General features: G+C 40.3%; 3 protein-coding genes across 4 annotated transcripts; 1 reads left to right on the top strand and 2 right to left on the bottom strand.

Annotated features, from left to right (window-relative positions):
- The first annotated feature begins 30,760 nt into the window (after positions 1–30,760).
- Positions 30,761–34,275, top strand: marcksa (myristoylated alanine-rich protein kinase C substrate a). The gene is made up of 2 exons (XM_051409957.1): positions 30,761–31,173; positions 32,325–34,275. Exons 1-2 carry the CDS (start codon positions 31,078–31,080, stop codon positions 33,054–33,056), a joined length of 828 nt encoding a protein of 275 aa, XP_051265917.1. The 5' UTR covers positions 30,761–31,077; the 3' UTR covers positions 33,057–34,275.
- Positions 34,276–36,912: 2,637 nt separating this feature from the next.
- On the bottom strand, positions 36,913–50,860 carry LOC127368768 (histone deacetylase 2). Of its 2 annotated transcripts, XM_051409928.1 has the most exons (14): positions 50,683–50,860; positions 49,084–49,196; positions 48,809–48,926; positions 47,819–47,893; positions 46,753–46,891; positions 46,461–46,602; positions 46,125–46,217; positions 43,586–43,694; positions 43,343–43,483; positions 41,954–42,062; positions 41,138–41,268; positions 40,392–40,547; positions 40,243–40,300; positions 36,913–37,340 (listed from the first exon to the last, which is right to left on the bottom strand). In XM_051409928.1, the coding sequence occupies exons 1-14, from the start codon at positions 50,735–50,737 to the stop codon at positions 37,310–37,312; spliced, it is 1,470 nt and encodes a 489-aa protein (XP_051265888.1). In that variant the 5' UTR covers positions 50,738–50,860; the 3' UTR covers positions 36,913–37,309. The 2 variants fall into 2 exon arrangements, with proteins under 2 accessions (XP_051265888.1, XP_051265889.1); XM_051409929.1 differs by lacking the exon at positions 49,084–49,196 and having other exon boundaries at positions 50,683–50,839.
- A 2,725-nt stretch (positions 50,861–53,585) lies between these two features.
- Positions 53,586–143,712, bottom strand: LOC127368779 (heparan sulfate glucosamine 3-O-sulfotransferase 5). The gene is made up of 4 exons (XM_051409946.1): positions 143,321–143,712; positions 93,917–93,992; positions 57,280–57,421; positions 53,586–55,484 (listed from the first exon to the last, which is right to left on the bottom strand). Exons 3-4 carry the CDS (start codon positions 57,384–57,386, stop codon positions 54,554–54,556), a joined length of 1,038 nt encoding a protein of 345 aa, XP_051265906.1. The 5' UTR covers positions 57,387–57,421; positions 93,917–93,992; positions 143,321–143,712; the 3' UTR covers positions 53,586–54,553.
- Positions 143,713–144,179: the final 467 nt, after the last annotated feature.

The raw sequence follows: 144,179 nt of genomic DNA, 5'->3' as shown, positions 1-144,179 counted from the left end.
TAGGATGAAAAACTGAACTTCCAAGGGGAGTGTTTACGGCTACGTATCAAAGGAAAGTTAGCCAATAATTTCACAATTTTTATTGTATACCCCTTTGGAAAATACAGAGGTCCGGACCTTGGCAACCTCAGTTGTGTACGGCCATGCTCACCAGACGTGGCGGCGCTAAGTATGAAGAAAGTGCACTTCTGTGGACAAAAATCAGAAGTACTGCTACGTAGGACTGGTGAGTACCAGCAAATTTTAGGCACTGGTCAGGACAGTCAGAATAAATAAGTGCCCAACAGATTATATGCACTGGCTAAATGAGTGAGACAGATCGTGGACATGAATGACTAGACGGTAAAGCGAACACATGACATCCCTGCCTTAACTACAGTATCACAATACTTCCTTTTACATATGAAGCAACACATACATTTCTGTGAGAACAGTGTAAACATCAAGGCCAAATTTACTGTTTACAATTATGAAAGTACCTAACTGGGGCTACAAAAAGACTGACAGGTCTCTTTTTACAATGAGACATTGCAGACTTCATAAACTATTCATCAAATTATTCATGATACTCTTCGTGAAGACATTTTCCATCTGTGTTGTCCAATCCGAAATGCTACTCCTTCTAGGAGGACCTATTGTCAAAAGTGGAATATAATATTCATAGGTATGTTTTCATTCAAATTAATTTGTTACCTTAATATGAGTACAGTAGCCGAGAACGGATAAACCTAACACTGGCAATAGACAGGGCCTTCCATGAGTTCGTGGCCACCATGGTTTCTCCTTCACACTTGGTCAGGGGTTTTCAGTTGGTTGCAATCTGCTATCTCACTGCTAGATTCCACTAATTGTCTTTTAAATAAAAATGTAAACACAGTTGGCAACTGGAGACACCAATATATGATGTGGCAGTACAGCATAAATCAGCCAGTAGTATTACCTTGTCAAATATTCTAAGCTGATTTGGTTTTGTGATATTTGGTCTTCTGTTTTTCACAGTAAAACTGCAAAATCACAACCACAAAGTATAATAAATCATACAATCAGGTCAATAACTTCTATAGTTGTATGTGTGTGAGTGACTGGAGGACTTTCCTGAACAAACTGAATGACTCTCAGCTCAGAAGCCATGGTATTTAGTAATGGTTCCTAATTCATAGCTAGTCCTTTTGTATCCCTCTTCAACATTGTTCACGTGCCCACTGATGCCTTTATCCCTGCAGACAAATCCCAAGCAAGTGTGACCACATCCTTGCCATTCTTTCGTTAAAAACTCCCAACTCCAGCAATTAGTGGACTGTGAGTTACACTATGCAGAGGGCTTGGGAACATAACATTCATAGACCTTGGAAGACCTTTCAAAAGAAGACAACAATGCCTTTCCGGCATTCCGCAGAGTGTATGTACATATGCCCTAGAGCTAGAAGGGGGGGAGAGCTCACATTCCCAGTCATACAGGGTTCACAATTAGCCCCTCATGAAGTACAACAGAAAGGGGTCCAATAGGTCTTGTCAAGGATGAAAAAGTCCAATTGAGATTAACTGTTTAATTCCAGTCAATTCACTGAGTTCTGATCTGTGGAGCAAGGGGGCACATGTTCAACCTGTTTCCCATAAACCCAACGCAGAAAAGTAGCTCCAGACGTGGGATTAAATCCAGGCATGGGTAGCAGTGCATGTGTGTCATGTAACGAAGAATTTCCTTCTATCCGTCAAAGGGAATTAGAAGCGTGACGGGACATAATGTGCTCATTGTGCACTACAGCATCACTTCTTATCTTCAGCGAGAGGAATTCTATAGAGGGGTTTAGGGAGCTACCGCGGTTACAGTTATTTGAGCTAAATGCACCAAAACTTGTTACTGTGCATTGATGCATTCTTTTTAGCGTTCTCAGTAAACACAAGGAAACAGTTTGTCCCCAGTGTGAGGAAATCTGTGAAGAATATAGAATGGGGTGTCACTACAAATCAATCAAACATGATACCTCAGGTGATAAAGCAACCAAAATTATGATTTGGACAATACCTGGAAAGAAATCATCTTTTTACAGAGTTAATCCAAATATACACTGACCAACCCAAAACAAAAACGCCAAACATGCCAAACATTTATTGGTTCACCAGCTTCTTATTTGCAGTCTGTATTTTAAAGCATTAAAATGATTGTGAATATCTTGACTTATACCAAAATTATGATGGCCATTTTTCTAGGCTTGGGCAATGGCACAATAGCAATATCTATTGGCAATAATCACTTCATCAATAGCAATAAGAGAATTGTTCAAGAGAATATTGACAGTTTCACTTAAATGCATTTAATGCAAACCACAATCAAAGTATATAATGAACCTGCCCTGGCTCATGAACAGCCTATCCCTTCATAATGGAGCATGCTATGAGTCAATCACCACTTCCACCCTTTGGAGAATACATGTCATCAGTCATGACCTCCATCTGTTAAATCTTGAGAAACAATCCACAAAACTTTGACATTAAAAAAAATGACCAGTGTGCCTTGTAATGTGTTGTTATCGTGATACATTTTTCAACTGTATTTCCCAGCCCTACATTTTTCACTGCTTTCTGCCCATAAAATAAAATAAAACCCATAGATGAATCAACAATGAAAAAATTGCTAGTTGCAGCACAATTTCAGATACAGAAAAGATAAAGGGGGAAATTAATTTTGGCCTGGTCCCAGTCAGTGTACAAAAACATTTCAACAAGACATAGTGATAGTGAAACTACAACTGAAGTTGTGGTGTCTCTTCTTCCATGGGCTTTTCTTTTGTACATCCATCTCTACTACAGCCTTGCAAACTGTTTTCCCAATACGCTGTGTACATGTCCGAAGAATGCTCCTAGAACCCGAATAATATCAGCATATCCCACATGACTTAATCGGAAAATGCTCCATTTGGAATAAACCCTATTTAGGAAAATCCAAATGGACTATGCTGTTTACATAACCCTTATCAAAGGTCATTGAAATGCATTTTGCATTCCACCTGTTTATACTGGCAATTAAGAAACTTTTTGTTACTATTCTTTTAAAAGCCCACCTTAGCAAAGAAACACCAGGGAGAAAAACAGACTTCGGAAGAAGGGGGAAATTATTACAGCAAGTAAAACCTGTTTCAATGTTCATATGGGGACTTGAAAAATTGTGAACCCATACTTTAAGAGAATGGCAACTAAGTTTTATCAACATTTTCAACAAGTGATCAAATTCTGATACCAGAAATGTTATTGCTGACTTATAGTATGAAATGGGATGCAAACTCAGGATGCAAGATTTGAGTCCTTAAACCTTGATAAAAATTTTGCCATTGAACATCACTCTCCAAATAACCAGAATGTTTAAAACCAAAAATCTATTTATTTGAATCCTATTTAATATGATACAAACTGTGGGCCTTGGGAGGGAACCAGTTGAAATCGATGTCTGAAACAAAAAGGCAGGACCAAGTCATCAGTGTGTTTAGTCAGATTATACTGACACAAAACTAACATGCAAAAACAGACTCATTTCCCAAACAAAGTCACTGTACCTCTTTGCAAAATTTAAATGATGAATTTGCATCATCATATTGACAAACAGATAACAATTTGGTTTTGATTCATTTGCAATAGAAGCAGGACTCCTGTAAGGACTTTTTCTATCTCATTGTCAGTGGCATGATGTGATCAGTAGGTAGACTGAACACCACTGTCGTTATTTAGGCTACAGCTATCATGCCACAAAATCAACTCACACATCTTTTGTACAGGGTTACAGGAACATAGTTACTGTCTCTCAAAATTAAATGTAACTGTTACATTATTACATCTGTTCTAGTCATTCCCCTATAACACCAAACCAGTCACTCAATTATAGGTATTCTATATCACGAAAACAGGGGTTACGATTTGATATATTGCCATACTGTGAGCAAGATGATATACTGAACTGCCATGTTTCTACTGCAGCCCAGAACGGACAAACCAAAACACTGGCTGTAGATAGGGCTTTTTGGGTTCTTAGTGAGTCTTAGTTTCTCCTACATGCTTTGAAGGTTGACCTGTATTCAGTTGGTTGCAATCTGTAACTGTTAAATCCTGACACTAAAACCCACACACAGATCCTTTATGGGCGTCATAACTCAGGACATTGTCGCTATCACTTATTGCAACTTTGATCAGAGATCTGTAAATAAAATTACACCTTTCTTGTTGTTTCCATATTTCAGTGTAAAAATATGAGGAACTACAGCAGCAAAGTGACAGAATGATTTCATCCATGAGTATCATCCCAATTGTAATCTTACACTCCATGTTTCCCCGAAATCTATATTCAAATGAGTCTACCCTCATACTCTACATCCATTATTTCCAAATCAGACTGCAGGCCAATACTACATTTGGCATTCAGTGTGGGGCTTGGGAGGATTACCAAATGTCCACACAAAGATACACAAAAACTGTATGACTTCTGCAGGAAACATCATGCCAATTACACACTGTGTGAATCACTGCAGCCAGGTGCCATGAACATAATGAAAAGCTGACAGACAGCAAATATTTGAAGACTGTTTGGTATGCAGTGGAGACTTATTGTGTCTCAGAATGATAACACTGGCTGTAACAAGGCAGACACACCACATATTCTATTGAATAAATGATCCTATATCCTGTGGGAGGAGGAGCGGCCTACAGTGTGTCTACAGCCAAGAGAGGAGAACAAAAGGCCTCATCTAAAACCAATTTTTCCTCAGCCCTTGGTCAGTATTACCACCCCTAGTCTGACTCATTAAACATGGGAAACTCGTCTAGCCTTAAAGGTCATTTTCACACATTTGACACACAAGTGGAGGGAACTTCAGGTGGTGATGTCTGTGTGTCCGTCTAACACTCAAGGCCCAGAACAAGAGATTATGACAAGTACAGGCCAGATTGCTATGATATTCATAGGTCATTCCTAATGTTTTTAGTGACCCCCTGGCCTTTCTTCTTGTTCCAACTTTGGGTCAAACTTAAAAGAAATCTCAAAATCTAATATGCAGATTCCATGTGAAACTGGGCACATTCACAGACCCCAGAGGATTGACCCCATAGGTTGATGGTGACATTAAGCACACTGAATAGGCCCGGCCCAAACCAATTTGGCGCCCTAGGCAAGATTTTAGGTGGCGCCCCCCTTGCATCACAATAAATTCCACTGCCAGTTATAAACATACATATACTCACGCAGGAAACTGAATAGCTTTGTCTTTGACATTTTATTTTATTTTTAGAGAAACAAGTTGCTCAATCAAAACAGTTAACAAGAAAATAATAAATTAGAAATAAATAATACAAGAAATAGTAGATCTCAGGTAAGGTTCAATTAGTTTGAGCTTGGAGAAGCTTCTTTCAGTAGCAGCCACTAACAGGAAGAGATGGGTGTTACAGTCTAATAATAAAAGAAATGATTCCAAGAATAAAATTAAATAATAAAAATGAAAAACCTAAGAGATGCATTACTTTCACTGTACTGTACATGAATGATATACAGTGCAATTTTTTCTGATATGCAAATTAGATTAGATTTAATCTTATTGTCATTACAGTGAAATGCTGATTAGCAGAATGCGAAGAAGTAGTAAACTGCAGTTTAATATAACATATGGGAATGTATTAACATTAATGATGTGCACTTTAACATGGATGTAAAGTTTAACACTATAAACACACTTTAGACAATACTGAACTGTAACACAACAAACAACAAGGCTTCCAACTCTAATATATAAAGGTGTGTGAAAGGAATAGCATCTGACTGACTGTTAGAAGCAGAGCAAACGTTAACTAACCAATAATAAATACAAATAAAAATGTAGACAAATGTAAACAGCTGCTGAATAGATCTAATCTTTACAAATGTCCCTGAGAAATAGAAGGTGGGAGTATTACTTTTTTCCATAACAGCTGTTCGGCCCCTCTATAACATGAACTGAGGTTAAAACGAGCTAACGCTATTTATTGATTAACAAACCATGTTAGGCTAAAGGTTACTATCGTTCTGCAACAGACAAATCATTTCATCACATTATCTTTACTCTACCTCTGTCTTTGTTGCATTTTTCCTCCTCTTCTTTCTTTTTCTCCTTACCTGGGCACCGGAAAGTTTTGGTCGACATTGTTAATGGTTTCTGGGGTCAGAAAACTCCACCATCTCTCAGAGAGCAGGTAGAGGGGGGGGGCGGGGGGCTTAATAAAGTCTTATTATTATTTAATAGGCTTTGCTATGCAGTTACATTAATGTGGGCTTTTTTCATACTAAGAAATAATAGCACCAACTTGTTTTAGTATAAAAATATTGAAAGTTGCACCTTTTGTTTGTTTTTCTTCCCCCACAGCGCCCTTAGCATTTGCCCATACTGCCTGTGCCATGGGCCGGCACTGACGTTGAACATGGAGACTTCTCTACTTAATAGTCCGCCTTCACAGCCTCATTGTGTTTATACTTGTGCTCTTGCAAACTGTTTGACCTCAAAATATTTAATTACAAGATGGAAGTTTAGTGGTGAAGTCATGTGACTGTGGTGTAATTCGTTAACATCATCTTTTTTTCTTCTGGCAATTGCATTTGCGCTTCAAAAATCCAGTGGTGTTTATCTTGCTGAAGAAAACGTGTAAGTATCATAAACCTTTGTTCACCACAGAGCTTATTTTCTGAGATAATCCAATTGAAAATTTGGCTTTTTGTCGAAAGAAACAGAACAATGCTAACTTCCAGGCTGGCCAAAAAAAAACCAAGATCCTTGCAGACCTCTCTATGATACCACTTCCATGTGCTCTAAACTATGTTTGTTTTCTAAATATACCTATGCATTCTCTTTATCAAGCTATATATATAGCTGCTGTATTCGCTGTACACACAGGACTGCGTGGCCACTTCAGCAGGAAACAGCAGAGGGACTTCCATCCACTCACTATCTGTGGCTTTGAGGTGGAAAGAGTGGATCACCTGAACACCATTGTGAAGAAAGCCAGACAGCGTCTCTAACTCCTCAGACGCCTCAAAGACTTTAAGCTCCCTCTCAAGGTGCTCAGGAACTTTTACACCTGTACCATCGAGAGCATCTTGTGTGGGAGTATCACCACCTGGATGGGAAACTGCACCAGGCAGGACTTCAAGGCCCTCAAAAGGGTGGTCCGTTCTGCAGAGCAGACCATCAGAACCCCTCTCCCCAACCTGCAGGACATTTACACCAAACGTCGCAGGTTAAGGGCGAAGAAGATCCTCATACAAGCCCAGTCACCCCGGACACGCTTTCTTCTCTCTACTGCCATCAGGTCAGCGTTTCTGATGCCTGAGGACAAAGACTGAGAGGCTGAAGAAGAGTTTCTATCCACATGCCATCCGCCTGCTCAACTCTGAGCCTTAACCGGACTTAAAAACCACTGCACTACTGCACTGCACTCACATAGCTGCTTTCAATACTGTAAATGTGTGTATATATATACGAGCTACCCCCCTCTAAGTCTACAGTCTATATTTTATATGTTATATTACAGTCTATATTTTCATTTTTGTTTCTTAGTTTTATATTTACACTTATATTGTTTACCTTGTGTGTTATGTGCAATCACTACTGTTTTACTGTAGTAGTATTTTCTTTTTTACTACTGGCTGCAGGTACAAAGAATGCATTTCACTGTGCATTGTACTATGTATAACTGTGAATGTAACAAATAAAAAATCTCTTATCTTAACATTAAGATCAATGTTGCCAACATCTAAAAGCTAAGAGTAACCTAAAGGCATGGTCACTCCGTAAAATGGCTCCGCAAACATCATTGGTGCGTCCTCACAAAGTAGGTGGTGCTGGAAGTTGGTGATGTAATGACTACTTTTAGGAATAGTTGGCAAAAAGCCTACCGTAGCTGACAAGCCAACCGCTAACACACTAACCAGACAGAAACATGCTTGTGCTAGTCAGTCAAAGTAGCTCTCCAGACCAAGTTGGCTTGCTAACTCTCAGTTACTCTAAGTTAGCGCGACAATAAGTTAACAGTTTATTCAAAGCAGAACAGAACTCAGCAAACTTTGTTTTGGACTCTCCAGCTCTCTGTTCATTCAGGTGAGGACTGTCAAGATGGTTAGCTTTTGGTCAATGGCCAGTTGAACTAAAGATTTGTAGTTCCCACCACACTAGCTGATCTACTGATTGCAGATATTCCGTTGAAATTAGTTGGTTTTGCTCCAAAAGCTTGTGTTTTAAATGTTGCTAATGAGACCATAGGGATGAGTTTCATACACTGCAAGCCCATATATACAATTTCATACTGCACAGTCCTTTACACAATCTATTTATGTTTAGTATTAGACAGATTTAATAGCAAAAGTTAATATTGAAAGGGATGTCTAGATCCAATTTCAAAATTCAGGGCTAATCAAGGATTTTTAACTGATTGGTTTCAGCTATATTGATCTATATTGACCCGATCATTTGCTTCACCGGTGGCTAATGCTTGGAGAGATAGACACTGGTTCAAAGCTGCACACTTACCGAGCCACTGCAAGTGCAAGACTAGATTATTCAGCAGGATACAGTTCATTCAGGTAATTCAAGCAAATGCTGCACTGAAGCAACAAACTCTGCAAGACACTTTTTAAGAGAGAGAAATTCCCTGGAGACAGTGACAAGACCAAAAAAGATCACAGTGAGGGGGCTATTTCAGAGCCTACTTTGTTGTTCACAAAAACAACAAGGAACAGCTTGGATGCAGGAATTTTTTTCTTAATGCAAGGCAGAGCTATCCACCTGTATCAGGACTCGGTATCATCAGATACTCAAAAAACTTGATTGGGACATCAGTAAAAATAACTAATGGGAGATTTAGCTCAATGAGTACCAGAATGTTTTTTTTTATTGGATTTTTGCTAATAGAAAAGAAAAGGATATAAGATTCAATAACAAAGACAGCTTAATGAAACCAGATATGTCACTGAAGTTGGATCGTATCCAAAATTGAACTGGAACCCATCCTTAACCCACAAACCAATCCCTGATTAGAAGGTAATTTCAAATCTTCTTTTATTGGAAAACTGCCACAGCACATCCGTAAAACCTTTTTTTCATAAGCCCATTTAATTTCAGAGTTTTTATCCACAAGCTTTCTCTTTCTTTACTAAAAAACTTATTTCACTGACTGTGGGAACTTGAATATTCATTCAATAGTGAGTGCCTACACACAAAATACCTAAGGAACAAGAGCAGTCTTGTGCAGTATTCATCAGTTGTGTTTTTAATCCCGTTTGTTTGCCTCTAAACCCAACCTCTGAACAGAAACTAATGCCGAGGAGCACATTGATTTCTGTCTGCAGAAGAAAACTATTTCCTCCTGTGCATGCTGTTCTATACAATTCTACTTAATCTTGGTTATGCATTCATTTTTTATGTTATTGACAGTCGCTCTGCTGGTGAGCCCTGTACATCCCTACACAACATCCATTAATGTATACTGTTGATTACTCTGTATTTCTACATAGAATTTAACATTGTAAATGAATCAGGAAACACACCATGGATCACTAATCATGCATTTAGGATGTTTTCACACTGGTGGTTTTGGTTCGAGAAATTGGCATTTGCCTATCCATATGTTGGCACTGGCATTAATGCTAGTACGAGTCATGGAAGAATAAAACCATTTGTCTCAAAACAACATATAATCCTTTTAAACATTTATTAAACAAAAAAAGGGGAGATAAACGAAACAGCTGACGTGATGTTGAAAGATACTTGCATCGGCATTTCTAGGAAGCTGCTGCCAATTTAACCCATTCTTTGATCTTGGTGTGCATGTATGAGTGACAGGAGCAGCCTGGTCCTGTAGTCCAACAAGCAGTTCACGGAAAGAATATTGTCACGGTCGGGGTTCAGCTCTACATGCACTTATGGTGCTGAAATGGGATAAAAGCATTCATGGAATGGTATGTATTTATAAGAGAGGAGGTCAGTGACAAAACTGCAAGTCTGTTGTTTCTCAAAAACCTGGAAGTCAAACACCACTGTTCCCGACACTCAGATAGACTGAAAGCAGATTCCATAGCACAACCAGCATGAAGAAGCGCTGCAGCGGCCAAAAAGAAACAGATGTTAAATGAGAAAATGAGACACTCTCCAAGCTCTTAATCACTAAATTTCTGATGGAGAAGTTGGCTACTCTCAGTTCAGCAGCTCTGGGTTAAAGCCATATGCTTCAAACTAGGTCGTTTCATCGTGAAGTCAAAACATGAACTAAGTACGTGGATATGTGGAGGTCAATGGGATACGCTGATAAGGCAAGCAATTATGAAATGTAGCCCCTTTGGTGTATTCCGTAATTACTCTGTACATGATGGAATTCAAATTAATGATACATACTTGTTAGTCCACATATGAACTGAATTTTCTCTATCCCTACCTTACATCTGATACGGGACCGATTCAGATTCCAGAACCCTTCGTCTTACCTAAATCAAAATTTCATAGCACACTACCTAAAATATATTGGGATCACTTTTATTTAACGACTGAAAAACTGTTTTGATGGCCTGCCATAACTGAATGAATGTAACTGATATTGGAAACACTGAATTTTACAATGACAATGATGAAGAAACTGTATTTAATGTGGACCTTTTGAGTTTGGCTGATTCCTGATATATATACATATATGCATATATATGTATTAATGCTGTCAAACGATTAAAATATTTAATCGCGATTAATCGCATTAATGTCATAGTTAACTGCAATTAATCGTACATTTTTGTCTGTTCTAAATGTCCCTTGATTTCTTTTTGTCCCATTATTTTTTCTCATTTTAATGCTCTTATCAACATGGAAAAGTGGATCGGCTTGCTTTGTGCAAATGTTGTTTTTATTGAAAAATCATCCATTGTTGCCTGGCTTTGACGAGGGGGCGTAGAATTCGCATCAGCTGTGTGCTTGGCCATCAAGTGGTATTTCAGACTGGACGTGATAGCTCAGTTCACAACGACAAAACACACAGATCACTTTGGTCTTGTCAATGGAACCATATGGCAACTTTTAAAAGTAAATTTGACGCCGTTAATAACACCTTTAACTGACAGCACTAGTATATATATATATATATATATATCAGTGCTGAAAAAATTATGGATTGATGTAATTTATTTCAGTCCTTTTTGTTCTGTGTCCATTCCTAAAAACTAGATTTATATTACCTTACTATTCTATAGCTACACATTCAAAAGGGTGATGTTTTGAACCATGTATCAGACCATTTGGACTGGCTTACTTGGACCAACTTGACTTCTGCCTCCTCACTTAGTTTCTATGGTGACACAGTGGGTGAGAAGGTCAGACAGACAGAGACAGACTGCCTTTATTTGCTCTGACCTTTCCCACTGACTATAGATGATATCTCTATGTACACTGCTCATTGTAACCTGCTTCATCCAACTTGGTCCATTAGCACAGGACAATATTCTCTTTGGGTCTGGCTTTCTTTAGGATTGGCAACATGGGAAGGTTTGTGTAGAATTTCCAAAAAGTAATCTCCAGAAGGAAGTGGTATCAATATTACTACTGGAACCCTAACCCTAAAAATCTGTCAATAGATAGCAGCTTAACAGGTCTGTGAGATCCTTGTTATTACATCACTTTACTGTCACACATTTCGTTAAAAGAACAGGACTAACAACGCTGCGTGTAGTGTGGGCTGTGCTGAATTACTGCCACAATCACTGTTGGTGTAAAAATACCAGGTGCAGCAGGGCAGCGCTGTGGCCTGGAGCAGATATCCAGGAACTGCTGCCTCCAACACCCAAAACAACCCCTCCAAGGGTAGCACGCTGCCAGCTGGCCAGCAGCCACAGAGCCTTTCCTTCCCTCTCAGATCCCCCCAGCTGGCCTCTCCTCTGGTTATCAGCAACCAGTGAAAAAACACAGAGTACATGGACCTGCTCAGGAGCTCTGACACCCACTGCTTGGACCTACCTGGATCAGATCAACCTACTCAGCTGTCGTCTCCCACAGTCCAGGTCACTGTATATACCCCAGAATCCACAGACAGGCAGGCCTAACTGAGGGAAAAGGTAGAGGATATACATATAATTGTGCGTTTTGGTGGCATTTGTGGCTCTTACTGTGCAATATCAACATAATCTGACAGAAAAACATAATTGGCTAAGACCATAAATTGTGGGTGGATCCAGTTCCAAGTAGGTAAAATATCCGGATTGATTAAGCTCTTCTCGATCTCTCTTAGATCATCAATGTGCAACGTGCAGCTAGGTTGATATTTGCTGAATGATAAAGGAAAGTTAATACCGTATTATTTCCACTTTGTTGTTTTTATTTTAGCACAGACCACAGGAGAAGACCAAAATATTCTCTGATACTACTATACTGAATGAAATAAAAGCAGCACATACTTTTTTTTAACTAAGAGATGTTTTAAATCCCCACCAAACAAACCTAAAAAGATTTAGGGAATCAAAAGGATTCAGATTTGATAAGTGGATTCAGAACTGGATTCACACTTGATGTAATGTTATCAAACCCCGTCCCTATTTGTGATGCTTACCCTCTACAATTCTGAATTCATCTATTCTTGCATATAGTTCATTACAGTTTGGTTTCTCACAGCTATACTGATGGAACAGAAAAGGTAGAACTGTGCCGCACAAACATTTGATTCACCGCGTTCACCGTACGTTGGGAACATTTCAGATTTTATAATGTCTTAGGGATAAAGGACGTTGGCATAACTCATACAATGTGCATCTTTGCAAGACGAAGGTGAAGTATTTTGGGAATACTACCAATATAATCGCTGACATTGTAAGCCGTGACCCATAAGCTACTGTTAGACCACAGAACTCGAGCACCAGCCAACTCTAATCTTCATTTCAACGGGTCTGCCCTCATACAGCGCTGTGGATAACTATGGGTTACAATTCATGATACACACAACTGAACTCTTGTATACCATACAATCTTGGGGCTTTTACAGAGAAAGTGGTACCTTAGTTATACCAGGAGATGTAAGAAAAGGTCAGGAATTGTAAAGGAGACAGGACAGCCAGTGTTTGGTTTGTCTGTTCTGGGCTACTGTAGAAAAATGGCAGCCTCTATGTAAGGCAACCCGTGGGGTCCGTAGATAAAAACAGCTCATTCTAAGGTAATGCAAATAGATTGATACTTATAGTCAGGTGATTATACACTAATGAAAACAAACCTATGAATATTGTATTCCATTTCTAACAAAAGATCCTCCTCAATGTTACACACTGAACCCTTTATCAATGAATCAGCATTTGCATGCAAACTAAATTTCTCTCTAACACAGAAAATGTGAAGAAGGTTCTCAAACCAAAGCAGCAACCAACATCAAGACACACCCTTATAATAGATCATTTTCCAAATACTGAGCTGGAGAAGCCAACATGGTAATGTATTACTGCAGAAGCAGTCCTCGTGTCAAATTATAATTATATAATAATAATTATTTATGAAATTAAATCAACCTTCATATTTCCTGGGAGAAACCCTTAAACCCACGTCTTAGTTTTTTCAGGCTTAAATATACTTGTTACTTCCTCGTCTTCACCTCAATGCAGAGCTGGAAATGGAAAAATCAGATGGCCTCAGTATTTTCTTTTATACTTGGTGTACTTGTCCATGTGGGAGGATATGAAACACGAAACTATCAGAGTGAACATGTTGGTGTTGAAATGAAATCCTTGGGTCACTTCCTTTTATATGAAAAGATAAATATATCTGCTTTCTGTTCTGATTATTGCTGTGTCCACTCACAGACAACACAATGCCAGTGACAGTTATGGCGGCTTCCCTCTCCCTTCATCATGATGAAGACATCCATCTGATCTCATCATCGTTAGAGTATTTGCTGTTCTCTGCCGTGAGGGAGAAATTACATTCCCTTTTTAGCTCCAATTATGTATCTATGCACTATTGCTTCAAAAAAAAAAATTAACCAGAAAGAGACTCTTTCTGGGGATAATTTAGACAGTATTTATAGCTTAGAAGCCATTGCTCACTCCAGCTGTGTTTTCACTGTAAACTGCTGCAGGCATGGGTAATTTAACAACAGCATGAATCAGACGTTAATCGCAGGGACAGGCGAATGATCTGTTTAGCATCACTTTAAGGTAAAGTGCTGGGATGATGACTAAAAAACAAATGTACAATGTATTCCCACTTTTACTTTAAGCTAATTATGAACCACGCAGTGAGGACTGGGGCAAGAATCACCACCATTACCAGCACAGTCAAAGATAGTTTGATACTCGTGGCATCACTACCCAAACCAAATGCAACAAAAAATGTCATTTTAAACAGCACATATTTGACAACGACCTCTTGGATTCAAGAATCCCTAATGCCCATACTACCATCTTCCTCTCTTGTGTAAAAACCTACCTGAAGACAGGCATAAATGAATTTTCGAAAATAAGAAAGCTGAAGACCCCGGTTTTGAATAGACCAGGTAAGACCAGGAACGCACTGGAGGATTATATAATCCATTGCTTGGAACAGCTTGGGGTATTAAAAGAAGGAGCTGAAGAATGAAGCTAGGTAGAAAGGTATTGGGGCTAGTTTGCCTCTTTGCTGCCACCATAACTAACCCGGTGAGCAGCAGAAAATGGATGAATGGATGTTGGTTCAAACTGGAAACAAGCACAGGTGACAACCCAAAACACAGATGAATGATCCTCCAGAGAAATTACATTTTTATTTTTATTTCATTTGCAATATATGTAGTATCTTTATATATCCACACACAGACCAATGTGGGCCAAATAACTGCCAGACAAATGTGATACATCAGTATAACAACTGCGATCGATAACAGCGATGGATGAGGCATATTTAGATATCAATCAAATGAGCCATTAAAAGGAAGCAGGCCCTTAAAGAATCTAGCTCTGTCTGATGGTCTGACGTTGTAGCGATGCCTTGTAGTTGAAATGACAGAGGCTTGGGGGGCTTTCAGCTGGAATTTTGGTCCAGTTCCTGTTGCCACTTAAATTCTGCTTTAAACACTGTTGATCTGACGCAGCGTACGCAGTGGCAGTCCTGTTTACAGAAGCCAGGGGTCAGACATTCTCGACACACGTTTGTCATTAATTGGGAGCCACTGGCTGAAAGGACGATCAAAGGGGCGGCTGTAGACATGTAAACACTGTCCAAGCCTTTGAGGACAGAAGCTGTGTGAGGCTGGGTTGGCACACTCAAAGCTCAAGGTCCTTATCAAATCAAGGATTTTATTAGGATTAAACACCTTTTAAAACTGACAAAGGATCTTCCTTTTACTGGTTTTTCGAACATTAAATGTTTGACTAGTCATACCATCTCTAGAAGTTACTATGAACTGTGACAAAAGACAAAGAAAAAAACGCATGTCATTTTTGAGAGGCTAGAACCTGTAAATGTTTCACATTTTTGCTTTTTTTGTTTAATTATCAGTATAATTACTGACTTCTGTCAAATGACTAATCAATTAATGCACTAATTGGTCTTTCAATCTTACATACCATCAAGAGTTTTAAGATAGTTAATATAGATAAAAAAGATCAATTATTATTTCTTGCATCATTGTACAACTTCCCAATTTCTTATACATTACAAAATCACCAAATAGGAAGAATAGAAGAAGACGCAATGACGCAACAAGGTAAAACAGACAAGAGAGGAAGACTCGACCCTATTTGAAGTTTAAATTAGCTTTGCACAGAAACAGTCGGTAGAAGTGTCCTTTTGCTTTTACATTCCAGAGACTGTACTTTAACTTTTATTTGAGTAAAGACGTTGAATCACTACTTCTACTTTTACTTGAGTAAAGAGTATGTGTACTTTTGCCACCTCTGGTTCTGCACCATGAAACTGCTCTAACTCAGCCTTCCATATTTGGCATTTGTAAAATGTATGATCTTTACTCTAATGTAGAATAAAGTTTAGTTGGCTTGAATAATGCTTGTCCCGACAATACAGTACAGCTGAGGCAGAATGTGGGTTCATCTCTACTGATGGCATGATGGTTCTCTTGGATAAAAACACAGATGATCATCAACAAAACTTAAAAAAAGCCGACCAAATGATTGATTTGTTTAACCAAAGTGTCCTGCTGAAAGCAGTATAAAGAGAATCAATCTATGAAGGGTGTGGGATAACTTCTCCACATACAGTGAAGGTTAAAGTGAGAATTATATTCTTAGAATGGAATAATCAGCCTCAATACAGATGTTTATTTGCTTTAAATAAAAAAACAAGACTGACAAAATACAGGACTGACTTGTTGTGGATTTATTTTTGCAGTGTGTGAGCTCAGCATGTGGCGCGCTGGCAGACTAAACATCCACTCTGCGAGACACATGCTGCTTCTGCTGCATCTGTCAGCCAGTGGCATCCCTGTGGCTGCAGCCTGTGCTGAGGCAGCAATCTGCACAGACAAAAGTCTTATCAACGCGCACAAACAACAGTCTGACCCCCCTGCAAACCGAACAGAACAGACACATGCCGCTATTCACTCTCTGTCTCTGCCCGCAGGCCTGCTTTAAATCAAATCCTTAAAAAGGAGGAGCGATGAATCATCAAGCACATTTATCAAAGATTGGGATGCATCTTTGAGATCACTCTCTCCAATGTACAGACTGCTTTTAATCAGCACTTCAGAACCAAAATGCCCTCAATCACTGAACAACAGATACACAGATTTTCACAGATCACATTCACACCCTATGCAACTCGCCGTTTGGATGGTAGCTGTTAGGTGAATGTCGAGGAGGCCGAGCACTGTACATGAGAATGGAGTAGGTGTTCAGCCCGGGGATGGGCTGCAGCCGTGCCCACTCTGAGAATGTGAGGGACTTTTCCCCTCGCTAATGAGAAACACTTAACATCAGTGTTGGAATGCAGGGCTACTATTACTTCCAGGTGACCGTGATATACAAGCTTCCGCACACAGACACAGACGCAGACACAGACACAGACACAGACACAGACACAGACACACACACACACAGTAGATTTAAGAGATATATATCTGCGGTAGTGTCTTCTCCGGATGTGGTTGCTCCCACTCACACACGTAGGGCTTGGTTTGGTACATGCCTTGGTATGATGAGACCACTTGTTAAAAGGAAAATTGCGGTTTATTAAAACTTGGGTTATTCTCTTGGGTTATGGGTGTTTTCTCTTCCAAATCACTAACTTGTGGTTGATTGCTTTTAGGAGAATTCTGGTTTATCACGACTTGGGTCTTAGATTTGTAGTTTGTTGTAGATCACATGAAAAGAAGTTTAACAGAAGATCAGATCAAAACAAAACTGTAAAATCAGAGACCTTTCTCCCAGCAGCCATTTTGACATGCTATTTTAGGGTAAATATTGTGATTCTGTTTACTAGATAGTTGTTCCTGCAGGATGCCGCCAGCATGTGATGTCAGTGGCTCATGAGAGTAAGTGGGCAGGACATTTGGACATAACCAAAACATATCAAGCCATCCTCCGACATTTCTACTGGCCAGGTCTAAAGTCTGACATTTCTAAACATTGCCGTGCTTGCTATGTGTATCAGGTTGTCGGGAAACCTAACCAGATTGTCCCTCCTGCGCCATTACACCCCATTCCTGTGATAGCAGAGCCATGCGAGTGAGTGATTATTGACTGTGTTGGCCCTCGACCTCGCACTAAAAGTGGAAATCAGTAACTATTATGTGCACTGCCACTCGTTCGATAACCGCTAGTGCCGTAGTGAAAGCTTTACTTTTTTTCTACTTTTGGATTAGCGCGGGTGATCCAGACAGACCAGGGCTCTAATTTTAAGTCTGGTCTCTTCAGACAGGTACTCAGAACTTGAGTGTGCATCACATTGTGTCTTCCACATACCACCCCCAATCGCAAGGAGCTTTAGAGCGCTGGCATCAGATGCTAAAGTCGATTCTCAGAAAGTACTGTGTGGAGACTGAGAAACAGTGGGACGAGGGAGTCCCCTTTGTCTTGTTTGCTGCTTGTGACGCCGTGCAGGAATCGATTGGCTTTAGTTCTGCACAGCTTGTTTTCAGCCACACACGCCTGGGTCGCTTAAGTCACTGCACAACCAGTTCTTGAGTTCCATGAGCGCCTTCAACGAGTTAACGCCCTTGCTAAAGCCACCCTTAGTGACTCACAATCGGTAATGACGCGCTATTACGATCGTTCTGCTGTATCTCGCAGTTTTGAGGTAAGTGATAAAGTTTTGGTGTTGCTGCCCATCACCAGCTCCGTTTTCGCAGCTAAATTCTCCGGTCCGTATGTCGTTAAACAGCGTCTTAGCGACCCTGATTATGTACTCTGTACCCTGACAGAAGGCGTAACACTAGAGTCTGTCACATAAACCTGTTGAAACGCTACCAGTCCTGCGAGGACAATGTTAGCTCTGCTGTTCCCTCGCCCTTAGTGGCGAACAGTCAGATGTTAAAGCTGCTGCTCTCATTGTGACAGAGTCTGTGGGCGCTCCCCAAGGAGATGATCCACAGATGCGCATCCCTACACATCAGCCGGTCCGCCTTTTGCAGCATTTAACCACTGAACAACAACGTGACCTGGAGGTGCTGATTAGCCAGAACTATTGTCTATTCAGCGATGTTCCAACCCGCACTTCTGTCTTGAAACATGATATAGTGGTAAAAGATGCTCACCCCATAAAACAACATGCTTACCATGCCAATCAGACTAAACGTCAGTTGATGAAACAGGTGGTAGAGTAACTCCTGCAAAATGATTTGGCTTCTGCTAGTTCCAGTCCCTGGAGTTTGCCGTGTTTGCTAGAAGCTAAACCCAATGGCTCCCCCAGGTTTATCACAGATTTCCGCCAAGTAAATGCAGTTACTGTTCGAGATTCATACCCTCTCCCTCGCATGGAGGATTGTATTGATAACCTGGGCACCGCAAATTTCGTTAGCAAGTTAGACTTGCTAAAAGGTTATTGGCAGGTACCTTTAACGGACCGTGCCAGAGAGATTTCCGCATTTGTCACCCCCGATCATTTCTGCCAGTACAATGTGATGGCTTTTGGTATATGTAACGCTCCTGCTACATTCCAGAGACTAGTTGACACCGTACTGTCCGGTTTGCCAAATTGCAACGCTTACCTCAATGATTTAATCATTTAGGCAGATACATGGGAGAATCACATGCATGTATTGGAGCAGGTTTTTGACAGCAGGTTGGACAGGGACAAGTGCACCCCGTTGAGGCTAAGATTGTTGCCATTAGGGATTTCCCCGTTCCAACCATGCGTAAAGCAATGCGTCATTTCCTGGGAATGGCTGGCTACTATAGGAGTTACTGCCGCAACTTCTCCAGTATCGCCTTTCCGCTAACAAGATTACTCAGCACTAAGGTAGACTACGTGTGGACCACAGAATGCCAGGTGGCATTCGATAGTGTAAAGATTTTGTTAAGTCACGCTCCCGTGCTCGCGGCCCCTGACTTTTCCAAGCCCTTTAAGCTCGAGGTAGATGCCAGCAAAGTGGGCGCTGGTGCGGTCCTGTTACAGAGAGGGGAGGATGGTATTGATCATCCTGTTGCTTACTTTTCCCGCAAGTTCAACCGACACCAGGCAAATTATTCCACCATTGAGAAGGAAACCCTTGCCCTGTTAGCACTACAGCACTTTGAGGTCTATGTTGGGTCTACCTCTCTACCTGTTGTAGTGTTCACTGATCATAATCCCCTTGTTTTTCTGTCCCGCATGTTTAATCACAACCAGTGACTCATGCGGTGGGCACTGTTGGTACAAGACTTCAACCTTGACATCCGACATAAAAAGGGGTCTGAAAATGTGTTAGCTGATGCTTTGTCTAGGCTGTAGAGCTTAGCTATTTGTTATGTATGTAACCTTAATGTCAAGCCGCAAGGGCTTGAAATTTAAGGGGGGGGGAGTGTTACGGTCGTTTAGAGTGTATTAATTGTGTTGTTTGGAGCTGAGACCACCTACTTCCTGGTTGCTGTTCGCTGGCGTCTGTGATTGGCGTGGCTGTGATTTGACCGAACCTACCAATCGGGAGTCTTCAATCAACCCCAGATGCATTTTAAATAGCTTGTGTGTCCACAGTTCAGGCGGCTGTGAACCAGTGTTAGTCTAGAGAGTACTCAGAGTGTTGGTATTCCTTATACAGGATTCCTTATGCTGTTGCCTGTCTGAGCGGTTTCAGTGCTTTTGGAATCTTTGTAATTCATTTAGTATCAAGAGTTGGACACTCTTTTGTTTGAGACCTCTAAGTTGCAGAATAACTGTTTGTTTTTGTCCATTGTACTTTGTAAGCTTATGGGTGCTGACCTCTTTTTGTTCTTTAGAGTATTTTTGAGCAAGAGCAAAGTAACTGTCATTCATTCAACTTCATTTTGTGTATTGGTTATTTGTCAGCACCTGTATAGTCTCTTAGCCTCATTCTGTTATATTTCCTTGTGCAAGCACACTCTCCTTGGTTAATTAAACAACTGACTTTAACCAGAACTTGTCTGGTTGTCGCATTCCACCTCATTTCCTATCCCAATTATATGTTACTGCTGTCCAAAACGAGCCGGGTTGTAACATACTGTAGAATGAGCTGTTTTTATCTACACATGCCGCAGGTCGCCTTGGAGTCCGCCATGTTGAACCTATAGAAGCCCAGAACAGACAAACCAAACACTGGCTGTTCATAGGGCCTTTTAGCCACGTATTTTTTCCTTAACACTCCTCATTCTCATGTCATTAGATACGGACACCAGCAGTGTTCAGTTAGTTGCAATCTGAATTGTCATTACTAGATGCCACTAAATCCTACACACTGGCCCTTAAAAATTAGTTGTTTGACATTTTGCTTATTCACTTTGTGGCGGAGAGTTAGATCAGAAGGTTGATACCAATCTTGTGTCTTTGACTGGAAACATAGGAAACAGCTAGACTGGCCCTGTCCCAATTTAACAAACTCCAACTCCCAGCACTTCTAATGCTCATTAATTAACACGTTATACTTCATTTGTTTAATCCATGGAGAAATTAATGGCAATTCAATGTTTTAAGGGGGGTTATGTGGCACTAAGCAGTTGCCAGGCAACCAATGGAGACTCCTGGTAACAGGCCAAGAAACAGTCTGGGACGTAACCTTCCATAAAACAGCATATTGTCATCTTTACAGCTAGATGTGACAGATATGTCTTCTCATCTAGTTCTCTGCCAGGAAGCAAATAAGCATATTTCCTGAACTGTCGAACCTTCTCTCTAAGAAATTACAGTCAGCCAATAACTTTTTAGTCACGACAAAGAGATAGTAGTTAGGCTTGATTTCCAGTCATGTTTTTGTTTTACTATAGTGAGGCCTGATCCTTCCTGTACTGCACTGGCTGATCATTACAGCTTTTGCTGAACTGATGGAAGCCACATTGAAACAGGGATCAATGCTGATTCATAAATATGAAATATGTGAGTGCTTCAGAAGTCTCAGAAGAACAGTGGTTGAAGTCTCCATCATTGCATTATTTTATTTAGATTAGAGAGACTCTGTGACTCATCTGGGACACGTTTGAAAAGACACGTAACATGCCACATGCAATCATCATGTAAGAGCCCTGATATGTTCCAAAATGGCAGCAGTGGATGTAAGTGTACACACATGTTCTACACTACAGCGGAGGTGGACTTCCACGCATGCGCACTGCAACAGTGGCGATCTTAAGACCTGTTGCATGTGCAGTCTGCACATAGTCCATGCAGTCATGAATTCTGGGAAGCATGCAGACATCTATGTGGAGGATTGTGCGTCATGAGCAGCTAATGAAATTTAATTAATTTGGACCTCCTGGCTATGGATGCATATGAGTTAACTTTCTTCTTTGAAATAAAGGATCTCTGGAAAATTTTGTCCATTAGAAATTATTTCTAGGAAATGATCCAAATACAAAGAACACCAGGAAGTAGAACTACAAGTAAACACTATTTAATCTGTTCATCATTTTTGTTGATTGGTGACTGAATCGTTTAGTCTATAAAATATGAAAACAATATTGATACATTTCTTGTTTTGTCCAACAAACAGTCCAAAACCCAATGAATATTCAAATCCTCACATTTGAGAAGCTGAATGTGCTCAATAAATAATAAATCATTCTAAATGTTGGAGTTGCCACTTTCTGTTGATTAACTAATTGATTATTTGACTACTCATTTCAGCACTTCTGAAAGGTATGCTCGTATAGTATTAATACAACATCTTTGATGATTGTGTCAATTCCGTGTTGTCCTACAAAAATAGTCCTTAAGTGTGTCCCCACCTTTACAAGACCAGTTCAAATTGGTAAACTATTTAGTAAACTAATATTAACTAATTAGTTAAAGGACCAATGTATAGGATTAAGTGGCATCTAGCGGTAAATTTGGAGATTGCACCCAACTGAACACCATTGCAACTAACTGAACACCACTTGCGTCTATATCTGACAACATGGGAATGAGAACAAGCTGTGAAGGGTGTAGGAGACACAACGATGGCCACGGAACTTGTGAAAGGCCCTATCTACAGCCAGTGTTTGGTGTGTTTGTCTGGGCTACTGTAGAAGCATGAAGGTTCAACATGGTCTTTATATTAAAAAAAGGCTAATTTTAAAGGTAACAAGAACACGACAATTCCAATATTCAGGTGAATATACACTAATGAAAACATACCTAAGAATATTATATTCCATTTCTGACAATAGATCCTCCTCAATGTTACACACTGGACCTTTAATAGTGAAAGGTGAGTTGATTTAATTTAACTGATTATTGTTTTTACAGTGTACAGATGTGGGTGGAGCTGGCCTGCCTCTGCACAGTGTTCAGACGTTGCTTGTTAACTGGTTAATCATGAGTGAAAGGCCACAGCAGAGAGGTAAAGCGGGAAGACAAACCCTCCTGTTTCTTATCAGATTCCCTCCCCCCTTTGGCAAAACAGCCCCTGTTTTGTTCAAACACGTGGTTTATGCAAATAAAAGCCCGTCGTGTAGAGCATGAAGTCACTGCCAGTGAAGTCACCGCTAGCGATAAGCCCAGCGTGGTGTTTGACACGCGGGGTGCCTGAATTGCCATCTGTGTGGGTACAGAGGCACACCCAAAACAGAAGGAGATATTCCCTGAACGCTCCCAGCCAGGGCGGGGGACCTGAGCCGAGGAAGAAACAAAGCGACAGGAGCAGGAACCGGGGCCAGATCCACAGTGGGGAGTGGAGACCTGCAATTATACAAGCCAGCGGAAGCAGCTACCTCTCCCTCTCAGACAAAACTCAGCCTTATGAAAAAGAAGATCACGTTTCCGCAGCTTTTGTGCGGGCCCTGAGTGTTCGGTTCCTATACCTTTTGTATAGGAAGCACCAAGACAAATCTCCAGTCTTAGCAGCCAGGTTGAGTAAGGCTATTCCCACAAGGCACAATAGGCCCGGCTAATAGCATTCCTGTAATGGCAGCAGGAAAGCTGTGGACAAACATTTACGGTTGGCCAGATTGAGTTTTAAAGAGCCTCTTTTCTCCCCCTGTCCTTGTCCCATTCAGACAGGTCAGTGGGCTCCTCCCTGGTGTTTTGTGCGTTTCCATTCAGAGCGCTCCATCACTCAGTGCCTCCAACGCTCTCCCCTGTCCTCTGCTCACTCAATTGGACAACACTGACCCTGGGCAAATTAACTCAGGCGATCATCAGAAAGGAAAAGTGTCGAGAGTGAGGCTTTGGGGTCCTAAAAAGACAAAATGTAAAAAAAAAAAAAAAAAAAAAAAAAAAAAGGGGGTGCAAAGAAAGACACTTCAAGGTAGAAAGCGATTATTAAACTTAATCTCATGTCAACATTGTTTAAGAAAAAAATTAAAATTATGTACTTGAAAATGTTTCAACATATTCCCATGTCTGGCAAAAGTGGTGTAATTCATTCATGATATCAATCAATACTACTCTATTACTACTACTCAAACTACAAACCAAAACAAGAAGGCTAAAGATTGTAGATATGTGTTCATAGAGAGGAGCTAAGACTAGCTATGAGATTTAGAAACGGGGTGATATCACTAAAAATAGTTGTGATGGGACAACCAAACGTAAAGCAATGTTGCCAGTGAACATAATGCTGGGAGAAATGAAAGAGAAATGTTTCCTCCAAGATATATTGGCAAAACAACAAACTTTTTTTTGTAGTAGACAAGTTTGCCTGTTCAAGTTCTATTCTCTTATCAGGTTAAACTTAATTCCATATTCTGTATGAGGCTGTTATGCCAGGTGTAACAGATGAGCCATAACATGAAGGTAAAAGGCGGCAAATGTAGATAAGCAGCAGGGAGGTTTTGCCTGGGGATATCAATCCTGAAAGACAGGGCTTGAGACTAAAAACACAAGAGTGCACAACTGATTACAACCGGACGTTTTTCAGTCACTATCTGTATAAAACAGAGTCAGCACAAGTGTCGTGTTTATTTCACCTCAAAAAGGACACAGAACACAGGGTCACCTCCAATTGGAATGGTATCAGTTATATCAGATTTCACAATAGAACACCCCCTGGAGGCATGTGTCTCATCAAACAAGCCGAGTATTGTCAACATATCACATGTAAGTTGAGTTTGGCCAATATATCGTTTTACATGATACAGGTACAGTAGTGTTTATGGTCAGAAAAGTAGCATAAATAAGCTTTTGTTTATCCTTAGTTACTTAGTATTTACTCAGTGTTCTGAGTTGTGTCCACTCTCTGAGTATCTCCTAACTGATCTGCAAAAAATACAAGAATTCCAACAGAAGGCACGTTCACCTAATGGTTCCAATCCAAGGTGGGTATAACACTTAAACTTCCTGTAATAACAGGTAGTTAGCAACTTCTTGTGGACATCTAGTGTGTGATCAAGAAGAAGGAGTAGGAGAAGGACTGTGTGCAGACGTTATGGTTCAGTGAAATAGTGGCACAGTCACTGGTAGCTTCTGCACATTCACAAAAACAACTAAAACTCACATTTGTTGTGACTTTTAGTAACGTCGATCAAATAAGTACAAAAGTCAAAACTAACACCAAGAAGATGCACCAGGGGTTTTCACAGTCTGACTATGCAGGCCCCAACATTGAGACAACTACAGCCCCCAACACCACCCCTCTCCATCTACAGGTTCTCAACACAGGGCAGCAGAATGTCAGTGTTCCACAAATATAAGACTAAATATCAGGGCTAAAACTTAAAAAACTGTTTTTGTTTTTTGATTTTAAACCTATATTTGTTATGTTTACAGTGTGTATGGATGCATACACAACTATCAGTAGTCTACATTGATACTGATGAAAGCTTCACACAGAACCTACAAATATGTGTATCTGCGTGTTCAGAGTTGACTGAGAATGAGTACGAACTTAAGCAGGCCAAACAGAACACCGGTATGCAATATCTCTGCCTCATGCTTCTCCCTCTGCACACTCCCTTCAAGTCCCCCTATGGAGGTGCACCTCATAGTGTAAAAATCTCTGATATATATAGTATGGAGGATGTCTTAGCATAAATGATCATCTGTTCAAAAAAATCTGGTTCCTCATTAGCTCGTGCTAATTGCATTTGCAAAAACAACCAATCAGAGGCAAGAAAGATAGAAAGACGCTTTGGATTGGAGGTTGGATTATAGGTGATTGTTGAGTCTCATTCCTTGGATCCCAGAGTGTTGATATATGACTCCCTGGGAATTAGACTCAACAATCAACCATCTTTCTCTGCTCTGATTGGCTGTTTTCATTCAGGCCCGGTTGTTTCTTGTAAATGTCGTTAGGAGCGTTACAAAAGAGCCAGAACAACCAGATTTTTTCACTGATTATCTGTCTCATGTACCACTGTCAGGATATAGTGAAAGTTTCAGAAAAATGACAAAAAGTTATTTTGATAAAAAATGCCCTAATACAGCTTTATCAGATTTTCCTCTGTTAGACCCAACCTACTTTCTTTGTTCGTGTATGTCCTCCTTCTCACCAAAACTCAGATTGTATGTCTACACTCTGATAGTAAGTGGTGAGTTTTGGTAAGAGGATGGTTCCTCCTCCTGGGAGTCACTTGACAGCTACATGCAGCCTCTCCACCTTTAGAGTCTCTGATGTGTGATCACTAACAAGTTGTGTCAGTTGCCAAACTGAAAAAGTGTGTTTTGTCAATACGTCTGATTTCATGCCACCAACAGCCGGGCCTGCTGATAACACCTATAACTGATCTTTTTCTCTTTGTTTATGTGGTAGTTCATCAGGAAGGAGGAGGCAGCACATGGGTGTTATCAGCAACATTTACATAAGTTTCAAAAGTATCCAGCAGAATGGCTCCTGCTATTTACGTTGTACTGTAGCATAGGATTATGATGGCAGGGGGCAATAAATTGGTAGTTTAATCAGGGGTCACAAGGCCTTCTTGATTTTATGGGGTATAAGAAACATTTTTATAAAATCATGCAGTTGGCCTTTATCTCAGCATATCATTCATATCTGTCAAGAAAACTACATTTAATTATTTTTTAAGTTTATACAGGGACAGCCCTCTGTCACAGTGCACAGTCTACTTGCTGATACCAAATTTTAACTCTAATCAACTTATTTTGTTTGTCAGGAGCTTTCTGCCACAACTCATATTTGTCCTCCAAGTGTACATGTTATAGTAGATGTTTTCTTTTTTATCCACCGAGAAACTGTTTCTGGTTATAATATTAAGATTTCTTTGGCTGATCAAGGGAATAAAATACCTGACAAATAAAAGGTATATAGTCACACTGAAGCACAAATTATCCGGTTCTATTAACAGATTTACAATATTACAGTATGACCTAATATACCCAGAAATATCAAAGGGAGAGCAACCACTGATTCATCATTAGAAATGGTAGAATCAAACTTTTTATAGTCTTGGGGCATGTATCGTCACATGGCCGAACTCTACTTGCTTCTGAAATGTAGTGGAACAGTGTATTAAAATAGTAGTAGTATGAAGTGTAGAGCACGTGTAAGCTATGAGTGTGTAAAACAGTCTCAGTGAAATGTCTTCTTCTCAGTAATTACTGCTGGCATTTCACCATCTCTGTACAATGACAGCCAGGTGTCTCAGCATCACAGAGCTTGTTAACAAGCCCAATGGCAGGAAAGTTCATTTCCCTCTGAAACTAAGCATCCTGCAATTAGCACAACAATATATCATTATCCAAACGTTCTCTTTGGAAACTGTGCCGACTGCCTTGCATTGCGAGTAAAGCTTGTAAGAAAATTCAGTCTCAGCAGTTCTGTGTGGACTCATGAAGATCAATGAGAGCAAAACTGCCCCGGTGGTATCCTACAAACACACGTCATAAGTCAGTCCCTCCCGGCATTTGCAGGCTTTTTGAGGGATTGTGTTGCAGCCTGAAAATGCCTGATTCCTTTTAGTGTGTGGGAGAAAGTTCAAATTGCAAAAATGGTTGTGTTAAGAAGGCAAAGTCAATGAGTGGTATTTGTTTAAATAATCGATTGATTGAAAAGCATCTTGCTCCAGTGAGAATAAAATCACTAGTAGTTTAGTGGCCTAATGTTGTGCGCCGGGCATCGCTATGATTGCAGAAACTTGTGTTAAGGTTGTGGTGATTGGACTAAATTGGACTAAAGGCTGGCAGAATTGACGGGGACTGGTTGAATTTGCGATAACTGTTGCAAATGCGACATTGCAACTTCCTGGAGGGAGTGAAAAGTTCTTTCTTGACCTTGGAAACAGCAGTGAGGAAATGCTCTTTACTAAAAAGGTCCACATGGTAGCTAACAGGGAACTTGGCCATAGAGCTGAAACAGTTAGTCAACTAACTGATGAGTTCATGGACAGAACAACAATCACACATTTGTTTGTCATGCAAAAATGCCAAATATTTGTTGTTTCCTTTAGTCTGACGATGTCAGCATGAGCTCTAGTGAACTGTTGGACAGATTTCACCATTTTCTGGCATTTTATATAAAAAACAAGATTAATCAAGAAGATGAATATAATTTCTTTCAGGCCTACTAGGTCCAAACTCTTTCCACTGATGACCTAAAAGCTCTAGACTAGTTTGTGGACACTGACATAAGATTATTTTTAAGAACTGAAGAAGAGAAAAGACAATAAAATAGCATTAGCAAAGCAACCACAAAAATATGTTAAAAAACAAAAACAAAAACATGTAAGAATAAATAAGCAAATCACACAGGGTGCAATACCTGTCCATACTTTACTTTGGATCAGACCGTTCGTGTTTCAGGGAATCCTCCATGAGGTCAATTCTCATGAAGCCCATGAAATAACATTTAAAGCCCTTAGGTTTCCCCTTTCATTGCAAATGTTACATCTTCCACAGAAAGACAGCTTGACAGTCCCTGTAACCACTGGCTGAGAGGTAGTTTTTTGGGGGGTTTTCCAGAACACAAAAGGCATATTTGTCATATTTGATTTATTGTCTATACATATGTCTGGAAATTTCGAGAAATGCCTGTCACAGTTTCCCAGAGTCCATTGTTATGTCTTTATAATGTTTGTGTCCAAAACCCAAAGATATTCATTAGGCTATTACAACAGGCTGAGAAATCAAGCCAATATTCACATTTGCGAAGCATCACCAAATGATTTTTTAAAATATATTTTTGTTTAAAAATTACTTAAACTATTATTGATGATTTACCAAAATTGTTGTTTACCAAAATCAATGTGATGAAGTGAGACAGGTGTTGAGTCACGTATATGCTATTCACCTTGGAAGGTTTAACAATAAATAAGTACATACAACTTAAGGTCCACTGACTAGTTTTGTTCAAAGTTTTGAACAACATCTCAAGTTCTTCAGCATCCTCAGCAAATAGTAGATTTTAAGACTTTCAGTCTAAGGAAGACTATGATATGTGGATGAAGGCACCAAAAAAAGCAAGTAATCAATCATGAGTTATGTCTTTTGCTAACCCATCACTGCCAATGTGACGATAAACAAAATTCAAAGACATTATTTGAGATACTAAGTCAAAAGAATTCTTTTTTTCATTACATTGGCAGAAAAAAGCTTCCATAGTCCAGGCCATGTAAAAGAAGGCAAGGAGGATTTTGGCAGCCTGTTAATGGACGCTGTTAACGGACAGACACACAGATCATTCACAGAAACTCCCTCATGTATTGTTGTTTGTGTCCCAGGCGAGAGTGGCCCAGCAGTACTGTTTTGCATTGCACTTGATAACATTTAAACGCAGCAGAGTGAAACTGGTCCAGGAAGCCCACCTCAGTGTGTGATGCACTGGGTGTGTTAAGCTCTGTGTGTCTCAGTACTGCAGAGGACAGTTGACTCTGCCCGGAGGGTGATTTGCATTGCAAATGTGGGCTGAGAGACCTGTTTGAACACTACCTCACACGGCCGTCAACAAGACTGCACCGGGTACGCTCCCACCCCCCAAACCCCCTATTACCTTTACACACACACACACATACAGTATTTAGCAAGAAAGTTCCTGAAACCGTTCAAATCTTGATCATTATCTTTTAACAGAAACTGAGTGTTTGTCTGTTTGTGTTAATGATCACATATTAATGCAAGTGAGAGAGGAAAAAGTGAAGGCAGATGGTAGCTTACACTGTAAAACTACCTACATTAAATACCCGTCATGGAAAACATGCAGGTGAATGGTTGGAACAGCGTTAATATCTGGGTAAATATATTCCATTCAACCTCAAGAAACCATTAAATATATTCACACATCCTGATGAGTTCAGTAGTTCACTTCAAATATATGGTTTATAAATCTGTGGCCACAACAAGTTGATGCTACTATGTTCAATGCTGCGTTCAAGGTGCAGTAAAAAAAATGGTATGTACAAGTATCCAACTGTGAATGAGAATTATGACGACTTTCAACTGGCGAATGGCTTCAGAATGAACGTCAAACCCTAAAAATGAATGATTTCATCACACAGATGGACCATTTGTGATGCCTAACCTGGAGAAAATGTGATGTGAAGCAGTTTTAACACAGCAGAGGTTGACCTCTTGTACAATATAAAACAGCAGTAGTAGTCTTAAGTTCTTCATTGGTTTACATTTATATTTAAGTCTGACCTTATCCAAAACTCACATAACACAATATATTTTTCACATCACATAAATTAAAGGTAGCCACGGCCTATGGAAAAATGTCAAACCTTTTTTTAATGAGCACAGGGATTGACGTTTCGTCTAATTAACTTACACGATGCTACCAAAAAGACTGAACTATGACAAGCTGTATATCGAATAGAAATACAAATTAGATGAATTTAAATTGATGTATTAGGATTTCGGAGGGCGAGATTATTTTAAAAAAAAGGATGTTGATTGTTTTTTGCGCTTGTTAGCGCACAAGATCTATATCCTGTGTGCAAAAGTGATTCTCTTTTATATGTAACTCGAGAAAACTTGTAAGTGGACCTTGAGTAAATAGTGCAAAAAGAAGGAAAATCCACATAACTTCAAACTTCCATAACGGTTCACTTGGGTTGGGGAGTGAAAATTTTGATTTAAATGCAAAACAAATATCTCGGATTGGTAACATGTCATACTAGTGATTTAGTTAACCCCTGCCAATTTCTTTGAGTGTCAATATTCCTACGTACATGAACGCAACGCTACAATCTATTGTTCACTCCCTTTCCAAAAACCCCGCCCACGCCCTGAGCGGCGGCTGTGATTGGCTAAATCAGAGTGCGGTGCCGTCATCGCTCGGAGCGCCCATTCATCTCTTCACTTGGGCGTTGGACTCCGCATCTTATTAGCAACAAGGGAAATTTCTCCATTTTGCAGCCTGTCTACAGCGACACGGCCACCAATCTGGGATTTTATTACTCCTCCTTACCTGCCAGCTTTCCCCCGCTATTTTGAAAAATCCTCCTCGCTCTTAACTGGACTTTGTTTTACATTTTCCCTGTGAACTTTTTTCTCCTCTGTGCAGAGAGAGGGAGGCAGCAGCGAAGAGCTTTTGAGTTTCAACAAAGAGGCTTGTGGGTCTTTGTTCGTTTTTTGGATCGGTTGAGTTTCTTTGTTGGGGGCGAAAAGCATGGGAGCGCAATTGTCCAAGACAGCTGGGAAGGCTGAAACCGCGGCCGAAAAGCCCGGAGAGGCTGCTGCTTCACCCACCAAGACCAACGGACAGGTAAATGATATTTTAACAGCCAGCTCTTGGCATCCATCGGGGGGACACTCTGGTCGTTGTGGAGGGGGGCTGCGCTCTGAGGGCGCAATCCCTGCGTAAATGTGGATAGACTGAATGGAGAGCCGCTGCGGGAGTTGAATCTAAATGGAAAGACTGGGTTTTAAATGTGAATAGATGGTAGCTCATGAGCAACAGTTGATCATTTTATATTCCCTTGGTTTTTCCAAGGAGAACGGGGCGCTTTATTGAGCGGATATCTGAAGAACATTTAACACAATAAGCTGTTAATTGTGAGCCAATTTGGAATTTGAATCTTTTGTTGATAATATCACTTTGAATTGTAGGATTTGAATGTGTTGAGTGGTTGATTGGTAAATTTGCTCCAAATAAATACATTTCAGGACAAAGATGAAGTCCCTTGGCTTTGAATGAAATCGCCTCTTGGTCGCAGTTTTGGAAACTGCTGAATAAGACGAGATGCACGACGCCAACAAAGGCTGTGTGCGCTCGGAGCAGCGCTCCTTTTGTTACAGATGCTCGACTAGAAAGTGGAGATGGCAGCCTGCTATCACAGAGGAGGGGAGACAGAGGCTCGGAGCCAGTGGTGCGCCCCGGAGAGAGGGAGGGAGGGAGGGAGGGTGGGTGAGAGAGGCTTGTGTTGGTCCTAGCCGCTCCTTTATAGAGTTTGGATTTGTCTTAGATAAATGTATCATTCAGCATCGCGTTTCGATTTGAAACATTTTTAGTAAATGTATCCGAGCCGTGCCGGTCTAATGAGCAGCTGCTGTTTTAATGAGCAGCTGCTTTGCTTTGGCGCTCCGCTGTTGGAGCGAGCAGCCACCGACCCCTTGTGGTCCAGCCGAGGCACTGCGCTCCCTCTCGCTCTGGATATGAATGAGAGGCAGCGCAGAGTTGTTGCGTTTTTCACTCTAATGCCTGACTGTTAGTCATTGTTTCATTATTTTCATGTGAGGTCTCTCAGAGCTGGAGAGTAGAAAGTGGGTCCAGGCTGAAGTGAGAGTCTGCTTTTGTCAGCGCTGATCTGATGGTGTGTGCTGCCCCTGGTGTCCCTCAGCGGCACTGTCCAGCTCCAGTCTTGAAACCACGCCAGCTCTTTACATGGCATTAACAGCCCCTGCTTCTCTTTTTAGGAAAACGGCCACGTTAAAGCCAACGGGGACGCCTCTCCTGCAGCCGCCGAGAACGGCAAAGAGGAGGTGCAGGCCAACGGCAGTGCCACGGCCGAGGAGGCTCCCAAGGAGGCCCCCAAGGAGGAGGCTGAGAAAGCAGAAGCCGCTCCCGCTGAGAAGGAGGCTGCGGATGGGGAGAAGGTAGAGGCATCCCCTGCTCCTGCTGAGGGAGAGGCGGCGGCGGCGGCGAAGGCCGAGGACGGCGCCGCACCTTCCACCAGCAACGAAACCCCCAAGAAGAAGAAGAAGCGGTTCTCCTTCAAGAAGTCGTTCAAGCTCAGCGGCTTTTCTTTCAAGAAGACCAAGAAGGAGACGGGAGAGGGGGCAGAGAACGAGGAGGCGGCTGCGGCAGCATCCACGGAGGAGGCCAAGGCTGAGGGCACAGAGGAAGCAGCGGCCGCCAGCGAGGAGGCCAAACCTGCTGGGGAGGAGGCCGCACCTGCTGCAGTGCCGGCCAAGGAGGAGGTAGAGGCCAAGCCGGAGGCAGCGGCGGCTGCAGCAGAGGCGGCACCAGCAGAGAAACCTGCTGAGGAGGCCAAGGAGGCCGCGCCCGCAGAGGAGCCAAAGGCAGAGGAGCCAAAGGTGGAGGAGAAGCCGGCCGAGGAGGCGCCCAAAACAGAGGAGGCCGCCCCGGCCTCGCAGGAAGCGGCATCAGCCGAGGCTCCGGCTGCAGCCGCGGAGGCCGCTGAATAATTTGGGAGAAGGAAGAAATTTGGAAAAAAAGGAGAAAAAAGATAATCAAAGAACATTTCCCTGTTTGTATGTTGGAGTGACGCCAGGTAATGGCTTTGAAGAACTTGTCTACAACCAGGGATATTTTAAAGCTTTTTCTTTATTTTTTATTTTTGGTTTCCATTCCCCCCTTACACAAAACCCATCTCGGTCCATTGTTACTTCCATTCCAACGGGCTAGGGAGGTGGGTGGCTTCGACATGTACAACAGATTAATTCCACACTCTGCCATATATTTTTTCATCAGTATTACGTTTTTTTTTTCTTTTGAATTTTTATACAAAAGTGTAAACAAATGGTATGGACATGCCCATGGTATGAAGGAGATGGGGGTCGAGCTGCAAATGAAGGGGGGGAGGTGAGTTCAGGGAGGGCAGGGGGGAGGGGCCTTGGAAATGTGCCACAGACTATTATGGAAAGAGTAGTCTAAAAAAAACTAGGAGACCAACATCCATACACACCATACAGTTTACAACACTAAGTCCCTTTTTGAAATACGACCAACAAAAGAGTCCCAGAGTTAGGGTTTTTTAGGAAGACGTATAAACTCATAGGAGCTTTTCACTTCTCATTAGCTGTACCAGTCAGTGATTCAGTAGGAATACAAGTTGTATAGGCTTTATTGTTTATTGTTGGTTTTATGACCTTAATACAAATGTAAGTATGTATAGGCGGGGTGTTTTTAACTGTGATTATTGTACAAAATGAAAATCTTGATCTCAAGAAGCACATGAAGTTTGCAGCTCTTTTTTCCACCCGCTCATTTTTGTAAGATAACAACACACACAAAAAAAGAAGAGAAAAGTCATCCCAGGAAAGACCTTCTTAAGCAATTTTGAACTCGAAAACCAAGCTGTGATAAGTGGAATGGTTAACTGTTTATATACTGTGGTATGTTTTTTGATTACAGCAGGCAAATGCTTTTTCAGTGGTCTTTGACAAAAATTTAAGGAATCTATCAGATGCAAATGTTTGTGTAGCATCTTGTCTCTCTCTCTCTCTCTCTCTCTCTCTCTCTTTATTTTCCTTTTGTAAATACTGGAGAAGCTTCGACCAGTTTGACTTTAGAGATGGAATGTAACTTTGCTTACAAAAAAATTGCTATTAAACTCCTCTGCTTAAGGTGTTCTAATTTTCTGTGAGCACACTAAAAGCAAAAATAAATGTGAATAAAATTTGAGCTGCATCTGTCGTTATTTGTGTGTCACATACTGGAGAGTGCCGTTTTGACTGACTGATGACGTCCTATCTATGCAGTTCATTTGTATTGCTGTAGCTCTGTGCGTTCCAGATAAAATCCGGGGTACAAACTAGGGACATTTACCGATTATCAGCCTGGCAGATAATCCCACTGTCGATTAAATAAAGTGTTCTGATACCTTTTTTTCTCCCTTCCTGATATCAATTCCGATACCTGAACCTTGCGTATGGACTATTATTGAGTACTGATACAATGTTTTAATAAGTGCATTAAAGAAACCTTTTTCCTTCAGGGAGCCCTTTTCTATCGGTGAGTGAACTGACGACCCCTGACTGACATATTTTATAGATATTTCATATTATATTCAGTGTATAACAACAACAGTAGAGAACAGCTGATAAACTGTACAATGAACACAAACAGTGAACACAATAACTGCAGAAGGTTTGTGTAGAACCAGACATTTGGACGATCTTAACAGATTATTTACTGTGAATGTTACATCAGAGATATTTTTAGGAACTTTTATACAATCCGGTCTGGAGAGAGGTGTCAACATACTTTTGGCCATATAGGGAAGACAAACCAGCTTAATTGTGCACTTGTTTATGTAGAATAATGGCCTCATGGATGACGTGACAAAAGTGAGAAAATGCAATATTCTGTGACTGACTGGCTAAAGCTGGCTCTATTCCACACACCAACCTGAGCTACATTATGTTTAAGCTGTGGTAGGTCATTTTGATAAAAAAAAAATTACTTTTTTAGGAAAACAACCAATCAGAGCCAAGGAAGATGGTAAGACGTTTTGTGTTGGTGGCTTGAAGATAGTTGCTTGTTGAGTGTCATTTCTAGCATTTATATTTAACGACTTGGGTATAAGACTCAACAATCAACTATCTTTCTCGGCTCTGATTGGTTGTTTTTGTTCAGGCCCGGTGGATTCTTGTAAATGCCATTAGGAGCACTAGGAGGAGTCAGAGGAACCTGATTTTTTTCACAGATTATCTGTCTCATATTCTACTGTCAGGATATAGTGAAAGTTTCAGCAAATATGACAAAGATTTTTAGTATAAAAGTTACTACTGCAGCTTTAATGTGACAAAAATTAACTTTAGGGAATTTTACCCAAGTTGGTTTAGAGGTAGGGTCCCAGCAGTCTTCTGTACAGCAAAGTGAACACAGCGATACCAAGCTGTGTGTGAGATTGATGCTGTGGTTTATAGTCTGGGGGTAAAAATGTACAAAACAAAGCACACTCACCAGAACAATGACTCATCCATTCACAAACACAGTGCATCAGTGTTTCTACTGGCAGTCTGATCTCCGGCTCCACCGGTCCTCTTGAAGTACAAAATTTATAAGGCAATAGTATAATGTGAGTACGTTCTAACGCCTTCAATTTGATTTTTTTTCTGCTGACAAGTGCAACCATGACTCATCTCCGGTGATAGCAGGTTTCAAAAGAGAAATCTGTTTCAGACTTTACTACACAATTTAATATATTTTTATATAATACACAAAGACTGTTGAAAACTATGCAATGTAGCAGACATAACCTGGAACTGTCAAAAGCAAAAAAAGAGTTCTAGGAGCTGCACAGTGATCAGATCATAAACGCTGCATGCAAAGTGAGAAATCTCAATGTTTCCACTTTATATATACTGTCAATGGTTTCCACTCAAGTTAGCATTTGAAAATCTATCCAGAACTGTAAGCGGTGATCCTGATCACAAAGAGGAAGGTGGGGATTCATAGTCTGCACAGAAGGTTTCAGATCTGCCCCACCAAAAGCAGACTGTAACGAGGAGTTCGGGCTAAGATGTCTGAGTTCCTGCGTTCACCTTGCACCATTTTATGGTAGTAGTGCTCAGTGAAAACGTCTTACATTTACAAACATCATCCTACCTCAGTCATGGCTGGTGGCGACCGTCCTATGTGGCTTCCAGGCTGGCTTGGCATCAGTCTCTGCATGTGGAAACATAACACGTTAGACGGCTAAAATTAAAGGTCGTTAGCTTTTTAACTGGTTCGCTAGCTTACCTCTCAATTAGTGCGTGTGGGTCTCACGGAGCGCTCCTTCTGAGCCTCTCGTGTTTCCTACACATGACAAACTCCATTCAAAACTCACATATTTTAAACTTCATTTACTAGCAACAAACGAAACATTCGTCATAGAGCCTAATGTAGGGACATTTGGAAATATGTAGGACATACTCTTCATTTCGGCATACCTTAAACGCACGAAGAAGACGTAACTTGGGAGCCAATTTCAACTTTACTCATCCGAGTGAGCTGTTCTTCGGCGACGGAGGACGGCGGGAGCGAGGAGCAAATAGAATTTTATTACATTTTAAATCATTGACGTTGGGCTTTTTGTACGCCGAATGCACCAGAAGAACGTATTCATGTTAAAAGATCTTTTAGTGAGCTTTACAATGTATTAACGCCAGTAAAAAACATGGACTAGCACCAAAATTGCTTCCTAACAAACACTCCACCTGTGCCTAGCTGGAGATGCTATGTGTTATGTTAGGACGCCCCCATGTGGATGTACAGCGTCATTACACAGACCACAAAACAGCAAGCCGCATAGTAGTACAAGTCACAAAGAGATACAGGGTATAAAACGTTTTATTGATAAATGCAAAATATTAAAATTTAAGCATGAAGTCATTATAGGTTCATCTACAGGTATTACCACAATTTTCCTAAAAACAAGAAAGTCCAGGTTTCCTTCAGAAGTTCAAGCACATTGGAATCAAACGGTTCAAAGGGTATCAAAGGACGTAGCATGGCAAATTCAAGTGGTGGATTCAAGAAAACCCACTGCGACACTACACAAAGAGAGACAATTCACAAGAGATTTACAAGTAGAAAATGGAAAGTCATAATAAATATAATGCTTCTGGCTGGAATTCAGTGAAGAGTTGGATCCTTGAGGGAGGACAGCACCGTTGAGTCGTGTGTGTGTGTGTGTGTGTGTGTGTGTGTGTGGAATAAGAAGAACATTTCAGGCACTGCTGGTCTGCTCAGTCTTCACACTGCCAAACAAAAATGAGAGTTGGAGAGTCAGTTGGAGATTAATTCTGAGGTTTTGGGGGAGAGGTGCAGCGTGTCTTGAGGAATATGTAAAACAGCAAACCTTTTAATTGGCTACAATAAAGGTTTGAAATGCAAATTCTAGCACATAATCTTCATGAAGTGACCATTATAGTTTTAATCCACAACTAAAGCACCACTCAACTAAAGTGATTGGAATTATACGCACATCACTTCTGTGCTCCCAGCAGAAGTCTGTTGAGGGTTCACACTTTATTACAGCCAATCAAGAGTCTGCACTATATTCTACATCCAAATCAATACCAAAACAGAGCTTATTCAAGCGACTGACAGGAAGTCATTCTGCACTCTGTGTGGTGTGGTGGTTACACAAAGCTCAGGAAGTAATGAGCAGTGATTGACACATTGAAAAGTGGACTTCATCTGTAAGTAACCACCTGTACTGGAATATGATGGGCTGAATTCACACAGTGCCTTTCCATTAGCAATGTACTATAAAGCCTACTGCAGCTTCCCCTACAAAGTCCATACTGTTGCATGCAGTACGCATACAGTTGGGACATACTACTTCATCATAACACTGGGCTTTGAACTTAGACCCCCTTGCCCATACATCAGTCGCACTCCATAGAGTAAACTAAAGTGTGCAATAGCCTATTCGCACGTGACGTTACATCACTGTATTTCTGTGGCACCAACTGCAGATGGAGGGTAAGAAGTGTTTTTTTTTACATTGGAAGGACTATCACAAACTGCCTGTCTTGTGTCATTTACAGTTGCTAAAAACAATCAAACTGAGAAACCACAAGAAGCTTTTATAAAGTACCAAAAGTTGTTGTTAATAAGGGGGGAAATGCAAGAAAACGGTTTGAGTACTGCAAACTGCAAAACATAACTGACGTTATATGGCTCTGTTCAAAGCCACCAGACTCCTTTGATAAAAACAGTATTTTAGTATTTTACCTCACAGAACACGAGGGTTAGTTCAGTTTCCGATTAACACGTTAAAACACCAAAGTCACACAACTACATAAACAAACTGATCAAAGCCAGCCAAAGACCAGTAGTCCTGTAGTGGGAGGTAAAATGACTGGTTTTATCAGAGTAGTCTGGTGACCTTGAAAAGAGTTTTTTTATTGACTTCAGTTCCCTGTCAGATGGACAAGTCTTTCAGTTCAGCTGAAAAATGGCTCCTCTGAATCACGTCCATGTTGTGATTTTCTGTTCGTATGTTTCTATGGTTTAAACTAGCACAGCACAGACTGTCCTCCAGCTCATCCATTGTGCTTTCACTTCCTGCCCTCCATCTGAATTTATACAAGGTATTGGGAATGGCTCCTACATTAAAATCAAAACATCATTTACCAAGCTCACATGAGTAACCAGTTTGACCCCATAGAGTTCTGCTGCTAGGATATTACTTTGTAATGCATGTAGCATGCAGTATTATTCTAGTAAAATTACATATGCTTTTCTCTGCCGTTATTTTCATGAATACATCCTATGCAGTCATCTGTCATTGCAGAGAATCTGTTCCTTCAACTGAAAAACGAAGCTGAGACGCCTCCTGTGTAGACCCGCCGTAACACTAAACACACCAACCTACTGTACATTTGCCCACAAGAAACCAGGTTACTGTCAGAAATCAGACTGCTTTTACAGGGTTCCCACTCTTTTAAAGAAATCATTTCCCAGGACAGGACAACACTTGCTCACAAATGGTCATATCATTTATCGTTAGGCTTAGCATGGACACATTTCACCCGAGTTTTATTTCTCCCTTAATGATTAAGGTTTTGTGACAGGTAGATGGTCAGCATTTGAGACAATGCATGTTAATTGACAGATTTTTCCACTGCGTACTCTCCACAGTTTCCTCTAACAGGAACATCTTTAACTGTAGATTCATCTTCTCACCCATTGGCCAATTAAAAGAAGTGGAAAGTGTTTGTAGTGTTAACATTGCTGTGCATGTATTTATCAACCACAACAAGACATTTTTGAGAGAGATTTCTGACTAGCTGACTTCTTTTGACTGTATTAGTCAGACAAGATACAGCTTCCTGTTTTTGGTGTGTGCCAGAGCATATGAGAGAGTGCAGTTTCTCCCTAATGTATCTGAAGTCAAATGTTCAGCTGTGGACTTACAGATGTTACTTTGTGTAAGTTTTAAGTTTAAAATAAGTGATTCTGAATACAAAAGGCATGCTATATGTAATGATGTTTCATCTCGCCGCACTGCTGTCACAGCCATGCTTTACATGTCTTTGTCACACACACATGTAAAAAAGCTCCCTCAGTTTTACAGAAACCCTTACAACAGAAAGCAAAGTGTAACCGGGTCACTTAAAGCCGCAGTAAATTATTTTAATAAAATATAAATAAATAATACTTTTTTTTGGTCATATTTGCTGACACTTTCACTATATCCTGGCAGTAGAACATGAGACTGATAATATGTGAAACAATCAGGTTCCTCTGACTCCTCCTAGTGCTCCTAATGGAATCCACTGGGCCTGAACCGGCTCTGATTGGTTGTTTCCGTTCAGACCCGGTGGATTCTTACAAATACCATAAGGAGCACTAGGAGGAGCCAGAGGAACCAAATTTTCCTCATTGTCTTGTGTTCTGCTGTCAGAACACAATAAGAAATTCAGCAATGACAGAAAGTTATTTTTATAGACGTTACCTACTGCAGCTTTAAGTACCTGTAGAAGCACTGCTAGTCTAGCGGGCCTAAACTGAACTGAAAACAGCATTCAACCACTTCAACCAGGGCCTGAAGAGGAAGTGAGTAAATACAGAATTACAAAAGAAAAATGTTTTGGGGATGTGTGTGTGAAGACAATTAATTGGACAAATATTAACAGAGAGGCGTGTCACCTTTTTGAGTCAGTCTTCTCGGCACTGCTGTCCTTTGTTTTCTCTTCTTCCTTTATCTCTGTAATACAATGGAGAACAAAAAACAACCCACAATTAGCAACCGTTCTTTCTCACCACTCTGGAGTAACTCCTCAATGTAGAACACCCACCGGTTTTCTTCTCCTCTCCTTCCTTCTTGTCTTCATCCACTCTGGGCCTTTTTGCTCCCTTCTTGTGATTGGCCACGTTTTTCCTGCCTCCCTCCCCCTCGTCCTCGGAGTCAGAGAACTCTTCATCGCAGGCTATCCTCTTGTCTGTGGCACGGACTACAATTACATGACACACTGATTATTAAATGAATGTTAAGAGGACTTTTCAGAAAGATGCTGCGCTGATTTTGCTCAGTTATTTTGTATCTTCTAGCTGAATCTGTGTGGTTTGAAGTTGAGTTTCTCTCTTGCGTCCCTGTTTGTACTTTGAGATGTCTGCTTTATTTTACTGTTTCACACTCGCTTTCAGCTGTATAGGAGTCGTGTTGAGTTACTGCTGATGAAAAACCAACACTTCCTGATTTTGCTGCTTCATAATAAAAGCTTTAAATGAACCTTCTAAAAATGGACCTCCTCCATTTCTTACATTATCCTGTTTAAATCGAATTAAAATAAAAAGGCGGGCGTGACGATGCAGTTGCACAGGTGGAAAAGAGCGGTTGAAAAGAAGAGGACAAATGTTTTTAAGGTAAGAAAAATCTAATGAGTAACCAGCCCAAAAGAAAGTAATTGTAACTGCCTTATTTAATAACACATTACATCACATTATTGTGACACAGGTAAGCATGACAGGAAATAAACATGGGTATATTAACTCATTCTTACTGAATGTAAGAAGGGATACAGTGTGAAAATGAATGTCTTACTGGACAAGCGTTTGTCGGGATCCTCCGTGTCCTCGTCCACAGTGTCGTCTGGGACAGCGTCCTCTGGGATGGCCTGCATCTGCACTCCAGGAGCATGAGGCAGCATCCGCAGGTTCTCAAACAGTCGCTGCCTGAACAGTCACATACACAGAGCCAATGCAGTCAACAACTACCATCAAATCTCTCTCTCTCTCTCTCTCTCTCTCTCACTCTCACACACATTTTGTAAACTTGTGAAAACGTACAGATTGGAGCTCCCAGATAAATGGGAGACAGTCACTTTTGTTTTACAAATGTTTTGTAGCCTGGGAGACAGACAAATCTACAAGCTCATGTTTTATTTGCTCTGGCAGAAGCGTCAGGACAGGACGGAGGGTTTTATCAATCACCGTACAGAGGAGCTGTTATTGGCCGTTGAGGGGCTTTTCTACACAACTAGTATGGTATGACTGACTTTTTGAATTTACCAGCAACGCTACATCACACGTTTATAATAATACATATGATAATATGCTGTAAATAATCCAGCACCTCTTAAGTAATTTCTGTTTCTTTCTGTTCTCACTTTGTAGTCAGTGTTATTGTTCTTTTTGTACTTTTGTACAGTTACACTCTTTTTTAATTTTATTTCTATAGATAATGATAATATCATTATAGTGAATGTATTTTCCCGCCCCAAATATTTTGATTTATTTTGATTAAAAAGCCTACATTCAAAACATGTTGGCACAATCCTCAGTAGTAATAATAATACTAATCATTCATATTCTGTGAAGGTCCAGCACAGCATTGTTAAGATAAAACAACTACACATACTTGATCTTGTCCATGTACTCCTGCGTGTTCTGGTTGGTCATGTTGGAGGGGCTGATGTGGAGCTTGAAGTCGGGCCCAAAGTACTCAAAGTAGTCGTTGTATGGCAGCTCTGCAATAGAAACATTGTTGGTAAAAGTAAGCAAGGTGAACACAGCTGGAAGAGATTTATACACCGCAGATAAAACAAAGTGCCAAATTATGGGCCGTTTGGATTGAAAAAGCAGCGATAACACACCTGTTAATAAGATTTACTGAGGCTTTATAACACACACTGATCCTCGCTGAGGGGATGGGGGGGGGGTCAGTTAATGTCCTGAAATTCCATTAAGAGAACTGCTGGCCCATTCGACAGGCTGTGATTACATCCCCTCTCTTTATGTTACACACACTCAGTGGAACAGACAGTCTGCTGAGTCAGCTCCCTGCAAGGAAAAGGTAGCAGTCGGGGTGCCCCTTTCTATAACATTCCCTCACAGCCAACCCCCAGATGCCCCATCCCTTCCATTAATCATCGGTATTAGGACTTCTCAGTGATTTCAATTTAAAAACTAATGCACAACAACAAAAATGAGTTTGGTCTCAGAGGCACTCAACTACAGTGGTTCAATATTCTCCCATTGGCAGACACATAATGACTCATTTGTGCACACAAATTAACAACTTGGAGACACAAATTGACAGAATATAGCATTAAATCTGCTGTTTACATCTGAACGTATGCTTGAGGGATGTCAGACATTTAATGCACAAATACCACCATGTAGGATAATGTGGTGCAAAACAAATTGTCAGACCTAATCTAATTTAGATGAGATGCTTGTATTTGATTTAATTCAAAACCACAGGTTATTCATTTGTATTATGGTTGGGTGATTGGAAGAATATATCAGCTTTCGTTTTTTTGTGCTAAATTAATGGTCTGCCCCTGAAGAATGAGAACCACTCAGTGACAGATACCAGAGTTGGTGATTGTTGGAAAAATGAAAAGACTAATAAAGACAGTTTTATTTTGACTGTGTTGAGTTTGAATGAAGTGTGTTTAAGATGACCTGGCGCAGCACACACACATACGAATATTTCGGCAATTGCTGGTTGTTGGACAGAAAATCTGAACATATCACCAAACCACTGCCTGAAGTTTTATATTATGATTCTTGTCTGATATGATTTTCTCTTGATTGATTTTGCTTTATTTCTGTGAAATACTGATTTTTATTTCAATTTTCAAAAAGTAGCATTTATCTACAGCATTTATCCTGTGAAGGAAGTCTGCAGTAGTGGTAGGATCAGGGAGGTTTGCTGTAAGGCTATATCACCGTTATCAACTGCTTATCAGAACACATCCCTGACATTAATTGCCATTTATTAGACATGGAATCTGTTACCAACCATCAGGGATGTCTGTATCCAGAGCTACCGCAGTCTCGTAGGTCCAGCAACGGGCCACGTTGCGGATGGTGTATCCTCCTCCGCCCAGCATGAGCAGTGGGAGGTTGAAGGACTTCATGTACTCCACACACTTGGCATGGCCTGGTAAAAAAACAGGGAGGGCACAATATAACATAGCACATCCAGTATGGTTAATGACTCCCATTCATCAGTCATTGAGCATCATCTACTGTGTGTCTGTACCGCGGATGGTGAGGTTAAAGCAGCCAAGGCGGTCCCCTGAGAGAGAGTCCGCACCGCACTGGAGGACCACAGCACTGGGCTGGTACATCTCCATCACCTTGGCCATCACCTGCAGGGCCACGGCACAAAGTCACACTCAGGAAGCCTTCAGAGATAGTGTGGGTTACTGTACTTACATGGAGAGAAGCAATCTATTGAAATATAACATAAGTGTTTCCTCTATATTGATTTTGGAGCCGCCGCTGTTAAAGTCTGCCGCCACGGTATCAGAAATGGGGCAGACGCACAATGTAGTCACGGTTGCCTTTTAAATGATCCTGCCGACATAATGCACCCCGTTGGCTGCCGCTCACATTGCAATTTAACAACAAGTAGAACTATTCAGAGGTTATTGGGGCTGTCCAGTTTAACTCCACATACTGTTGTGTTGATGTAGCTTATTGTCAAAATGTTCGACTATTAAACTAACAGCTCCACCAAAAACGTCACCGCGGTGGGTCCATTTTAATTGGACAACATTCAACTTGTCAGTTCTCCGCTCAACGTCCTGATATCAAACATCTGGAAACATTAAAACGGTAAATGTATTTGTTTGTGTCACAGCGAAGTGTCGGACAGTGCTAAAAAAAAATTTCTAGAGGAATCACTGAACATTGTAGAAATGGTAGGGGAACTTTCTCTTTTTTGTATCATGTCAAAAAACAACTCATTGCTGTGCATGCATTTATCAACCACAACAAATTTGATCATTTATAGGCAATATGCATATGACCTGAGAATTCTGCTCATGGCTACGGAAAAATGAGTTTGCTTCGTGTCCAGTAATACTTTGAGTTTACAAAGGCGACCTGAGTGAGAGCTAAAATACAATAAAACATTTCCAGGATAACATGGAATATTTCCAGGATATTTGGCCATTTGAATCAATTTCCTGGTGTTTCAATGACTAGAAAACTAGTCTCTAAATGTCCAGGTATTCCAGGTTTTCCCGGATGCGTGGGAACCTTGGTATGCTCATAAATTTGCATACAGCTTAGTGGTTGTGTCAGTTGCAGTGAGGGAGACCTCACCTTTAGACATATATAAATGGTAGATAGAGAAATCTTTAGCCAAATATTCATCTCCAAATTACAGAGACACGAACATTTGAAGTAAAAAAGTTTTTAAAAAGTTAAAAAAAGGGATGAAGATCAAACAAACTATTTAAATATTTACAAGCTACAGGAACATCTTAATCCAGAGATTTCAAGAGAAAGAGTGAGAGAGAAGCATCTACTGCTGCCTGTTTGCACAGCGAGGGAGGGAGAAGAGCTGTGCAGCATGCACATGAACTACAATGTAACATATTGGAATATATTTCTCTTCTCGCATTTTCCCTGACACCTAAATCTGTCGCCAGTTGCTTTTTAGAAATAAAGTTGCAAAGAGCCAAATAACACCAAATCAGGCTTTGCAGCAAAAACACCCCTCAAACTATTCATCTGAGTGGGGGCAGAGCGTTTAGGCTGCAGCGGTGGGGGGAGGAAGAAAAAAACAAAACGCAGCAACCTGCAGCACTGAAGTTGAAAAGAATCAACATTTGGTGAAACACAAGCCGATGTCATACTGCGATGGCCAATTCAGCAATCAGAAAGGTCAAACTGCTCCACAGTCAGTCTGAAATATCCCTGAAACAGCAGCCATCCAGGCTGAGTTCATGGAACAAATAATGGGACGAGAGGGAGCGTCGGTAGGGAGAGAAAGCCAGTGTGTCATACTTTCTGATTGTTTCACAGCGGTTACGTCCTAAAGCTCAAATAAACACCATCACTAATAGTTGAACTGGTATCACAGGACTGCGCTTTCCGCTGGCATTGCCACCGCTCGCTAACCTCAGGGGGCTGCTGTTAGTTAAAAGTATATTTTGAACTTCATCGACCCCAACAGACAGAAATCCGTTGTAGTGACTGAGAACTTTAATCCCTGCTCCTTTCTGTATTCCCTTCAATTTCCAAACTACTTGGGTGCATTCTCATCAGAATGTCTTATGGAGATTTAATCGTAAATGACTCTAGTAACACTAGCAACTCTAGCAAGTTGTAAAAAGGAGCTGATGATGGAAGTACCTAAGGAACGCGCCATCTCGGGCTGCACATGTTCAGTACTGATCGATCCGCCTTAAATCAGGTTTCCTTTAATACTGACTCTCTTTCAGCTCTGCTTTGGTTTCCACCAACCCCTGAGAAAAATGTCTGAATCTTTTTAGCTGCTAAATGTTAGAAGATGCTAAAAGGCTCTGCAGAGCTGAGGGGAACTGGAAAATTGTCACTATAACTAATACCTTTCACATACACATAATGACTGTGTATATCCTTAAAACAAAGATATTGTTTTGTGCAGCTCATAACCTTTATACAGTGTCAGGTAAAAACACTAGAACAGCCTGCAATACAAATCAAAGTCACTCAGGTATCAGAATATAATCTTTGTCTGAGCAAATGTGACTAAATTGTGTTTTGTAATGTTAAAACCAGTCCAGTTCATGATTATCATCACTCACCGGCTTGAAGATTTGCTCGTATGACTCATCATCAATGCCGTCACGCAGGGGGAAGTTGACAGCGTAATATTTGCCTTTTCCAGCTCCGATATCCTAAATACAGAGAGGGACCACAGAGTAGGACACACAGAAACAGATTATGATGTGAATACTCATATGTCACTGTCAGTGTGTGCTGCCACAAACCTACAAGACTGTTATTAAAATATGTAATTCCATTTAAGTCTACTTGAAGGCATATAAACTCCCCACACAAACCATTCAATGTGTTTCTGTTTTCATGAACAGATTCTGGCTGGTTTTAATTATCAAGTGAAGACAGAGGCAGAGCCTCACCCTGAGGTCTCCGGTTCCAGGGAAGTACTCCCCGTATTTATGGAAGGACACGGTCATGACCCTGTCTGTGGTGTAGAAGGCCTCCTCTACTCCATCCCCATGGTGGATGTCTATATCAATGTACAGCACCCTCTGGTGGTACCTGAGAGAAAGGGATGACACAGGCACAGCTGAGATAAGCACAAACAATAGTGTTTGCCTAATGCTGGATTTTCAAGAGAAACAACCTGCAAATCAGGGCTCCCAGACTTTGTGTGGAAGGGAAATTTCTCTAGCTAAGGTAAAAACTCACTTGAGCAGCTCCAAGATGGCGAGCACGATGTCATTAACGTAGCAGAATCCAGAGGCTTCAGACTTCTTTGCGTGGTGAAGTCCTCCGGCCCAGTTCACTGCGATGTCAGTCTGCTGTCGGTTTAACTTCACTGAACCAGCTGCGCACAACAGAAAATGTTTAGTGAAAAGTCCCCCTCCTCTCAAAACTATGTTTTTCTTCTTGTTCCTACAGTGTGATGTTTGAGCTTCACTGTGCAGAATGAGTTTGACACATTCATCTCCTGACACTGGAAAGTTTCACATCAGACGCACTTTATTGTTCAAAGCAGACTATTGTAAGCTGTGGTATCCATCCACAGTTTACAAAGTATTCCCTGACTTCCTTTCAGCCAGAAGACTTTAGTGGATGGGTCATTACATTGTATTACTCCTCCAAAAGGGAGCAATGGCAGCCTGCTAACCAATCAATAACTCTTCCATCATTAAAGCTCCTGTATAACTCATTTCCCAACCTGCCTCTCACTAAGAGTGACACAACTTATTAAATTTGGCTGTTAAATTCTAAATGAGTAACACATGATACACTTCGACCAACTGTATCTTTGATCTGTTACTTTCGACTCAAAACAGAGATTTAATGTCAGAAATGTTTCTGTTAGCACTTTTATTATAGTTCATAGATCTAAAGAATTAATATAAATTCATATCTGAAAGATTTAGATTTCAAAAGCATGGTACTCACTCTGTGTTGATAGCTACAGAGTCCCAGACAGACGCACACGCACACGCACACACACACACACACACACACACACACACAGGCTACTTTAGCTCCTCTCCACTTTGCTCTGAACAGGGACAGTGATGTAGCGACAGTGTGAATACTATAAATGATGACCTTGTTATAATGATGTTACACTCATTTGTATAACTAATGAATCACTGAGACTGTGACATATTCTATTAGAAACATTTGAATATAACAAAAAAATGATAGAAGACTAGCAGTAAAAATGTGGTTTGTGCCCCAGTTGTGAATATGAAAGTCCATTAACTGTCTTAACGTCTATTTTCTTCTGTCTTACCAGCAGAGCCACCAGCGGACAGTTGGCAGAACTCGAACAGGCCATCGAACACGGGACAGTCCTCTCCGACGTTGACTGCAAGATTACAAACAATGATTGATCAGTTACTGATGTAAGCACAGTAAGCTACTGTAAACTAAATACATTTAGGCGTTGGAGTGTCCATCAGACAAAACAAGGCATTTTGAAATCCTGAGCCATCGGACAATCAACAGTGCCCTACTGAGAACCCTATACCCGATGGAACCTTGTTTTCAGGACTTTATGCTCTCTCTGTCATAACGAACATATCATTTAAGTTGTAAAAAAGAAGTCCAAACTCCTGCCACTACCACAGTGCTTGCCGACTGTAAACGGTACGTTATTCACACACTATTGATTTCATACTAAGGATTCAGACATACTATCAACTTACTGTCAAGCTGATCAGCACACTTGCCAACCTCCAGACATCAGAGCCTGAATCAGTAGAGCAAACCTAACCAGTGTATCTTCCCAATTACACTCATATTAACCTAATAATGACCTTTAATTGGAAATCATGAGAAAGTTTTGACACGAGAGAGATGCAAAGCGTCCTGTAACCATGGTAACTCACTCACTCCTGCCTACGGTGCAAAAGAGAGGGACAGACACTGACTCTGGTCTCTCTGTCTGTCAGCCAAGACGGTGAGAAACGCCCCGTTAGCTCAAACAACAACTCATCCAACTAGCTAATCAATTACCTGAAGATGTCAATGAAACTGAAGATGCCTGAAGTTTCGTCTAGAGGGTTAAACTTTGGTGCTGGCTGACACGCTAACGTTAGCTACGGCTGCTGCAGGGGGACTAGCTCTCAGGCTATCAAACATGGTAACTTTGCACTCTTCATTGTTGATTTATATCATGTTTTTGACAAAGTGTCTCCACAGGTTAGACGTGTTGCCCTGGCCGGTGTTGTATTTTGCTTGCAGTGCCCTGACTCACTGTGACTTAAACCCTCATACTTACACCGCTGCATCTGCTTGCTGAACTCAGACATGTTGTCCGGCCGTATGGTTCGGAGGAACTTGATGTAGTCATCGCTGTGATATTTTGTCATCTCCTCCGCCGTGGCTTTGTGTGGTCTCTGAAAAACATAGAACAAAAGCAGCTGGGTGAAAAGTTGGGGAGAAAAGAGGAAGACGGCGGACACATTCATTTTTAATTAACATCTCACATTCTGTACAATCAGTACAGCACACACTAAAGGATGTTAGTAAATAATTTAGTGGTTAGAGGCATACATAGATCTCCATTTTCCTGTACAGTCCGTAGTTCAGGAGCAGGTTATGAGTCATCCGGATACGATGTGGTTTCATGGGATGCCCTTGTCCATAGTAATAATTTCCGATGTCTCCTGCAAAGCGAAATCCAGTAGAGTTTAGGACCGTATTCACGAGCAAAAATCTAATATCACAATATTTTTGAAAGAATGCCTAAATGTAAGTACTGTGACAACATTTTCTGCTGACTAGAGGGGCTCTCAGAATGCATTTACATGTGATAAAGTTTTGAGAAAGAATAATCAGCCATATGGATATGCTGACCAAGGGGGTTAGAGACATTGTTGAAAAAGACATCATATTACATTATCAATTTTGCTTCATGTAATAATATTGACATTGTATTACTATATTCCAAATGCTAATGAGCGCTTCCATGTCCTCAAATGACTTAATGAATGACATTGCTACTGGCTGTTTCTGTGCTAAGCTAACTCAAACGGGGTCACCTCTCCCTCTCTTGTCAGTCTCAGAACATCCTTTACGTTGTTTTTGTATGTTAGGTCTGTCATGTGTGACTGCACCGGTCTTGATATTGGGAAGGCGTGCAATAATGTAAAACATTATAATTTTCCTCAAATGCATTCAACCTAAAGTAACACGTTTTGAAAATGTAAGCAGTAGAAAGTACAGATATTTGTGTAAACGTGTAGAGAGTAAAAGTAAAAAGTTGCTTGGTTCCAGTTGGTGTTAGCAGGTTTTACTCAAACAGGAGGAAACAGTGCTCTTTCAGCATGAGAACAAACATGTCATCAGAAATCCAGCATGTAAGGTGAGTTTCCCAGCACTATATGTTCACACTGACAGTTGGGTCATTATTAGTGTTACATAACCAACTCTCTCTATCCGACTGTTCAAAACAGCAAGTGACACTTTAGGGCACTGCTCCATGGTAAATGAAAAGGAAAGCCAGCTCAGCAGATACTGTGATTAATTATGTCCTCACTGACCTGAAGTGCTGAGTTTAAAAATAAGTGATTCCTCAGTGGGAGGTACACCGAGGGTCAGGGCTGTTTCCTCCGGACCCACAGAGCCGTAAACACCCACTGTTACGCACCAATTAGGCCTGGACGCGCTGAGCGTGAAACTGCTCGCTTTGTGCCTTCAAAAATATAACTTTGACTCTCTGGGTGTAAAGTTTGCCATCATTTTCATCTATTCTTTCAGGTCGCTAGGAATAACCCGGTGCGCAAATCCTGGCCCGCGGTGGCAATTACTGCCCAAACAGTGACGGTAATGAGTGCTGGGATTAAGCACCTCCACGTCGAGCTAATTAAAACATTAACTTATCATTATCTTACGTTAGTTTTTACACTCTCACTCTCTACGTGATGTTCAACGTGCAGATAATATTAGCTCCAAGCTTTGTTAACCAACGAACACGTAGGGTGACACTAGTTAGCACCGCGGAGGCCATTGAAGCGATGTCATTAACGTTAGCTCGCTGGTTAGTTAGCTAAGTTAGCTAGCTTGCGTTAAACACCAGCAGCACCAGCCCAACAGACTAGCTAACCGGCTAGCGTTAGCCTGCCTCGTTCAGACATTCAGGATGTCCCGTACCGTCATAGTAGTAGCAGACCTTCTTCTTAGTGCCACCCGCAGTCGTGTAAGCCATGTTTGCAGCACTTTTTCAAAAAGTTGGTTTGAATTTGGTTCAGCAGGTAGAGGTGAGGATGGACGGCATCAACAGAGGAGAACGGAGCGGAAGAGCGGTGGTGACTGGGAGGCGCAACTGTACGGGGCGGGGCGGCCAGAGAGGAGCCGCGGACCCCGGGAACCAGACAGTGGAGAGGATGGGACTCATTCATACTGCTGCAAAAACCGAATGGGTACGTTAGTTCATCATATTCACTGAAACGTTCACTTTATCCTGACAGTAGTACATGAGACAGATTGTCTGTGGAAAAAATCAGGTTCCTCTGGTTCCTCCTTGTGCTCCTGATGGGATTTGTAAGAATGTGCCAATCAGAGCCAAGAAAGATGGTTGACCTCACCAAGAGTCTCATTCCCAGGTTATCAAAGAGAAACCCTAGGATTGAAAGTGAACAATTATCTGTCTGTAAGACACCCACCTAAAGTGTCTTTCTATCTTTCTCAGCTCTGATTAGTTGTTTTTGTTCAGCCCTCAATACCATTAGGAGCACAGTCTCATGTTCTACTGTCAGGATATAGTGAAAGTTTCAGCTAAATATGACAAAAACTTATTTTTATAAAGATTACCTACTGCAGCTTTAATAAGGGATTCCAATGGGGGAAAACATGACAGATAAGCTGTATTGAAGCCCCCCTCCAGTCAGAAATCAGTGTTTCTTCCTGTCCCTACAGTGTGCTGTCGGAATTCTGTCTGTGCAGAGTTTGACACTAGAAGGATGTTTTAACATTCATCTGCTGAAAGTGGAAAGTTTCTCTGTGCTCATTGAAAATCTGATTGGGCGGGGCCTACCTGCAGGATTTGTGACATCACAGATAGTTTGGAAGTCAGTCCTGGTCCAGTATGCAACTTCTACAGTGTGATCCACCAGTGCACATCCACTGAGAATGGACTTTACAGGGAAGGAGACATCTTGTGTCCAGCAGGAAAATTTAGAAATTTGGAAATTATACCTTTTTTTTTTTTTTTTTTTAAAACCCTCATCAAATTATCAAAACATGCTTGCCATGCTTTACGCAGAAAAAAAATGAATACCACTTCCCAAGTGGCCTCAACATCCACAGCTCTTTATTTACTGCTCTGACACAACACTAGGTGTCAGCATCATCTTTGTTACATTCTGGTCTAACACAATCCACAACAAGTGAAACTGTAAAAAACTATATGACAGAACATTGTCCCCAAAACAACACAGTAATCCTGCACTGAAATTCTACCCTGTTTCAGGTTTGCTGTGTGTTAAAAATCATGTGATTATTTGATTAAACCTAAATGTATTATGCACAGTATGAGTATCAAGTAATAAAATATAATTCTTAAATCCAGATTTTGACATAGGGCCCTGTAAAAGACAGAGCCTTAAAATAAGGTCAATAGCAGGAGCCTTTGGTCCCCCATCATTCCAGTCTCCTTTGTGCTGTACTGGTGGCCTAGCCAGACATAAATTAAATCTAAATTAAAGGTTCTGTGTGAAGTTTTGAGGGCCATGGAGCTGTTTTTTTGATGAGTGGGTCACTGTTTTGTTTATCTCGTGCTCATGCACAACAGGCATGCGCAAGCACACGTAGGTGATGGAATACTACCAATAGTGTTAACGCCAGCAGTTCTCAACCTGGGCTCCAGGGACCCTCAGGGCTCCTTGAAGGGGTTCCAGGGGCACGCCAGAAAAATGTGGACTATTATTATAATTATGAACTATTCTGTTCATAGGTTTTCACATACAGTAGGTGCCAATCTACAGTATAGACAGGGATCCATGAGACTACATCTTATCAAATATATACGAGTCTGTGGCCTGATGCGTCTCAATTTGGGGCTTTCTGACACTAAAAGGTTGAGAACCACTGGCTAACACCCAGTGTGGTGAAGTTCAAGGAATAGTTGAACATTTTGAGAAATATGCTTATTTGTTTTCTTTCTGAGGGTTAGTTGAGAAGATTGATACCACTCGGGTGTGTGTGTGTGTGTGTGTGTGTGTGTGTGTGTGTGTGTGTGTGTGTGTGTGTGTTTGTGTTAAGCACATTGCAGAAGCTAGGCGCAAGTAGCCTAGCTTAGCATAAAGACTGGAAGTAGGGGGAAACAGCTAGCCTGGCTAGCCAAAGTTAAAAGATACACCTATCAACTCCTCTGAAGCCCACTACCAAAATGCATCTTATTTGTTTAAACCGTACACAACCAGAAATGTACAATTAGTCAATCAGTGGTTTTGGGGGGCTGTTAGATGCTACCTATTTTGTGACAAACAACACTGTATCAGTCCGCCCAGCACTTCTGTGCAGCATCTCCAGCTAGGTACAGGTTGCTACATAGGGTCAGCGAAGACAGCTTTTAGTATAGAGCTCTCTACAAGCACAATGGTTTCAAACCTGGCAACATCTCTGTGACAACAGGACTCCAGGAAGCTGTGCACAGTCAATACGCCCAGCAGATGTTCAACACATAACAAAAGACCACAAATTGTCATTCTTACATTTCTTTTTGTGTTGGAATAAACAAACAAGAAACAACATATTAAGCAATCAGTCCCTACAGGAAGCTTTAATGTTAAATGAACTCAAATTCAACCAAAGTGAATTCTGCGTGACCTTGTGCAATCATAGCAGTCCCTGGCACAAAACATTGAGCCACACATCATCAAACTCACTTGTTTCCAGCCTGACCAGTTTCCAGCTTTGTGACAATGCATTTTTTCCAGCTAATCCAAGGCTTTTGCAATAGTTTATTCAGCTTAATGTTTCTGCATTGTGGACTATTGAACTATTCCTTTCAATGGCAAAAGAAAAAAAAGCAATAAACAATAAATCAGCTGACAAATGCTTACATGTTCTTTTAATTTCACCTTTTTTTAACAACACACTTATGATACAGAATGAATATTAGCACAGAAACAGACAAATTTTGCTAATCATCATAGAATAAACAGTTGGTTTGACAAGAATCATCGGAGGACAACTTTTTTTTTCCACTATGGCTTTTCTGCCGGATGTTTCGCAATGAAAAAGCTGTTGGGGGGCGAGGAAACAACATACGTACATTAAAAACACAAGCTTGAGTCTTAAATGCTTTGAAGGTTTCGTAAATGCTCTGAGTCAAGCTTGAAACACTAGATCCTTCTCTGATGAGCCTGTTCTGATCTTCAGACTGGGTGTTGTGTTGAGAGTTAAAAGAGGTCACCTTGTAATGGATTAATCACAGAATAAATTAAAAATATAATGTGGTGAAAAATGTTATGAGCTGACAACAGAGGACAACTGATACAAGAGTCTACAATGTTAGAATGGCATCTTGATTGCACATGCAGTTTTGGTCGAATAAACAACATGATGGGGAACAAATAAACAATTTTGTTGTTTATCAAATGTCATTTTGTCTTCTTTTAAAGTGTTTAATCATGAGAAAAGCATCACACCTAAAGCTTATCTTAACAGCGTGAATGTCGTGTGTTTGATAGTCTTTTAAAGAGCAACAAAAATAATCTCTTCAGTTAATCACACATTTCAGTACTGGGTTATTTTCTCTTTCTTTATGGGGAACAATGACAGACAGGTGAATTAATTTGCAAGATCAAGTGCTTTGAACTGAATCTTTTAGTCAAACCATCAAACTATTTTGTTGTATTTTCACACACGTAAAAACAAACTTACACCAAGTCCCTTTTATATTTGGTCACACTGCCATTCAAAATCAATCAAAGTGCTATTAATATCTTTCGAGATCCTGTAGCTTGGCGTTTTATATAACACCAATCCAAGGAATCTCACTGAAGGAGTCCGAAGCTCATCATGGCCAGTTGAATGTCCTACCAGTAATCTGGTAAAACTTCTGATTGAAGGGGTGAAAGAACTTCTGCAGTTTAGTCACCACCGACGGGTCCACCTCTGGATGGATGCGGCCCTTGCTGCCTGCCAGGCACTTGTTGAAGACAATGTTAAATCGCAGACAGTAGAATCCCCTGGTGGCATTGAAGTACAGGTTATACTGGCTGATCCTAGAAGGGAGGTTGAGGAATCGCTCGACGAGCTGCAACTCCGGCAGAGGGTCCGTGATGAGGCGGTCCCCATCCACGATGTGGAACTGCTCCACCGGAAAGTACTTCAGCCAGCGCTCCAGGTGTTTGGTGTAGATGCTGGTCCGCACCGCCTTGTACTTTGTGTTCACCTCGCAGGTGTTGGTGTCGATGGCAAGGTTTTCAAACTTGTGGTAGGTCTTGTTCTTGCGCTCCTTGCCCTCCAGCACTTGCGTGTAGTCGGACACAGCTCTGGTGGTGGGCTCGCGGACGATGATCAGCAGCTTGATGGAGGAGTTCATCTTGAAGATGCGTTCAGGGACCTCCTCTGTGATGAAGTAGGCGGGGCTCTTCTCAATGGTGATCTGATGAGGGAAGGAGAAAGGCATTTTCTCTCTGTACCAGTCGATGCCCCGGGCATAGTTTTGGTCATTGTCAAAGAAGTGGATCTCCTGCGAGGCCTTGACCACTGCCGGATGCAAGTTGAGCATCTCCAGCAGGGCGCGGGTGCCCCCTTTTCGCACCCCAATGATGATGGCCCGAGGCAGCTGTTGGACCAAGTTGTGCAGGCGGATTTGCTCTTTGGTGGCATTGCCCTTGCGTAGTTCATGGAGCAGGCCACGCTTAAACTGCAGGGTGCGGAGAGGGATCTGCTCTGGCTCAGGAGGGGGCAGTCTGCTCTCAATGGGGCAAATGGGCTGTAGCCTGAAAGAGAAAAAAGCAAAAAAGACACACTCAGTCTCAACATTATTTTTACCAGAATCCTTAACTTCATGTCAAATGAACTCTTTGTAACTTGGTAACTTTTATAAAAATACGTTTCTGTCATATTTGCCGAAACTTTCACTATATCCTGACAGTAGAACATGAGACAGATAATCAGGTTCCTCTGGCTCCTTCTAGTGCTCCTAATAGCATTTACAAGAATCCACCAGGCCTGAATGAAACCAATCAGAGCTGGGAAAGATAGTTGATTATTGAGTGTTCCCAGAGCGTGCAGCTTTGGAACCTTGAAATGAGACTCAACAATCAACTATCATTCTACAGAAAGAAGTGTACATGCCGTGGGCACTACTTTTTTGTTGTATTGTAGTATTTTTGAGGCCACTATATAGTGAATAAATACTGTGTGCTGTGTAAATATAATGTACATTATTGCAAATAACCAAAAATAATCATTACTACTATAAATTTACCCTAAACTAAGAGAAAATATACAGCATGTCAACCAAAAGCCCAACAAACTGAACTAATCAAAACCAAATGGTGGATTTTTTGTTCTAATTAGCTAAAAATACAATGGAATGAAAAAATAGACCGTCCCAAAAAATGTATTCCAGACAACCTGCTGTTTCTCCTACGGGGACATTCTTCCCCTGAGCTGAAAGCCTTTCTCATGTTATGCACAGTACAAATCCTGCCTCATTCTGGAGAACTCACAGAACCTATTTTAAGCACTGCCTGACAGGCTGAGTTTAGGGCAAAAAAACATCTGAGCACCTGTGGCTGCAAAAACTTAGACCTCAGTTCTTGTATGAAAACAGAACATTAAACAATTTAGTAGAGAATTGCCAACTCTGATTTAATACATTAACTAAAACTTTGTTATATTAATCAGTAATACAGTGTGAATTTTAAACATTAAGATATGCAAGATTATTACATAAGGCACACACTACACTGAAGACACTACTGGCAAAAACATGGTCAATTTTGAGATTTTGGAATATTTCTTCTTAAACATGTCTACTATCAGACTAGTGGAAACAAAACAACACATTAAGTGTTAGATTTTGCTACACTTAGTCTGTTTGAGTCTGTAGATTTCACCAAAAGTTAGCATTAGATAATTCCTCATTTCCATATTTAAACATAAAATCTAAGAAAACTTGTAATACAAAAAATAACTGTCTTAATGTAAGTAATCAACTCTGACAGTTACATGTTGATATCTACAATTACAATTTTCACCCTATTCACCAGCCGTGAATCTTACAGTACAAATCTTTGAAAGCTTTCTCAAAATGAGTTTTTTCTCAAACTCTGAGCCAGAAAGCATTTATACACCAAACCTTCCAGTTTTATTCCTATCTATATCCTGAAGGTTTTCACAGAGAGGTTTGTTCATGTATCATTCATAGTCTGATTTATAGCAGACTTAATTTATATTCATTCAGATTTAATTCATAAAACAAACAAAACGAAAATGGAGTTTGTATGGCTGTCAACAGGATGAGTATGAGAGATAACAGATACAGATAAAAGATACTCTTATATGTCCAGAAACAAGAATGTTGAACCTGACTTTATCCAATGTTCAGGTTTCTGTTCTGAAATATATGCAATAGTCTCATTTGTATATTTAAGCATAGAATTTCAATAAAAAACCCCTAATACAAAAAATGGAAGCATGTAAGTAATCAGTTGGGGAAGTTTGATGGTGACAAGTGTCTCTCCTTCAGTTACTTTAAATAAAAGTAAAGTGACAGTGATGACTCACCTATCCAAGGTCCCAACCCTGGCCACGAGATAGAGGACACTTCCGATAGCGAGGCTGCCCAGAACGAAGAGCTTCTGTCTCAGCAATGCCTGCTGTTTGAATAGCATGGCCCTCCATCAATCTTCAGGACTGCGTCTTCAGCCTGCAGAGAGCAGAGCACATAAACCACTAATCACCGGGGGAAGGGAGACAGCCTAATGTTTATTAACACACACTCAATCAAGTCTTACAAGTGATTAAGCCACACTCACACACGCCTGAAAAGTGCTGCAGTGCCATTAGAGAAAACGCTCACCCGCCGACCACCACTTTGTTACATTTATTTATTTATTTCTGCCAAGGCGAGGATCAGATTTAATCTAATGTATGGCCGTTCTGTGAGGGCCCAGCTTCCTGACGGGAATGCGAATATGAAGTATAGCTGCAAAATAGTGTTTTAGTCTGAAAAAATAATTGCCTGTTGGTCAATAATCCAACTCTGCTTGTGCCAGTTGGAAGTTCTTGCACAAGTTATAGCTGATCAATATTTCTACATTAAGAATGGATCAATGCGTATTCTGAAAGGGGTCACTCAGGTGACAAACCCACAGAGAATTATTACTCAATTCTGCAGAACTCTCCTACAGTTTTTTGCCATTTGAAGCTCATTGTTTTGGTTTTACTGCCTGTAACTTTTATAGATTGGTTCAGTGTCATCACTCTCGCCAGCCTCGTCTCCTGCTCTGATAAAACCACTGTACACGGCATGCCCAGCACCAGAGATGGCAACTAGCTGATGAACACAGTGGAGCATTTAGCAGCTAATGACACACAGGAGTTGGTGGAACTGTGTTGTTCAGGTGGCCAGAGATAGGACTCTGATGGATGTGTTATGTTATGTGCTGCCCCCAAATTGCCAAAAACATTAATTCATCTTTAAAATGAAAGAACTGACATTTAGAGCAGCAACAAGCAACTTTTTTTTTTTTTTTTTTATGTAGGTCATACAGAGGCATCAGTATTAAACTGAGACTTTTATTAGGTTTAAATGACATTGAATTTAGTGTGCAGTGGGAGTAAACTAAACTACTGTAAATATAAATATAATAATAATAAACCAGTATAAGTGTAATATCAGTATACTATGAGACTTAAATATTAATGCAGTTTCCTATTTACACATCCAGCAGATGCAGAGCAATACCAGTATTCTTTTAAAGTCTGATAAATGTAAGTCTTATATTTAACCTTCTTTTAACTGTGTTTTGATCTTTGCCACCTCCTGAGAAAAATGTCTGGCTCTTCAGCTGCTAAATGCTCCACTATGTTTACCAGCTAGTCGCTAACTTTGTCTCTCTGTCATTAAGTGCTAGGCAAGTAGTGTCCAGTATGGTTACCATATAGATTGTATTAGTAAAAATGGACGTAGTCTCCGTGACGTCCCCAATAGGTTTCTGAAGAGCCGTTGTGAAGCTCAGTGTGGTCGGCTTTGGCTATTGCCATCTTGGCAGTCCTGACTCTGGCTACCGGCTAATCCAAGAATGGGCAAAGAGGTGGAGCGTGGGAGGCCTGGTGGAGCTCTGATCGCTGAAAAAAATATAATATAATAAAATTTAAATGAACTAATTATTTAAAAAATCATCTCCTGGACAGTTGTCAAACGGTTTCAAACCGCTTTTTGGACCAGGTTTTAAAATGTTTTCTTTTTTACTGTCAAGTTGGGCATTTTAATGTAGGGCTTTATGGAGATTGACTCGATCTGGAGCCAGCTTCAAGTGGCCATTAGAGGAACTGCAGTTTTTGGCACTTCTGCATTAGCTTCATTTGTCAGCCATGGAGGTTGAAGCTTGGTTTAGCACTGTACACAACTTGCTGCTAGCTTTTTTAATTAAAATAGCTGCCTGTTGCTGCTGGAAACCACGCTGATGAGAGCGTAGAAAATTCTCTCTGGGTTTGTCATTACGAGCATCACGTTTCATATTTCACATAGTTTTCTGATCTATTTTTAACATAAAATATTGATTAGTGCAGCTTTAATGTTACAGAAAGATTACACTTCATATTTTAGCAGTGGAAGTCAACTCAAATGAGGCAGAATCACGATCTCAAGAGGAAAATGTAAAAATGGATGTAAAATAAAAAGCAGTTCTCAGAGGATTGACAGTATCTAAACGTATTCTTTTTCAACCCCATCTCATAATTCATATTGGACCCAGCATTTTGTTGTTTTTTTCTTGACCTCAATGAAAAGATGGACCTCAAAATATCCATCTCTAAAAATCTTCAGATAACAGGTACAGATAAGGATATATATACTGCATATAGATAATAGTCACATTATGTTGATGCTTAGGCTCTTATACCCTTCAAAGAAAAGTTAATGTCTTCATCCAAGAGAGGGCACTACATCCATTCAGACAGACTGAGCACAGAAATGTTTGTCTCACAGTAATTAAAGAAAAGAGTTTCTTCAGTTTTTTGCAGATCGATAGCTGGGCCTTTCCTGCATCTGCAAGCTTATCACAGTGTGACTAAATCACATTATGGAATAACGGATCCATACAGAAGTCGTAGCACTATTACAGAAGGGCCAACTGCACTCTAATCCAGCCTTAAAACGGCCTACCATTACCAATAGAGCAGATCCTCAAGAGCATCTCATAAACAAGTAGAGAGCTTTTGACCCCAGTGTGACTGGAAAACATTTCACTCATATTGCCTTGTGGTGACTTCCGAAGGGAGACCAGCAGAGCAATTGCAATTTCATCAGTCTGACAAAGCAGAAGAATAAAGTCAGTTAGCCAGGGGCCAGCCCGGTGTTTGTGGAGCCCCATTTAGAAAAGAAATGTTTTTCATTAGAGCCTGTATCTCTCAAACATGCAGAAGCAATAAATTCAATTGTTTCCAAAAAAACTGTTCAAGGTTTTTTACCGGAAAGACACACCATATAATCTGACCATATAATAATAATAATCCCCCTACTTTAAGAGTGTGCCATTTGTTTCAAAATCTTCAAAACAGGAACTGAATCACAGTAAAACATTAGACACAAATAAAGATTAGATTTGGGTCCAATGTTAGCTCATTTTTATTTATTTCTTTTTCTTACTGATCTAATTTTACCTGGTATATGGTGGCTAATGTTAGCTAAACTTAGCAAATGTTAATGTGATGCTATGCATATTGCAGACGTGTACTGTGAGTTGTATAAAGTTAGCAAATGTAAGCTAAAGTTTCGTACTTTTACGCATTAAGGTAGAGCCCTGACAAAAACAGTAGGGTTGCCACCCATTCCGTATAATATGGGACGATAGTCCCGTATTGAAAAAATAAAATGAAAATTGAAAAACTAAATATAACCATAGTTTCCTAGCCAATCTAACACTGTACGTAGGCAGTTTACAATGAAAACTGGGGCAGATTTACCACTGTAAAATTGCAGTGAACAATGGTTCCTTGATTTCAGATGAAGGCTTCTCATTTCTGTCAAACAACAATTTTGCAGGCTGGAATGACAATTGCCGCTGCCAGATTTTATCAGCTGCTAGATAACTATTAGCTCAAGGAGTTGCTTAAAAAACTCCACCAAGGTTTTTAATGTTTACAGCTGACTCTAGAAGGTTTAGTGTGTAACATTAAGGAGGATCTACTGGCAGAAATGGAATATAATATTCATAGGTTTGTTTTCATGAGTGTATAATCACCCAAATACAAGAATTTTTTTTGTTACTTTAGAATGAGCAGTTTTTATCTACAAAGGGAGTGGATCCTCTTCTACAGAGTCTGCCATTTTGAACCAACATCTAGCCAGTCACCCAGAAAGGACAAACCAAACACTGGCTCTAGATAGGGCCTTTTGCAAAGTTTCATGGCCACTGTAATTCCTACTATACGCTTGGAATGCAATCAGCAACTACACCACTACATGACACTAAATCCTACACACCGGACCTTTAAATGTACATTTGATGGCTACATAAATGATACTCTAAAAATTCTGCGCCAATACAGTCTATACAATACAGAATACGGATTAAATAGCTAAATATAACCTGTAATTGGACAATAACTGTTAGATGGAGGAGCTTAACAAAAGGTATTAAAGCCACCGTGGCTACTGTTCATTATAGAATGGAAACTCTTTTGGAGGGTATTAACAGAGTTTCCACTGGCTTCCATAACCTACAGAGATTCATAGCAGGTCTCTCCAGACACTGCTCTCTTGTACTAATGAATAGAGAATACCACTTGCTGCACATTCTTTATGACTTATTTATAAGCATACACAGAAATTAATTGTTTGCCCTGTCAAGGAGCTACAAGCAGAGCAGCTGTGCCAGGCCATGAGCACAAGAGGAGGCCTGTACAGAATTATCAATTATGGAGCAGTTATTTTCATAACCTATGCACTGGGCCAAAGACTCAACTTTTGTTTGAGGAGCTAAGACAATTTACAGTAGTTTTGGCTATCTGGCTGAGTTTGTCTGTGCATATTTAACTGCACCATACTGTTAGAGAGAATCATATAAAATAAAATCCACTCTAAAATGGCAGTACCATTCTAATCTACAGTGCTGTCTCGTGCTGCTCGCTTCTGAAACAACACCTCTGCTCCTGCCCGCTGAGATCACTCTTGAAAGGTAAGTGCAGAAGTTATTTATCTTGTCTATAAAGCAGATTCTCATACAGCATGACCTAAAAAAAAAATCGACCGCTTTCTCCTTGTAGGGCTTTAAGAGGAATGCTTTGATTGAACAACGGGTAGCAGCATCGCTGGGAGAGAGAAGACAAAATGGTGACAATCTTTTTCAGAAATGCGAGGCATGATGCTGTGAGCAACGACATCCTCAGCAAGGGAAACTAAATTTGTCTGGAGATGCTTTAGATTAAAGTGCACTGTCACTAACAATCCTGGGGGAGATTCTCCATGCAGGAGATGGGCACATGGTTTGTGCCCATTAAACACCACTTGAAAAGTTTCTCACTGTGTGGAGAAAATGTTCTCTGGTAAAAATACAGTCTTAAAGACCGACGGGGGCGCTGACATGAGTGCGGGGGATTTGCAAGAGAGTTACAATGGAGCATAGTTTATAGTTTCACAGGTGCAATAAGCTATCTTTACACACTGACTAGTAACTAAAAGCAAAGCAAAGAAAAGTCTGCAATGTTAATTACACCCTGAATACAACAGTGCTGCAAGAAACAAACAACATATGGCACTGATGGAAAGGTTATGAGGTCAATGAAATCTAAATGGGTGTTCAGCAAACATCATGGCAATCTACTGAGTATATCTTTACACTTTTAAAGGACTAGTGTGTACGATTAGTGGCGTCTAGCGGCGAGGTTTCAAATTGCAACCATTTGAATACAGCTCAACCTTCCTTTTCTTTTAAACTGATTCACTGTGCAGGAGACACAATTCAATGCAACCATCGGCACATAAAAGATGGATGTCGCTTCTCCACTTCCTCTCAAATGGAGCCAAAATATCCAGGATATGGCCGCTGCCATCTTGCAATGGACCATGCGAGACCATAAAGTCTTGTATGCTTTTGGGGCGGGACCACCTTTTGATTGACAGGTCGCTCACAGTCTAGCTCAATTTACAAAACTCAGATCAAACTGTCAAACTAGGCAGTGCTGATCAAATATGGATCCAGATTCTGTTACTGCGTTGACTATTTCTCACTTAAAATCCTTAAAACATATTTTAGTGTACTGTTTAACTGGAAGACCATATTGTGTGTGACCAGACGAGCCGCCATTGTTTACTGCTACGAACGAATCAAAACTGCACAGCCAATGATCGTAGAGCAACATCACCTCCGCTAGATCCCTGTGAGGATCACACCCTCCTCCTCTGCACAAACGTCCCTATCTACAGCCAGTGTTTGGTTTATCTGTTCTGGGCTACTGTAGGAACATGGTAGCTCTCTGTAGATACAAAATATTGTATTTATTAAACTATTTTCAGGTGATTATACAGTAATGAAAAAATACCTATGAATATTATATTCCATTACTGCCAGTAAATCCTTCTGAATGGTATACACTGGACTTGATTAAGTATCTATATATATTGCTATTGTTTTATTGCCCAGGCCTATGTCTTAGTGACATTTAGTGCCTTTTAGGTTAGACTGCCAAAACATTCGCTTTAATATTCTAGTCCACAACAGAGATCAGCCTCCTCTGTCATTTTTTTCATTTTCTCTCATCTCAGCTCCTGACCTCTACACGTCTCAGATCAACCTGCTTCCATCTACGTTTACTACACGCAAAACAGGAATGAAATGAAAAGCAGGTAGCTTGCCTTTTTTTCCCCACACATAGTTTTGACTGACATGTGTCATGACGGCTGATCAATCATACATGAGCTCACAGCCTTGTGGGCTAATGGGCTGAGAACGAGCGAAGCAGAAATGCTTAGAACAAAACACTAAGCGATTAGAGAAATGCTGACTGGCCTTTTTGTGTGTAATTAAAACACTGAAAAGCATTGCTGTTTACAGGCCTGATAACAACTATAATTAGTTTCCAAATACTGGAACGTGGAATATATCAGCTTGATAAAAAAGTGGCTATTTGCGGTGACACAGCACAAAAACCTGTTTAGTTATTAAGGCACTTGCTGTGCTGTGCTAATACTCTCCACTGCTCTGTTCTCATTGTTAGAGCAGCACATGAGGGCACTGGTAAAAATAGACAACTGCAGCTGAGCTCTAATTAGATTCCTTCCTATTCTGTTAATTCATTGTATTACTGAAAACACTATTGTTAGAATAGCAAAGAGGACCAGCAGTCCCTTCAGAATAAAGGGTCTCCAGTATCCCACACACATACACTGTATAGTGTTGGGGGCCTGGGGACTGTTATGAGGACAGCAGCAGCAACAGCTCGATGGTGTGACAGGAAAACCTTCGTGGGGACTCATGCCATGTTGCGCCCATATCTGGAGAGTCAGATCAGTGCCATTTTCCACACTTCACATAACGCACTGAGGCTTTGCTGTTACTTTTTCCCCCAACAGTGGGATGCTGCTTTTTTAATGTTAGCAGCAGTGTGAAATATGCAGACAGATGGACAGGGACACTAAAAATCTAAAGGACCCTTTCTGTGTAAATAATAATGTCCAATGCATAAAAACATTTCTAATATTGACTTTTTATTTTATTCTTGTATTCATCTTTACAAGCTATAACTATCAAAGGACACCTCCATTATTATGTGTTGCACCTAAACTGCTTGGATCACTCTCATTATACCATGATTTTGGAAAAGTCTTATGGCTGCAGGGTGTCCATTAAAGCTGCAGTAGGTAACTTTTATAAAAATAACTTGGCAGAGAATGAAGGTGGGGAGAGTAGCCTGTATTGTGCCAGAGCCGGAGCCGGGTGAGCGGGCAATGTAACCAGCCTACGTAACCAGGCTCAGCAACTTGGTAAAAATAAAAGGCTGCAGACAGACGGCGAGCTGGACTTCCTGCTGTTGGACTGTAAGTAATATTAGCTGCTTGCTAGACTTCTGTTGCTGCACTTGCTTGATGTTTGCCTGTGTTAGCAAAGTTGTCGACTCACTAGTTATTGATCGCAAGTAATGTAATCATCACTAAAGCATGTATATAGCTGTTCATATTTACAACAGTGGTATTGCATTCTGAAACTGGCAGCAAATCATATATAGTGTTGCTTTAAGCACAAATGTTTGGTTATTTTATTGTACTTCTATGTCATGCCCTTTCATATTTCTACTCACATAACTATATTTCAAAGGGAACGGAAAACTTTACACCACTACATTTATCTGACAGTTACAAGTATACAAATTTTGATATGCTGATTATATGTTTTGTTTTGTGTGAAAATGTATTATTAGTTAAAGCCCCTCCAAGTACTTTTATTTGTGTTGATTCTGGAAGTCCCTGTGGACAAAAGACAACATCTCGTTTGATTGATTTCAAGGGGAATCTTTACCTCTTCACTCCACACTGTCTTTCAGAGGCTGTATCTGTAGCGTTTTAAAGCTAGAGTGACGTTACTGGTATCATATGAAACTAGATGACCTACTGCATTCACCAAGCAATGCTAGCATGTCGCGTGGTATTGCCCCCTCAAAGGGATCTCTTGATCTCTGACCTCAAGATATTTGATGAAAATGGGTTCTGTGGTTACCCACATTTGCAGACATAACCACATATGCTAATCCAATGCAGTTTTTTTATTTTTTTTACTTTTTTAAAATTTATTTATTTACATACATGTACAAAGAACATGTATAAAGAACATGAGATCATCATGGGTGTTACAGGTAAAATCAAAGTATTCTTTCACACATACATCGTGGTCTAAATAAATAGTTTGCGACAGGTGAATCCAATGCAGTTTTGGGCAAAAACCATGCAGTTATTTTCGCCAAGTCTGTTTGAATATTTCTGCATACTGGGGTCCCAGTAAAAAAATATTGGAATTGTATTAATTGGGAATGACTGAAAAGCTGTGATATGTATTTCATACCAGCCCTGCATAAGGTAGTGCGGCCCCAGTCAAAAAAGTCTGGAAATGCCTGTGTTATGTAGGTCATATAGAGGTATTAAATCAAGACTGTTTCATAACCACTAAAACCTTGCAGTACGTTTAAATATGACACTTTATTATAGACTATGTTTAAATCATTATAGACTACCCAACAGTAAAGTAGTAGCACAGAGTGTCATTTTCCTTCAACTTTTTGAATTCCTGATATTTTTGGGGACAGTGCATTCAGCTGACTGATCGACGCCTCATCTTTTATTTGTGGCGAGAGCCGGGGAGCGACTATAAATGGCAGTCACCACAGTCTACTTCACACAGCCAGCCTTACACATTTTATCCTCTGACAGAACTGGTGCACACTCTAAAGTCTGTCTGCCATCAAACGCCAAGTTATCCACTTATCAAAGGCATTTACATGCAAGAAAAAAACAAAGTTAATAATATGCATTTGGCTCTTTGTTAGTGAAAATACAGTCTCCAAAGTTGGATGGAGACAGACAGCAGCATACTGTTAGCTCTTACTGCTGGAGTCAGCTGGGGACATGGTGGAGGGGGAAGAGAGAAGGGGGAGACAGAGAGAGGGCAGAGCATTGATGAATAATTCACCACTATATGCTTTATTATTGTTATTGATCTTTGTTTATGCACAGGGGAATGATTCTGCTGTTCAGTTTAGAGCTCCGCCCTCCGCTGACCTCCACTGCACTCCTCTAAACCAGGCATCCATTTTGTGATATTACACCTCCATTATTTATCACCCATCGCTGCAGATGCTTTTGTTTCCAACTCTGGCATTCTGTTATTTTACAAGAAACATCTAGGTAAGGAATATATAAAGGCACATGTATGCATGGGTGCTTACATACTTCTGAAAATATCTGCACTACACCTTCAGCATACCAGGCTGCCCATATCTGAATCGATCCACACTTGAAAGTGTTTTTAAAGAACACACACCAGTCTGAATTTCAATGCAAGTCAATCAAACAGATCCTAAGCTTCTTCTTCAAAATACCATGCTTTATTTCCACTTGACTTTGCTAAATAAATATAAAATCATAAACTTTACTAAAAAACACTATCCCTAATTAGGTAAAAAGGTTTAAACATGGAACAGAAATTGCCATAAATACAAGACATACAACCATTGACAATATGGCTACCTTGTGATTGACAGGTAATTCTCAGTGAGTCTGTCCAGCTCAACGCACAAACTCAGATCAAACTGTCAAACTAGGCACAACTGTGTTGACTATTTCTCTCCTCAAATATTTCACAAACATATTTTAGTACTGTACCACAAACCAATGGGTGATGTCACGATAGGTTCACACTTTCACACACAACACAGCAAGACAACCAACTTTCAAAATTACAGTATCTCAGTTTAACCCATCAATGTTGGTAGAAATGTTGAATCTCCATTTCCAAATTAATCAAGACACACACTTAATGGATAGCCGAGTTCATTTCTAAGTAAATCAACTTCAACAGAATCCTTTTTAGCTTTGCTAAAATGCTGATTTGTTTGATTGTTTGGGATTAGGGTTAGCAAGTTGTGAACACAGCATTGCAATTTAAAAGCTTGTTTTCATCTGCAGTCCTTGGGCAGAGGTCACTAGTGATGCACATGTTAAAGACATAAAAGATAGCAGTAAATAATACTTTACACTTTGGAAAAAACAGACATAAGAAGATAAAATGCCCCAAAACAAACAACAGAAGAATAATACTAAATTCCCACTAGGAAGCACACCAACAGACCATCCCAACACAAAGACAATTCATCAGAACAAAATTACCAACCAAACACACAGTACCAGTGCTGGCCACATTCAGTGTCTCACAGCTCAGTGACTACAGACCTGATTGTCTTTCAACCATGTTTTCAAAATACATTTAAAATTTAAAAGTACTGTACTCAGTACTCAGTGGTAAAGATTTTCACATTCCAGATGAGCTTAAGTGAGAAGCAGTTTTGCCCAAACGTTGTAGACTGAAACAGTCCCCTCTAGAGGAAGCTCTGGTTACCCATGAGCCTGGCCTACATGATACAAACTGTTTAAGAGGTTGTGGAGCTAGATTGTGAATGATCTTGTATAATAAACCAACACTGGACATAAGCAGAAAGTTTTCAAAGGTCAATAGACCAATTATAAAGTTCTGTTCCATTTAGTGTAGCAGAGCCTTTCTAGTAAGCAAACATGCACAATAGCAGCACCCTGTCTCTGTTTGACCTGAATGGAACAGATCTTAATTAGTATCATTAACACCTGTGTTTACCCTACTACTTTATGTCAAATGGCTGCTGTGAAAAGGGTTTATTATACTTCTTAACTATATTACAACAATGATGAGAGTTTGTTTTTTCTATCCATGAGATTTAATACTTGCTTACACAGACTCTGATGTGCTTGCACCCTTTGGCCAAGGGCACTGACAGGAGACTTAACCTAACATTGTACAGGTTTTTGATGGCAGAAGAAAAGCACCAAACACAGGGAGAACATCAAACGCAACACAGAAAGGCCCTGCCCCAGCTGGAATTTGTACCCCGGACTTCTTGCTGTGGGGTGACAGTACTAACCACTGTGCCACTGCGTATCAGAAATCTCAAACATGATTAGATCTCTGCAGGCTCTGAAGCTGTGAGAGCAGTTGACCCTTCATGTAATCCCAGAGTGAACCTTGTTTTCATCCCCAAAACACGAGTGGCTAATTGCTGAATCCACAACGAGCCTGTGTTGTGAGTCTCACACAGCTCTGACATGACAGCAGAGGAGTACAACACGAAAAGTGAAAGTTGTGGACTCAGAAGGCAATATCTGCTTTCACTCCTGACTGCTGTGTGACCTTCAAACAACAAATAAGACAGCAATTGTAAACTTTACGCCTGGAGACTAACAGGAGGAGACATCCCCACAAGGTTTTTGCTTTTTTATCTCAAGGCCCTTTGTGCAGTGTGCACACTTACTCCCATTTTAAAGCTCAACTCCTACTCACAAATACACATACACGTGCAGGCACAAAACACACAAAGACAAACACAAAGGCACTCCTTTGAAAGGCTCAGATGAATGACAAGATGCGTCCTTTTAAGAGCCGTGAGAACATACAGCTGAGTACATATCACTTCAAACATTATACTGTCATCATGATCTTCTCTCCTCTTTACACTTCGCCTTTGAGCGTATGCCAAAAGGGAATAAAACATTCCCAAAATAGGCCAGGGTTGAGTAGTAACCAAAAACACACTTGGTATCATGTGTTGTAATAAATAATCATGCACTCTAATCAAAGGTGCACATGAAAGAGTTGTAGACTACTAAGGACCGGGAAGTGATCTGTTAAAATAAAAAACTGTGAATATTAAACAAAACGTATCTTTTCAACTCATTTTTACCTGGTATAAAAATGCAGCCTAGATCTGGAAATCTTTATCTGGATTAGAAAAATTTGATGCAATCTACACAGTGATCTCAGCCAGGTATAAATGCTATCTGTACAGTTTGGCCACACTATTAAAGCTGCACTAATTAAATAATTTACATTAGAAATGAATGAAAAGTGTAACCCTCTTATTAGCATTATGTCCAGCAGCAGCAGCAGCAGCAGCTAGCAGTTTTTTTGGTTTTTTAGGTTTAAAACCTCTGATAAACCCACTGTATACTACCTGCTAATCATCAAACAACAGACAAAGTTGCCAAGTAGTGTGCAAGTAGCAGCCTCTGTGGTGACAGAGGAAGACCAAGTGCCAAAACTGCAGTTCCTCTAACAACCACTTGATGCTGGCTCCAGAAGTGCGTTAATCTCCATAAGGCCCCATATTAAAATGCCCAACTTTACAGCAGGAACAAACATGTTTACAGCCTGGTATGTACCAATACATCTTTAAACTGAATTGACTACACCTGACTGAAATATTCTAAAGATATTTCTTATTGTACCCAATTCATAACAACAACAGTAGAGAACAACTGATAAACTGTACAATGAACACAAACAGTGAACACAATAACTGCAGTTAGTGTAAAATGAGTGATTTGGATGAATCATTTCCTGTGAATATTTATCAGTGATGAGGATTCCTGATATTTTTAGGAACTTTTTATACAATTCTGTCTGTATTATGTATATATATATATATTTTTAACATTGTTCTATTAGTTTAACACAAGGCAAATGTATGATTATGATGACATGGTGAAAGAAAGTAATTCTCGATTATTCTGACAGATATTGCGATATGATTCACAATAAAAATCATGATTATGCAACATGTTTTCTTACATATGGCGAAACAAGATTTGTTGGTCAGGGCATCTCTTCAGAACTACAGCACTTCATTATAATGCTGTTCTGTCACACATCTTACCTTTATCAAAAAATCTGCTCCCGACATTTTAATATTGAGATCGCTGATAATTCGATTAATTGTGCAACCCTAATTTTAAAGGTTTCCACCAAGGTACTTTGTGAAACAAACAAGACTCGTTTCACTACATTTTGTGAGATGAGGCTCTGAGAATCAAGTCTGAACTTGAAAAAAACATAGTTACCCCGCCCGAGCCTAACTAACAAGTGTCAGATTTCATCCTTTTCCAACAGCCTTTTCCAGTAGGCTCGTGACCATCTATTTTGAGGCTGATGTGGTTGTGTGCTTCACGTCACATCTCTGCCTGTGACATGGTGACAGCTAACAAGATAAAGTAAGAAGGCCTGTTTTTAGCTTTAGAGTTAAGTGCACTAATAGGATTTGTTAGAGGAGGGCATGTGTTATGGTGAAACGGGAGCTGTGTTTGTGTTTGATTGTGTGATGGGGAGGGGCTCTCTGCTCTCTCCACCTCTGGGAGAATCCAGAATCACATCAGGTACAAACACCTGCTAGCTGAGAGGTCTCCAGAGCAGCTGCGTGCCTCTAACAGCTGCTGAGCCAACAACCCCCCCACCACCCAGAGGAGACGCTGATGTCCTAGCAACCAACCAGCTCCCTGTTCTCCTCTTTTTTCTTGCAGCTCCTGGTGGAGCAGGGAGCTGTTGGTGCCTGGTTCTAGCCCTACAGGCAGACTGACAGGCGGGCGGGTGGGTCTCCGAGCACTGCGTGTCTTCGTTCAAATTCCCAGCGCTCCCCGCTTGCCCCTGTAGCATCAGTTCAGTTTCTTATTTTCTTCTATTTCCCTGACGTGCTGTTCCACACACTGGGTACTGCTCTCGCCAAATACAGGCAGGAGAAGCTACAAGAATGGGCATCCTTCCAAACACTCGCTTGTCAGCTGAAAACATCTATATCCACATATACAGAGGAGGCCCGATTTACTCAGCATGACAAGTTCAGAAACAGTCAGTGCCCTTCTTGAACTTCCACTCTGTGGTCTAGACACTGTACACTGTTTTGATAGACCTTGTGAAGCACTCTAACCACCTACACAGATAACAGTTTCTTTAACTGACAGCAAAATGATCCAATGGATGCTTGACTTTTTGTGGCTCTTCATTTTAAAGAGGGCCTATTATAGAAACTATAATTTGTGTGTTGTCTCTAACATTATGTTATTGTTATGTTGTTAAGTATTTTGTGTGCTGAAAAATAAAAAACTATAACATTTTCTGTTGAATGTTTCCCAACTATAGTCAATGAATCAGAACTGAACTTTGTCCTGATTGGTTTTCATCAATAACCACTTTCCAGTCAGGCCTATTTGCCTCTTTTTAACCAAACGAGCTGTCAGTCAGTCATGTCAGGATCAGACGACTGTCAGCTGCAGTTTAAAGACAGCTTGAACCCTTCTATAACAAGCCTGGAAATTGCTAACCTGACTGTGCCAGATGGTTTTTACACAGAACCATCTGGGAAGTCGTCGTTGGAAGGGGCAGGCACTTTCAAAAAATACTCGGCAGGTGACTCGCCAGCTATTGTGGGTGAACCAATCAACCACAGATCAAGAAGCAATAAGCAAACAAGCAGCAATGGTCTGACACTGACTTAACATTTTACAAAGATTATGAATGCAGTTGGTTGCAAAATAGTTCTGAAGCTACGATATAAAGAGATAAAACCTTGAACACTGCTGACTGGAGTGCAGCATGATCTTTGCTGATGGACTGACTTTGTGACACTCGCTGAACAAATACTCATTTAGCTGACAGTATATATTAGTGGACAGAGCTCCCAGGTCTGAAAAGTGAAGCAGACTCTTTCTAATGGCTAACAGGGCTGGACTACTCGACTCTCCTGGCACCAAATATAATACCAGTTGTATTAAACCTAATGGCAAAATGAGCCGATTTTTCACTTGATTTATGAGCTCAGTGAACAGCTTCCTAATAAGTGTATGGTCTCAATCTCCAGTTTCAGTCTTCTTCCATAAAGCATGATGTTCACTTAGTAAATGATGGTGCCATTTAGAGTGAAATAGACCATAAAGCATGGCATGCTTTAGGGCGGGGCTATATTGTGATTGACAGGTCATTCCTCGTGAGTCTGTCTAACTCAATGCACCAAACTCAGATTATACTGTCAAACTAGGCAGTGCTGATCAGATTTGGATCCAGATTCTGTTACTGCGTTGACTCTTTCTCAGCTAAAATCTATTCAGAAACATATTTTAATGAACATAAACGTTTGTGACCAGGCAGGCTGTCAACTCACTGTACATCACAGGATTTACACCTGGGTCCATCATCACAATAAACATATAAAATAAAATAAATAAACAGCTGGAGTCAAGATGCTGTTATCCTAGCTTAGCATAAAGACTGGAAACAAGGGTAAGCAGCTAGCCAGTGACTTCTGGTTATCATGCTGGGGTTGCCAGCTTTGGTACCATTATCGTTGGTACTTGTACAGAGACCTCTACAAAAACTTGTGCTGGCCGACCACATCTAGCAACCTGAGCTACAGACAGGGAGTAGGCCCAATGGCACTGAATTATAATGCATGTTAGACATTATGATGTCTAAATTCTTTCTTTTTAGAGCATGCCATGTGAAATTACTTCTGGATACGGACCTGGCCTATTAGTGACCTCAGTACTGGGGGAGAGGGGATAGCAGGTTAACAAGGGGGTGTATTTTAGTTATTTTTCTAACAAGGGGGATGGCAATCACCTACTGCCACTGTACAGTACTGTGGATATTATATTCCATTTCTTCCCATTGAGCCTTCAAAACTTTACACACTGGACCTTTAATTAGTGAGCTTAAAAGGTTTGGTATATTTATGTAATATGCTAGCTATTACCAAATGCCTCCTGTCTTTATGCTAAACTACGCTAATCACATCCTGAGTCCAGCTCTGTACTAAACACACAGACAGAATGATCTTCATGCTCTCTTTTGACTTATTCTACCTACTAACTATTCCTTTAAAAATGATCAGAGGACACAGCTAGCTGCAGAAGTCAAGAACTCAGTTAAGAACTCAGAAAACAGATAAACTAAATCCTCTCTCATCTCTAAATATCTGGTTGGGAATCTGTCTCAGTCAGCACACGAACACCTGATCATCCAGCGGAACGGCAAACAACTCGTTCCCAAGATCCAACAGGAGATAGACAAACATGCTGGGTGCTTTTCTTTTGTTCACACAGACGAAAGAGCAATAAGAAGACCAGATTTTATCATGAAATGATGCACACACTTACACACACCAGGGTAAACAACACCATCATCCCTCTAAGGCTGAAGCAGGGGCAGCCCGTCTACATGGGAAAAACCTTGCCATCTCATTTCATAGCTGGACTAGCAGAGGCCCTGGGGGCGGGGGAGCATGGCAGGCAGAGGTTAAAGCTGAGTAATGTGTAAGTGATGAGACTCTGAGTCATGAAAACACTGCAGGGATTGCTGAGATGTCTCCCTGCTGAACAACCAGCTCACGCCATTCACCTCCTCGTTCGTCAGCTCGGCCTCTGATCAGTTCCTCTCTGTTGACTTGAAATGCAGCAACCTTGGGCCATCCTTGCTGCGTGGCCCCAATCAAAGACTCAGCCACGGATGTTTTATGCGCACGCCCTTCGGAAACCATATCTAGAGCCGAGGCGCATCTATCTGCTGCGCTCAACTGTAAGTGACACTGACGCAGATAGGATGTTAGCGGGGGTTTGGCAGCTTGTGTGGACGTCCTGGGGATTGTTGAAGAAGCGGGGAAGGGGAACCAGAGGTGGCTCTAGGTGTGCTGGCAGCCCTACGGCAGGCATCGACATATGCGCGGAGCTCATTAGCCACGCGGTGCTTATGCAAAAAACCTTTTAACCGTTTCCAGCCATCAAGCACCTTGTGATTCCCTCTGACAGGCCCTCTGCTCTGCTTTGCAAAGACGACGCCAGCATGGGTGTTTAAAATTTCATCCACCTCCCTCAGCAGAGGCCTATTGCTGCCCGCAATCATTTCTCCATCAGGCTGTTGGCAAGGAGTATAGCTCAGCGGGACATACCTATCTTCTGTGTTTCATTAACCCTTTGTCAGACAGTTCAGATGGTCTGATACCTTTCTCATGGGAGACTGTCAATATCAATATCAAGATTTGACTTAAGCATGTACGAGTAATGAATTTGATCTTGCGCAAAAATGATAATCAGTGTCACATCCCTCTCTGAATCCTTATACATTGGGAATGTTCTGATATTGTGACCAGAGGGAGCGTGTTAATCTCCAGTGATCTCACGACAAACCACCTGCTTCCCAAGTTGGCTGCTTGGCATACCGCTTTGTTCCCAGACAGCAATGAACTGTCTGATGGCGGAAACCTGTAGATGTTTTTCACCGACAACAAGATAAATCCATCAATAACTTTATCAACAAAAAAATTTTATATATTGCTATTTCGCACAGTTTTATATTGCAGTTAATGAAATATTTTTGTTTCAGACTGCTGTTTTATCCAACCAAAAAATATAGGACTTTTTTTTGTATTAACGGACTAAACAACTGATCGATTAAAGGACCAGTGTGTAGGATTTAGTGGCATCTAGCGGTGAAGTTGCAGACTGCAACAAACTGAATACAGCTCAGCCTGCCAAGCATGTAGGAGAAACTATGGTGGCCACAAAACGCAATTGGCCCTATCTAGAGCCAGTGTTTGGTTTGTCCATTCTGGGCTACTGTAGAAACATGGTGGTTCAAATGTTACACACTGGGGTTCAATATATTGTGTTATGTGTTATTTTTTTATGCAACCAGATCAATAGGATTTGCATTTGTATTTATTCCTGTAAAATCCAACATCATAGCCCTCACTGCTTTACAACACTGCTATCTAGCTAATCGATTGTGTTTTTTAGAATCAATACAATACCACAAAACAAAATATTGCAATACAATAATTTCTATATTTTCTTACACCCCTACATTACAGCCTTAGACTTCTCACTGTTACACTGCCAGCACACATATGCCAACGCCTTTTGCTGCCACAGCAAACTCGTGTGCCTCCCTTTTGCCATTGTTGACTTAACCCAGATTTAATTTTCATGTGCTGTGTGTTTCTCTTGTTCAGACAAAAAGCCTTGTGTCATTCGCACAAATCTGACTGCTGCATCAGAACAGGGCATGATTTGCCCCAAAAGCCAATATATTGATTTCACAGAAGTTACTTATAAGTTAACTGTACAGTCGATATACTGGCTGTATTTAGCTCAGCCTCTGACTGAACTCAGAAAGGTGTCTATGACTGAGTTACCGTTGCTGTGCAATGAGGGAATTATTACTGACATTTTGTATGTGCCCAATTTAAGTTTACCTACAAATAAAGTGGTTTACACAATCTGGTTAAATTGCTTTGGTTACAACCTGTCTGATCATCTGACTGCTTGGGTTTCTTCCACTTGCAGCAATGTCACTGTGTTCCTAGATGTCAGCAACTACTCTGATGAGTAGAATGAGATAATAACTGAGAGAAATGGCAGCCAAAACTACAAACGTTAAACCAAATTTGTGATAAACAGGAATTATTGATGGCCAATTGGTGCTGCAATTTGTATTCTCTGGCTTTCATAACTGTTGATTTCCCTTGGTTCATTTTGTTGTGTTTATCTTTTCAAGTATAAGTCCATGACTGTCAGGTTTTAGTATACTTTGACCTTGAGGTTTAAGGTTGTTTTCTGTTGTTGGTACAGATAACTACAGAGACTTACCTACTAAAAATGATACATCCCCTAGCTTTGTAGCAGCTTTTTATCAAGTGATTTAGAACATGCTGAAGTCTGTGCACTGTTCGTTTACTACAAGGATAGAGCTACAGACACACTTATGTTTCTTATCTTGTTGGTTCTTTGCAATGCTGGGAAACATGTTGGCAAATGTAACCTTCCGTTTGTCACAACTATTGGTAAAAGATCATAGAAATACATTCATCTGCTTATTTTAATTATACATCATTACAAATACAAAAGCAAAAGTAGCAAGTAGTCCCACAGTACTATTATATATAGAAAACCAACATTTTGTGACGCATCGATAATAATTTTTAAATCGCATTGTAGCCCTTGGAATAGAAACAAATACTGAGGTGCCTAGAGATTCTGACCCCTACTAAAGGTAGAACCATTCCAAACAAGCTTGTTGTGCCCCAAGGAAGTCCAGGTACTTTGATTCTGGTCATGAGCTCCGTTCCAAGGATACTGATCATATTCAACACATCTCCCAGGTAGTTGTCATGTTCATATTCAATATCCAGTGTCTGCCTGATAGGAACACCACATCCGTATTACAGTTAATAATGTTAATACTGAGACTAACGCTGGCTACATGAGTTTCCAGACCGGAGCTATTCTATCTCTATCACAGTCTGTCAAGTCACATCATTGTCCGATGTCACTCACAGATTGCCTGGGCTGATCACCCTTCCTCTGAATTACATCTGCATTCGGCTGAGACTGATTCACAGAGACGTACAGGGAAGTGAACGGGAAGCAGTGCAGCGTCTTGCTCAAGGACACAGTGACAGCACACACAGCCGTTGTCTGTCGCAGCAATCAAATCAGTGACCTTTCTGATATTGGCCTGTATCTGTATTAACACTAGGTCACTCTGGTATGGTGCCTGACTGGAATGTCTTGCAGGGCAGTGATGGATCCCAGTACAACACTTAGAAAATGACTTGCAAATGTTCTGTTTTTGAGTGCTTTCTTGTGTAAATGCAACATAATATTATTTATACACAATGACAACATTTCATCAGTCTGATCCATAAAAGTTGAAAAGCTCCTCAACCTGATTCCTACTGGATTACTACATCTTCATAGAAGTTCATTCACCAATTTGTGATCACTTCTAGTTGTCGTTTTAAAAAACAAACAAAACTTTTATTGGACGAAATAAATGCATTTGTCCCCAAGGTATAGCTAACGTTACATGGCAGCCATAGCAGGACATTTTTGCAGCTATTTTCTCATGTAACTTGGTCTCCACTTCCTCTCACTATACAAAAATAAAGCCAAATTATCCCAGGTACATCTGCTGCTATCTTTCGCCATTTGTAGCCAGAGTCTGCGTAGTAAAGATCGGACGTCCATACACCCGGCCAACCCAATTGCGAGCAGGGCTCAGCTGTCAATCATGATATGAAACCACAAATTCTCCCTTTCCGTTTGTGAACGGATTTAACAAAAGTAACATATGTAAATTAGTGAGCCTCAATGCTAGTGGGTGTATTTTTGAATATCAAACCATCAAAGTGTGAAAAATATCAAGGAATATTATGGCTTGATTTTCAAATTTTCATTTAAATAATATTTTTTTTACGATATTTGAGTTTTTGTACCAACTTTGCCTGAATAAAATACAGTCAAAAATTTAAATAAATATAATTATTCAATTAAAAGGTTATAAATAAGTCACTTGCCACTAGATGTCGCACTAGAGCACCATTTTGAGCTAGAGCTGTAAGAGCTGTAGAGCTGTAACCAGTAATTTTACCAAGCAGATAATCATAAAACACACTCCAAACTGGACAGAAACAAAATAAAACTCACCAAAACCATCTTTGTTAGTCATTCCCATCGACATATATAAAGATGGAGTATGTATCAAACAACAGCATATAATCTGTTAAATTTGTGAGCTTTAGAGGTGTTGTTGTTATACGGTATTTAGTATATGGTATATGGTATATAGGCATATTTTTTAACAAAGGAAAGAACAAGGCCAGCTGGTCCTCCCTGCTTCCTGTGTTAATGCTAAGCTAGGCTAACCACATCCTGATTGCAGCTCAGTATGTATTGCAGAGATATGAAAGTGGTATTGATCTTCTTGTCTAACTCTTGGCAAAACATACAGTCTAAAAAGGTTTCCTGATTTCCCAATTTAGATGTAGAAACATCTGGTAAGCGTGAGTAAAGAAGACTAAGAATTTCACCAAGCATTCGGTGTCAGCTTTTCATACGCCAATGTCAGATAACATGATTGGCATAGGTCAGTGGTTCCCAACCTTTTTCCTGAAGGGGCCCCTTTCTATTATTCAGTAAACTGATGACCCCTGACGGTGACATAATTTATAGATATTTCATATTATATTCAAAACTCTACAATGAACACAAACAGTGAACTTGAGTGAACAGAAAAATTTTTTTTGATCAGGGTATTTCCTGTTTAAGAAACTTTTTATAATTTATAATTCTGTCTTGTCTGTTTTTTTTAGATAATATTTAACAATCATTTCTTTTTTTACAAATTCAGTGTTTTCTTCTATCCGATGCTTTGCCATTGTTCTATTAGATAATTTACTTTACATTTACATTTCTTCACAGAAGTGAACCAAATGCTGAGATATGGACCTACTGTGTATATGTTTCAAGTTTTCTAGGCCTTGTGACTCGCCCCATGAAGCTTTGGCAACCCCCAGGTTGGGAACCACTGTCATAGGCTAATGTGACCAAATTATGAGGCCTACCATTACACACAATTTGGGGTATTAGCATTAATTAGCTTAGCAAGTTAGCTAATGCATTATATATATATATATATATATATATATACATATACATATACAGTAGTGTATATGTATTTATATATTTTGATAGACTATTAAATCATTTATACCTACAATACATTAGTCATTCAAATTTCATAGCCTTTCACCTACATGAACCTCTACAGCCATTGCCAAATGACTCCAAAAACATTTATTGGATACAATATATGAATATATACACAGTATATACTGAACATTATTTAATAGCATTATATAAGAATCTGAGGAATATCTTTAGCACAGATAAATAAAGTGTTTAAGTGACTGAATGTTAGTATGTTCTGATGCAGTGCTGTGTGTACAGTATCCTCTCTGGATGTGGGTGGACACTGCTGATTCAGGGATCAGCATATTTTCCTCTCTATCCTGTGGGAAAACTGGCATTGAGTTTTCCACAGAGGGTGGGGCACATCTGGATGCAGACTTTTATAGGCAGAGGAAAGACACTCAAAGTCAGGATGTTTGTGTGTGTGCACTCTGCCAGCTCCCACTCTGCATCAGTGAGGAGAAAATTTATCACAGAGAGGCACTTGAATGGTAAATGGCCGTAAATACACCACAAGGGTGTTAGGAAATATGGGCAAAAACACCAAGGGACAAAAACAGCTTTGTGTTGCCCAAAGGAAGCAGTTTATCTGTTCATAAAGCTGTTAAAGATGTCCCTGAAAGATGAGCTGACTCTGGAAGTGCACTTTATGTCTAAAATGGTTTAAGTAGGAGGTGAAATGTAAAGGTAGTCAAAAAACTACCAGAGAGCTTTTTCAAATACTCTACAGGAACCCACTTCAGTACTGTAAGAGTGGAGAAAGTGGCAATGAGCTGCCCATCATCTGCTCATGGAGCCAGTCGACTGTTGCCAGTCGGGGCAGGGAGCTCTGCTTGGTTAGGCAGATTCCTCTTCACATGTCCATTTCACTGAGTCTCCGTCCATAGACTTACCCTGGCATCGCTGAAGTATGAACTGACACGTCCAAAGAGATGTCAGTCCAGAGAAGAGGCAACACAGAAAAAACAGCGCATGATAGTTTGATGACAGACATGTCAAAAGAAGACTGATTAAATAATAAAGAAAGATTGAGGTTTAAAGCTGAGCCAGTCAATCTTTCTCAAAAGAACAATGGATCAAACGGCTGTGTCATGTGAAAGGTGTCACTCTGCAGTTCCCTTCAGTTCTAAGGCTTCTTAAAAAAAAGAACCATTGTACACTATCTGCCCTGCAACAATAGCAAAGTTAGCAGTAGTGAAAAAAGTCAAACTGCAGCAAATTTTCTCTAAAGTTAGTGGAGACCAAAATGGAGGTAACAGGAGTTTAAATATTCAACTTTGTGCACGTGCACAACGATGAACATGCTTTCCAACTTGCGTGCAGCTACGCAATGTACTATATTTTTCAGGCTATTCCACTGATTTACAGCGGGTTGCAGCAACACACCAAGAAACACAGCGATGTGTAAAGAAAAGATAAAGAGGAGGACCACAAAAACCAGCACTGAAACAATGTAGGTTAGAATGGGAAATGCACTCAAGACCTTTATTAGGTCTCAAGAATAAACAGAATATGTTTTAGTGGGAAACACTGACTTTTGTCTACCTCTGTCTGAAATCAAGGACCTATTGTTTAAGTGCTCGATTCCAAGGTGTAAATAAGGGGTCAGAGCTTAGCCAAGGGGTGTTTGCTCACAACCTTAAATGTGTCTGTATTATACATTTAAACATTTAAACCTGTACATAATTCTTGAACAGCCAATTAAAAACCACCTTCTGTATTCAGCAGAAAGATGGAGCCTGGAGCATACCGTTTACTACATGCTTTCAATACTGATTCTCTATTAATAATGCATCCAAATATAGATACATACACCTGCTTTGCTGTTCTTGGAATGCCACTCAAGACAGAATGAAATATTTATTCATCCTTGCTGTTTGTGCAACTGCAAACAGACTCTGTGCACTGAGTCTACCTGACCCTGGAACAGTTTCTCACGTTTCTGAAAACAGGTGCACTTAATGAATAAAGAACCCCATATGTGCAGTATATGAGTGGGGTTTCGTGTCTCTGTCAATAGGTTGTACTTTCCTTAACTAAGGATTATATTAGCTTCAGAAGACCTTAGCATACGAGAGCTCATTTAGTAGAAGAGGGTAATAAATCACAGAGTTTGCCTTTGTCCTGCCTCTGCTCTGATCCCTAATTAGCTGGGACATGAGGTGCAGGTCCCTCTCTGAATTATAATTTCATATGAGAAACCATTTATCTAATTGACAATAAGGGGAAGAATCCATCAAAACAAAAATAAATCTGGCTTTATCTTCAGAGAAAGACACCACAGATGAAAATGCATTTATTGTAAGAGATAGTTAAAGCTGTGAAGGAGGCGACATAGTGTAACATTTACCGATCTTGAGAGGTTCACAAATTTGCATTGGCTGGAGCTATACGTACTGCCGCTTAATTTGGTGCAAATAACCTTTGTGCTCTTAAAAGCATTCTTGTTGCCCTTAAATAAACACTTCATAAGATTATAATACAGGGGTTGGAGGGGGATCCATTAAAATGCTCCAGATCCCACACAGCCAGACGCTGGAAGTTGGGAGAGGTGTACAGTCGCAGATGCAACAGAGCTCAGCTCTGTTATTAATGGGCTCAGTCTGTCCCGGACACGTTTGCCATTTCTGTAATGTCACAGAGCAGTGAAGGAGGACGCAATAAAACACAGAGCCTGGAAGCTCCACTTATTACAATTAATAATTCATATGACTGCATTAACTAGGCGAAATCCACAATTTCACATGGCAGGCGTGGTGTGTGCATGTGTGCGGGGGCACGGCCGTCAGAGCAGGGGGAGACGGAATTGAAAAGCCTTGTTACAGCCAATGAAGACTGCAGCAAGTACAAGAGCCATGAATAATAGATGAGATATGTTGATGTTGAATGGTAAAGCCCCCCGCCAATGTCGTTTGTGGATGAATATGGCACTCACAAAGCATGGTTAAGCTACCTATAGGCTGTTTTTAATCTCCAAAGTATCACTTCAAATACACTTGTTGGAGACAATGACAAATGCCTCGCGCTCATAGCACATTCCTTTATGTGCTGAATGCTAAAATCTAATTTCTTTCTTTCTTCTGCCTATGAAGTAGCATTTCAAAAAGCATACCAACCCAGTCTCACTTCTAAGTTGTCAAATGCTGCCACTTGGTAAGTGGTCCTTAATGGAGGTAGGGGGTGGAGGGATGGGATGATATACGATAGTATTGTGCATCGTGATAAAAACACACTTTATCGTGGTGAATTTCCATTATCGTGATAATCGTGAATATCTCCTGCATCACTGAAGTCCATTCTCAGGGTCTGTGACCTACAGGCTTTGAAATTCTACATCACACTTTTTTAGTTTATTGACTGGCACATCACAAATTCCTGCCAGTTCGCAAACATCTTAAACTAAAATTTAAGGTGAGCGCAGAGAAACTTTCCAAAATCAAATACATCCTTCTAGTGTCAAACTGCACGTAAATCATTCTGCACAGTGAAGCTCAAACATCACGTTGTAGGAACAGGAAGAACAACTGATTTTTGATTGAAGATAAAATAAATAATGCTGTGGTCAGCAGAAAGAAATAAAGGCTCATCGCTAATGAAGCCCAGGTAATAAACATTGTGTGGAATTACCTGGATTTAACAAAAATAATTCCATCAGTATAACAACAGAGTTATGTAAGACCTCACCACTCTCTCTGCTGCAGACAGTTTCTGTTTTGAATAGTCTTAAATAATTCAAAGAGCTTCTACTTAACCATTTTTGTGAGCGCTGTTGAGATACCCCCAATGGAACTCAACACTTGCAGATGTTTTCCAATTAAAACCCTCAAATAATCAGGTTCCTGACATTACATTGCATACAAAGCTTATATAGGCTGTGCTTAATCAACCATTCATTCCCACAGCCACCTATTACATCACTGCACATCAAAGATAACACACAATCAGAATGGACATCCAAAGAATATTACAAATATTTCTACCAAACAGCTTTTTTTAATATATATATATTTGTTGGGTTTTTTAATGCCTTTATTTTGATAGGACAGCTGAAGATAGACAGGAAAAGAGGGGAGACATGCAGCAAAGGGCCGCAGATTGGAATCAAACTCAGGCCCCTGAGGTAAGGACTCCAGGTAAGCTACAGTGTGCGAAAAGCATTACTGCGGGAAAAGAAAAACCTCAAAGCAGCAGAGTGGTGATCATGACATGACTCTGTTATTGTAATGATGGAATTAGTGCTGTAGAAATGTAGATTATACTGAATTCATCAAGGGGAGGAAGGAGCCATTTTCAGGCAAACAGGATTACAGCAAATTAAAACAGAAGCTGATCAAGACACAGGCAGGCTTCCTACTAAAATATGATTAAATGTAGCTATAAATAGGAACTGAGAACCAAAGACCTGGTTCTCTTGAAGTAAACTGAAGTAAACATGTCGATGCTGCGATGTCACGCCAACCACATGCTGGACTTGATGTCAGCGTTAACTGACACAAAGCACAGCTGGAAATGTAATTCCAGCAGGCGGTCTGAGACGTGCAGCATCTCTACAATATGAATTTAATCACATTTTAAAGCCACCTAAAGTAAAAATGGAGCTTTAATCAGATTAGCCAAAAGTGCTCTACACTTTCCGAAGCAAAGACGAGTGTATCGAAGCATATAAAAGAAGTTAAACTGGACTGAACTTGTATTATTTATCATAGAATAACTTAAAGGTTCAATCTCTTGTTAAACTAAACGTTTGCACTGTGCATATTTTACGCAAACACTCTGCTTTGGGAGTTGTGCTGCTGGAGGAGGATGACATTATTAGCCCACTATGACAGATTATAGTGAACCCACTCCACCCATTTTACAGAACATGATCCTAGAAATAGACTGAGTCATAACAACCATATGATGCAGTGCAAGGCGGGAATATATTTTCTTTGTCTCTTGGAATGTGTGACTATTGGGATTACACTCAGCTACATCAGTGACTTATGCACAAATATTATATGAACTTACTGTTGTTGCACACTTCTTGTTTAGGATTTTCATAACTACACTGCTTTCTATTTTCTCCAGGAATCACGTTGTCAGCACGATGCAGGCTGAAATCAGCATGGCCAAAAAATTAATGTTGCTGAAAAATGATGGGTGAGGGCTATAAAGCGTCCCATGCCCGGCAGGTGTTCCAGTAATGCAGCAGTTACCCTTCATGTATCGCACAAACAGCTCGAGGTGAAGTTGATGTCATTTCACATTTTACCCTCTCCTTCGAGTTATTGTCCTGCGAGTACATCTTAAGTGGTGACAATGCCATTATGCCAAAGCGCTGAAGTCAAGGGCTTGTGTGAAGGGCAGTGCTTTATGTATGTGTTTTGCTGCCTGTGTAGCCTGGTAGCAGCCGTTTGTCAAGTATAGAGGGAAGGTGACTGCAGCTACATCGGCGTGTCATTTGGCTGAGATGACCCCGCTGCGTTCCTCTCATGACTTACGCATTGCTCTTGTCTTTTAATATCAACTTCAATTACGACCCGATACCAGCAGCTTGCCTGAGTTGCCCGGCGGCGATATGCAACAATAAAAAGCCACACAGCCTGAGGAAACAGCCCTGGATATTGCATTTGTGTGGCTTTTATCTCTGTATTTCTGCCACTTATTTCACAACTTTACAGAAGGTGAATCATCTCCCCAATAATAGCCTGCTTGTAAAAAGCAATATCAATAAATCATTTGAAAGAGAAATATTAGCTTAGTTTACCTGGGAGACTGTGGTGGACATGTCTAATTTACCCCCTGTGTTGGTTAAAACTACACTGCAAAAAAAGAATCTCAAGAAAGTAAAAATGTCTTGTGTCTGGGATGTAAGTCTTATTTTTTGTCTAAAAAGAAAAATAACCTTGTCAAGCATGTTTTGCATTAGAAAAGTAGTCTGTTTTTAAGAAAATATATCTAACTTTGTCTTAATAAGATATTACAGCTTATACTGAGGTAGTACCAAGCAGCACATAGACAAATTTAAAGGACCAGTGTGTAGGATTCACTGGCGTCTAGCGGTGAAGTTGCAAATTGCAACCAACTGAAAGCCCTTGAGCGTGAAGTAGAAACAAAAGGTAGCCATGAAAGTCGCGAAAAACAATGAAATCCCTATCTAGAGCCAGTGTTTAGTTTGTCCATTCTGGGCTACTGTAGAAACATGGCAGTTTGACAGAAGAGGACCCGCTCCAAAACATCATTCTAAGGTAACAAAAGCACAAAGATTCTTAATCTCAGATGATTATACACTTATGGAAACATACTTGAATGAATATTATATACAATTTCTGACAATAGATCCTCTTAAATGTTACACACTGGACCTTTAACAACTAGCTAGTGAACATAGTGAAGCATTTAGATTGAAGATTATGTTGCATATGCCTCTTTACATATGACTAGCTTCTTTTTCTGAGCAAAGTAGGCTAAAGCTGATGTGTATTGTAGTGTTTAATGCCATTAGTCATATCAGACTGACTAGAATATAATATTCATAGGTATGTTTTCATTAGTATATAATCACCTGAATATAGGAATTGTTGTGTATTTGTTACCTTAGAATAAACCTTTTAGATATACAGATGCCCCAGGTTGCCTTTCATGGAGGACGCCATGTTGAAAAAACATATTTCTACAGTAGCCCAGAGCAGACAAAGCAAATACTGACTCTAGATAGGAGCATAAAAGCTGATGCCGGTGACAATCTATAGTATTACACTATCAACTAAGACTTGCTGCTTTGTTGAGGAACACTGAGGTCGTCAAAAGAAATCTTTCAGATGCCAATTTCCAGAGAAGAAAAATGATTCCAAAACCTCCAACACTACTATCCGTAGATCGGTGAGCGGGACAATCCATTGTCGATTTGTCAAGGTAAAAACACCAACATAAACACATTGCACTGCTGCTACTATTTGTGCTACACCAAGCATTTACATTGAGGCCAAAGTAGCCAGCTACAGGGAACGCACTGAACCTCTATGCATTAAGACTAACAAGGCCAGAAGACACATTACCCTGCAGAGTGAAAGCACCTCACAGCTGGCAAAAGTAGGGAGGGGATAAGGTTTGACAAGAAAAAAATACTTAACCTACATTCGCACAAACTCTGCAAAACATCTCTCCTGCTCTCCAACCTTTAACCAGCTGGCTGCTATACATGCTGAAATACGTTTAATTACTGGAGTCCTGTGTTGGGGCTGCTCTCATTGCATTGCGCTGGGAGCAGCTATTGATTTCAGGTTGTCTTCTGCCTCATTAGACCGTGGCAAAGCGCTGCCCTGCAAGCTAAAAGGGAACAGCGTCAATCCATAAATAAGCCGACTACACAATATCTTCTATTGTGTTGGGGTGAAATATCTAGATGCCTGGGGGTGTGGGAGATGGAAGTGTTCAGCCTTTTACAGCTACTTGGGAACATTTAAGCCACAACAGGACGGACTTATTTGATGCCCTGGAGCTGATGGAGCGCTGTGGGTGTAAGGCTTGCCACGGCGTGACATTTGCATTGAATTAGAAGTAATTGTGTCATTATAGTTATTACCACTTGCTCACTGCCAGTGGCCTACACAGAAGGCAGAGGCTTGAGCGAGGACAGGCAGGAGTCAGAGTCACAAGCAGGATCAAAATGATGATTCCTCTGAGGAGGTGCGCTATTGATCTTCTTTCATCTCCGGGGCTGCTGGGAGAAAGATGCAAACCTCACTCACCACACGGCCAAAGACCAATGGCCTGGCTGCTCCTGTGTGCTTGATCAGTTAATTAGAAATACTAATATGGCTCAAGGTAATGTAAAGTGATAAATGACTCACAAACCCATTTCTCTCTCTATTCTACCTCTCTGAATGTAGTCTTGAAAGGCCATATGTATGGTGGCCTGTACGTGTTGAATGAACTGCGTATCCGAAATGCTTTGCAAATTAGTACATTAACAAAAAACACAACTGCAAATGCAACAACACGAGGATTAGGAAAGTTATGGCCCATTTGAGAAGTGAGTGAAGTTAACTATGAAAACAATTTTTTTACTCAGATTTTATGCATATGCTGGTGTGTTCCTGAAATTATTATTTTTTAAATCAATATATCACCTTACTTGCAATATTGCAATATTGCAATTTATCGCGATATATTGAATCGTAACCGCTGGAACCGAATTTGCAAAGTATGAGAAAAGAGACAATATCTTGATTTATTAAGAGAAAATGTATGTTATTTAAACGTAAAATAAAGAGAAAGAGATATATACTGTGTCATAGTAGTTTATATATTATTTTATTAAAACATTTTTTTCCTTCTCTGTCTTCAGTCATTGTGCAGAGCTGCCTGAGTAAGAACCAAATCCCTGTGATCTTAAAAAGGAAATGAGGGAAATTGATGGCTGGGCCTCCATTGCCTGTACTTTATGATGGATGACAGCGCGGGAAGGAGGGGTGATGGTGATTTCTATGGCAGATCTGAAAATTTAAATTCCAGCCCCTTCAAAAGCAGGCTAAATTTGTGCTGACAGGTGATAATTTAAACACAGTGGAACAGCTGGTTTCAGAGCTGTGCCTTACATTTGAGTAGGTGTGTGTGTGTGTGTGTGTGTGTGTGTGTGTGTGTGTGTGTGTGTGTGTGCGCATGTGGGCATTATCTTGAGCCCATACGTGCGCACTTGTACGACGAAGCTTGTCATATTTCCTTTCAATCTATTCCGTGCGCTCACAACGTTTGACTTCATGCATATGCAGGCGAGTCAGCCTCAGAAGCCAGGAGCCAGTTATGGTTTTTCAGAGAGCTCTCCGGCTGTCTCGTCCCCAGCAGCCTGCACACACGTGTCTCCACAGCTCCAGAGATAGTCTTCCTACCTCTTTCCATTCAAGTGTCTCACTTCCTATATAAACATCCAAAACTTCTGCTACTTCAAACTAAGAAGGATTCTTTGCTGTAATTCTGACACAAACTTAATTGCCATAAATGGATCATATGTAGGAGGGCTTGATGTTGTCATAGTTCCACTAAAATCAAAATTAATTTCAGCTCTGTAATCCGTATACAGTATATATTCTTAGGGGTGTTAGAAAATATTGAAAAATATCGTATTGCTATATTATTATATTATATTATTATATTTTATTGTTTCGATTCTCAAAAACACTTTTTGTGTTCAACCCCCCCAACCACAAGGCAGGAGTGTTGTAAACGTAAACTGAGGGCTACGATGTTGTATGTTACAGTGACTGTGATGAATATAAACTTTTTTTACTCAGATTTTATGGATGGCGGTGTGTCCTTTATACTGTGACAGATGTTTTAAATATGTCAATATATTATATTAAATCATAACCCCTACACTGTAAATCTTAACAACATCTTAATAGAGGAAGTAAACAATAACTTAATTTAAAAAAATTCCCATTAATGAGCCCAACTCAAAAATGAATTATTGAAATACTAACTCAGTTTTTTTAAGTACACTGCAGTACTTGGTTATATAATTGGTGATATAATATAACTATAATTGTTCCATTGATTGATCTCAAAGTTGACTTTATCTCATTACAAAAACATAAGCCCCAAAGCCCCAAAATTAATTGGCTACCATTTTGATAATTGATTAATCGTAAATTGTTTTTTATTATACACCAGCTGTTCTGACAGGTAATGTAATAATTTGCTTAAATTCAACTTAAGTGGTAAAGATAGTCGTACTTTATTCAGATAACTAACACATTTTAAATAAGTTAGCAAATTAGTGTAATATACTTACTAGTTTTAAGTTCAATAAACTGAATGAAATTGGTACAAGTTACCTTAACAATAAATACTTGAGTTACTGTTGCTGTACTCAAAATATTTTTTCATGCTTAAATTGTTTGAGGTAATAAATTTAAAGGCAGTTGGTTTCCTTGAACACTTTGAGTTGAACTAACTTATCAGATTTTACAGTGTGTATAATAAAATATATCGTATCGCCAGTTTCTTGACAATACACAGCCTCATATATTTTGGGAGTTTGCTTTGACTCGTGTAATTTGAAAGACCCGACTGAAGCTGTCAGTGCCGTCATTTGATTAGTGGAATATCTGTGTGGGCAGGCACTAAGAATGATAAAATTCCAACAGCTCAACATGCAGTTACCAGCTTGACGGCTGATGCTGTTAGCGGCTGTGGTTATAGAACTCTATATATATGTTGCTCTGCACGGTCATTACATTGTGTTGTGATATGGAGTGTCACGTATGGAGTGCTGAAGTTACAGGACTACTCATTGCTGTGAGTTTGGGCAACAGCCATGGACTAAAGTGCTAACGCTAGCCACCCCACCCCCCCATTGTACAATCAGGGTTGCCAACTCTCTCGCTTCTGGCGTGTGAGAGGCTTACACCTTCAGTCTCGCGCTCTCACAATGCCCAAACAATTCTCACGCCAAATAATATATTTGGCTAAGTGAATAAGTGTGGACAGATTTGACTGTGTGTGTGTTCTTTTGTTTCATTTCATGTATTATTGGTTCTTGCTACTTTTGAATATTCAATAAATTGTAGTTTTGATATTGGAAGATCTTTGACTGATTGCCTTTAATTAATAGTGACAACTGCAGAGTGACAGGAAAAGGTGGGAGAGAGGGGATGATATGCAGAAAAAGGCCACCGGTCGGAGTTGAAGCCATGGCCGTCGCAGCAAGGACTCTGCCTTGGTACACTGGGAGCCAGCTCTACCAGGTGAGCTATCAGGGCGCCACCAACCTTGGTGCCCTTTATTGGGTTAGGGTATCTATTGTTTTGTGTCTGTATTGTGTCTATATCTAATATTGTGGATTTCTGAGTAGAAGTCTCGTAGTGGTGCAATCAGGCCATATCCTCAAATCTTGGACCTAGGCTCCTGTTCCCACCACCTGTTATGTGTAAGCTTGTTTAGATCCGGATTATGAATAGAGTCCAAATATGTGCCTGTAATTTAAGTGTGTGTACATGTGATTAAGCCCATGTGATCAAAATCCTTCTCCAGCTAGGTGCCCAAAGTTAGCAACCCTGGTATGTTTAATGTTTAATGTGGGATCAACATAATATTGAGTGTGCGGAAGTTGTCAATGACTAAGCTACCATTGACATAACAGTCTAAGTCCCACCATTATGACCAACACTGAAATACAGTAGTGTACGCCAACCCTATTCAAGTACAGACAGGTGAATCCTGAATCTGGAAACGGTACAGGAACCAGAACTGATTTGTTAGAAATGGGGTACTCCTGGTCCGTACTTGTCTTCCCAGTATTTCCTGTTTGGAGCAACAGGTATTTGAATCATTCATATTACCTCTGCTTACTATTTTACCTTTACAGTTTAGCTCCTAACTAATGCATGTATGTGCACGCTACGTGCATGAACAACATACGAACAACAAAATATTACAGGAAAGGAAAATGTAACAAAAGTAGTTTTAGTATTTTGGTATTTATTACTGGTACACCTACCACAGTTTGGAAAGGGGCAGCTACTTAACATAGCTGTACTTAACTAGCTTCCACTTCCCATGTGCTGTACAAACCTGTAGCAAAATGGGCCCTCCCAAATGTCAACCAAATGTGGGTTCGTTTAAAAAAGGAGTACTGTGGTGTTGGCTTTACTTTTAACAGACTTGGAAGCTTTGTCCACTATGCTCAATGCACGATACTTAAACAATCATTTAAAAAAAATGTAAATATGCACGGTATCCACATTATAATTTATTTTTCCTTAAACAAAAAGTGAGTTCAACTTCAAGCAAGTAAAGTGTGTAACCAAAAGACCATAAAAACACATAAACTTTTTCAAGAATGGTGTCTTTTATTTTTTGTATTTTCAGCGTATTTTTCAGTTACTTATATTATTCTCCTGCACATAAATGCAGTGGTACCGATATCTCAGTTACTGGACTCATACTATTCTCCTGCACATAATAGCAATCGTATCCGTGAAATGGCTCGTTAAGACCTACCAAATGCCTGTGTTTATTTTGCGACACTGCAATAAATCCCTGTGTGATTTATGAATACAATTTTTCAAGAACTATTGCACACAACATCACAAATATCATCAATAATGAGTCGTCAGCTGAGAGAAGCTGAAAGATGACTAATGTAGAATCAGCTAAAAAGGCTCAACCACACAAAACAACCTTTCAATATTACAGGGTCAACAAAGTTTTAATAGGAGAGTTAGGCATCGCCCTGCATTTGATTTATGGGTTTTGGTGTATATTTGCGTTGTTTACACATGCCAGCAGTCTTAATTTGGTGATATTTCAGAGCGGAATTGTCACTTCATTTCAGTATAAGCCTATAAAGCAGCGAAGGTGCTGACACATGCGAAGAGATATGAGAGGTAGGATTAATCATGTGCCACGGAACGTGTATAAGGAGGGACGTAGCTCAGCTAAGCTGGAGGGAAAGCGGCAGGGAGAGGGAGGGAGAGAGCAGCCGCACGGGCACGTTGATGGATAGGTTCGGTGTGGATTTACTGCTCTGCCTACCTACGCTCAACTCTACCCCCATCCAACTGAAGTTGGTACTAAACTAACAGCACGTGCCAGGCAAAGCAGCGGCAGGTCTCATCAGCCATCTAAGCAGGACAGGTAAACAGGGCAATGTCAAAAGCCAAGGTCAGATAGGGAAGTACAATCACCTACTGTGTACCAGCCAGAGATTATACTAGACTAATTTATCAGTCTGAGTCGTCAACGTTCAATGGACGGCTGTGGATCAGGACGTAGAGGGGGTCATCCACTAACTGGCTCCTCCTGCTGCATTCCGAAGTGTCCTTGAGCAAGATACTGAACCCAAAATTGCTCCCCATGATGTGCATCGGTGTGAATGTGTATGAATGGGTGAATGTGGCATGTAGTGTTGTAACGCTTTGAGAGGTTGGAAGACTAGAAAGGCGCAATATAAGTACAGTCCACAAGCATAGGTTGTAGCTTCTAGGACTGTTCCTGAATTAAAAAGGGATAAAAATGTAACCTTTATACAAATATTTACTCTATCTACTTCCTAATTAGTTTATTTGCACCGGGAAGCCCATGAAGAAAACAAACCTAAAGGTTATATTGACAGTTCGGTCATGACCTTGGAAACAGCAGTTGATATAAACTTTATCATAGCTCTAAGAAGTAGACGACAGCCTAAGGCAGAAATACACGTATCAACGTTGGATTGTATTAAGTGCCTTGAGATGAGGCACTACAATGCCCACAGCATCTTCCGACCACCTTGCCGAATCAAACGCCACCACAAATGGTGCAACTGCCCAACGAAGAAAGCCGGGTTAAGAACTAAACTAAGCCAGTTTGGATTTAAGCATTGGCCCACTATCCACACGTTAGCGAGCAAGCAAGCTAAAGTTAGCTGCCACCCAGCCACGTTGCATGCATTCCAGATCTGGTTGCCAGTTGCGATGCCAGCTAACAAAGCAAGAGTACGCAGATTTTCAGATACATATTATCTGTCTCATGTTGTTCTCTCAGGATATAGTGAAAGTTTCAGCAAATATTACAAAATGTTATTTTTCTAAAAATTACCTACTACAGCTTTAATTGCTGAATTGTTCAACTGTTTAGTGTAAATTAGGGATGTCCCAATCGGATCTTGCCTATACTGAACTATGTAGAGCCAGATTTGATCCTTTGTTTTACCTCAGCTTTCACACAGGTGTTTTTACTCGTAAAGCTTTAATGCACAGCTACATCAACTCTCCAAATCTCCACTGTCTGTCTCTCCCCCACTCTGCTGAGCTGTGGGGAAGAGGCAGACAGCAGTGTGGTGGAGAACGGACTACAAAAAGCCAATTTACTAAACTATTAAGTAGTTTATTTGTGTAATATGCTCAAAAGAGCAAGCAACAGACAAAAATGATTACAGACAGGCAGTTATTTTTATTTTCATTTTTGTAAAAAGCAGCTTGGGTGCAGGCATTTTTTCTAGACATCCGTGGAGTAAATGTCAGAAAAAATTTCCAAGCACACAGGGTGGTGTCCAACTAGCTGTCAACAACCCAAATATATTTACAATAAATTCAAACAGAGAAAGAACAGAATTAAATTACCAAATAACCAATTATGTTATGTTTATGTTTTATTCAGATCACCAGAGATGATGGAATGCATCTTAGTTTAGTGTAATGTTTCTTCTCTGGTGTCACGCTACATTTCAGTGTCTACAGTGTGCCAACTGTTACAGATCATTCTGGATTCTAATGGCCTTTACTTTTTCAGAATATTGGTTTGTTTACCTGTTTACCTGTCCTCATACAGTGGCACTACCAAAGGGTGGCCATGGGGGCCATGACCACCCTGTTATCAGTGGCCTCCTCACGAATCATATAATGCTTCTGAATAATGAGTACTGTACCTAACATGCTTCTATTTGAAATTTTACTATTCATTTAAATCAATAATGTATATTTTTCATTATAGCTATACAGAGGCTGAACATGCTGAGGTGAAGTTAGTTTATGGATTATATTGATGCTGAACTGACAAGAAGACTGTCAACAGCCCTATACCTCGTGTTTCTAGAGTTTTTACAGATACATTAGGAATTGTTAAAATGTTTTCTTTATTTCTTAAAGGAAGTTTGGTGCAGGGAGCTTGTAACTGAATTTAAACTGATAATATATTTTATTTTGTAATGTTTTGTCACCACTACAGAAACACTAGGTAACTGTTAAAGTACGATAAGATTGTATGACGTTGAGTGCTGTTAGTTACTAGTTTGATTAATGCTTTAATAATGTGTGTACTGATTACTGACCCTGGCTGATCCGGCTAATTGTCAGCTTATTTTATGCTTGCCCTTTGTGCATGTTTTTAAACTACTTTCCTCAATAAACATGATCTGCTTGTTATTATTGGTGTTATTAATGACTCCTGATGAAACATTTGGAGACCAGACAGACTCTTTGTGAAAGATCTTGTAGTGTGTGACCCCCTACTGCTGATCAGTCATGTAGTCTAAAAACAACAACTTCAAAACACCAGATTACGAGACTGAAAGTTGTGTATGGTGAACTGTACAGAGATCTGAAAATCATGTAGTGTGTCCAAATCTTAAGAGATGTCAATACATACCCTCTATTCCTCATGACTGCCAGAGGTGGTGATTTTAACCCGGATGCTTCTTTATGCGCACACGCAAATCCAGTATCTAGGACAGAAAGAGGAATATTCAGATTAAAGCAAATGGACAATCACTATTTTCAAATCTAATCTACTAAGAAAAAATACTTTGGTGAAGAGTACATACTGAGCAGAAACTTCAGTGAAGAATGTCCTGCCTCCACCCATTTTGAATTACAAACCATCACACCATGGAAATGTCTGAACAACCCCACTGACTGATTCTCAGCTCCTAGCCCAGGGAAAGGCTCATCCAGTTTCTAGTTTGCATGAGAAATGGGATGCAGCCCCTGGCATCCCGTTGGGAGACTGCTTTCTGAGTTAAAATATACCCACAGATAAGAATAAAACAACTCATCGGTGTAATATCCTTTCTGTCCTCAGTTAATGAAAACCAGCCCACTGAGTGCGTGGACACTGTGGGGAGAGGATGTTTTATATTTGAGAGTCAGAATGCTGTCATGTAAACATTGACCACCGCCCAGCAAAAAATTGTCCCCAAATAACTGCCTCACAGGTTTTCTCTGGGCTTGGATAATGACAGTAGATGCTCCTGTGTTCTGAGAGCTGAGTGTACCTTAACTTTACTGCCAGGAGGAGCAAAGCACTAGCACTGCAAAGGCTACCGGGTCAATTCCCACTGGGGTCAGTGATGCTGAAAATGGGCGTCCTAATGGTACTGCAAATGCTGTGCACTCTGGAGCAAAGAACGCACCAAAAGACACATCCTATAGAGGCAGAGACAGCTTTAGAGCCTGGCTGATAAATGGGTGGGCCAATATTATTGGCTGATATTAGCTTATCACAGAAATATCTGTATCATATATGTATAAATAAATGCAGTACAGAATGCTGAAAGGCTGTCACACTCACTATATCTTGGTCACAAGATATAAGTTCAATTTATATTAAATCGATGTTTAATTATTTCTGTTACAGCATACATGTCTGCTCTTTAAATTATATGCCCCATGCTCTCAATTAGCAACAATAAGAAAATATTAGCATGCTCACAGGCTAAGACAGATAAACATACCTGCTAAACAGCAATATGTTAGTATATTAGCATTCAGCTCGAAGCACCGCTGTGCCTACATGCTTGCATAACTCTAGACCAGTGGTTCTCCGACTAGGGATTGCCAAAGCTTCACAGGGAGTCGCGAGGCCTTCTTGATTTTAAGGGGTGTAAGAAAACTGAGCCCATGTCTCAGCATTTTGTTAATTTCTGTGAAGAAAACTAAATGAAATATTTATTTTTAAAGTTAAGATTATCATTTAAGATCTAAATTCAAAGAGCTGAACACAAGCTATATTCAGCTATATTTAAACAGCCTTGCCCTGCATTAGAAAATAACCCAATTAAAACAACCAAAGAGATAATGGAACAATGGCCAAGCATCAGGGACAAGAAAACACTGAATTTGTCAAAAAAGAAGCCTATTAAGTCCGTATGATTGTTAAAAGATGTTAAAATACATAATACAGACATAACATAACACAGACAATTGTACAAAAAGTTCCTAAAAATATCAGTAAAACGTCATCTCTGATGTAATATTCACAGGAAATAATCAGCTCAGAAGTAATCCAAATTGTTTTCACTGTTTGTGTTCATTGTACAGTTTATCAGCTGTTCTCTACTCTTATTGTTATGCATTGAATATAATATGAAATATCTATAAAATACGTCAGTCAGGGGTCGTCAGTTTACTCACTGAAAGAAAAGTGCTCGCTGAACGAACAAGGTTGGGAACCACTGCTGTAGATTATTCAGCCTTGTTCAGACCAAAGATTCAAGAGATGAGTTGAAACTTGCAACTACTTGCACTGCGCCACACATGACAGCTCTGCTGACTGCTGTACAGGTCATAAAGCCCGCTGCCTCCATGTTAGCAGATGGGCCAAACTAGTACACTTCAAATACATATTTTCTAAAGATGGTTTCTGTCATTTTAAGTAGATCTTATCACGTTGATGTAAGTTCATTTTCCTGATAAATTTGGTTTTAATTACTGACTTGAAGCTATAAAAAGGGGGTTTCACATCATGATTGACAGCTGAGCCCTGCCCACAATTTAGTTAGTAGGCTGTGCGTGTGGGCGGGACCTCGATACTGTGGCACCAACCCCGATCACTGCTGCACAGACTCTGGCTCTGAGTGGTGAAAGATGGCATCGGCTGTATCTGGGACATTTTGGCTTAATTTTCATACAGTGGGAGAAAGTGGAGACACAACGTCCATCTTTTACATGTCGATGGGTTACACCAATACAACTAGCTGAGATGGTTTATTGGGTCCATAGCAAAGACTCAATATTACCTATAATGCCCTACTCTGGGCAGGCTTGCAGGGATGTTTATGTGCATCTGCAAACAAACAAACAAATAATGCAAAATGCACAGCTACAGTTTGCAAGCTAGTTAGCTAATTAGCTGGTCAGCTGCAGCACATTAAACAGCTTAAAAATGTACTTGCAAATTACATTTTGACATCCTTACTCTTGCTTTTTTTTTTTAAATGACTTATTATTGACCGTAACATTTAGGATCAACAGGCAGAAATGGAATATAATATTTATAGGTATGTTTTCATTAGTGTATAATCACCTGAAAATAAGAATCTTTGTGTTTCGTTTGTATTTACAGAGGGAGTGGGTCCAATGAAAGTGTCATATTGAACCGTCATGTTTCTACAGTAGCCCAGAATGGACAATCCAAACATTGGCTCTAGATAGTGTTGTGGCCACTGCAGTTTCTCCTACATGCGTGGGATGGGAGGGGGTTGTAGTCTGCAACTAAACCACTAGATACAACCAAATGTGGACGACCAATAGTGATTTTGTTGGATTTGAGTAACCAAATTTATTTGAACTGTACAATATCGATATCACGTTGGCCTCAAACATCCAGGGTTGGTTGGGCTCCAATAAGTGTTTGTGTATTAGAAATCTATGCCTTCCAGGCCTACTTGCTAAGGACACAGGCAATAATTCTTCCTCTAAGGAAAAAAATGAAATTACTGACCAATAAATACTCTGCAGGCCAGATCTTTCTCCTTCAAATCAGGCTTTAAGTTATCCCATGCAGGGTTATTTATTGCAGTAATACACAATTATGAAAATATTATATTCAAATGATAATTTCTTTTGAGTCAAAGCACATAGCAATCAATAAAAATAATACTGTGCTTCACTTAATTTCCTCTCACTTCAAAAATGGGCCGGAGGTAGAGCTGAAGCTGGAGGCCGGGATGTGTGTGATTATAGTGCTGAAGGCTAACCCAGGAGGGTCAGGGGTTACAGGGTCAAATCCCACCGGACTGTGGAGCACTTTAATCACATAAAAAGAGTGACTGCAAGGGGGGGAAATCCAGTAAATCACACATGATAGGGTCATACATAAGGCAGTGGACCCGCTGTTCCCTGGTGTCAGTGCCGCAGTGTGGAGATTACTGCTCCTGTAGGACAACAGACTCTGCCAATCATGACCGTGCTTACACATTGCACTGACGGGAACGCGTTTGCCAAGCCTCGCAGAACAAATATTCATTTAATTTATGCAAATATGCACAAGAGTAGATTCATTTTAATTATTAAAATGAGACAGCTCTGTGTGCAACAGATTGTTCTGCTGGTGAATCGGCGGCGTCTTACACCTCCTCGCTAATTATTAACAGCAACGTTGTACTTGGATGAAACGGAACAGAAGAGGGAGAGAGCAGGATTCCCTGTGGCTGGCACACAATGTGAGTCAAGAGGAGATAACACATTTTTTCACACTCTCTGATGCAGTGTTGATTTCTGGGTCTCTCTTTCTCCTTCCCTCCCTGCCTGTCTGTCTGTCTGTCTGTCTGTCTATCTCTTTTCCTCTCACACTGTCAGTTCCTTTCCATCTATAACTCCCCTCGGTGCGCAGGGAACTTGAGTCGTATTTTCCGGGCCAGTAAGAAATTAGTTAGAAATTAGGTATCATTGTAGACACAAAGTTCATTGTTGAGACTGGGGGAACGCAGTGACATTGCTAAAGCCCCTTTTGATTTGATTAGATGTATATCTAGATATATACAGATACGACATTGTGAGAAATTGATTAAAAAGATGTTGAGGATAAACACAAAAAAGTTAAAAGAAAAAGAAAATTAACTTTCAACTCGCAGTTTCCACTGTGATCCTCTCTCCAGGATGACAAGATGGTAATAAAATTCACAGATGACTATGGTACTCTACACCATACAACTGTAAAATAACCATCAAAAATCAAATAAACTGCCTTACATCATTACACTTATAGTCCATACATGCAAACACAAACACACATTTGCAGACACCTCACCACGCTCCTCCGCACATCCAGTGACCACTCCCTCCCCTCCACTACCCACAAACACTCCAAGTGGACACCCATACGATCACAGATACCTACATAAATGCACTCATTTACATTTATAAGTCAACCTCTCACTTCAAATAAATAACCATTTCCCACTTGCATGATTAAACCTTTCATATTTCTGACGTGTTTTTTACACTAGACAAAAAACCCACCAACAGCTGGCTTTTGTCCTCAATAGGAAAGGGTACAACCAGCATTTGTTCTTTGTTCTTTGTTCAGTGCAACGCTGGCACCACAGCGAGGTGAGAGACCGTCTCCTGATTTGAGGGGAGGCTGAAAAAAGGAGACTAAAAGGAGATCACTGATGGGTCTGGCAATGCAAGACTACAGCAAGTAACAAATGCTGCCTTCTACAGTTAACTAACCTGGTTTTCCAGCGTGCTTTTTACATTGAATATGACACATCAGAAATAAAAACAGAAAGGCAAACTCATCTCCTGGCAATGGGAAAATAATCCATCACTTATTTTTTAGCGGGTTTAAACCTGCATACACCGTAAAATCTAATGAATAGCCCAGGCTTTTATCTGCTTCAACCACTGAACTCAACCTGTCTTTATTTGGAAGTGGCCTTGATTTACTTTTGCTCAAAACTCTTGCTCAGCTCTATTTAAACCAGTATGAATATTACTTGTATAAATTAGGCTATCAAATAACATATCAATCAATCATCATTAATTTGAACATTTGATATTTTTGTGTCACGGTTTCTCTAAAATGAAGTGAAGGATTGAACCTGTTTTAGCTTGTTAGTGCCCGCATTCATGAAAAAAAAACCTACTGTGTGTGTTATCAATACTTATACGGACGATGGATGCTACAGTTATAAACTGAAAGTATCTACTCCGTAGAGTAGCGGCACAGAGTAGCACGAGTCAGATTTCTCTTATCATGTGATGAGAGCACAAACAGTTGACCGATGATAAGACAAGGGCAGAGGATTTGGCGTCCAAGTGAAAGCAAAAGCCCCTATTTGGCAGTACTTCAGATTTCAACCCGATTAACCTGATACTGTTAGTGAGGCAGTCTGTAAACTTTGTCTGCATCTGGAGGCAACACAGTAAGCATCCATTTTGTTCAAAGTAAGGGGAAGATCTAAAGATCTCATGTTAAAGATCAAAGTAAGCACACTACAGATATTGAGCGTCACTGACAAATATCTTTTCTTGTACAATGTCTGGTGTAATCGGTAACACTGGCGCAGTTTATTAACTGCTGGGAAAATCCCTACTCTGCACTTGCCCTTTTTATCTTTTAATCTGTGAAGTTGTGTTCCTTAGAATCTTTCTCCCATGGCTGAATTTTAGCATCACCGACACCAAAGCACCATGGACGAAAGAGCGAGCGAGGCAGAGAGACAGAGGAAGAGAGAAAGGAAGAGTGGGAAGAATAGCTTTATCACAGCTTTATGGATGAACGCTCAATAAGCTGAGAGGCGACTCCTCCTTTCCTCTCTAAATGCTTGTGAAACAACATGCATACTTTTACAATATAAAAATAAAAAATCCATGCCTGCTATTACTATAAGTAGCATTAGCAAGATTAATTTGACAAACACATTTGCCAGCTGCACAATGGCACTTCATTTAGAAGAGTCATTTCATGGAAGCTAGTATTTGATGTGCTGATAAGGATCTTGCATTACATAAAAAAAACATCTCCCTCTGGTGAAAATATAACATTTTTATTACGTGTAATCATGTTAAGTATTGGAGAAACTATCCAGAGAATGCAGTTTCCCTTCACACTAAAAAAATTAAAGCTTCTGGATTTATTACCACCATTTAGAGTTTTAGTTGGTTAGAAAGTGTTTGCATACTTTCTCTCTTTGCTCTGGCCAACTACCCTTTCTGCCTTTTTTTCCATTGGATTATTGTCATTTTCTTGTTAAACGTGCATACCCACATCATTTCCAACAGTTTGTACCTCTGGAACCAATGTACCTTCTGTACTGATAGTAACACAGAAAGTGCTCAAGCAGAGCTCAGTTGTCTTAGGTACTTTATCAAAGTTCAGATAATTAGTCTGAACGTAGAAATGTCCTTTGGCAAGACACAAAACTCAGAACTACTTAATAAGAGTGTCTAGAAATCATTGCACTGTGGGTGTAAAATAAATACACAACACAAAACCAAAAAAACCAGCAGCTGAGGAAGTCGACGACATAAAAAGGTCACTCAACTTTCTGACAGACTACAACAGAAAAGTATTCTGAACTTAGTGGAAGAGGTCAAGGTCCCAAGGCTACACAACGCTAAGAAGGATCATCTGCCTGGAAAACAATATCATAGTCACCAGGCTAGTGAAAGGGAACTCAGCAAGTCAGATACAAATTCTGTAAATTATCAATTGTTTACTTGAATGAAAATTGAAAAAAAAAAAAAGAAATGTACCTAAAAACCTTCGCAAAACCCACTATTTAAGGCCTCATGGTTCAAACCATCGACATATAAAAAATTTTGTTTGTTTACAAGATAACACTAAGGGTTTCAGAAACCAACCAACAATTCAACTATATCCACTTCAAGTGGTGTTTTAGTGAACACTTTATCAACTATAAAGTAGCTTAAAATCTGTCCCCTCCCTGTGACAGGAGGCTTTTAGCCCTGTTTTTGAGCCTGCAACAAGTATAAATGCTTTTATCTTTCAACGTGTTTGGACAATATCTGGACAATATCTGGAGTTTGTACACCAAAGTACCCCAAACCACTGACCAACCCAGTCACAAGAGCCCCACTGATATATTGGCCAATCACAGACATACTGGTATCATATCGGTATCGGGGTATGTGTTATCTGATATGCGCAAAAAAGTATGTATTCAAAAATCCCATATGGGTCAGGCTCTACCAACCACTTTTACTCAAACGTACCAAAGATCTAATACTGGTGAGTCGACCTTTCGTTCTTTGTGTTCATTCTTTCAGAATAATATACTCTATGTTGCAGAGAATATAAGATCAAAGGTCTGCTTTCTTATGAGTTTTTAAGGGTATTCACAGCTGTCATTCAGTGAATGGAGCTGGCATTTCTAGGGATCTGCGTTCATGGGAAGTCTGAGACCACAGTTTACAGGAAACCCAACACCTCAATTTTAACTTTAACCACCACATACAACATAAGATATCAGTTGTCTTACACAGAGCAGAACATCTTATTAGTGAAGAGGAGGATAGAAAGAAACGTGCAGCCAGTCTGAGGGCATATCCAGGATCACTTGTCTGGGATTTAAGAACATCTAGCCCTAACCAGAAACAGACATCCGCTGTCTGTGAAAACCACACCAAAACCAGTAAGATCATCTACTGGGAAGAGGTCAAAGGTCATCCACCAGGAATAAGTGGACAGCCAGAGAAAGATCAAAGACAGCATTTAAAGCCAAGATCATCTGTAATTGTACTCTTTTAATGCTAACAGACACATCTCATACAGAGGAAAAAAATAAATAACTACAAATAGAGTTAAAAAAGAAATACTGTATATTTAATCTAATAAAATTACTCATCTGTCTTCCAAATAGCGCTCTTAAGATTAAAATAACAGGATTATAAGTAGACAAACTCTGTTCCCAAGGTACTTGAAAGTTTACTTTATAAAGTCATTCAAACTCTTCCCCAAGAACGCCAAAACAATCCCGTGTTAATGCGTCCACAATGTCCCCTGCTGCTCTCCTGGTTGTATTTGTTAATTAGTTTGGATGTCTTTTGTGGGGCTATAGCAGTCAAATAATTAACAATGACAAATAGCTTTCGTGTCCACTAGCGCTTATCCCACCTCTACAGCTGTGGGGATCTCGCTCTTCTGCAACCTGTTTTTATCAGGCCATGGGAGCCGAACCAAAACTGCTAATGCGCTAATTTATAACATGACCTGGCATCAGGCCGAGACAGCCGCTCAGAAAGAGAAAGAGAGAGATTGTTTGGGTGAAAAACTGCAGTGTCACCATAACTCCACTTTTAGCCTTCTTGCATCAGGTTACTGTGTAAGAGCTGATACAGCCCAGGGATACAGATGTCCCTGTGTGCCGATTGTAATTATTAATGGGTGAGACTTGCTGGTTTCATCAAAGCCTGAGCTGTGTGGCGCCACATGCAGGTTTGATCTCTCAGTGACAGACAGATAGGACTACACACATTATAAATCACAACTAATTTAGTATGGTTGGCCTTAATGTGAGAGCAGGTAGAGACAGGAGAAATTAGGTGAGAAAGAACAACAATGGAGCCCTGTGGCACAGAGGACGAAGATGTATCAGGGCTTTGGATAAACACAGTCCTTACGTAGGGTTGGGTACTGAGACCTGGTCGTCAATATGGCACCGGTTCCTATATGGATGGTATCTACCAGACCAAATCACAATGCGGATGTCAGTGCCTCATTTCTGTATCAGAGCTGTCTATTGAAATAGTTGCTCTGGTTCTGCGAATGTTAGAGGCAACAGAGGCATCACCAAACATGCCATTGCTAGTTCACATTACAGCAACTCTGTCTTTACATGGCTCTGGCAGGTTGGGTTTGGTTTTATTTATTATGTAAATTTGTATTGTAAATGTGTTATTTATAAATATTACTGTGTGTTATTAATAAATATTACTAGATTATATATATATTTATACTTTAAACTGTTAAGTTAATTGCTCAATTTAAAGTTTAAATGTGCCTAAAGCTGTTCTTTAATGTCATTGACTGCCACTTTCTTATTTTTTAGGAATTGGTTCAGGCACTGTTTAGACACCAGTAACATTTTAAAAGTATTGTTTTGCACTGGTATTGGAAAAAAAACGAAAATGATACCCAACCCTACTTGTTAGTAGATGCATTTGTTGTAAATGGCTTTACAGTGATGTTTAGAAAGTTTTGTATGTGCCGTTTGCTGTAAGCTGGCCAGCATTGAGCTTCACTCAGTAAGGAAGTTATAGGAACAACACGATGGAAAACAGCAAGAAATGTCAGAAAAGCGAAGTTAAATGTGAAGCGGACAAAACACAGGGGACCACTGTGGATTATTCAGTAAACACCTGTGGGGTCGTTACAGTTGCCTCTTCCCTCAGCCTCAGGCTTGATGCCATTTTACGACAGGGAGCTAATCAAGCCGAGCGACAAGTGTCAGGAGTGAAACTTGACAAAGTGAGGTTAAGGAGGGGAAAACAATACGAAACCTGCCTCTGGGTGAAACGCTGCATACTGCATCTCTAAATGGAAAGGTACAATATATGCAAGTTTAGCTCAAGCAATGAAGTGTCACAGATGATTTTCAAGTTAAATATGTTTCTTTCCTTAATTTTTTTTGGCTCTGCCAAATTTCTTTAAAAATGAATAAAATAATTTGACAGCTCTCTAGTTTCTGTTCTAAAAATTCTGAGATCCAACACTGGGACCATAAAGACTGAGAAATCTTGGGCCTTGTGTTTTCTTGAAAGTAAGGGCCCTTACTAATCAACAGGTGATCAGGAAATCTATCAATCTATTTTTGGCCCTGTTCACAGTGGCAGCAAGCCACATTGTTCAGCTGCTCCTGGGGGGTACCAGGAGGGTAAGAGGCATGGGGGTCCAAGAGGCATAAGATTTTCGAACCATCTCTACTATCTTCTTTAATGCAAAAGGGCATGTTCTACTTCAAGCTCTTTATCTCTAAAGGGCAACACACTCCAGTTGGGTCATGACTCGTCAGGGTGTGCTTCTGTCCTATTTCCAGTCATCATTACCTGTAAATTCTTCAGAAGAGCGGCACTTTTATCAAATTCACTCTTCCCCACATCTACCAAGACCTTTTGCTTTTCTCTGCATGATGGCTTTCAGCATGTGCTTCGACCATCAAATGAAGTGCGTCAAATGAAGTTCATCAAATGATGCGATTCTGTGCAATATGACCAATGCGAAGGAAACTCATTTCAGTTTGCTTGTATTTGGAGCATCATTCTTTTGCCCTCTCCCCAAAGCTCATGGCTATAGGTGAGGGCTGGAGTATAGGTCAAATTGAGAGTTTTGACTTAGACTCAGCTACCTCTTCAGCGCTACAGTCTGGTAGAACACCTACATGACTGATCCTTCCCACTCAACTGCGACAGAAAGTCATTTCAGTTGTTTGTGCCCGCAATCTCACTCTTTCGGTCACTCCCCAAAGTTCATGCCCATAAGTGAGTGCTGGAATGCAGTTCGCCCTCAGGAAAAGCTCTGTGTCCACAGCAACAGTCTGCTAGAACACCTACATGACTGATCAAAAAAGATCAGAAACTGATCAGATGGATGTATGTGTATTTTTACCAAACATCAGTAATAACAGTAATAAACAGCCATGCTCAGCTGAGACCTGATTGAAATACAGTTCCTCAGGCTCCCCATGTTGCTGGAAGTTGACTCGAATATTCAGTAACTATTCCATCAGTTAACTGCTATCCTAGCACCACACAGAAAGTAATGATGCCTCAAGTCAATCGGTCTTAATGTGCCTGTGAAACAGGTAGCATAAATTGCAATAACTGTTATAAACTAGCTGCTTTTTAAAGTATTAATTCCCTCTTCACATAATTGGATAGGACACCAAGGTGGCTGGCAATATTTTTAATGGGACTGCCCTGTCAGGAGTGTAGATTGTCTTTTGAGGCAGAGTGATGGTTGAGTGCAAAGTGACAGTGAATCTTGGAAATGGGACTCCTTAGAACATTATTTGCCATAAATTTCCAAGAGGATCTTCACTCAAGGTCAGCTGTAAAAGTGATAGCCTTCAAGCAAAGCCTGGTCCAGCTCACCATGATCAGCCAAGGCTTCATCAAGAAAGCAGCCACCTAACTTTAATCAGCCAGTCTCATTGTCTGTCCCGGCACTGACCAGCTGAGAGAGGGAGCATGACCCAGTCCCATGTGATGGCCTTTTAAAGTTGGGCCAATAAAAGATGGTCAGTCTCCAAGCAGAGTTGTAGAAGACTCATAACCAATGACAGCCAATTACTTGGCAGCTTCCATAAAGACTTAAAAGGTTGAACTTCAAGATTGATTTGGTCTTGTGTGGTGCCTGGTGGAAGCTGCTGCTGGGTTTACTGATCCCTGATGAGCTCAAAGTCCATCTACTGTATGGGCCTAGCAAAGACAATCCATTTTAATTTGGAATTTGATTCAAAAAGGATTTGTAAGCAACAACTGCAGACACTGGTGGAATCATAAAAAATATCCATGGCTGCTGGATCGACAAACATTTCCCATCACCATTATTCTCATTTATTCGCTCAGAGGCATTGATATAAATGCTGCCAGTCCAATCAGCAAAGATCCACTATAGTTTAATAAGTGCCCTGTAACTGAGGCTAATGGCTGAAATCTTTTTTTACAAGCTGTTCCTATCAGGTATATGACCCCTGTGATCAGTGTGACTGGTCTTCAAGGGATTAGCCAACTCAGATCATCCAATCTAATTTATGGAGCAGAAAATATGAGCGGTTGTTAACAAAGCTGGCTGTGGCTCTAGCAGGACTTTCATGTGCTGCTGCAGAACAACACTGCTGCTGTACCGTATAACGGTGCAAGATCTTGTTTATGTATTTACATAACATTCATGTCGAGGAGAATTCTTATCGGAGGTCAAGAGCTTTTGGTCATTCAGCATGTTTGATGATGCTAAACTGAAACTTGAAAACAAGCCTTATTTGACTTGAATACATTCATGCAATACAATGGTTAGCTGCATGCATCAGCTGCCTGCCTTCAAAGTACTTACTGGTGTCAGATCATTTCAGTGGGAAAATTAAGGTTAATTAATTAAGGTAGGTAATCCATCAGACTGTTGTTGTATTTATTTTTGTGTGATAGTTACAAGGCAAATGTGAGCAGGAACCTTTTGAAATTCTTTGACGTGTTGACATCTTATACAGCAGAGTCAGCTGCTGAACAGTCGCCTTTTGCAAAAATGTCCAAACTGATTCATGTCAGCCATTTGAGTGAGGAGATAAAATACAAATACAATTTTACAGTTCTCTAAATTTCCACGTTTTCCAGATTTTCCAGGATGTGTGGGAACCCTGAAAACACAGGAAGCTGCTGCAGGCTTTAAAATATGGTTAACAGGAATGCAAAGTATTCTGAAATTGAAGTGGATTTTCACAGGTGTGAGCCAGAAATCCCTCAACACACATGAACTGGTACAAAATACAGCATCATATACCTCTGCTTTCAGAATCACTACACCCATTTGTTTTGGGATTAATTTTAAAATTATTGATTATTTCAGAGTTGCTCTCTTTGTACCAAACTGCACACAGCCTGCAGACCTCAGACAAGAACCTGCTAGCTGTTCCTCTGTCTGGGTTTAAGACCAGAGGGGACTGAGTTCCCTGTGAGGGCTCACCAGCTGTGGAGTGACCTGGCTTGCCAAATATTCTTTTAAATCACTTCTTAAAACTATTTCTTTCATCAGCCTGCCAATGTTTATGTCTTTATAACTGACTCTCATCATCTGCTGTGCATGTTTGTTACTTGTGCTGGGTTTTAAAAAGCACATTCCAAATTAACTTTTTAATTATTATTGTCCACAAAAAAGGAAAATTAATTCCCAAAAAGAGTCAAGGCACACTGCTTCGTGAAGTTACAGAAGATAAAAATACTATAGAGGCTATATGAGTGAAAAAAAGACCAACGCACATCTTTGTTTTTGTCCTAGCTTTGTTTTTGCAGAGTCAACAGCTTCAGAAGGAATACAACTCAACCAGCTGTAATCATATTCCAACTATATTTCTACTTTCTCCAGAGATATCAATTAAACTGTACCAGGAGTCCACTCTGAGATAATGAGTCTACAATGAGAAATACCAAAGCTGTAATATGCAAGAGGTCCATTCACAAGTCAGCAACATTGAGCCATGGCCACAAGGTTTGCCCCATTGGTCCAAATTAAATTTTGTACAGCAGTGGTAGCCTGTGGGCCAAATGTGGCCCTCCAAAAAAGAGATTAGACTTCACATTAAAACATTTTCTCACTTTTCTAAACCATTATAGATTTGTTTCTCACAGACACAAATAGGTGGCAGTCAAACAGAATTGGCATGCTGATGGAATAACAACAGCGCTTTCTGTCAAACATAAATGAAGCAGGCTGCTTTTTGTTCCCTGTGGATCAATTACATCTCTGGTCTCATAGAGCAACACATAATGTGTACACAAGGCAGTTTTTGCCAAATGAGTTTTAACATAAGATGCTGCGAAGATGAAGTCTGCTCTCATGGACAATCCCTCAAACAAACATTCTTAAAAGCATACTACACAGGGTCTTCCTAAAAAACAGTCATCACTTATGACCCACTAGAGGTGTGTGGCAATGTCTTATTTTGCTGTGTTTAGAACATTTCTGGGCGTCAACCCTGGGCAGTGTGCAGGGAGTGAGGTCGGTTCGCTATAAAAAATAATGAGCAGTTTTATTTAAAGGGGGAGCAGGTCCTCTTCTGGTGGAGTCCGCCATGTTTCTACAGTAGCCCAGAACAAACAAACCTAAAACACTGGCTCTAGATTGGGAATTTTGTGGCCACCGTAGTTTCTCCTACACATTTGGAAGGCTGAGCTGTAAAAAAATGTTATAATAATGAAATAATATTCTGAATAGAAAGTTTACTTTTAAAAGTTGCCAAATGGTTCCATTGACAAGACCAAAGTGATCTGTGTGTTTTGTCGTTGTGAACTGAGCTATCATCGCAGCACGTCCAGTCTGAAATACTACTTGATGATGAACACACAGCTGATGAGAATTCTCCGCCCCCTTGTCAAAGCCAGGCGAGAAAGGATGATTTTTCAATAAAAACAACATTTGCACAAAGCAAGCCGATCCACTTTTCCATGTTGATAAGAGCATTAAAATGAGAAAAAATAATGGGACAAAAAGAAATCAAGGGACATTTAGAATAGATAAACATGTGCGATTAATTGAGAGTTAACTATGACATTAATGCGATTAATCGCACTAATATATATATATATATATATATATACATATATATATATATATATACATATACACATATATATATACATATACATATACACATATATATATACACATATATATATATCCACATATATATATACCATATATATATACATATATATATACATATATATATACATACATATACATATATATTTAATATATATATATACATATATACATATATGTACATATATATATACATATATATATATATATACACATATATATACACATATACATATATATACATATATACACATATATACATATATACACATATATATATACATATATATATATACATATATATACACATATATATACACATATACATATATATATACATATATACACATATATACATATATATACATATATATACATATATATATATTAGTGCTGTTTATTATTATTATTTTAACCGCTGTCTATCACACAATGTTAGTGTTTATACCTTAACTATGAGAACCAACACTGTGTTTTATGCTTGTCTTTACAGGTACAGCAGTGAGCAGTGACCTACAGTCTACACAGCCCAGTGAAGTTAAACATATTATATATTACATAATATTAACAACATTAGTCAACCAGTTGTTTCTAGTGAAGAAACACCCAGTAAATGTACCAAAGTAATCAGAGTAATGGTATGATGATTACTGTAACCTCCCATCTGTTATATTCTTTATACACATTAATTTACTGAGACCATGGAAACTTACTGCCTGGAATACTTTATCCTGTACAACATGTCAACATAACTGAAGAATTACTCATCTAATAAAGTAACTTGTTTATGTGGTTTAAAAACTGCTAAGTAACCAACTGTAAACTGTACTGTATCCATATTTCAAAGTCTGATATTTTAACTTAAAAGTATTATTACCAAAGATAACTTTCAGATATGTGTAAAAGCTGCAATTATGTTTTAACCCCATTCAAAATACTGTATATATATACTGAATACTGTATCATTTATATTATATATTGTCGTTATTTATCTTCCAACATAATAAAGTTTGAATGTGAGACAGTACTGTATTGTGTTGCTTACGGTCATTACTACAGGTTTAAATTTCACATTTTCATATTGATAGATGTTACACAAACCAGGTTTTCAACACTTCTACATGCAGGAAATCTTCATAACACCTTTGTGAAATAACATGTAATTTATATAAAACCACACTTATTACTGAATTTAAAAATGACCAAAACTCTTCTTAAAAGTAAAACACTTTATTTATGTTTCATTCATATTCCAGTTACACATGTTGTAAGTAACAAAGCTATAACTTTTATGTAAACTGTGCAGATCATGTTCTCCATCAAGGTTTATGGTTTCTAGTATACTGAAGTGTGAGCTGGTAATGGAGCTCTGCAGTCAGTGTTCATCTTGTTGAGTCTTCCTTTGGATACCCAGACTGTCCTGATGCTGCAGCTGTCTCTGTCCTCTGATGGGTCCAGGAACACCTGAGCTTCATCAGCTCACCTGTAAAACAAGGCAGATACAGTGTTACTTGTAAGGCAGACAACAGCTTATTGTGGCTCACAGTAGTCCAAAGTTATAAACTAAAATAATAAAGCAGTGTCTCTGGTGGGTGCCTTGTTGCAGCTAACTGTAGTGATGATTTGTTGAAACAGTCTGAGGTTACCAACACAATGTCTATCTAATGGCAGCAGATACACACACAGGACATTTACTGACTGTAACTGATGTTGTAACAAGTTCCCGGTGCAATAACAGACATTTAGAAGTGAACATAAGTGTTGTTTATTATACAATAGGAGATGATATGAGTATGAGATGTTACACTGGACCTGCACTTATATCGTCAGTAAAACCAGTACTGCAGTAATGATAAATAAATGGATCAGAAAACTTTTATTAGGTTTGACTCCACAAAAAGCCTAGTGAGCATCGAAGTTACACAATATTACTAAACTAATGAATCCCTGCAGTTTGACTATTCCTCTCTCACAGTAGCTCTATCGTTAACTCTGGTGCACGTAGATCAAGTTCATTTACACACAGGAACACACACACACCGTAACACACACACCGGAGCCGACCAGCAGTCAGCAGGGCCTAGCTCAAACAGTGGCATCGGCAGCTCGCAGTGGCATTTCCGGTGGCAGGTTGAGATATCAGCAGGGGAGAATATGGAGACATCTGCACCAGCTGGCTTTATAAATGAACCTCACCTTATAAGTTTCATGTTCATCTTTTAACATTTAACAAACATTTAACAAACATTTAACAAACAATAACTACGTTAGCATCACTGAGGCTCCTGTAGCTAATAACAGTTAGCATGTGCTAGCATTACACGAACAATGAAAAACAGCATCAATTATTAAAAATACTTACAGTTCCTTCCTCTGCCGTCTCTCCACAGACAGTTGGTACAATCCCTCTTTCAGGAACAGTCTTTCAGCCAGTCCACTGTTGTACTGACCGAGGTTGTGAAAGCAGTCCGACACGAAGTGGTTCACGTTCTGGTTTTTCCGACTCTAGCCGGATATTGCTGTCAAAAATAAAAATAAATCCACTGTGCTCATACATATGTAGATTAGTGTTGGGCTGTGCAGCCAATGACTGAACAGTTTACCTGCTGAAGCCTTTGCCCAGACATTAGGCTGCAGGCTGCAGGCTGGGCTCGCTTGCTTGTTCTCTGCTAGCTCGCTCTTTTACAGTGACAATGGCGGAACTCCGCTAAACAACAAGGAAGTAAACTTCCTGGTAGGGTGGCAACATTGCAGTGAAAGGTCGCAAACACAAACTGTGACGTCACAGTTAGTGCGAAGTCTACATTGCGTGTTTTATCTCCTATATTCTGACTGAGGCAGCCCACAAAAACATGTCTGAGTCATCTTTTTTCACACTGTGCCTGCTGATGAGTCCAAATATACATAATCAAATGATTCAAAAGTTGGTTTTGCATAATATGTCCCCTTTAAAAGTAGGTGTGTCTCTTCTTCCGAACAGAAATTTTCTTTTGTGCACAACTGAGACGTGCTGTATAAAGAATGCTCCTAGAACCTGAAGAACATCAGCCTATCCCACATGAATTATTGGAAAATACTCCTTTACTTCCATAAGGCCTAATTAGGAATATCCAAATTGAATAAGCGGTTTAAATGACCCTCTTCAAACACGGAATAATATCATATTCAGAGTAAAAGTGGAAAATTAGTGTGCATGTAAACGCAGTTAGCGTTGAAACAAACTGTCTAACCTTTCACCTCTCTTGCTGTTGTTTGTAGCTGTCTTTGGCGTACAGCTGGCTGTGTAAAATGTAAGCCCGCTGTGTGTAGTTTACTGACATCACACTACATGGTGTGACCTCTTGCTGATGTGCAGAGCCGCTAACGTTGTCGGCTGCCTCGTGCAGCTTTAATGAAAAATGTAATCCCTCGCTATCTCAGACACCACCGTTACATTTGCCCAGACAGCCCGTCAGACTTAGGTGACATGCATATTCCTCCGCACAGGGGACGGTGACATGTGATAGCACCGGGCTTATTCCGCTTTATTCCTCAGCCCCCGAGTGATCATTTCCACAGGCCGCACAGTCAATCACGCTGCGTTGCCCTGTCACCAGCAGCGGCCCATGCCTTCAGTCGGACTGCACCGCCTTCATGGAGAATAAACACCACCCGTTCTCTGTCTCCTCGCCGTCTGCACGCTCCTCTGCTGACTGGCAACAGCTTGTCTTGTGACAGCGCGGCGTGCAGCGGTGGCGTGTGTGTGTGCCAGAGATAGGCCCGCTCTGAGATTCCATATAATCATCCTCCCTCAGCCTTTCTGCACTCTTTCATATTGCTGTGTCAGGCTCTACACTGATTCATGCTAATGATCTTAGCTGATGCAATTAGTAAGGAACAGAGATGCAACCAGTCAAAGCAAAGTTATGCAAAATGTATTTTCTCTCTTCTCTCTGTTTGTTTGTTGATTCTCTATTCTCAAGTGTCTTGTATGCTGATAGGGTTTGAGGTTTAAAGGGAGAAGTAGCATTGTTAGCGACTGTGTATGCAAGGACAAGCATAATCAGGATGTGGTGGATGAATAAATGAACAAAGACACTGTTGTTAGAAATCAATACCTTATCTACCATGCAACAGGCGACTGGCAGCCTGATTATACAATGTGTATGTGTTAATTACATGTTTGTTCTTCAAAGGGTCAGCTCACCCAAATTATATTACCATAGGATCTCACAAAGCCGCACTAATCAATATTTTTATAATAACAATGGATCAAATGGCTATGTGTGATGCTCACAGGCATAAGCTCACTGAGCATTATCACCCATCTCTGTAGTTCCCCTGTGCTTTTAGCATCTTTAAGCTCATTGTTTTGGGTTTTACAGCCCACAACTGTATTTTTAAGCCACTCTACACTACCTGCCCAGCACCAAACAACCCAGACAGACAAACAATCTTCTCAGGAACTGGTGGGGAACTAAGCAGAACTAAAAGAAGAGTGAATATCGGAACACATGCTTATGCTGATGTTGCCTAGTGTCTGATAATATCACAATGATGTGTTGACAGTTCACATTTTGACAATATCTAAATGAGTTAGGCAGGACTGGAAGACTTGTCAACAAACATTCCTTGTTAAGGCTTGTAGCTTTGGCTGCAAGCCTTAGTGAAGCTAGCAGGAAGAGACAGAGTTAAGTGACCATTCAACGTGGAAGGACTTCACATTAGAAGATCTAATCTACCGTGGTCTCCCGGTGTAAAAAAACAACTATCTACATGGCTAGATACCACTTGAGGTAAGACAGTACCTCAAGGACGTTGCAATTGCAACAATTAACACAAATTTAACCAATCCACGCAAATTTGGCGATACTTGCAATTTTGTCCAATCACAGCAAAATTTCTGCATCATTGTAGTTTCCCAGCAGAAGCAGGGCTGTAATGAGACAGGTTGGGCTGTAAACGGCACCTTTAAACAATCAAAGATTATTCGACTGAAAGCCCATAATTTAGAGGACATCTCTGCAACCAAACTTTGTTTTCCACCTTTCAAAACCCTCTACTGTAACGATCAAGTGTTTGCCCACATTCTCTTGAAAAAAAGACACAAATTGCTGAAGCAGTTCAGAGGAGACTGTGTGATGGTAAGAGATGACTAACCCCCCACCCCACCCCCGCTGCCAGGACAGATGTGAAAGCTTTTAAAGCGACTGCAAGTGTTCATTAGAGATAAGGGAGTTTGTCTGCCCACGTAATTGCCCAGCTCCTGTGGCAGACTGTATGTGCCAGTCAACTATTACCAATATGACAGCGGCCTGCCAGGCTATAGCAGGTGCTCTTGTTCCCTGACATTTAGACCCATTTAGGCTCATTAGGACAGAGAAGCCAGCAGGGCCTTTTGTGTTTGCCTGTTTTGCCCACACTGGAGATAAATGAGTGGCAACTTAAAGTGGCTTTTTTTAAACTTGTGCTTAACTGGGGTTCAACAAGTCTGAAGTGGCCCTATGTGAATACTCATGCATAAATACATTTACTGCTTGTAGTTCCACCAAACAGTAGCCAGAAATTCTTCATCACATCAGTGGGCTGCAGGTTTGTGATTAATCTATATTAAAGCCACATTATCTAACTTTTATACATTAAAGTCTACCCTAAAGAGTCAGATAGCTGCTGAGCCCCGTTCGGTTGCATGCTACAACAGAGTGAAAAACCTGACAATATTTTTTCCATAAAACATGATCCAGTTTTATCCAAATCACTAAATAAACTTGGCCCTCCAGAAACAGAAAGCTTTGCTAGTAAGTACATTGACCGCTAAGCCGAGTGAGTGTTGCTAGCAAAGGAGCATTGGTCTGATGGGAGGAGGTTTTCAGCCCTGGGCTGAGAGGGAGCCAGCAGGGAATTCTGACTGATGGGGAGCAGAGCTTTGTGAAATAATGTTGGACTAGTCAGTTATATTAGCTGCTTGCTCTGTCTTATGTTGTTGCACTTGCTGGATGTTTGGCTGTATTAGAAAAGTTATCGACTTGCTAGTTTTTGATCATAAGTAATGGAATCATAACAAATGTACAGCTGTCCATATTTACCACAGTGGTATTGCAACGGGGGGCTTAATAGAACGAATACCAAATCTTACATAATGTTGCTTTAAGGTAAAACAAGGAAGCATTATTTGTGGAGGGCATTCCATGCACAAAATAAAAAGAAGTGCTTCAGTCACTGAGATAAATGAATGAAATTTGACACTGTAGAATACTCATTACCAGACCTCAGTCTGATATTACAACAGTTACTCTTTATAATGACTCTCAGCACATCTGCTGTTGTCTTTAGCAGTGCAAAGCTCTTCGAATCTCTTGTCATTATCAAAGCAACAACAGAGGCGATGAGGCGCGGGGTCTTTAGTTGGTGAGTCAATCTCTCTCTTGCATGTTGCCCTTTAGGACGCTGTTTGTGCTTTGCTCATAATAGACCACATCTGTGGTTCTCCTTTCTTTAGCCCATTAACTACAAATTACACACGCTTACATTAGTGCTCAACATTTTCCCAAGCCCATCATACCATTTTAGAATGATATAGAAAATGGAATCGCCTTTGTTTCTCTTTTTAAAATCATCATTCTTTCTCAGAAGGCTTTACAATGTGTAAAATATAGGACAGCCTGTACCCTTTCACACCAGACACATGACGTCAGCACTGTTCATCTGTTAAATCCACACTGCAGTGTCCTCAGAACCAGATGTCCTGTCAGAGACCGGACAGTGGCCCATCTTCTCTAGGTTGGTTACAAATTCAATGGACAAATTGAGTTTTCAAGTAGGCTCTGGGAGAAGGGCAAAGGAGAGAAACTGTAATTTTTGTATTGATTGATTTATTTTATAACCGCCGCCCACTGTAGATTTATAGTACAGTGTATTCCCACAGTGAAACCTGAAAGCTCATAGTGACACTGGGGACCTTGATCCATTAGTATAGAAATAGTTCATAGTTTCACAACATATAGACAGCAGGAGATTCATATGATTCAAGCAGCTACCAGTCACTACAAATTTAGACTTGGATCTTTAAAATATGATATAGATATGATATGTATCAAGATACAGGGGTTATGATTCAATACAGTGCGATACTGGATAAAACAAGGGGATATAATGCAATTATTTTATCTAATTTTAGAAAAACTGTCATAGTATAAAGAACGCACTACCATATGCTTAACATCTGAGTATTAAAAAGGTAAAGTTAAAAAAGCAGCCAGAACAGTGGGGTCTGCATTGTATTTATCAAAGTCCCTGTAAAATCCAACATCATAGCATGACATTTTGGAGTGGAAGAGTCAAATGGTTAAAGACAGATCATTGCTATGTAGGGACAAACAGAGGTGTAGCGATATGAGGGGGAAAAGAGGAAGGAAGGAAGGAAGGAAGGAAAAGTGTACAAAGTATTTTGTGAGTAAACACTAAAACACCAAAAGAAGGTAGAGAATTAAGTAAAATTAAAATGGTGAAATAAGAAATTACCAATAGAAATAAAAATAAATTGAAACCTCTCCCCTCCCTGCTACAGGTACATTCATTCTGTGGGAAACACAGTATATTTGTTGAGCTCTCAACTGGTCCCAATAACCAGTGTAGGCTGCTCTGGTTAAAGTTGTGAGAGAGAATGGAATATGTTGCACATGTTGCCTGCCATTTAACAAACTCTTAGCAATTTATAATAAATTCATTTTAATAGTTAATATACAATGTTAATATGAATAGTGAAATAAACAAGGCTACACTTTAAGCATTAGGTTTCAAATAGACCCATTGATTGGTGATCGGTAGTGGCCAATACTGCCTTCAGCGATCAGTGATCGGAGCGCCCTTAGTTTTCAACCAGGCAAAGTGAGGACCTGTCCCAGGGTCCTAGATCTCCCGGACCCCTCATTACTGTGTGGTAGTTTGTAGTGATTTAATTTAGTTAATTTGGAAATATCAAGCATAGCATCACTGACAATGATAAGGGCCTTCAAATGGGACCCGCTTTATTAGCGGGTCTTGAATGTGTCAAAATCTGGTTGAATTTCAGCTGATATTATGCTTACATGGTGCATATTCCTACATTTATTTGTTGTCACATAACACAACCTGGGGCCATGTAATATTCACTTATCAGGGCCCCAGCAGCTCATTTTTGCCATGGGGTCCCTTGTAATTTGGCATGTCTGACATAAGTGTCTGGAAATAAGTGAAACAGTCGTTTGGAAAATAGTCAGCACTACTGTAAAGTTGAGAATGTAGTTAGTGGTCCTATTAGTTTAGAGTCAGCAGTTCCTGTGGGCTGATGAGGGTCTATACCAGACACAAGAGTTTCATTAGGGCACACAGGAAGCAGCTACAGGAGGCGGGACATTCCTCCCTATTTCAGCCTCACTTTGTGATTTCAACTAACAAGACAGCTGTATTTTTATGTACCGAAATCTTGCTGAGTGCAACTTGAATTCTGTAACGCTGGCATCTTTTGCCAGTTCAGTGAAAACTTCGAGGAGAGTTAAGGGAGTATTTTGAAATCGTCTGTCTGGTTTCATTTTTAAATTGCCTGTTTAAATGACACACCACGCGGCATTGCTAAACTTTAGCATTGCATAATTTCAAAGAGAATATTTTTGCAGTTTCGAGACAGACTGGATGTATCCTCCAGCTCCAGGGTCTCCGGGGAGTGCCAATTAGCTTGTTTTTCTTGTCTTTGATCATCCAGGCTGAGATGGTGCAACATCATGCCACACTCAGGTGATGATGAGATTATCTCCTTTGTCTGCACGTAAAAGCAGACATTGAGAACAAGTCACATCTGTCGTTATATGTCCAGGTGATGCAGTAAAAATAATGAACAGGCGCATTTAAGGATGTCTTTATCAAGCCACTGTGCTTTGAAGTGGATTAAATAGAGGGGCAGTGTATTAGAAAAGCCTTAAAAGACTGAATGACTCTGCAGAGCTGGCGCAAAGCCACGGCGGGATCTTTAGGAGGGTTTCAGATAATTTGGCCCTGGCACTGTGCCCCCTTTCAGAGGACTTCCAGGCTGAGGCAAGGATGGCCGCATCTTCCTGCAGTGAGTGACATCCATAAAGATGACTGCAGGAGACGCTGGAGGGGACACGGAAGGAGAGGACTGGCCCAAAATAACCAAGCTGTCCGAGGGTTGACGGCAGGCAGCGCCTTCTAATAAGAAGTGGCAGGGGTAGCCGCGCTCCTGTTGGCAGGCACCGGGCCAATTTGGCATAACTGCACTCGCTGGCGAGGTGGTGATAACTTTAGATTGCTGAAATCATCAGGCGTGAAGCTCTGTAAATGGACATCAATGGGAAAGATAAATGGTGATGAGTGAGCAGGCCAAAGCCGATGCCCTGCCTGCCTGACGGATGCAAACAGGCCTCTTAAGTAACACAGTCTCCTCTAAGATGCCCAGCATGCATCAGGAAGGCTGCTGGCAAGCAGCTCCATCCCTTCGAGTTTGATCTAAACTTGCTCCCGGCTCTGTAAACGGTGGCCTGTCACATCCTCTGAGCAAAATGGAGTAAATATGAGAAATAAACAACTTTACGTTTCAGCTTAAAAGAGTTATTCTTCACCAGCGGGAGGAGGACGAGTGAACTCCTTCCACAGTCCCCGATGAGGTGTTATGACAGTAAGTTTAATAAAGCATGAAGAACTCATTAATAAGTAATGCTCGGCTGTGTTGACAAATAATGCGGAGAGCATCAGCTGGGGGCCGGGAGTAAATCACGTCAACATGAGCAGATGAACATCAATTCGCTGAAGCCAAATCGGGAGTTTATTTCAGTGAGGAAAGCTCAGTCTGCGTGCTGTGTACAGTCATGCATCACCAGCAGAGGAAAACTCACAAGATCCTACTGCTGGTCGGAACGCAGACAGCTCTATTTCACCAGGATGGAAATGGAATGGCTTAATGGCATTTCTAAAGGAGTAGCACAACATTTTGTGACAAAAAATACTAGGTTGCTAATTGGATGAACGAACCATCTGTCTATCACGGGCAAACTTCAGATCAACGAAGCATAAAATGCAGTCAGACTCTTACTGATTCCAGTCGGGAGAAGAGAGGTAACATTTTCCATCAGGAAAAGCCTTCCGTGCCGTTCTTTACTCTTCTTTCAATGAAGAAATACTCTCCAGTTCTGATTGAACTGATGCTAGCAGCGTTCAAGAAAACAGCCCCTATTCACACACATAGCATTAAACCACGCCCATAGTAGTTATTTTTATAGAATTATTTCACAATCTTTATTGTATACCCCTTGGAAAAATACTGGTGACCTCAGAGGGGGGTATAGCCATGCTCACCAGAGGTGTCAGTACTCAGAAGTAAGGGTACCCATGTGGACAAAAATCTGAAGTGCTGGTACTCCGGGCCATTTCAGGCACTGTTTTAGAGGGAAATTACATGCAGGAACTACAACAATGTTGTATATTTTTGATCAGTACCTCTATTAAGCAACCCCGACTGTTGGCGTTACAGCATCTAACAGCCACCATCACAACGTCACGTACCAAGCGTACATCACATCATGGCGGGGGCTTGCCATCCCCTGCGGTTGGCTTGTCAGCAGCACTGTCTGTCATAATTGCAGCAGCCCTACCTACAGTGTCACACTGTGAAGCAGGGGGCCAATGACCAAGCGGTGGTTTTTGACGACCATGATTAAAGAAGGCCGGAGAAGGAAGACCTGGGCATGATTAAAGACAGAAACAGGCTGATAGCCGATAGAGGACAGCAGAACATCGGCTTCCATGTGAGCAGCCTGTGATCTATGGTTTATTGTACAGGCCCGTGCCCCACACACATTGTATTGGGATCCGGCTGCTAAACTACGGACCATGAGAATAACAGCGAGTCAAGTTGGCTTCATAAAACATGGCCACTTTTGTCAAAAAAAAGAAAAAGACATGAATGGTACTTTGCTATTTCGCAGAAGCTCATCTGCCCATGGCCACTCTTGCCACCGGTTTATTTACAGCCGTGTATAAAAATGCATTCCAGTGATCACAGGGCTCATATAAGCTCTGCCTCATAACCCAGGCCTTGATCGGCATCTATTTGTTTTGTGCCACACATACAACGATATTGCAGCCGCGTGCTTTATGTGCAGCCCAACTTCCTCTTGCTTAGTGCCGAAATGGACCGAAAGGATCCAACACACAGTGCAGAACTCAACCTACTCAGTATCCCGGTCTCACAGGGTTAGAAATGGGTCTGTACCCCCACTCCATCCATCAGAAAGTACATATCTTTACCAATTAGTAATGTATTAATGTATCACTGACAGGTTAGTTCATTATTACCTGCCTATAAACACAGAAAATGATGCAGTTGTAGCCTGCTACATTTTCACACAGTAACAGCCACTGGCCCAGACGACTAGCCATGCTAATGGGCTACAGTGTTTGGATTAAGAATATTTTTTCCTTCAATGTACAAATACCTTTCTGTCAATGGAGATAAGCGAAGAATCATTACATTAATTTTCTTAAACGGTAAAACCCATTATTGGGACAAAAAGGCGATGAGCACACTGGCCTCAGCTCTTATCCTCTCATTGTGTGTCAGTAGGCAGTATAATCCCGGGGAAGAGGCTGATTCAGCACCACGGACAGCAGCTATGGCCCGACGTGATTCTTCTACTTTGACAAAACCCATTATCCTCTGCAGCTGGTGTGAGCCGCAGCCACTGCTGGACTTAAACACGGTTTACAACGTAAACAAGTTTTGTCTCTCTTTGTCTAATTCTGGACAGATTGTTCTTCTAAAATCTAACTTGAGAAATTAGTACATTTTACTGATTTAAAAAAGAATCTTTTAAAAGTTTTGAGATGAAGGTTTATTAAAAGAGACAAAACCATAATAATAATAATAATAATAATAATAATAATAATACTGGTTTAGTACAGACTTGGATTTTATTTTGTGATTTTAAAGTAATTGCTTTGCTGAGATCTGGGAACATGTTGACATTGCTACAACAAAGTCAGGAATTTCAAGGTGTACTTACTAGCTTTTCCAGTGCTTTCAAACTTAACTCGCACTCTTCTTCTGTGGATGCTTTCTTCTTTGATTTTTCTTCCTAATACGTTTGGCTGTTCCCCTTTTTTTGTGATTGTTAGTAACAGATCTCAGCAATTGACAAGTTATGATGAGACTGGTTATAGTGGTAGTATACAGGTAGAAATGCTACGTTAATCTCTGTACTGTTAATACACTAGCCCTACTTAATTTCAACTTAATTTCCTTGATAGAGACCTGATGAATGATAATGTTGTATGCATCTTTACTACAAAGAGCACCGTCTGTTACTGAATGATGTTTGATTTTATGTTTAGTTCTAGCGTCTTTGTTTAGGAGAATATTAACTGTAAATCATCTCCCCTGACTCCTCTCATCTGGATCTGCAACCGGGCGAAAATGAGTTCAAATGTTTAGAGATTTTAGTGAGAAAAACAAACTGAAACTGTAAAGTGAACTGTACATAAGATTAAGATGAAGAATGATGACCTTAAGCATGAAAATGAGAGCCATTGTGTAATAAACTAGAATTAGACCTTAAGAACTATAGATGGGATGTACATAGTGTTTGGTGCCAACAGCTCACAGCTAAGCTAAGCACTTCAGATCACCTCAGAAACCACAGCCACAGATGTTTCTGCTGCATTTGGTAGTAGGATGTATCTTGTTTTACAGAAAATTTGGTGATGTGGGTGAGGATCTAAACTACAAAAAAAAATTAAATTAAAAATGTGCAGGACAACATCAATTATTTCCAGGAATTAATCAAATTCCATCACTAGAAAACTAGTCTCTAAATTTCCAGGTTTTCCACGATGTGTGGGCAACTAGTACTAGCACTGGTTTTGTGATCTAGTTATAGGTTCAATCACTATTGTGTTTTATCAACTATACGGCGTCGGCAAAGCAGACATTTGAGTATATGAAAATGTCACAGATTATAGGGATACAGCTAAAGGGATCAGCAGATAATATATTATTCAACAGAGAGACACATTGGCTGCCTGTTTATAAGCGGCCTGCTTGGTGTGCACTATCTTGTCAGTAGCTGACTGTCGGCCAAATGCAGATAACTCAAGAGTGTTTTTCATATATACACACAACCTAAGCATAGAGGGAAACAGATACAGTGAAGACAGAAACAAACTCATTCATTCAGACAACCTTTAGGATCTATCCCTCTGAAGCTAAACATCTCTCCTCTCACGGCTGCTGGGAACATAACAAAGTTACAAAATGACACCCTCAAACGCACAGCGAGCACGGTGCAATCAATGTAAATGATGCAACACGGCGGCACATATTTCCCACCTACATGTAAAGACTCCGACTGCATAAGTTGGCGAAGTCACAGGTGGGTTCATTATGTGGAGCGTGAAGGTGTCAGCCTCATTAAGCAGAAGTCAGATCAGTGGAAAATGATCGTACCGCTGGGACTGTAGGCGTTCGCTGTGCAACATATTTATCATGGTGCCAAAGAAAAAAAGAGGAATTCTGCTCAGCTTTAAGGAAAACCAATCTGAGCAAATATGGGGAGGCTAATGCTAGAATTATAAACAAGAACACAGTATAATCCATAAAGAGTGGTGACCTGCCCTCCACAAGTCTCAGACTGAACTGAAAGTTAAAATACATGTAAAATGAATGAATGTTATTGACTGTGATCCTCATCATCCGACACACATTATCATACATTTGCAATAGGATTAATACTGATTCAGATAGAATGTGATGAAAACTGAATTACAGATTTTTTTGACATTTTAACCCCTTAGTGAGTCCAAAACTTAGTAAATATACAGTTAAAGATAGATAGATAGATAGATAGATAGATAGATAGATAGATAGATAGATAGATAGATAGATAGATAGATAGATAGATAGATAGATAGATAGATAGATAGATAGATAGATAGATAGATAGATAGATAGATAGATACTTTATTTATCCCAAAGGGAAATTTAAAAGAAAATATTACTGCTGGCATGGATTGAATTAACAGCCCTCATACCTCACTGACAAAATAGGTTGTTTGCCATTGCCTGACAACCACAACTATTACAAAAATGATTTATGAGAGCATTTTCTTATCCGACACCTTTTGGTTGAGAAAAACAAACAATTTGGTTAAGGTTAAAGAAAGATTGTGGTCATGTTTAAAACAAGGGTCAGAGTCTACAGCTATGCTAGTGGTTTGCGAGTCTGTTACTTACTTAGGCACAGCTGTACTTTGAGATAAAGGCTAATTTCAGAATGCTAACATGCTCACAATGCCAATCCTAACATGTTGATGTTTAGCGAGCAAAAATACATAACATTTTTTCTAGATTTTGGTAGAAAACGGATTGAATGTAAGTATCGTTGCATTAAAGAAGTTACTTGGACGTCACTTGCCAAGAAGTGGTTTAGCTCGATTGTGTGTGTCGAAGTGTCATTTTTTTTGAGTGGAAAATCTCAGGAATTTCCCCTCTATCAACAGTTTTAGGTAGGTATATTAAAACCTAAAGTCCAGATTTCCATGAAGTTTGATGTGGATATCCATGGTCTCCAGAGGATAAATCCCAATATCTCTGGTGCCCCGCTGACCTTTCCCCCTGATCCCCCTCATTTTAATGAGGGTTTTGTTTCCAGTTTTTGGTTTCCAGTTTTGTATCATGAGATTGAAGTACTACTGCATCCTTTAAATGCTGCTAATGTAACAAATGGAAGGCATGCTGTTACATTTAGCATGTTCATTAAAGTGAAAATCAGCTTTCTCTAGACAAACCGCCCACTCACTTATACAGTCACTTCCTGTGGGTGGAAACGTTTTCCCATGACTGATAATGCCCGCAACCAGAATATAATTTTGGAAATTAGGGCAAATATAGAGCACTTCTATTGAAGGGAATCAGATATTCATCTCTACTGCAGCCCTACTTTGTGATTTAGCTTGGTAGAATGGCTCTATTTTTACTTTAAAAGTCTTGCCTAGTGCAGCTTTAAGCAAATCTCGTCAAATAGAGCGATGTGCGGGTCAGTGGTCTCTACTGAAGATAACCACTGAAGGTCGAGACATTCATCCACATATTAGATGTACTGGTGCTGGCTTTCCAGAATGGATGGCCCTGCTGCACTTACCTCTAATCCAATCCCGACACTACCCTCCCCACTTTCATCCCACACCGCCCCCCTCATCTCCATTGTGCTTGTGAGGCAGAGGCAGCACCTAATCATGGAGAATGCTGGAGTGTCCTCAGCTTGATGGAGGCAACGGTGGAGATAGAACACTCATGACCTGTGAATGTATTTGTTCCCCCGAGGTCAGTCGCTTCAAACAAACTGTTGTTTTAAAGAGCTCACCCTCCTCTGTATCGTCCCTGCTTTCACCTCCAATTCCAACCATCACCTGGACATCATTAGATCTGCAGCAATTAGTCAATTAATCAGTTAATTGTCAGCTGTTAAATTAAGTTTTGAACTTTGATTGATACATTTTTTTTAAAAGTCCCCCTCCAGTCAGAAATCGGTTTCTCTGCTTGTTCCTACAGTGTGTTATTTGATCCTCAAGGTACAGAATGATGTAAGAACAGAGTTTGGCACTAGAATGTGAAAAGATTCTCTGTGCTCCGTGAAAATCTGATTTTAAGGTTTGCTAGCCAGCTGGCTAACAAACTATATAAAAAAAAATGTTTGCGACGTTATGCGAATGTGTCAAAAAGAAATAAAAGTTTAAATGGTATGGCGACTTCATTTGGGCTAACATTACCAATTATGGGCTACTCGTAATTTACGCAGCCACAAAAGGCCTACCACTGCGCTCACATTAAAATGCAATTATTTTGAATACATGCAGGAAGTGATCAGTTGGTATCAGCTGTAGCTTAATGCATCAACATAAGTGAGTAACTGGAGCAGAACAGAAATCAAGGTGGCTCCTGCTGTGAGGATGCCGTTACAGTGACAGATAAACCACTGCCATGTAATGATAAAGCAATATTTTGCACCAGTGCAGCAATGTGCGGTGTATTTACATTCATCTTCATCCAACTTTAAAAAGGGGCACTCTATCAATTTTACACATCATGTCCAAAGTCTGAAATAATAACCTTGATGAGGATTACTTTGGCTTGGAGAGTATAAATAGTCTTGACTAACTGCGACTGCTATTTACAAAGAGGTGCTAATTAGATCTGTTCTCTTGCACAGCTCTGGGATCAGCCGGTCATGTCACTGTTATATTAGTCACAGTGACTGGTCAAAATGTGTTTTATCATGTGTTTATACCAGTATGATACCATAGCAGGAGTTGCCTGAGTGGCTGTTCAAAATGTGTGTTTATCCTAATCATTACTCGTCCATACAGACTCGCAGTGGAGACTCATGGGCCTATTATTGTGTAACAAGTTCATCATTTCACCACATCACATCGAGCTTCTGCGACAACACACGGTCAGCTAGGTGAGCTAGCTGTAAGTTACGCGACACCATGGGTAACTTTGTGCTACAGATGGTCTTTTTGGAAGCTAAAAGACTAAACCAGAAAGGAACAAACCCAAACAGGGGCAGGTTTAATAACGTCAGTACTTGAGAGTGAAGGCGTCATGTTCTTGTGGGTTCACAGCGACAAACACATGCACCAAGCGCACACTGATGTCATTTCTTTGTCTGCCATGGTTTGATATCTTTGTGGCTCGCCATGTGCCCTCTACAGGAGAGGTCTGCAGGGTGTGTTTCTGATCCCACCCCAGGTGCACCAGGCAAGCCTGGAATTATCCAAAGTGTACTTGGCTCAACCCCGATGCACAGGGCGGGGCGCACTCAGCGTCTGCAGGGTTTATAAACAAAGCGCCCTAAAAGTCTGGATATCTTAGAAAAGGACATCAAAGTGATGTCATAAGCACCAGTACTTTGGTACCAAGTTGAGGCCAAAGTTCTTTTCAACAGAAGTGATTCCCAACCTTTTTCTTTAAGGGGACCCTTTTCTATCCTTTAATAAACAGACGCCCCCTGACTGACGTATTTTATGTATATTTTATATCATATTCAAAACTGTAAAATGAACCTAAACAGCAACTGCAAGAAGGTTGTGTAAAATGAGTGATTTGGATTTCCTGTTAAGGGAACTCTTTATACAAATTTCTGTCTGTAGTGTGTATCTTTTTATCATTTTTAACAATCATAAATACTTATTTCAGTGTATTCAGTGTTTTCTTGTCTTTGACACTTGGCCATTTTTCTATTACAGAACCAAATGCTGAAATATAGGCCTACTGTGTGTATTTTTAGCTTGCCTTAAAATCAAGAAAGCCCCGCAACCTTGTGAAGCTTTGGTGACCCCTAGTGGGGGAACTAACAGGGCAGCATTAACTTGTTTTTAACTGTGGTATCGAATTGGGTCTCGAAAATCATGGAATTTCACTGGTATTGGTATTGACTAGATTTCTGGTATTGTGATATCCAAGACACAGATCTCTATAAACTAGAATACGAGTTTAGAGATGCATTGGCTTTACTTTTAAATTTTTGTTTGTTTGCTCTCTGTGGTGACTTACAAGGCGCAATTCTGTTATGAGAGTTTTGGCACACAAATAATGACAATATTATATGTGTATTAATATATCTTAGATATATTTCCCAGTAAATTAAAACAAGGTGATCAAGTGTGATATGTGTGCTGAAGGAGCAAAACTGTGGGTAAGGCTGGTTGTTGCGCTCTGTGCAGGTGAGAGAAAAGTGAAAGAGGAGACTCAGCAGAACAGCGATGAAGAATGAGAACTCATGGCCCTGCTGTGTTCCCTTCAGCACTTATAATTGCAGCCTCAGAGATTTTATACTATCTAGCATACAACTACAGCTTCCCCCAAGAGGAGCATCGTGCAGGCAGACGGTCTCCAGGTGTTGGTGTAAATGCCCCCCCCCCCCACGTGTGAGCAAATACAACCTGAAACAAACCGGCTCCAAGCTTACTGGATTTCTTTTTGCAGGCTAATATATATCCCATCTTCCTCTGTGCCCCCCAAGGTCAACAGAGCAACAGTATTGAGTCAGAGATATGGCAGGCATGGCAGCAGATCTGTGCAGATAAAACATCTAGGTTACATCCCGGTGGATGTTCTGTACCCTGACTTGAAACACATTTCCACCTCGTTCTATCCTGTCACAAAAAACTCTTGATGTATTGGATGTGATTCTGAGGAGAAAGTCTTGTCCTGGGGGGAAACATTTCCCACCTGTTTCTCTATTCTGAACTGTAACGGATTGCATAATGTGGAATCTTTTTTCACCACTGAAGGTTTTATGGCTTTACGGCAGAAACTGACAGCTTGTTATGGCAGAAACTGACAGCTGAAGACATTATTGTTTTTTGTTTGGCTTTGGATTTTGCCACATTTCAGTGTTTCAGTGGATTCCAGCTTAAGTTGGCTGTATGTTTGAAAAGTGGATTATTTAAATTTTTTTCCAAAGAGCACTCAGGAAGACCAGAAATACTGAATTTAAAAGTGCACTGCCTTACAACTTCAACAGCCAGAGCTCACATTTATCAAAGTTTTCTGAATTACATATTATAGTAAAATAACTTTCTCTCTGAATGTGAAGAATAAGACACATTTATCAAGTGACTCACTCCTACTTACAGAGGAGCCACCTTTAAGAGCAGCTCTGATCACATGATTAAACCCCCTCAAATGTGCTAGCTTCCTCCCTATCAGTGAAGTGAAAATGCATCAGAGACCTGAAGAGGGCAGTGAATTTAGGGGCCGTGGCTTTGCTAATGAGCAGCTGCTGTCAGACACATACAATTAAAGATAAATATTTTGATCATGCTTTTTAACTCTAGATTTGAACCGGATGAAGGATTTTAGTCATTGGATGTCTGGATCTTAAGTTATCAGAGAAACAAGCTGAGCTAACATTAGCAGCAGCTCGGCTCGCAGCCCCTCCGGGACGTCTGTCCAACAGCGTGGGAGAAACAGGGATTTTTAAGGTGGAACTGCTTTATTCAGTGTTTTGGAGCTCCCGGTAAAAACCTCTTGAACCATGAACACTGAAGGAATCCTAACCGGGAGAAGCTGTCTGCAGTGACGGCAATGGTGGTGAAGACAACAACTCCCATGATCCCACGCTACTTCACAACGTCATCACACTTTTTTTTTTTTTTTTTTTACATACTGTACGTTACACAATATTGCTTTAAAGATACATGCCATTCCAAAACCTGTTTCCATGCAAGAACCTTAAGTTCAGATCGATCTATGTTAAAACGAGAAAATAGAAATATGAAAAATAGTTTTAATTTTCAAGTTTCAAGTCTGATTACCATTCGAGTCATTTCATTTCCAAAACTTCAGTTCTTTGTGTATCTTAGCCCAGGTAGAGCTACTTCAGCACAAGGTAGACAGCACAAAGCATCAGAAAACACTGATTTGCTGATGTTCCACACCCACTACCTCCTCATTCAGCAGTGCAGCAGTATGCTGTACCACTGTACGTGCAACCAAATTCTATTAACTCACTGATGTAACACTGTCCGTATCTGGTTACCATCACTGAAAACTGAGACCAATCCTCGCAGTGTTGTGGCCTTTAAAATCTTCCTGCCAGAGCAGGTATAGGTCTGGCTCATGATTACAGATGACACAGTTGAGTGACAAAAAAAAATGGAAAAACTGTCTCAGCCCAGCTCTGTCACAGTGGAACACATTAAATATTAATAGGATTTTCCTATTTTGACTGCAGAATATTTCCAGTTTTCAGCCTTTATGGCCTCTGACACGTCCTTTATTAAATCCCTTTGAGCATTTAAAAGCTGACCTGAATGCAGAGCTGGAGAACTGACCTGAGACTGCAATAAACCTGGGAGGACTGCTGGGAACTGAAGCCACAAGCAAAGGCAAGCCATTAAATATTTCTTTTCTCCACAAACTGCATCAGTGGTGTGTAAATATAGTTTATAGTTATTGCTGAGGATGTTTTATTGTACAAAACATGTGTTCAACTATAAGAACATAAGAATATGTTAACAGCACTAATCTGCAGGATTCAGATTACAAATCTTCACAGGCAAGAAAGAGTTAAAGGAATAGTTCAACATTTCTTTCACATAGTTAGATGACACTATAATCACTATAATGTCACTACAGTGTCCCAGTTCCATACTATATAATTCATCTTACCATGTTTTGGAAGTATAGCTTAAAAGTGTCAGCATGCAGCCACTAAAATGCCCAAATTATTGACTGATCTTCTGATGGATACGGAAGTCCTACAATTCAGTGCACAATGGAAATGGAGCTGCTCAAAGCTGGTGAATGCACTGCAATGGCTGAGTGATACTGATAAAAGCTTGGAAAAAGTTGAAACTGACAGTGGTGTTCCAAATTGACAGTGTGGAGTCTGTAGGTCGGCACCTTGTGTCATTTCCTTTAGTAAAACCTGCACTAACAATCAAAACAGCACACTGTGAACATTGTGCCTACTTTATAGTGTTAGTATATAATACGGACCTGGAAGAAAGCTTTTTTTCTACCATCCTCTTATAGAATGAATTTCCTTTCCTCTGGATTTTACAGCTGACTGCAGTGTAAGCATACTGAGAAAGGAGCAGGTAAAGAATCAAAGGGCATACAGTAGGGTGTCCTGTTGTCTAGTGGTTAAGACAAATACCCTGTAAGTGCCTTTAGTTTGATTCTCCTTCTCTTTTTGGGGTTTATGACAGGGTTTTATGTAGTAAAAGCAGAACGTCAAAATAAACGTCATCTTTAACGTTGTTTCCTTTTCGAAACAACATATCTTAGAATAGTTGTACAAACTGACATAAAAGCCTCAATGTATTAAGTATTCAAAGAGATATTTCTCTAATGTTCTATTGCACAAAAACAGAGGAGTTACAGCAGCAGTTACAGCTTTATCGCAACAGTATGACTACATGAAAAACTGTTACCAGGCTGCAAAACTTGCGAAAAATGCTAAAGCCCCTTTTCTATGGTGATGTCTAAGCTGTGATGTTTTGTTGTTTAGTCACAGCACCCCATTCATTTTAATTATGACAGGTTTGTGTGTGCAAATTCTGATAATTTCAACATAAATACCAAAAAACTATTTGTGTATCCACCTTGTGATTTAGATCTACTCCATAATTTAATGAGTTTTTTTTCCTGGCCCATGCTGCATGCCTCCACCAAGTTTCATGAAAATCGGGCTAGTAGTTTTTTTGTAACCCTGCTGACTGACAAACAAACTAACTGCACCAAATACATAACCTGCTGGCTGGAGGTAATAAAAACTACCAGAGATAAAGACAGGTTGAAGGGGTGTAGCTTTAAAACAATGCCATGGTTCACCCTTCTTCCTAATCTCCATTCTTACACAATAAAAAAAGCAATTTCAAAGCAATCCTTAAAACACATGTTTCCAGGGGGAGTATTAACTGTTAACATCAGAAGAGAACACACACTAATAACAGCCAGACATCACTAATTCCAATGAAAGCCTTTGATTTGCTGCTATCGTGTGAATAATTCAGCTCGGCGTTAAATGAAAGTCACTTGGGCGCCATCTGAGACGCCACCACCCTGCAGTGTTATCATGCCCTGTGGCAGCTGAAGGGATTCACTGACCTTTGACATCAAGCTGATAAGAGTCGAGAGAGATCACTTATCTGCTTTTTTCTTTACACTTCTGCCAGTTCAAAACCAGACCGCTTATAGCGCAGCCTTTTTATTACGCAACACTGTCACACTCGCTCTGTCACATTGCATTATTAATGAGGATAAAACCCCTCGCTCTGACCGGAGACCTCTGCATTCCATCTACCGCCGCACACTCCCAACAGACTCCATAGAAAAATGAAAACAGTGTGAATTAAAAAGGCTGGTGCTGGCCGTTAATTTCAGTAAATGATTATCCTGCCACTCGTATAGCAGTAATTCATCTCGGCATCAGTTTAAAGAAAACATTCATCTCCTCAGGCGACACAAACCAATAAAGCTTTAAAACTTTTAAACTGTGCTCAACATTTCTTCTTCGGTGGCATGCGTGCGAAGGCTATTTTTAATTGAGTTTTGGCTCCATTCCTCCTTCCCCTACTGCATCTGCTTGAACCTTAATTACAGGGGGTCCGCCTGTGCAGGAAAGCAAAGTAATAGAATACGGCCGCAGGTCATCACATTTAATAGTATGACTCATCATTAACACTTGGCAACAGCGATCGATCGGGCGTAAGTGAAAAGAATACTTGAAAACAAGGCTGGGCTGGAGACTAAGTGCTCCATCAGATAAAGGAGAGCCATAACTCACGGTCAGGATGGAAGGAGGCTGCTGGTGTTTTTCTCACTCTGAAGACGGTTCAGATTACTGCTCATCAGCGTCACTCTCCACAGACAGGCAGCCAACAGCCTCTAAATGCTTCCTTCTTCTAACAGGAGGCCTGAGGTTGACCACTTTCTAACTGCTCATCCCTGACAGAGACACCAAGAGAAGCCAAATTTGATATTTCTATTACACTTTCTGAAAGTTTTATGTCTCTATGTTAAAGTCTAAATGCTATTCCAAAGCTTCTCTCCACTGCCAGGATATAGCTCTGGTGCAGAAATACTAAACTGCTTTCTTTGTATTTTACGTTATGTAATGTTTTTTCCATACAACAGTCACATTTAAAGCTCCAGTGTGTAACACTTAGGAGGATCTATTGTCAGAAATGTAATATTAAGGGTGCCCGGTTAGCTCAGTCAGTAGAGCTGGCAACCCATATACAGAGTTGCTGCAGCGGCCCGGGTTCGGGTCCGACCTGCGGTCCTTTGCTGCGTATTATCCCCTCTCTCTCTACCCCCCTTTCCTGTCGATCTTCAGCTATCTCTGTCCAGAAAAGGCCAAAACATAACTTTAAAAAAAAGAAAAAAAGAAATGTAATATTATATTAATAGCTATGTTGTCAAATAAGAATCATTTTCATTACGTTAGAATAAAAAAGTAGCGTTTTTCCATTCCGCTTTGCGTCTAATAAAAGATTTATGTAATATGAGTGAGGGGCTAAAATACAGTTTTAGACATTTTCGAGGACACCATAGTTAATTTCCAAGACATTTGGTCATTTTAATTAATTTCCAGGTGTCTCCATGACACATGGGAACCCAGCTATAGATGGGGCCTTTTGTGTTTTGAGAGCGTGACTTTCGCAGCTACCGTAGTTTCTCCTACACACTTCACAGCCCACTGTCATTCCCAGGTTGTCAAATACAGACACGAGTGGTGTTCAGTTAGTTGCAATCAGCAACTTCACAACTAGATGCCACTAAATCCCTTAAATATATTTAGTGTGTTTAAATCAGCACTCTAAGCCAAAAATCAGGGCTGTAGCCAGGATTTTAGAAATAATGAGGCTGATAACAGCATTCAGGAACACCTAGTTGCTAGCAGGTCAGTGAGAAATTCAACATTCTTAAGGACTAATTAAAAAATTAACCAGTATTTAGTTTGTGGGGCAATAAAGTGAATTTTCTGGGGTATTTGATGCTGTATTTGAAATACAAACTGATGAAATCTGACTTTTCTGGTCACTCAGTACTAACACATTTTAATATACAAATGAATTAAATGTAAGGTAAAATAATATATAATCACAGCTGAAATACATTCTGAGTTGGAGTGTACTGTATGGTTACAAATGTGTCACTTTTGTATGTGAGAAAGGGAGAAACTGCCCTCATCTAAATGCTGTTTCAAAGCCTTCTCCTCACTGTGAGGAGTTAAAGTCTTGTGGTAAAATACTGAAGCATTTATTTTTTGTTGGCCTAAAGGTAGTCAAATTCAAAGATACAGGAAAATACCCCAAATCTATAAGTTGCAGAATATTAACTTTCTCTAGTCCTTAAAACCTCTAAATTCTAAGACCAAATACAGAAGACATGACCTGTGTATTCAGCTCTGGCTCTTAGCTCTGGCTCTGGAGTCAACATCTCTTGACATTTCTGTTTAACACTCGTGTAAAACCCCCCACTAAATCCAAATATTTTAAGAAGAAATCAGGGCCTGGCTTGTCATAAAGAGTGTTATAGAAGAATAGTAAGTTGTAAACTCAGACATTTTCATTTGACAGAATCCTAAAGCAGCTTGTAAAAGTGTGTGAGCAGGTAATTCCAAAGTATATGCTGTATAACTCTGGGCTTGCTTCCAGTAAATGACTCCTTCTGCCCGCTAGACACTTTTGCAACTTCCTCAAATTGTCAAAGCTATCCGTTAACATTCAAAATAGCCTGAGCGACTCACAGCAAGCCAAGGAGCTGAGGAGAAGCTGCGTCCACCAACAGCACATGTCTGCCAACACTGCTAAGTATTTCATGCTTATTGTTTCTGTCCCCGGGTGCTGAAGATTTTGAGTCTTTAAAACGTACTGTGCTGTAAGACTTCATCCACAGCGCTGCGGGGGATGCATCGCACTGCCAAAGACACTGGTTACCATGGTAACTCTTGACAGCACCTCCCCATAAAAAGCTCTAATTGATAGCAGCAGATAGCTGCACAGAATGAAGCATCACGCCCAGATCACTGGTACTACGTTCAGACAAAAGGCGCTGACAGCCAGACAAAACCCACGTGCATGTGTGGCCAACTGATGTAAGGGTGCTCTGCTGGGACAAATCTGCACAAATCTGCAAAATCTTTCTTCTTGCTGCTACAGTGTGCTGTTGAATGCTGTCTGTGCAGAGTTTGACTCTATAGGATGTTGTCACATTCATCTGCTGAAAGTTTCTCTGTACTCATTGAAAATCAGATTTTAAGGGGTGGGGCCTACCAGCAGGATTTGTGACATCACAAATAGTTTGGAAAACTGCAGGAAAACTTTAGAAATGAACAACATTTGCATATTTCATAGATTATGGAATATTTAATAAGGTAGAAGAAGTAGATGACTTTTTAAGGATTTTAATGTGGAAATTGTGTGCAACAAACATGTCAGGCACACATTATTGTTCCAAGCTGACTATTTTTATATATGTCTTAATACATGTCTGGAGGGGATCTAAATAACCCACATTTGAAGTCATGCTCACTCCTAACAAAAACCCTAGTTTTCTTAGCTATAATTGCCTTTTTCCCCATTTGTATGATACATTAATGTCAGAAAACATCATGTCTAATTAACTCTTTCACTTGTATTCTTCAGCAGAGAAAAAAACATTTCAGGCCGAAAAAAGAAATCCCATTCTGTCTTTTTTCCACCCATTCTGAATTGCCCCAAGGGAAAGCACTTCCCCGCAAAATTTGATGAACCTGCCTCTCATTTAGTTAGAGATGCCATTACTCTGCTGAAATGACTCAGACTAAATCAGCTCTCCGCTAGAAATATAATTATGAATGATTTTTGCATTTAGTATGGCAGCGCTATGTCCACGCATGTCAATAAAGCCTGAGTGGTAAGTCTTTTTTATGGCCGTGTTTCAGCAGCATCACTGATGCTGAGGGAGAAAGTATTGAGCCGTGATTCGACTGAGGCCAGAGTAAAAAGGAGGAGGAAAAAAATGAACTCAGCGCTGCAGCCAGCCTGAGCAGACAGACATCAGCTTTTTTTGTCAACACAGTGAGCTGGATGAAAAAGCTCACACAGACACAGAGGGCTGCAGGCCGGGTTTGAGTTCTTATCTACGTTTCCTCGCTCTGGGTGCTTGTTTTCAAATTAGACATCTACACCGGGCTTCTAACTGACATGACAGACATGCCGGTAGAAATGAAAGAGTTGGAATATGAGTCAGAGCTTTAATGGTGATGAAATGAACAGAACACAATGGAGTTCAAGCATGTCGACTTGAATCTGCTGGACTTGATGCAACACTGAGTACAGAGCAAACAGAAATCCAAAATGAAGCCTGTCACTATATAATGATTACTTATAGCTTTTTACATGTATTCAGCTGATGCTTTTAACCAAAGTCACTTACAATAAGTGCATTCAACCATGTGGATACAACCCAAAAATAACAACTAGGCATAGGAAATATGAAAATTTCATGTCAAAATTATCTTGGCCAAAATAATTGTGATACACAATATTATCATGATAAAAATATACTTCATACTTGAATGACACTTAAACATATATCATCCCATCCCTCTGTGCAACTACATCAACTTCAATAAATATGCTGATCTGCTTCAGGTGCAACGTTTAGAAAGCATTAGGGATAGAGGCATGGTGCAATCTCAACAGCTTCAGTCTGTGGTTGATTTTAGCATATTACAGAAACATTGATAGCTGGATTACCAACTGACCAAAATGCCCCGAGGCCCCAAAACACCAGGGCGCCGTCTAAAGCCTGTCTGCAGCCTGTGTGCGCAGGAGGCGTTTCAGCTTCACGCGCATCTTACAGTACATACGCTCCTATTTTGAGTTTATAGTTTATAAAGTGCTCACATGGTCTTTCCCTAACACAAATTAAATGACACATCAAACCTGGACACAGCAAAAAAGTATTTCTCTAAATAAATATTATTAAAAGACCCAAACCATCAATAAAGTATTGTGTGTGTATCAAAGGCTGATATATCTCCTTCCTCTGTGCCATAGAGCTCCATTGTTGTCCAAAAACTATTAAAAACACATCAATGAGCCACACTGACATGTTCCTTCATTACCATGAACACACACACTGTAGTTTATCTTGGCTCAGTCCCACACACACTGTCCTGCTGCTCCAAATACTCACTAGAGCACTAAATGTGTATTAATCCCCCACTGAATATAGTCCCCAATCAAATGCACTGTTTCCTCCTGTTTGAGTAATGTTTGTTAAAAGCTACAGTGACCATGTCAGCTGATACGTAATTAATAAAGACCTGTACACATAGAGAACTGAAGGATAAATAAATATACAAAAGAATATAATTAGTGTCACTGACAGGCTATTTAAACTGTCAGCTACAGGAATGTCCATCCAACACTCCTAAATTATTCAGTAATGAGTAGGATCCTAAAAAAAGACTCAAATACACACTACAAAAATAATCAATCTGAATCATCACTAGAAGTGTGTGGCAGTGTCTGTACCTGTAGAGACCCTGCACTCTGCCTGTATTTTCTTACCTTTTCTTTTCTCAACCTTTGAGGTTGGGAAGTTATAAAAATGTAGCAACGGTCTTTGTGTCTGTTTGACCGAGGGCGGGGCCGAGCTACCCACACAGACGCTTCGGCTGATTTCACATAAAATCCGGCAATGTGGCTCCTTCCTGCAGGGTTGTGCGGAGGTGTCTGTATTGATTTGTTGTACAGTCATAGTTTTTGTTGTTACTAGTTTACTGTTTAGGCTGTTGGTATTCAGTTTTAACCAGTTCATTTTTCAGCCATAAAAAGGAACCAGCCTTGAGAAGGAAGGCCATGAATTTATTATTTTTTTAAACAATTTTTCAAGGTCGCAATTTATTAGCATTATAATGAAGTACTACTAAGTTTGTTTGGTACAGACCCCAACAAATGTCACATCATTATGACCTTAATAGTGATTTTCAGTGAAAATTAAATTTATGATGCAAAAACATTGTCATTCTCACATTCTCATCATGAATCAGATCTCACTTGCAATATCTGTCAAAATAATCATAATATGATTCTTTTACCATATCGTGTGACTCTAGTCATGACTTTAATGACATTTAAACATTTAATGGGTTTCTATTAAAATATTTGGTTCATGTTACATGTTTATGATTAAAAAACACTGGAAGATTTATCTATTATCTTTTAAACCTCTCATATTAATATTAATATTAATATTAATATTAATATTAATATTAGCCTACTAATTCCAGTAATGGTCCGGCTCTACTGACAGTTCTATCCTGCTGCTGCTGATATAACAGCCCTAACTGAACACTATGAACACTAGCCCCTCCTGATACCCAGAGTGCTTACATTTTAAGCATGAGTGACCCCCATGGGAATTAAACCCCTCACCCTGGCCGTGCTGTCGCTATCCTCGAACCTCTGAGCAACACAGGCCCATAAACAATCTTCACGGTTAGATGGAAAATCCTGTTTTATTTCCAGACACCTCATCCACCTGGACTACGGCTTTGTTTGCTCTATGTTTCAAACTTATTGCTCTTTGTAGAGCTGCGGCTGCTGTGATGGGAGGTAGTAGTGAGACAGAGGAGATGATGGACAGTCAATGAGAGATCCAGCAAACGAGGAGAAGGGGAGGGGAAGCCATAACAGCTGTAATTATTTATGTGTTCAGAAGTCAATTACACAGCAAACACAGCAGCGGTAATAAATATGGATCCATGCAAAACACCAGCACCACTTCAATCATAAGGTTTTAAAATGCAAGCGCTGCAGAGGGAGAGCTATTGCATTTCATTGTTCGCACTGAAGCAATAAGACATAAAACACACTGTCAACTTTACATCCAGGTGTTGTACCCCGTGACTTACCCATCACAAAGTCTGGCGACCATAACACAAGTATAACAATCTTTATGTTGCTCTGGTTTTCAAAAGGTTCTTGAGAAATTGGTTTACTCAAGAATCTGTCATCTATTAAGTATATATAACATATTCTAGAAACATTCTAGAAATAAAAGAAAAACAAAGTACTGCATAGAAAAAACAACTGCCCTTACAAGCATTTTGATACACTTGATTATGAGCTACACATTTACGAAAATCAATGATGTTTTCAAATTCTAATTGTGTACATGATAAACAGGTCCAAGTTTCATCAAGGGGGTCCCGCACAGAATTATACTTGGCCCACTGCTTTTTTAGTGTTTTGTTTATGTTAACGACCTGCCTTTGGTTTGTAAATATCTTTTCCCACTATTACTTGTTGATGATACAAAACTAATAGCTTCACATTAAGATTTGAATGCACTACAAAATGTAAAATTGGTACAAATTTTGAAATGGTATCAGCTGAAAATAACTATACACAATTTTAAGAAGACAGACTTTATATTATTTTCCAGTTACAAGAATTACCATCAAAGACTCATACAGATATTTACAGATATTTAAAAAAGAATGTAGTGTCTTTTACAAAATTCTTAAGAGTTTAGATAAGATTAAAATGTTATTTGAAAAAGTTTGCTGCCTTAAACTCCATCCAGTGATGCCACAAGGCTACAGGATGTGACTGAAAGCTCTGGAAGAAATCTAGTAACTAGACCTTGTGTCAAGAGTTTTTCTTTTCAAACTACTGTTCCCAATGTCGTGCTGAATACACATATGGATATAATTACCTGAAAATAAGAATCGTGTCTTTTCATTGCCTTAGACTAAGACATTTTTATCGACTGTGCCTCAGGTCGTCTTACATGCCGGCCACCACGTTGAACCGCCATGTTTCTACAGTAACCCAGAACAGACAAACCAAAAACTGGCTCTAGATAGGACTGTTGACATTTTTCTTGCCTTTTTTGCATTCCCCATAGTTTGTTTCTCACGCTTGTAAAGGAAGGGTGAAGTGAGTGAGTTGCAATCTTCAACTACACTGCTAGATGCCACATAGTCCTACACATTGGAACTGTAAACTTCAAGCTTGATTATCCGATGAATCAATTAATGGATTTCCAAAAAAAGGACAATTTTGATAATGAAATGATCTTTTAAAAAGGTCCAGTGTATAAGGTTAAGGGGCATCTAGCCTTTCCAAGCACAAGGGATAAGCTACTGTGGGCATTAAATGCACAAAAAATGTGAATGGCCCTATGTAGAGCCAGTGTTTCATTTGTACATTCTGGGCTACTGTAGAAACATGGGGGGTTAACATCTGTAGCTGAAAATGGCTAAGGTAACAAAAACACAACGATTCTAATTTGCGGGTGATTATACACTAAAAACATACCTATGAATATTATATTCATTTTCTGACAATAGAGCCTCCTAATTGTAACACACTGGATGTTTAAATCAAGGAAGGTGTTGTATGTTATTGTGAATTGAATACTGTTCACTTTTAGACTGTTCATTTTTAAAAAATGGGCATTTCTCTTTTTATTCTAATATTTTACTGAAATTGTCAGAATGATCAGAAGGGGAAATGATTCTCATTTACAGCCATTATTCTAACTACAGGATAAATATTAAATAGAAGCAAGCCTTGTGAATAAGGTGTAGAAACCAGAAGAACCAAAAGTCATCTAATTAAATGAATCCAAGGCTTGCACTGCAGCTCCGCTGTGGGAGGACGCCGAAATTGCATCAAGCAAATCTGGGGAATGGAACCCATATGGCTAATGGATGTGGGTTATGATATTGTTTTGGAAGGCCCTGCGAAGCTCCGTCCTTCAGATGCTACAGCACCACAGACGTCCACAAATCATTACTGCGGGATAATAGAACACACTTGATCAGACCCAGGAGGAAGGCATGCCAGGGAAAAGAAGAACAAGACCAGTCCGTGAATAATGATTACGGTCACCTTAGTCATATATCACCATCCTGAGAGAAGATGACTTGGATAAGGGTGTCAGCGTGGAGGGCTGACAAATTTCTGCACCATCCTCAGATTTCAATCCCACAGAGCTGCCCTCCTCCTCCTCCTCCTCTTCCTCTCTGTGTTTGCCTCCTCCTGCCTCTATAATTACTTGCTTAGCCAGAAATTAATCCATGTTGTAGCTACCCAAACACGTCTTTGTAAATTGGACGTGGCAGGTTGACCATCATGAATCTGGAGCGATGACACAGCACGCCGCAGGGCCTCACTTCCACTGAAGTGCCTTGCTCGCTAAGGTTATCGGCAACTGGTACAACGAAGGTCATGCCGGTATATTAGGTAGGTCTTTGCCTGAATATTGGATGCATTCAATTAGCGCTTCTTCAAAGGCGAACGTGAGTGAAATGTAATAACTGGCTCGGGCGTAAGGGAGCGGCCGGATTGACGCGCTGGAAAGGCTGCTGTAAAATCTGACTGATAGACTAACTCCCTCCTGCTCTCTTTTCTTTTCACAGTTTTACTGGAGTTGGCAGCCTCCCGGGCCGGGCTCAGGCTGTTTTCGTCTGCACTCCATTTGTTACTCCCAGAAGGTCACCAGAGAGCGTTTTCAGGCCCTTCCTCAATGTCCGCTGCCGCCCAGCCCGCAGGAGTCATTAAGATGAATAGGACTGTCCTGGCTGCTGCTAACTGTGCAGCATCATGACCTCCAATAGGTCGAATTAGACCTTCAGGAAGACATCTAGTGTTATCCTTTGATGAGATCCACACTCCATACAGTGATACAATGTGGGCTAATGTGGAAGTTGCCTTTAGTTTAAGGTGAAAGAACACTGAGGGGACTAAATATGGATTGTGTAATTTCTCTGACCTAAATGACAGAAGCAGGCATTACTACTATCGAGGACGCTGGGGTCATGACCTTAGTATGTTTTCTGTGAATAAACTTTTATATAATCTAAACTTCATATATGCGCAGACAATGTGTTTTGAACAGATAGGTCGTTTTGAGTTCAATACGAAGACACACTACTCACCACATTAGTTGTGCAGTGAGTAATAAGGTTGACTATTTTAAACTCATGATCAGGGGCGGATCTAGAGGGGTGGCAGCAGCTTCCACCCCTAAAAAAACCCTTGCTACCCCAGCTGCCCCAGTTTGGTGTCAAATGCTGTTAAATTGAATGCATTATTTGCTCACCTGGTAGAGCTGGCTCCCCATGTAAAAAGGCTGAGTCCTCGCTGCAGTGGCCATGGCTTCAAATCCAACCTGTGGCCCTTTGCTGCGTGTCATCCCCTCTCTTTCCCTCCCCCTTTTCCGTCTATCCTCAACTGTCCTATCTAATAAAAGGAAAAAGCCCCCCCAAAAATGTATGCATTAATTACAAAAAAAAAATAAAAATGGAAATCAACACATATATCAACATATATATAAATCTGTTATGGCCACATCTTGAAGATTTGGAAATAAAACAATTAATTGATTTCTAATGTCACCTTTAGATATTAATTTTCAGTGCTTTGCTAATGTTCCACAATAATGTAATGTTTGTGAGAGCAAATATTTTCATTTGAATAGCAAATATTGATATATGGCATATATTTCTGCCTCTCCTTCAAGTCTCCATGCTGTCCTGTGAATGTTTCTCTTGATCCACCCCTGCTTATGATCCAGCACTGAAGCCTGTTACTGTGAGCAACTTGACAGAAGGCAGAAAACTGAGGAGCTAGAGTTAGGGTCCGCCTCAAACGTGGAATACAAATGGGCTGAAGGGGCATTTCAGATTTTTGTCATTAGCTTTCTCATTTTTCTCAAACTGACATTTCAAACACATTTTTCTTTAGTAATTTTTGTTGGAACTGATTTCCACCAGGACCATTAACAGTTACACAGCTTACATTTAGGCTCAGTTTAGACCTACTTGTTCCTTTATTTGAATGTTGGGTTCCAATACAAATCATGTTTTATCATTTGATCAATGCAGGTACAGAGTTAAAATACTATATGATTTTGTTAGCAGCTAAACTGTAAGATATATGCATGAGGAGTATGAAAAATGAAATGCACAAAATGTATTTACAGCAGTTGTCACATTCACACACACCTACAGCAGAGGCTGCCATGCAAGGTGTGCTTCATATCCAAAGCACTCACCATACACAAACACCTTTACACAGACAATCTGGAGCAATTTGGGGTTCAGTGCCCAAAGGACACTTTGACTTGGCTGGGGGAGCCAGGAATCCAACCAGAGACCCTTGGATTACTAAATCTACCACCAGAGCCAGCAGACTAGACCATTTCTTACAACATCCAGACAGTACAATCTAAATACAGATACATATACTGATACCTTTCTGAAATACAGATATAGATAATAGCTACACCACTAATCTCAAACTTGCATTTAAACCTGGGTAGATCTCAGCTGCAGAAAAGGATCTAAGAACACAAACATACAGGCATAATATTGTGTTTCCATTAGCTATCATTAAAGCTGCAGTAGGTACATTTTATATTTTTCAGGTTCCTCAGTCTCATTCCCAGGTCGTCAAATATCGATGCTTGGAATGAGACTCAGCAATCAACTTCCTTCAAGCCACAAACACAAAACGTCTTTCCATCTTACTCAACTCTGATTGGTTGTTTTTCTTCAGGGCCTGTGAATTCTTACAAATGCCATTAGGAGCACTAGGAGGAGTCAGAGGAACCTGATTGTTTCACAGATTATCTGTCTCATATTCTACTGTCAGGATACAGTGAAAGTTTCAGCAAATATGACAAAAGGTTATTTTTAACTTGTCAGATGTCAGGAGTGGGTAAATTCCAGCAGTCTCACTCTCACTACTACTTCCTTTTTTTTTTTTTTTTTTTACAATTTAAAGTGAATAAATCTGCTGTTTTTTCTGCGCCATTACTTTCCTATGACCAATTCTGTTTACTCCTATTGAACGGCTCCCATACACCTCTAGCTGAGGATATCAAAAGGAGAATACCAAAGGTTCATTCATCAAATTCACAGTTATATACCTTCATACTTAAACCACAGCAACTGTATATAAACATGCAGCCTCCTCAGCACCCTTCTTCACATGGCACTGAAATAAAACATCTTATTTTAAAGAGCCATTATTTCCAAATAATTTCCCAGATTATTTCTAACTCGCAACCTCTGTATTTCTGGCCTCATCTCTAAACAGATTTAAAAACGGATATGAAGTAGGGCTGTGGATTGGCGAGAGTCTGGCGATACGATACGTATCACAATACAGGGGGTTACCATTACAATATATATTACAATACAGTCCCTGCGTAACATCACAGCCCTCAGTTTATGTTTACAACACATCTAGCGGTTGCAGGTTTAAACTCAAAAATGTTTTTTTAGAGTGATCAATACCATATTACAAAACAAAACATCGCAAGACAATTTTATACCTGCTACCTCCATGATTAAGATTTGGTTTAGGAAACTGAAAGTACTCAATTAAGGTTAGGGGAAGATCATGATCATCTAAAGGAAGATTACAAAGTGACTGTAGGTGCAAGGAAAATTATTTACCAGCTAGAAACCGCTGTTACTTAAGTCTTCATTCCCTGTTGATTCTATTTATTCAAAGCACTCTCAGAGCTGCTGGGTAGTGTGGAGTCCAGTGGTGCGAGCCGAGCATGTTCAAGTCTGAAATGTGGTAGAATACAGTCTCTTGAGGAGCTTACATAAGCAGCAGTATCATGCTGTACATATTAAACCAAATCACTATAATATCCAACACACCTAATATTGCTCATTACTCTGCACTTTCGCACTCCCGTCTTTTCTATCTTCATTCTCACCGGCTGCTGCCATGGAGCTTTAGGCACTTAACTAATAACAAAAGCCCTATTAGAGAGTTAATGCAGAGTAATGATGACAAGCAGCAGCACTGAAAATAGCACCTGTCGCCTGAGACAATAATAAATCGCCCGAGACAAGACTGATGGTACACCAATGCAAACACGAGGGAAAGGTAAGAAATATGTTAACTGGACCACTGAACTAATCCTCTCCACCTCCTGAGACACACAGAAGGGCAGTCTGAGACAGCCTGTGAGAAGTGTTTGAATGGGAAAAGACTGAAATTAAACTCTGAATGTGGAGGTCATGATCCAGAGAATGAATTCAACAATATTTCAGTTTGCTCTGTATGCTCAGTGATTCTTCTGCCTGTGAAAAATACATTATGTTTGATCATTGAGCTGCTGCAGGAGAGCAGTTTGGGGGGGGCTCAAGTTTGTTGCACTGTAGCTGCAACTTGATCATTTGTGTGAAAGAATAAGAACTTAAGAGATGTTTGCATCCTGATAAGGCAGAAGAAGTGATAACACAGCAGAATGTAGAGTGGCAGCAGGAATGTTTGATGTTACAGTCAAAGAACACACCACAAAGGTCACTATAAACCCATTATGTGGATATGATTATGTTTAACCCTCTGCCTTCTGCATGCACTGCCTGTTTTGCTCGGACTAATCAAAACTGATTAAAAAATGACTGGGCTTCTGTTTACCTGTTCGGCATCCTCCTCGGGACACGGCGGCTACCCTTCCAGCCAGACGCTCAGGAGGAACAACCGGGAGGTCAGAAAGCCTCCCTACATCTCCCCCGGAGGCGTGCGGGCTCGGGTTAAAGCAGGACAAGTGGCGGCGGCAGGTGTGGGAAGTGAGGAAGGCTCCGATTCGGATGATCCGCTCCAGCGTGCGCGCTCGGACAGCCAGGTGCGCAAAGACCGCGCAGGAAAAGAAGCACTCAAAGGGCGTCCCGTCGCTAAGGCACTGGTACCCTTTCTCTCAGGAAGCCTTTCTGAAGCCCACTACCACCCGAGCACCCTCCTCCAGCAGTGAGGGCGCGTGGAGCTCGCTGTGGCGCTGCTGACTGGAGGAAGGCTGCGCGGGAGAGCTGGGGCGTGTTCCTCAAGGAGGAGGAGGGGGAGGAGGAAGGAGGGAGGGCGGATGCGCAAAGATGCTCAGCTCGGTGTGAGAGCTTAAAAAGTTTCTAAAAGTACAGCAGGGATGACAGCAGTAGTGTCCAGATTCCCAGCAGTATTCCAGAGTTTAATGGTGGACAGGTTCCATATTTTTTATTCATTTTTATTATAGAGAGTATGTGTCTGAAAAGAGTCCATGTGAAATTTTAACCCTTTAAGATTGCATCCTTACTTATATTGTACCCCTGTTTAACAATGTATGCCAAACAAATGCACCAAAACACATTTTATTTGTATTTGTATTAGTATGTACCAAAATCCAATCATTTTGTCTTTCTGTCAAACAAATTGTGACTGCTTACGTAAGCATGAACTAACTGAGTTCAACCAGTAACATGATGACCTCCACCCTCATCCAATGTTCAACTTTTAGGACACATAG

The sequence above is a fragment of the Dicentrarchus labrax genome, unplaced genomic scaffold (assembly GCF_905237075.1).
Source record: "Dicentrarchus labrax unplaced genomic scaffold, dlabrax2021, whole genome shotgun sequence".
In the NCBI taxonomy this organism is placed as follows: domain Eukaryota; kingdom Metazoa; phylum Chordata; class Actinopteri; family Moronidae; genus Dicentrarchus; species Dicentrarchus labrax.
This window is presented reverse-complemented; position numbering and strand designations above follow the sequence as displayed.

What these genes read in the sequence shown, in the direction of transcription:
- LOC127368768 (XM_051409928.1), bottom strand. Translation starts at nt 50,737, where the DNA reads ATGGCTTACACGACTGCGGGTGGCACTAAGAAGAAGGTCTGCTACTAC. An exon ending in ACAGGAAAATGGAGATCTAT is followed by an intron (nt 48,927 to 49,083) that starts GTATGCCTCTAA and finishes TATGTTTTTCAG; the next exon opens with AGACCACACAAAGCCACGGC. An exon ending in GGATACAGACATCCCTGATG is followed by an intron (nt 42,063 to 43,342) that starts GTTGGTAACAGA and finishes TTTCTATTGCAG; the next exon opens with AGCTGCCATACAACGACTAC.
- marcksa (XM_051409957.1), top strand. Translation starts at nt 31,078, where the DNA reads ATGGGAGCGCAATTGTCCAAGACAGCTGGGAAGGCTGAAACCGCGGCC. An exon ending in CCACCAAGACCAACGGACAG is followed by an intron (nt 31,174 to 32,324) that starts GTAAATGATATT and finishes TTCTCTTTTTAG; the next exon opens with GAAAACGGCCACGTTAAAGC.
- LOC127368779 (XM_051409946.1), bottom strand. Translation starts at nt 57,386, where the DNA reads ATGCTATTCAAACAGCAGGCATTGCTGAGACAGAAGCTCTTCGTTCTG. An exon ending in AGGGTTGGGACCTTGGATAG is followed by an intron (nt 55,485 to 57,279) that starts GTGAGTCATCAC and finishes TTTCTCTTTCAG; the next exon opens with GCTACAGCCCATTTGCCCCA.